The 144,179-nt window shown below is 35.1% G+C and overlaps 10 protein-coding genes across 15 annotated transcripts; 6 read left to right on the top strand and 4 right to left on the bottom strand.

Annotated features, from left to right (window-relative positions):
* The first annotated feature begins 5,519 nt into the window (after window positions 1–5,519).
* On the top strand, window positions 5,520–10,589 carry LOC108984093. The gene is made up of 9 exons (XM_018955922.2): window positions 5,520–6,023; window positions 7,395–7,546; window positions 7,902–7,997; window positions 8,090–8,152; window positions 8,931–8,999; window positions 9,089–9,191; window positions 9,274–9,345; window positions 10,002–10,090; window positions 10,193–10,589. Exons 1-9 carry the CDS (start codon window positions 5,708–5,710, stop codon window positions 10,343–10,345), a joined length of 1,113 nt encoding a protein of 370 aa, XP_018811467.1. The 5' UTR covers window positions 5,520–5,707; the 3' UTR covers window positions 10,346–10,589.
* Window positions 10,590–28,329: 17,740 nt separating this feature from the next.
* Window positions 28,330–29,597, bottom strand: LOC108984087 (transcriptional regulator SUPERMAN-like). The gene has a single exon (XM_018955915.2). It carries the CDS (start codon window positions 29,329–29,331, stop codon window positions 28,627–28,629), a length of 705 nt encoding a protein of 234 aa, XP_018811460.1. The 5' UTR covers window positions 29,332–29,597; the 3' UTR covers window positions 28,330–28,626.
* Window positions 29,598–72,587: 42,990 nt separating this feature from the next.
* LOC108980444 (AT-hook motif nuclear-localized protein 23-like) lies at window positions 72,588–74,210 on the top strand. 3 transcript variants are annotated; one of them, XM_035693892.1, is made up of 2 exons: window positions 72,588–72,651; window positions 72,952–74,210. In XM_035693892.1, the coding sequence occupies exon 2, from the start codon at window positions 72,972–72,974 to the stop codon at window positions 73,821–73,823; it is 852 nt and encodes a 283-aa protein (XP_035549785.1). In that variant the 5' UTR covers window positions 72,588–72,651; window positions 72,952–72,971; the 3' UTR covers window positions 73,824–74,210. The 3 variants fall into 3 exon arrangements, with proteins under 3 accessions (XP_035549785.1, XP_035549786.1, XP_018806916.1); XM_035693893.1 differs by lacking the exon at window positions 72,588–72,651 and adding an exon at window positions 72,667–72,724; XM_018951371.2 differs by lacking the exon at window positions 72,588–72,651 and having other exon boundaries at window positions 72,733–74,210.
* Window positions 74,211–85,228: 11,018 nt separating this feature from the next.
* On the top strand, window positions 85,229–92,160 carry LOC108980450 (AT-hook motif nuclear-localized protein 8-like). Its single transcript, XM_018951378.2, has 5 exons — window positions 85,229–85,935; window positions 86,028–86,080; window positions 88,190–88,321; window positions 91,109–91,270; window positions 91,474–92,160. Exons 1-5 carry the CDS (start codon window positions 85,413–85,415, stop codon window positions 91,741–91,743), a joined length of 1,140 nt encoding a protein of 379 aa, XP_018806923.1. The 5' UTR covers window positions 85,229–85,412; the 3' UTR covers window positions 91,744–92,160.
* A 1,216-nt stretch (window positions 92,161–93,376) lies between these two features.
* Window positions 93,377–94,025, top strand: LOC108980445. The gene has a single exon (XM_018951372.2). It carries the CDS (start codon window positions 93,439–93,441, stop codon window positions 93,814–93,816), a length of 378 nt encoding a protein of 125 aa, XP_018806917.1. The 5' UTR covers window positions 93,377–93,438; the 3' UTR covers window positions 93,817–94,025.
* Window positions 94,026–95,254: 1,229 nt separating this feature from the next.
* Window positions 95,255–102,990, bottom strand: LOC108980449 (AT-hook motif nuclear-localized protein 8-like). Its single transcript, XM_018951377.2, has 5 exons — window positions 102,265–102,990; window positions 102,120–102,172; window positions 98,152–98,283; window positions 96,148–96,309; window positions 95,255–95,943 (listed from the first exon to the last, which is right to left on the bottom strand). The coding sequence occupies exons 1-5, from the start codon at window positions 102,776–102,778 to the stop codon at window positions 95,671–95,673; spliced, it is 1,134 nt and encodes a 377-aa protein (XP_018806922.1). The 5' UTR covers window positions 102,779–102,990; the 3' UTR covers window positions 95,255–95,670.
* Window positions 102,991–104,047: 1,057 nt separating this feature from the next.
* LOC108980448 (AP-2 complex subunit mu) lies at window positions 104,048–114,030 on the bottom strand. Its single transcript, XM_018951376.2, has 13 exons — window positions 113,766–114,030; window positions 110,096–110,273; window positions 109,541–109,631; window positions 108,979–109,073; window positions 108,713–108,802; window positions 108,585–108,633; window positions 108,361–108,499; window positions 108,047–108,163; window positions 107,076–107,166; window positions 106,850–106,992; window positions 105,731–105,845; window positions 104,742–104,786; window positions 104,048–104,328 (listed from the first exon to the last, which is right to left on the bottom strand). Exons 1-13 carry the CDS (start codon window positions 113,846–113,848, stop codon window positions 104,248–104,250), a joined length of 1,317 nt encoding a protein of 438 aa, XP_018806921.1. The 5' UTR covers window positions 113,849–114,030; the 3' UTR covers window positions 104,048–104,247.
* A 5,684-nt stretch (window positions 114,031–119,714) lies between these two features.
* Window positions 119,715–122,939, top strand: LOC108980451 (ferredoxin C 2, chloroplastic). Its single transcript, XM_018951380.2, has 6 exons — window positions 119,715–120,037; window positions 120,315–120,378; window positions 121,169–121,257; window positions 122,131–122,199; window positions 122,507–122,551; window positions 122,680–122,939. The coding sequence occupies exons 1-6, from the start codon at window positions 119,795–119,797 to the stop codon at window positions 122,722–122,724; spliced, it is 555 nt and encodes a 184-aa protein (XP_018806925.1). The 5' UTR covers window positions 119,715–119,794; the 3' UTR covers window positions 122,725–122,939.
* A 4,841-nt stretch (window positions 122,940–127,780) lies between these two features.
* LOC108980443 (protein LOL1-like) lies at window positions 127,781–130,336 on the bottom strand. Of its 2 annotated transcripts, XM_035693788.1 has the most exons (6): window positions 130,273–130,336; window positions 129,743–129,898; window positions 129,401–129,514; window positions 129,117–129,230; window positions 128,859–128,968; window positions 127,781–128,085 (listed from the first exon to the last, which is right to left on the bottom strand). In XM_035693788.1, the coding sequence occupies exons 2-6, from the start codon at window positions 129,801–129,803 to the stop codon at window positions 128,044–128,046; spliced, it is 441 nt and encodes a 146-aa protein (XP_035549681.1). In that variant the 5' UTR covers window positions 129,804–129,898; window positions 130,273–130,336; the 3' UTR covers window positions 127,781–128,043. The 2 variants fall into 2 exon arrangements, with proteins under 2 accessions (XP_035549681.1, XP_018806915.1); XM_018951370.2 differs by lacking the exon at window positions 130,273–130,336 and having other exon boundaries at window positions 129,743–129,961.
* Window positions 130,337–131,754: 1,418 nt separating this feature from the next.
* LOC108980446 (MND1-interacting protein 1-like) lies at window positions 131,755–134,870 on the top strand. 3 transcript variants are annotated; one of them, XM_018951374.2, is made up of 3 exons: window positions 131,755–132,005; window positions 132,143–133,828; window positions 134,162–134,757. In XM_018951374.2, exons 2-3 carry the CDS (start codon window positions 132,152–132,154, stop codon window positions 134,678–134,680), a joined length of 2,196 nt encoding a protein of 731 aa, XP_018806919.1. In that variant the 5' UTR covers window positions 131,755–132,005; window positions 132,143–132,151; the 3' UTR covers window positions 134,681–134,757. The 3 variants fall into 3 exon arrangements, with proteins under 3 accessions (XP_018806919.1, XP_018806918.1, XP_018806920.1); XM_018951375.2 differs by having other exon boundaries at window positions 131,850–132,005; window positions 132,123–133,828; XM_018951373.2 differs by having other exon boundaries at window positions 131,804–133,828; window positions 134,162–134,870.
* The last annotated feature ends 9,309 nt before the right edge of the window (window positions 134,871–144,179 follow it).

Here is a 144,179-nt window from a genome sequence, read left to right as displayed (position 1 = left end):
TAGTAAAGAATAACAGAGAATTCTTCATCAGAGTTCCATAAACAAAGATACATAACAGGGAGCTCTGGTACAGATTCAAACTAAATTAAATAAAAAAATCATTTTCGTTTAAGAAAATTCTAAACTATTGCATCAATTTCTTCTTCTGAGGCATGCTTCTAGTGGGTAAAAGTAAGTATTTGCGGCAAGTTATGAGCTGCTGTGAAAAAAGTGGCCGCGAAAAGGTCAAATATGTTGTAGTGACTATCTTTAACGTTTAAGAAGGGGGCAATGCTTGGGGGATCCCGTTGATGTCCTGCTCAGTTTTTTTACACAGTGATTAAGAAAATATTATTTAATAATATTGTAAATTTTTTATTTTTTAAAAAAAATATTTAGAAGTGTTAAAAAAATGACGTGAAAAAAAAAAATATTTTAATTTTTTTTTTCACATCATTTTTTAAATATTTTTTTAAAAAATAAAAAATTCATAATATTATTAAATAATATTTTCTTAATCACCACATATAAAAAAAAAAAAAAAAAAAAAAAAAAAGGAAGCGGGACATCAACGAGATCCCCTAGCGGAACCGCTATCATTTTCTTTAAGAAAGTATTTGGAGGACTTGATATATACGTTTCTACAAGGTAATGGGTAAGCACAATGGGGGTATACAAAGAGATATGAAATCAACACTTGATCTAAAAGTTTAAGTTTATGAAAATAAATAGATTTAATTATTTATATTTATTTCAACACTCTCCCTAAATGAATATGTCCAACACGTAAGATATTTAATTAAATTAGGTAAAGGATACAGTTAGGTTCGAAGTCAGAACGTCTGCTTTGATATCATAATTACCACTTATCTCTAAAATTTAAGTCTATGAAAATGGATAAATTTGATTGTTGATATTTATCTTGACAAGAAAGTCATTATATTCAAACATTGTCGTCCATAGTCTGTGAAAATATATATACGCCTCTTACATCTCTATAGGAAAAGCCTTCTTGCAAGCGAGTTCGCGCACTAAATTGAGCATCGATGCTGACATATAAGACATCCGTTTAATAAAACGGTACGAATTGAAGACATAAATAATTTTCGAAAGACAGATAACCTTCTCCTCTTAAAATTTTTATTCTTTTATTTTTCTTTTTAATAAAAAAACTCATATCAGCATCGATACGTGATTTGGTATGCCAAATCGCTTGTATATAGTAAGGCTCATCTCTATATACTACAAATTAGTATAATTAACTGACAAAAAAAGGCTTTAGTCCTCTGAACTTTAATCCACGTATTTTAATGTATCATTAGTAAAAATCTGATCATTGAAATTGTATTAAATCGTTCGTCGCAATTTTAAAGGAAGGTATTAACTAATGTTAAATATAAATTATTACGTGAAAAAGATATCTATACAATTATATCTCACTTTTGTTTTATTGTATTGACCAGATATTATCTATTAATAGTTAAAAACAAGACTACTCTAATGTTTGATAAACTGTCGGAACAGTTTATATAGTGTAATGGAAATAAAATGAGATGTGACATGTAATTCAATATTATTTATTTAAATTATGTCATATTTGAAATAAACAATTATCTTCTCTAAAATGTTTGGCTAAGGAAAACACTACTTCCACCTATAAAATCTACCAACAAAATCCATCCATTGTATTTTGTTTTTTCTTTGTTTTTACTTAATGATTAAGAAAATATTTTTTAAGAGCAACGTTACAGAGCATCCATTGTAGCTGTGCACACATTGCACACACTATGTGGCTGCACGCCCGACCAAGAAATCAATTTTTTTTAATTCTCTCTCTCTCTCTCTCTGCCCGATTCTCCTTCAACCCAACCCAGAGCCGCCATGAGCCACCTAGCCTCACTGCCACCACTGGCGACTCCCCCTCACTCCGGCGACCAAGCCAACCACCACCGATCTCCCTCACTTGCGCCGCCATATGCGACCACTCAAGCCACCGCACCTCCACCACCTCACACCGCAACCACCTCTCGCAGACCCAGCTACCACTAACATCCCTCTCCCTCTCCGTCGCACACACGCAAATGACCCATAAAATGGGTTTCACACGAGCTCGGGCTCAGGGCCACCGACGGCCCTATCGCCGTCGTGTGTCGGTTCTAGTCCCACCGAACACCTCCCCTGACCACGCCGACTCCTTTCCGAGCACCTCCGAGCCAGCCAAGCCCTCCACCTCTCTCTCGGTCTCTCTGTCTTGCCCTCCACCTTTCTCTTGCTCTCCACCTCTCATCCATCATCTCTCACTCTTAGCCCAGTTTGGATAATGTGTGGGAGATGTGTGGTTTGGACGATACCACGTAGGGTGTGCAAAATGACTGCTCTCAAACAGTGGCTGCTCTCCATATTAATTCATTTTTTAATGAGTTTGTGATTTTTTTTTAAATATTTAAGGAGTTTAAAAAAATGTTTTAAAAAATGTTTTAAAAAAATAAGTTTAGACGTTCAGTGGCTCCCCTTGGTAGGAGTAGCAGCACCCTTCGACAAATAAGAACTACATCCACTTCCTGCAACATGATCTTGAGATCAGTTTAATTAGCTATTAGTGAGGTTTGGATAATGAGTTGAGATAAAATAAATTGAGATAAAAATTAAATAAAATATTATTTTTTAATATTATTATTATTTTAAAATTTGAAAAAATTTAATTGTTTATTATATTTTGCGTAAAAAAGTTGTAATAATTAGATAAGATGAGTTGAGATGAATTAGAGGCCTCTTTGTATTCAAATCGGGCCTTCTTTATAATAAATATAATAAATAATTCAAAATTTTCAAATCCTAAAATAAATACAATATTAAAAATTTATATTCTAACAATATTTTATTCAACTTTCAACTTATATTATCTTAGAACTCTGCCATTCAAAGTAGTTTGCTCATTTTGACCACTATTTTTTTTTATCATTTTAAAACATTTTAAAAAATATAAAATAATATCAATACACTAATAATCACTTAATTATTAAGTAAAAAAAATTAAAAAAAACTAAAATAGATGTGGTGTCAAAATGAGAGGATAAAGTATAATTTTTTATTATTTCAACTTAACCCACTATGTAACTCTTTCAAATATAATACGGTATATTGTAAAGTTATTTCTATTATAGAGTGCAATTAATATATTAGAGCATTCCTATTGGATTTCCCGTAAATTCTCCATAATTTAACTAAAAATCACATTCTCTAAAAGTTTTTCCTAAATTTTATTCATCTTTTAAAAACCTCCTACATCACATTCCTCATCCCTATCTCTATTCTATTAAGTAATATTTCTCTATTATTTCTCTATTACTTTTTTCTCTCACTTCAATTTACAATTTACAATCTTAACTATTAACTCTTTTGTCTTATTATATTCTTTTCAAATATCACAGTCTCGAACGGTAACATTTTTTGTCCTATATGTAACGGTAATTTTTTTCTCTATAAATACACATTCTGCCTTCATTGACATTCTCATTATCTCAAGTCTCATTTTATATAAAGAACCGAATTTCAATAGTCTTCCCTGATCTCTCACTCTCTTAATCAAATGATTCGTACTTTCTTTCGTAAATTACTAACATACTTATCCTCTGAAGATGAGTTGGATGTTGGTCTTAATGACGAGGCTGATAGAAAGTCATCGAGGCATTGTGTTAATCGCCAACGCCGTAAGTTTATTCGGCGTGATCATATTCAAGAGCACAAGCGCCTATTTCGCGATTATTTCGCAGAAAATTTAGTATATCCGTTGAATCTATTTCGAATGAGATTTCGGATGAGCCGTCCCCTATTTCTCTGTATTTTAAATGAGGTAGAGTCTTACGAATCGTACTTCGTCCAGAGAAGAGATAATGCTAGAAGACTTAGTTTATATTCTATGCAAAAAATAATAGCTGAACTTAGAATGTTGGCGTATGAGGTTACTGGAGATTTTATGGATAAATACATACGTATTGGTGAAAGTACCGCAATTGAGAGCCTTAAAAAATTCTCTAAGACAATAGTAAGTGTTTTTTCATATGAATATTTGCAGTCTCTAAATGCCAATAATATTGCTCGATTACTTGCGGTTGGTGAACAACGAGGATTCCTAGGAATGCTGGGAAGCATTGACTACATGTATTGGAAGTGAAAAAATTATCCCGCAGCTTGAAAATGTATGTACTCCGGCCACATTCATGAACCAACTATTATTTTAGAAGTAGTTGCTTTATATGATTTCTAGATATGACATGTATTTTTTGATATGCTCGGTTCACGTAACGATATTAATGTGCTAAAGAGATCTTCTATTTTCACCGAACTTGCCTAAGGGTGTGCTCCTACAGTCAATTACACAATCAATGGCAACCACTACCAGATAGGGTATTACCTTGCGGATGATATTTATCCCAAGTGATGAATTTTTGTGAAGACGATTCCATCACCACAAGAGAATAAGATTTTTTTTTTTTTTTTTGTGAAAGCACAAGAATCCGTAAGAAAAGATGTAGAGCGTGCATTTGGGGTACTTCAACAACGATTTGCAATGATTCGTGGATTTTTCCAAATGTTCAAAGTCAAGGAACTAACAAATATAATGAAGAGATGTGTTATTCTTCATAATATGATCATTGAAGACGAGCGTGATGATAGTGAGGGTCCGAACATTGAATATGATCAACTTGATGATGAAGTCCCAGAACTGTTGTGCAATCATACAATTGAGTTTACGGATTTCATCCAAAATAATACAGAAAAATCAATGACAACTCAAGAATAAAAATGAGAAGCGGTTTCCTCAAACAAAGTCTAAAATTATAAATATAAACAATAGTGAAAACAAAATACAAATCAGTGAAAGCATTCCCATAACTTTCTCGGCAGCCAAACAACGAAGATATCGCCGACATAGAGAGAGTTGAAGACCTTCTATTGAAACTTTTCTTGATCATTTCATCGGGAGGAAGAAAAATAGGAAAATAGAAACAGAGAAGGAGAGAGATATTATAAGAAAAATACAAGAAAATGATGGAAAATGAAAGAAGAGAGAAACGGTTTTGATTTTGAAGAAAGCAAAATAAAACTTACAAAAATTACCGATGGAGAGGGGTTGCATTCATTAGTGTTGCGAGAGAGGGACCAACTTAGAGAGAAAGTTTTTGCTGGACAAAGAAGAAACGAAATGACGATAAGGATGTACAGTAATTTTCCTTATATGAGGAATGATTGTATATACTGTAAACACAAACTGTAAAATGAGAATTAAGATAGAGATGATTTTTCGCTAAAACTTTAAACTTATCCTTAAATTATGAAAATGAAGAAGAGATGAAGAATTCGATGAGAATATTCTTGTGCAAAGTAACGTGTGTTGATATGTTTACATTTATAGCAATTCTCAAATTATTAAATAAAAATAACAATCAACCATTCTGGTTAGCCCACGTGTTTAAATTCCGAACATAACATTTGTCAACGTGTTTGTACCTCATTGGGCAGCTGGATATCCGGACCGTCCTCTGTCGGAGACGACCAATGAATCCCACTCAAAGCTCAGAAAGACCTGCCTAGTGGCTAGTAGTAGTACTTCTCAGACGTCACGCCAAGCTAATCTCATTAGATAACACCAAGACGGAGATGGAGAAGAAGACGAAGACCATCGGTCCCTTCACTTAACTCTTTCCTTTACCAATTGCTCCCCTCGATGTCGTTCACTTCAACGACGACGTCGTTGCCCAGAATAGCCGGGCTTTGCTCGAGGCTCGGTGAGTCTCCGGTGAGAAAGAAGAATAGGTTCTGCTCCCACGGAGGAGTACGGGTCGCCACACGGTGCGTTAGGGCCTCTTCGGAGCGGAGTGGCGAGCGGATTGATGGGAGAATAGAGGGAGGGGGGGATGGGCCAGCAGGAAGGTTCACGAGCCCGGCCATGGAGGTGACCACATTTGATATGAGCTTCGGCGAGGCCGAGATCCCCGTTTGGGAGAAGATTGGCGCCGTCGTCAGGCTCGGTTACGGAATCGGTCAGTTCCATTTTTCCTCGTTTTTTTTTTTTTTTTTTTTGTGATGCTTTTTAGTTATGCGGGTATGGGAGTAGTTGGAAAGTGTAGTCAACCTTTCGTGCTTTTGGGATCGAGCAGTACATCAAACTGACTAAAGAAGGTTTTTAGGCTTCTCTGAGGACCTTTTACTGATATTGATGTACTTACCGGATTTTTTTAAAGAGAGATGCAAAATGAATGGTGGAGAATCCGATAAACATCCCTTTGTAAACCGGGCAATGAAACCAAAACTATGAACTGGCAATCTGGGTCCTTATTTCCTGGCGTAATCGAGGAAAGGACTGCTATGGACGGGTTTTGATATCATGTTGGGAAACTACGATGCTACGGCTAAAAGCTGTACCCGGACTTGATTGTTTCGGATCTGGAGGTTCCGTAACCCTCATCCTCCATATCCTTGAAAAGGAAAATAATTATGATTGTCTTCGGACATGTGGGCCCCACGTGCACGTTGAAATGTTGATCCAGGTGTAGAGAGTAACGGATAATCGAATGGTCAGACCGGAGCTGGGTGTGTGATGGCTACGGGAGGGCGGATGGCGGCAAACCCAAGATTTTAACGGCAAAACGAAAGGAGAATGAAAATGGTGAAAGAAAGGAATTAGAAGGCAGGTAAATGAGTCGGAGGCAACCCGGTAGAAGCTGGTCACAAAAAAAATGGATCGAAAGAGGTCCGGAAACCAAGACTTGGAGGTGGCTTGTGGCGGCCACGCGCCCGATGATGGCGCAGTCAAGAGTCTGTTCTAATGATAGGAAGCCAAGGGACGGCTGATGGCTGGTAGTGGTGAAGAAAAGGATGGCGATTATAATGATAGGAAGCCTCTGGTGCTTTGATTTGTGGAAAACCGTATCTATCTTCAAAATTCCTAAGAGAGAAGAAGAAAAATTAGCAGAGGGAAATAAATTAGAAAGAAGGAGGAGCAACCCGGAAAGGAGCTAGAGGACGTGGAGGAAGGGAGAAGCTCAAATTCTCCGATGTGGGCTTTTCTGGTGGGAGAAGTTCTCGGGGAGGGGTTTCCACACAGAGAGTGAAGCGATCGATTGGTTTGCTTATAGCTTCACACAAATATACTTACCAATTAACTTGTCGCAACCCAAAATAACAATGTCATTAACTTAACATATCTCGATTAATCATGGAATAAACTTAGCGTGCTGATGTTCAAAATTTGAATTTGGGTCTTTTCTTCTGTTGCTCTCTTTATGTTTGTATGTTAGTAATGAAAAACCTCATAATGTTTACTGTGACGAAAAACTGTATGCTGATATTTTTTTCTAAAATCTCTCTCTCTCGCTCTCCACATAATGTTAATTGTGGTTTGGTTATATCAGGCATATATGGTGCAATGGCTCTAGCAGGAAGGTTCATATGCTCAATGAGCGGAATCGATTCTATGGGAGGTTTCCATCCATCATTAGATGCCATACTACAAGGACTTGGATATGCTGCTCCTCCAATCATGGCCCTTCTGTTTATACTAGATGTAAGCTTTGATTCATTGATTCATTATTTACAAGTTTTACAAACTCCCTCTCGTGTTCACTTGTTTCTGTTGATTTGTGCTTTATTTCTTATATTGCGTCCTGACTTGCTGTATCTTGAGCAATTACGTAGTTTGAATCTAAAGGGACAGAGTATCTTGGGTTCGGTTTCTTGTCAACACTGTCTAAGTTTTAGATTTTTTTTTTTTGGGGGGGGGGGGGGGGGGGACTGGTGAGGGTCACTGTGACCTTTCCATGGTAGTTTTACATGGACTGATCCTTGAATTAGTGGTCGACATTATTATTATATTATATACACACACGCAATAATACCTTACCATATTGACTTGGTTATAGGATGAAGTTGTGAAGTTGTCACCCCATGCTCGTGCAATCAGAGATGTGGAGGATGAGGAGCTATGGAACTTTTTCTATGGAATGTCGTCTTGGCAGGTAGATTATCTAATAGTTGCGTGGTTTACTCTATGAGTGTCATTCAGAGATAGTGTAAAGGAAATGGTTTAATTATCCTTCACTTTTTGCAGTTTATAATGATTGTTGCCGCAAGCTCAGTGGGAGAGGAGCTTTTTTACAGGGCTGCAGTTCAAGTATGTTCTCATAAATATGTGTTAATTTCTACCTTAATATATAGGTTAAGAGATACTACTTGAGATATTTCAGACTGAGGAGATGTAATCCTTGAAGTTTACGAGTCAAGGAGTAACATTTTAACTTTGAAGTATGTGTCGAGATTGTCAGTGTCATAAAAGGACGCTAAGTTTATTCATTTTAACTGGAAGCCTACTTTGCTATATTTGGTGAAGTTTGCATTTATCCATACGATGTTTTCACATTCATACCAAGTAATTGTTGCAAAATTTGGAAGCTAATAATTAATGTTAGAAAATGAATCAGCATGGTGAAATGGAATCGGGTAACTCTTCTTACTGAAATTAGGATGTTTGGAGTCGTTCCATGTGTTCGACATTCCATGGAAATTTACCTCGACAAATCAAGAGGGAGGGGGCGCGCCCGCGCCCCACTACTAGCTAGCACCCCCTTTATAAGGTAAACAAAAACTTTTTGGATATGCCTAGCCCAAGTACATGTGATGTATAAAAAAGAAAGCACCTACCTAAGGATTAGAAACACATAAAGATACATGCACCCACTTTATTACAATTGGGATAACTGTTTTCTGCCTTTTTTTTTTTTTTAATATTTTCTTTGTATATGCACTTGTTTATTGTATCTCAGACACCATGGAAGCTATGTAGTTAATGAATTGCTTTCTGCTGAAAAATTTTAATCGTGATACTTTAATTTCTGAGTTGTTTTACTTCATTATTACTGATATATATTTCCTTTGTTTGTGCAACTTCATAGGGAGCATTGGCTGATATATTTCTAAGGGGCACCGATCTTGTAACTGATGCTCGAGGAATGGCATCTCTGGTATGTGCCTGAGACATGCTCCTTCCTGTCATCAGTAGTAATACAAATATTTATTGTGACTAATTGTTAGAAGTTTCTTCAAAGTGTAGACTGGGGTGCTACCTCCTTTTGTTCCATTTGCTCAGGCGTTTGCAGCTGTGGTTACAGCTTGCCTTACAGGTTCTCTCTATTATGCAGCTGCTTCCCCAAAAGGTTTGATTTTATTAAGGAAATGTTTTCTAAACACAAAACTCTCAAGTTTGATTGCTCAGTTGTTCATTTTATTTTTCTTCAGATCCTACGTATGTTGTTGCTCCAGTTTTGCAGTCTCGTTCTGGTCGCGAAGATCTGAAAAAGCTCTTTTCAGGTTCAATCCCTTCCCTAACAAAATATCTACTATGGTAGCACCTTCTTTAGTTATTATTTGAAAATAATCTTGTTTCTTTTCCATGATTTTGAAACCAAGTGTTGGGATATTGTAGTCAATGTTCTGATCATTCATTTTATTTATTGTTATTGATGGTGATTGTGGTGGTCATTCCATTTCACCTAGAATGGCTATGTAAAGTCTATTGGACTATTTTTATCCCAGTAGCCACTATCAGCATTATATCTAGAGTAATGCTAAATACAAGTGTAAAGTGTGAAAGTCTCGTGTAAGCCCTTTGTAAAAAGTGGGTCCAACTAGAAAAAGTAGATTTTTCACATTTTTGGATGGTGGGGCTCACTTTTTTACAAAGGGACTGCACATGGCTTGTATATCTGGGGCTTATACAAATCATTACTCTTATATCTAACCTCTAATTTCTTTATATTAAGAACTTGTCCTAAGCTGATCTCTCTCCTTTCTGAAAAATCCATGTCTTCTCACTTAAATTGTGTGGAGAAATGGTGATTTTGTCACCTCATTATCTGTCAAGAATCTTGGACAGAATGAAGTATCGCACTGCATGCATATTCTACCTCTGTGTGATATCTGATCCCAATTTCTTTGATTCATCTGATTCTGGAGAATGATTGCAGCATGGTATCAGAAGAGGCAAATGAAAAAGATATATTCTCCCCTCCTGGAAGGACTTTTGGCACTTTACCTTGGTTTTGAATGGATCCAGGTAAGTTCAGTTTATGATGACGATTTCTTTATGCTGGTAGCTTTATCATTTTAGTTTCAAGAGAATGAAACTAATAGATCATCTGGTTTTTAAATATGACAGACAAATAACATTCTTGCTCCCATTATCACCCATGGCATATACTCTGCCGTTATATTGGGACATGGCCTTTGGAAAATACACGACCACCGCCGAAGACTACGCCAAAGAATCCACAACCTTAAATTAGAAGGAAAGAATTCAAATAAGTTATGAAGGAGCTGTACAATCATGAGGAATAACCAGTGTGTGAAGGAAATTAGTACATTGTCGCATAGCTAGCAGAGTTCATGTAGAAGTTTGTTAGTTGAATATTATGGCAGTCTCTAAATGGACATACAATATATAAATATTGTACATATTTACAGCACAAAAATACCAATTAATTTGTAGCATACGAGTTTAATTACTTGCATACATAAATTAGTACTGTCACCTCTGTAATCTTTTTTTCTTTTTCCTTTCTTTTAGCATCTGAGTTCTTTTTTTCCTCGCCTGATCACTACTATTATTGATCTATTTAATAATTTCATTTTCCTGATTTGTCTTTGATCATCGTGATGGCTTTGATTTACACAGTCGGTAGAAATCCTCGGTGGCTCTAGCTGCCCCCTTTTAAAAATACTCTCTTATGATGAATATTTTACCTACAAAAAGATTCATAAGCAGATATATTTTTATATGATACGTTAGATTATAAAATTATTTATAAATTTATTTTTATAAAATCTCTTTATATTTGTATCACTCATCTAATATTATAAGTACTTAGTTTTTTTACATGCATGGGCTTGCAAGAGAAAGACCCTTTAGTTTGCTAGGCATTGCGCAACTCAAACTAATAAGCTGGCAAGTCATGTTGAATGTTCTATAATTAAGTGCACTTTTCAAGCCTAACTCGAATTATTTGATCCAATGAAATTATGAATTACTTTATTATAATACCAGTTAAGTTAAGTGATGTAGATGTCATATAGATGGTGTGTAGTGTACAAGTCTTAGAATAACATTGCTTATATTGAAAATGTCCTAAGCAACTACCAAATCTAATATGGATAAATCGCTAGAGGCTCTATATATTTGACACGGAAATTTTTTTTAATTAAAATTATCATCCGAATTTAAATGTCTCAAGTGGGTGAGCGAGAAAGACACATCAAGTAGGCCCTGTAATATTTATTGCTACTCATATAAATATACCGGACAATATTATCTGAATAATAAATTAATGATGTATGACTGATTTTATTTATTTATGTCAACTCATTTAAAATCTTCAAGTTGGAGAACCAACTTAACGACACATTGATTTGTGCATGTATATAAAGTCTTTAATGAATAGTACGTACAAATTAGTGATGAAATTCTATGGGTTCCAAATGTTGCTTTTTAATTAATGGCGATTGGATTTGATGCTTTCCCTTGCATATGATAGGTAGAATTGGCTGATTACTTTTGATCGCACACAACATCGTTTTACATTTATTTATTGACAAGCCCGAAGAAAGTACACTTTTCAAATAGATACTTTCTTCAAGATTATTAATAAAACATTTGGATCTTCTACGTTTAATTTTTCCGTTAGTTCCTAATGCTACTATGTCTCATGATTTCATCATTTTATTTTGATAGTTCATATATTTATTTATTTATTTATTTAATAATTAAGAAAGTGATTATTAATATATTAATATATTTTTTATTAAAATATTTACAAATATTCAAAAATGTGAAAAAAGGAAAAAAAATGACATTTGGCCTAGGGGGCACGCCCAGCGGTTACTGCTAGGCGGCAGAGTAGTAGTCCCCTTTTTCTTTCCCGATTACTTGTCATGCCCCGTACCCTGAACCCTTTAACCTGGAATCTATAACAATAAGAATGAAATAGGTAAGCCCCTCGGTCTTACATTGTTTATCAGTAGCCGCAACCTACATACTTAGCACTTCCCTCAGCCACAGATAGCACCAAACACCACCACAGAGGACCACCTCTCCCTTTGCTGTAAACCATGCTCAAACATCTCTTGTTCTCCGATACCAAAAACAGTGCAACTTAGCAGCCAAATGTGCACCAATTGGAGCCATATGCCATCCTAGTCAGACTCTGGTGACCGTCATATTGAGGCCTAACAACCATCTCCACTCCCATTCAAATATCACTGATGTGAGTCCAAACCCAAGCCCAAGCCCAACCCCTATTTCTCTCTTCTAGAAGCAAGACCAACCATGGGAGGTAAGCTACAACGTGTTCTGATGCCACCCAGCTCCACCCACAGTCACGACCAGCCCCTCATTTTTAATGTGAACATGCACATGTTTTAGGTTTATGTTAGGAACGAGTTTGGTGTGCATCGTGAGAGGATTACTATTTTTAAGCACACCACAGTCACAAGTTACACGAGTTCGAATGAATCGTTTAGGGTCAATGATATTTTATGATGAAATCAAGAGAAAATAGATTGTCTTGAGGTGGAAATATTGCTAGGGTTAGTTCTGTAATTTCTGGAGAAATTGTGTGGATATGAATGATTTGGGGAGTGATGACATTTTAGGGTTATGATAATTTAGGCTTTATGAGTATAGGTTATTCAAGCATCTCAAGTTTTCATTACAAAGTATGTGCGTAATTGGATATTTACACAATTGGAAATTGACACAAGTTAAATGCCTATTCTTAGGTGTCGATTAATATTCGATTGACATTGTTGTGAGAAAATCCAGAAATGTTAAAATGTCCAGGTAAGCGACTCTCCGATTCTAGACTTTTCCAAAAAACTAACTGAGGTTGATCTTGTGAAAACCTGCACAGGTTGTTATGAAAATAGCCTCGGTTATTTTTTGTACTACTAGTCTCTGTCTTTGAACTTTAGAATTTAACATTTTATCATAACTGGTGTATACATGAGCAATTTTTGTACTATGTTTCTCTACAATAGATAATATTGTGAATATGAAATTTGGAAATATTTGATCCGATTAGATGATATTTATACGCTCAATACTCTATTATGATATGATATTGCATATGAAAACCCTGAGGCAAAAGATTCTATTATGCTTTGGTTACAGGCTGGCCTGCCACAGGTTATAGTAGTGGCCTCTATTCTGAGTGCAATCACTTTATTGACAATGCAATTTATGTTCTGTTTGGCTATCTGCATAATGCACAAACTTGCCACATGGGTAAACATGGCCTACGTTTTGAGTGCATTACTTTGGTGAAGTGATTTATGTTTTGGATGAATTTTTGTGTACTCAAGTTCTTATTATTGTGTATATCAGATTAAATGGTTCACCCCCAAGTACGAGGTATGACATTCCTAGAAAGTTATTATTCTCCAATATATAATACACTACAAATCAAGTTCTTGGGGAATACCTTTAGATTAATTTATTGGGGGAAAATACACATATATATTTCCTTCAAATTCTCGTATCATTTGCAATCGTACCCAAAACTATCAATATGGGCAATTATCCGCCAAGCTACTAAAAAATCACAATTTATCCGATTTTCCTTTTAAATGTTAAAATCACCCATAAAAGTGACAATGTAATTATACTAAATTAAAAAAAAAACCCACAGTTTTTTTTTTTACTTATTTTTTTCCCCAATAATTTTTCTTTTTAAATTTGTTTAGGGATGTTTTTGTCAAGCAACTTCATAAGGCCAGTTGTGGCAGATTGCAATTGTTTTGTAATTTAAGGTATCATAATTGTCAAAATTTATAGTTTGAAAGTGATTGCAAATATATAGTGTGGTAGTTCGAGGGCTACTCAAGTGTAGTTTTCTCTAATTTTTTGTCCAAGCATATATCACATGTTCTAACATGACAAACCCTAATCAATCATAATATACCATATATAGCCTGGTAATGTAAAAATAAAATTAGATAATCTGACGTAAATATATATATATATATATATATTGAAAAATGTCATTTCCACTGAGAATGTGTACCGAATGGTGTTTTGTGTTTTTTTCCTTACACATTTGTGTGCGTGTGTTTCTTTAGTATTTTAAAAAAATATACACTTGAGAAGAGAATACAAAATACTATTCATTACAAATTTCGATACCTTGTGTGGGAGTAGTATTAACACACACACACACACACACACACACACACACATCTATTCTATGATAAAAAATGTCTATTGCTTTGGAACAGTGATGGCCAATAATTTTTGTTTGTCCATTTTTCCTTCTTTGTTTTTTTTGTTATGCCATTTTTATCCTTTTGTTAAGTTTCTATCATGTATTTCATCCGTGTATTGTAGGGACATAATAGTATTTTGTTTAAGTCTTGGGAAAAGGAATCGGCTGATGGATTTTTTTTGTGTTAGTGCATTGAGTGTTGGGAAAGGGGTGATTTGAGTTTGTGTCAGTTCGTCTGGGTAAACGTTATCCCTTGATAAATAGTATGGACAGTAATAAATAGTGTTTTTGTCGTCCTCCATTTGTGTAATCCGTGTGTGTCGTGTTATCTCTTTTTTATCCTTTTGCTATATATGTGTGTGCAGTGCGTTTATGGGTATTTTAGGGATATAATTGTCTTTTGAGCTTTTCCATTTTTTTTGTTTTGCCGGTTTGTGTTAGTACGTTAGTTGCATTGTGTCAGTGAGTTAGTTTTGGTAATGGGAAAGGGAATGGTTTTACTTGTGTCAATAGTACGTGTTTTGTGTGTCGTGTTATTTTTACCCTCGTGTAGGGTTCATTTGTGTCTGCTTAAGTGAGAGTTTATTTGTCTTTTGATGATGTAAGTGGTTTAGATCTGGAGTTGGCTGAAGGGATAAGTGGTCAGGTTTAGTCTTTTTTTTTTCCTTTCCATCTTCTCTTTCATTTTCTGTATATTTTCTTTCGTCTTCTCTCTCCAAAACCAAACTTTTTCTCTTCGTCTTTGTCTCTACATCATCTCTCTTCAGGTTTATTTTCTGCAGCGTTGGGTTTATTTTCCATCCAGGTTTGAGGATTGTAGAGATTTTTGAACAAAATATATGGGTTTTTTTTTTCTTTGGATGTAGTGGTAGATGATAAAAAATATGATCTTCTATTTGTCTTCATCTTTGCGAGTTTTTTTTCATGTCGTTGAAGCTGGTTTGAGGATTGTAGATGGATTTTTGGTCTCCAGATTTCTGAACAAAATAAATAGGTTTCTTTTTTTTTCTTTGCATGCCGTGGTTTTCTGCAGAGTTGGGTTTTTTTTTTTTTTTTTTTACTTTTAGATTCACATAAAGAAGAAGAAGAAATGAACGCTCCTGATTGCTATGAACGCTTCATCATCCCTGAAGGCACCAAAAAGTATCTTTCTACACATTTCCCTCTAAACCCCTCTCCCTGACCCTCATTTTCTTAGTTTCTTTTAATTTTAATTTTTAGAGTGTCTACGAAAGGGACGCGAAGATAATCAACATTGCATCCTTCATCGTCGGGAGAGAGGACAGCACAATCGGCAACATTCTTCGCATGTACTGTATTTGAATTGATTGTTCCATTCATTTTAAGTTATTACTTTTCCTAAAATAGCTTAATAAAACTCCTGATTTTCTTGCTTTTTTTCATCTTTATCAGGCAATTGCACAGGGACTCGAACGTTTTATTCGCCGGGTACAAGCTTCCTCACTCCCTTCAATATAAAATTATTGTTAGGGTTAGTGATTTTCTCTCCCCTCTTATTTTTTCTTAAAAAAAAAATCTTTATCTGCACGTAATCTGTAGGGTAACTCCACTGTGGTATTTTAATTTTGAAACCTTTTTTAGTTAAATGTTTTTTATTTGGCACTTTAGTCAAATGATTTTAGTTTAAATCTATTTTTTTAATGCTCGTGATTTTGGGGGCATCTCATATTGGTAGAACTACCATTTATACTAGATTTCGATGATTGAAAAAGTCCACCCTTTTTTCCATGATTTGATCTCTTTGAACTTTTTAATGTTGTGTAGAGACTTTGGTCTTCATGCTTTGATGGAGTGTTATATATATATATATATATATATATATATACACACACACACACCCCACAAGCCAGTCATCACCAATGCAGGGTACTGGACTTTTTATAGATTTTTTTTTAGTAAAAAATTTAATTTTTTAATTTAGATTATTTATAAAATGTACAATTGGTGAAGAGTTTTGTTGTCCAAGTTCTTGATGAGGTTGAATAAGTTTTTTTGGGTATGTATAGAGAACCACGAGGCTTTAGATTTGTGAAGTACCGTTATGTTGAAGTTGTTGTAGAAGCAAAACAACAATTGAACCATACAATTATTGGTTGCAAAATAAGAATTGTGTTTGTTGAGGAGAACAGAAAAAAGCCTCAAGAAATGCCTGTAACTTCCCATATAAGGTATACCAACATTTCTGTTATTTTCAATTTTCCAGTAAGACCTTTTTGGTGTTTGGAATATTCTTTGAAATTGGGATAAATTGTTTATATTATTAAGTGCTTGTTGACTTTGTTTTCATCCTTCACTTCTGCAATCAATTTATTTTGTGAAGTTAGAAAAATATTATTCTTAGTTCTTTTGTGACTGTTTGTTGCTTTAAATTCCTGTTAAATTAACTAATCTTATTTTTACTCCTTGCAGCTTACTCAAGGTTACCTACACCAGCTAGGCATGACTCAAGGTTTGGATTTTGTCTCTTAGAAGAATTTCCATTAAAAATTGGGGATTGTTTGTTGCTGTTTTTGTCATTCTTAATACTTTTATGCTATATGTTACTTATTAAAAAAAAAAAAAAGTGCTATATGCACTTAAAGGAATTTAGTGCTACATGCTTGGAAGACTATTATGGTTCTTTTAATGTTTTTGGTACCATGGGGTATGCACAACTGTTTTGTTATAATCCTCTGCATATTTTGTTTGTTCATTTCATTTGTTATAGTCAGGCAAAAGTTTTGAGTCAATGAACTAAGAATTTCCTATTCAAGAGTGGTCCTAAGCTGTGATTTTGGTCAAACTGTGATGTTACATTAATGGAATGATCGTGTATGAATTCATTTATGCTTTGAAGTTTTAAAGGGAAATAGATGAATGGTTTTTTAGCATAAAAGCTTTCATCTTTTAACAATGCTACTCAAAATTGCTTTAAAAACGTAATTTGCAATCATGATGATGGAGCTAGTAGAAGCTTTCTTTTTCCATATACCTTACATAAATTTATAAAAATAAATAAATTTAATTATATATGTATAATATAAAAACTCAAACCATTGGAAATATGAATTTTAATCGTTTAAACATTAATTAAAAATATAAGACGACTAGGCACGTTTGCCTCCCATACACATGCAAACATGCCTAGTCATCATACACATGCCTAGTCATTTCCATATTGATATGCATGTGTATGATGACTAGGCACGTTTGCCTCCTATATTCATAGGCAACATGGTTCAATACCTTTAGTTATGACTTGGATACAATATTCTTATGCATTCAGGATACTCAGTTTGTTATATGGTTTCTCTAAAACAGCTCCAAGTTGGTGGTTCCTCGATGTACAAAATAGACAAAAAATTGGGTAAAGGATGATTTGGACAAGTGTATGTTGGTCGACATGTCAGTGCTACCCGTTCAAATGAAGGAATTGGCCTTGCAGCTGTTGAGGTATCACATATTTGTTATATGATGTATGTGCTCACTTAGTAATTATGTTGGATTATAATTTTTGAGTTAATCTATCTGAATGATCATTCTAAATTTTCAGGTAGCTTTAAAATTTGAGCATAGGAGTAGTAAAGGATGTAATTATGGACCGCTGTATAAGTGTCAAGTTTTGCAAGTGAGGCCCCTATCAGTGCGTGTATTCTATTTTTTGGTGCATTGCTTTCTCACTTTGAACTTCTTATTATATGTGTAGTTTCAGCTGACACTTTTAATTATTACTGTGCAATGCACTCGGTGGCAGTCATGGTGTTCCAAGAGTTTAGAAACCTTCTTTTCATAAAAAAAAAAAAAAAACAAATTTTCATGTTTTCATCTAGAACTTTCTTTTCTCTTGACTGTGTTCTGCTCTTGCCATTTTCATAGTCCTTGGCTCTTTGTTTACACTTTTAGACAGGGAAAGTAAGAGATGAGCATACTGATCATGACCTGTTTGTTCTTCAAACAATTTCAATTGTGTTGGATAGACTTCTAGATTTAAGGTATAGAAGCAGGACATATCATTGTTACAACTTGCTCTGAATATGTTAGCGTCACTCATGGAAGTTCCATTTTTCTGTAGGCAAAAAGGAATTGCCCATGAAGTGTTGCAATGGTACATATGTAGAATGGGAGCTTGGTTATCTGCTTTTGTTTTTGTTCATTCTTTGCTCTTTGATTGTGTTTCTATTTTATTTTATTTTTATCTTTTTATTAGGAATAGATATTCTTTTGACCATATGAGGAACAAAATAACATGTAGTTGTAGAGATGTGAATTTTATTAGATAGATGAGTTCTTAGCTAGCTTGTTTTGACGTCAGTCTGTGTTTCTCCCTCTCCTAAGACCCATGGATTGTACCAAAAACTTACTAAAATGATAAAATCAAAGAGTGGAAAATCTACTTGTGATTGCTAGAAAATTTGTGGATTGAGGTTATTTTTACTAATAAATAATAAAATAATAATAATTAAGAAGAAAAGAGGGGCAACTAGAGGACTTTGAAGGATATCAAAGAAGATTTGTTGAAACAGAAAATAGTGATTTTGAAAGTTAGATGCCAATGGAGGTTGCTTTTACTCTTAAAATGAAAAAAAGAATAAGAGAATATTGAGAATGATAAGAAGATTTTGACTTAGAAAAGACAATAAGGGTCTCATTATTGAAAAGTACCTAAACGACTGCTTGTTTAATTCTAGTCCAAATTTTGTGATTTGATTGGTATTAACTTGTTGAGGTGGCTGGTTCAAAAGTCAGTCTGGTCATAGCTTTAGGTATGATGATACATCAGGTTGCTTGGTACCTGTTGGTTGGTGATGAAAAGTAGGGTATGGTACCTTAAGTTTGGTTGGTGGTGACGGTCCCATTAATGATTAGTTAGAGTTGAGTTGAGTTTGGTTCAACAACCAAACATAATGAGTTTAACGGTTCTCTATACACTTATGGTTTAGTCATTTGGTTTTGTTTTTTGATAAGCCCTAACATGTAAATCTGGGTGTTGGATATTGGTGGTGATTGATGGATTACTCATATTCAGGTTTGCTTACATGCTTCTGTCTCTGACATTATGTTGGATGTTTTTTTATATGACTATATATATTTTATTTTCCTCAATTGTCAATGCAGCGAATTCACTACTCTTCTATAACTGCTCTAACGATGTGTACTGATGCGCTTTATGTATGATTACTAGATTGGTGTTTGTCCAGATGGAAATATGAAATATCCCACAAGTATAAGGGCATTTATGCAGTCATGTAAGAAGCTGTTCTACCCAGCCCTCGTGCCTAGGTGCATATTTTTATATCTGACTAGATATAATTTTTAAAGATAGAGGAGCAGCACAGTTGACATATTTGAATAAATGTGCAGATTTCTAGATTTGTGCGTCGCATAATGTGTTCTCAATATTTTGTAGTTAAGTTGTAGGTTCTGGGTTCCGATTGGTCCACCCCAGTGTATAGCCCATAATTACTTTAATGTGAATTTCCATCTGAGTTTGGATGAATGAATGTCATTAAATTATTAAATTAGATGAAAATGGTGCTCAAAGATTTGAACATGGGAATCCTACATGTTCTTAGTGAATATAATGAAAGTTCAATCTTTTTCCTTTATGTTTCCAATTTCTAGGTACTTAATATTATAAGGCATGTGTACTGTTGGATAAACACTACAAGTGTTATATAAAAATATTGGATCTGAAAGAATTCTTTCAGGAAACATTTAGGTGAAAAAGGATTGGAAATTAACACATAATATTATGACTGAAAAGTGTTCCACAATGAATGATGAAACAATATTATTTTACATGACTTAATTAAGTGCAATTTATCTTATTAAAACATAATTTATTTATTATTTCAGGTGAGTCACTAAATAATTATTTAGTATTTAGTGACTGACCTGAAATAAGATAAATTATGTGTTAATAAGATAAACATTATATGATTAGATGAAGTGTGAAAATGAAGCCCAGCCAACATCTCTAGGCGAAGAAAAAAAAAAGAAAAGAACCAAAGCGGCGCGACGAAATTCAAACTCGTTGGAAATGAGCATATATATGAAAATTGGAAGATAGGTTTTGCAGCGATTCGTGATCACCGAAAAAAAGTTACATAGGCTATTGTGGCTATTGCGGTGATGTGAAGAATCGATGCAATTGACCTTATTCTGGCGATTCATCTGCGACGTAATAAGTGGATATTAGTTGCATATATCTATGCCAACGGCCAACTAAATCATTGCGATTAATTTTTTGCGGTGGCGAGGATAGCTTTTACGGCAATTTGTTGACGTTGGAAATAAATTCAAGTGCGACGAAAAGAATAATTGTTGAATAATTACCTGTTGGAAAGATAGAATAATGACGATAGATCTATATAGCTGGAAAAAAGAAGACTAATTTTCGACGATTTATTGAGCATTTATGACGATATATATAATTGCAATTGACTTTTCTCAACGATTTAGTGGTAAACGAATCACACTATTTCCGTTGTTTTTTTGGGGCATTTGAGACGAAATAAAATCGCCGATAATATTGGATTTTTTTGACTAGTTTTGGCTATCGCTAAAATTGATCAGAAGTGAACACTTAATTTTGTTGAAAATGTAGCAAACTAAAAATTGCCGAAACTGATCAAATGCAGTGATTATATGATATTTTTGCGATAATTTTGAATGCTGGAAAATGCCTGATTTATTGTAGTGTGACTACAAATTATTATACATCACTAGCCTATCATTATCTAAAGATATTTGCTAAATTAATTATTATTTTTAGTTTCTATGCATTAAATTATTCATTAATCAATTTTTTTGTAAAAAATTGATATTATTTTTGTTAAAACCCTGTTGAACCCAACTAGGTAAATGTGCTTTGCACGTTACTCTGACCTAATATATATATATATATATATATATATATATATATATAGTTAGGACAATGCTAGGATCGTCGAGAAAGGTGACTCTACATAGTACCCTGTATAGTGCAAATTGCACTTTTATTTTTTGTGTTTTTTCTTTCAAATATTTTAAAAATCCCTTTAAGCATTTTGTAAAAAGAAATTACAAACACATTAGAAACACTTGCTTAACTATTAAATAAATAAAAAATAGAGATTCGATCGATAGATTCTCGTTTTCCATATATTTATTGACAACGTGAATGGTTCTGCAGTACTGTTTAGAAGCAGTGTTTTTTTTTTTTTTTTTTTTGGCGCTTAATTTGTCTCAAGTGTCACTATAGTAACAGTCAACCGTTTAGAAGGGAGGGGCAAGGAGACAGACTTCGATGCAGATGAGGATAAGAGAAAGGCAATGATTATGGATTGGCGACGGGGAATCCGAGCCCCATGCACTCATGACCACGACCATACCTCAAACCCACTTCCCAGAAGCATTGCTTTTAACAACCCCACCTATCCCGTCACACCACCTCTCTCTTTCTCCTCTCTTCCCTTTTAACTGTCCGAATCTTGGTCGATTTTACTCAGCCTGCCAGATAAAACAAGCATTTATAGGACGTGATCAAGCATTGGGGTCTGTTTAATATCTTTTTATTAAGGGTTTCCTAGATAGCTAGGGTTTTTTTATCTGCAAAGATCTCTCTCTCTATATATATATATATATTTATATATGCACACATATACGTACACATGAAGCTGGCAGAACGAGAGGAAGATCAGAGATGAATGAAGAATGGGGACACCTAGCAATTAATTAGTATCGATCTTTAATTCTTTATCATCCAGTCAAGGGGCCGGAGGGAGAGGGAGAGAGAGGGGGACCAAGCACTACAACTATGTCTGGCCAAGAAATTGAAATCATGAAATATGTACGCTCTTAGCTGGCTCTCTGCATGTCCCCAGGTAAGGATTTCTGGTGGGGGTCCACGTACGAGAGGGATAGATTAGGGGATGGCTGGGGGTCCCTACAAAAGTACGTACAGTAGTTGAACATACGAAATTTACACGATGATTCAGTAATAATCCTGAAGGTAATTAATTAAGTAGCCAACAGTAACATCTTTGTTTCTGTTTTCGAGAAAAGGGAAGTGATCTCAAACCCTACTGATCACTCAGGGAATACGAAACCCCACCTGTAGTACTTGTACATGCATGAAGCTCTCCCCCCCTCCTTTTTTTTTTGCCTCCTAATTTGTATATATATAATATGAGAAATGCGGATGACAGATCATCGAGCGCACTGTTTTGATCTTCCTTCGCTTTCTTGCCTTCTTTTTGGTTAGGCAGGCAAGGAGTGTACTTTGCAAATTGCAAGTGTAAGAGAATGGCTAAAAGATACTGTGTTTTAAGTTTGCATATTTAATTTACCAGCCTAAATTGTAGAATGTCTGTTTTCGTTTTGGAAAAAGGGAAAGATCTGAGTTTGTGAAAGGTATAGCTTCAATATACAAGGTAGCTAGCTAGAGCTGTAACCTGTATGTGCAGGCCTAGCTACCAACCAACCAAGCCGAAGAAGAGTCCAGGAATGACATGCCAAGCATTTATCACTGTTTCAAGTACAGTCCTATTGAAAATGGCCAAAAAAGCAACTGAAGAAGAAAATAAAAACAGGAAGAAGATACAAATCTTTGAATCACAAAATATTATTGATGGGTACTGTATCACAAGATTACGATGATGTCGCAAGAATGGCTCAAGTACTAAAAGCATCAAATTATTACCAAATACCAATCCAAAAATCACAACAAATACAAGGCCATAATCTTCACTACCCAATAGGCAGCAGAGATAAATGATAGCTAATTAAATCAAAACGTCAGAGTAGGATCAGAAAGATAAATTAATTTTGAAAATAATATATATGAAGATGCAATATTGATGCAAGCTGCTTGCTAGCTAGCCCGATACTATGCGATAAGCACGTACGTCTTTAATTTATAATATTTGAGAATGCATATATTGAACAACATGTGATCTAAAACTGGAATTTGTGAAATGGATCCTGTGAGAGCTAGCGATCGATCGAGTTGGGAAATGAAGTTGAGTTTTTGAGTACCAGATACAGATCAAAGTCGATCGATAGAGGTCATGATCGATCTAGCGTTTTAATTTGCTAGCTTGCACTAATTGTTTCATGGAAGTCATGTCATTTTAGAAAAATATTCCAATCAAGCCAGTTAATTTTACATGAAAATTTATTAATTTCATATGACTTACATTAAAACCACTTTTGTCGTACGTGAATATTGTTGAGTGCGTATCGGTTTATATATACTAATGAAGTTCACACCAAATATTAATTCATACCCCCAAAAAATGTAGGGTCGAATATCAAATATTAAATAAAGAGTATGAAATTATATTTTGATCATCATTCAATATTAATTATGTATTAATATGAACCCCTTGGACGTTGATGAAATATTCACCTCCTTCCTATATTTATCGCATATTGTGTAATTTGTTACTACTTCCAATATATAATATATGATCATGAGTGTCAACAATTAAATTACAAATATTTGTGGTGGAGATTTTTTTACGAATGGATATATAGTAGTACTACTCATGGGTAAGGATGTACATGATATGTGGAAGGTTTAGGAAAGAGAAATGATATTTGCAATCACCTTTAATTTACACGGCACACCTACTAAAGAAAAAAAAAAAATCAAAAGATAAAAAATCAAAACATGTAACGTCATGTGGTACTGTAGGCCGGATGGTGAGTAGAATTTTTCTATAACTATTTACAACTCAATCGTTCTACAACTATATTAATCTTGCCGCTTTGTTAAAAATTAATTTCACTTTTATAAAACTATGCTCTATTTCATAGAGACATCGTGAAATAGTTGTAAAAAAAGTCGTAAGTTAAAATTTTTCTTTAATAAATAATTATTATTATTATTTTAACTCAAACCCATAAAGTGAAACAAAATTAAAAAAGAAATAATATTTTAATATAATTTTATGAGAAAGTTGTGTAACAGTACTTCTCTGTATCATTTTCTGCAAACCTCTCTTTCGCTTCGGCTGAATTAACCGGCCGCATCTCAGTTAGCTGTCCTACTCGATCTCATACCCGCCGAGACCGGAGTGGGCCAGTTCCCTCGTATACATCACACATGCATATACATACATACATACATAGATACATTTATATATATATATATATATATATATATATATATATATCTTATAAGTGTCATGATCAAAGTGGGCACGCGTACGTATAGGCCGATTGATTAATACATAGGAAATGGATAATTTGGGATCAGTATGCAGCTTCTTGCTGGTAATTATTAACTATGTTTCTTTCTGCAGCAAAATCCCTTTAATTATAATATATAATAAAAAAATCAGTGACCAGTGACGGCCAGTAGTACTGATCATGTAAAAGGTTGAAGGAAAAACATATATGCACTACAAGAAAATTATTTATTTATGACAGTTAATTCCAACGAAATGATTATTTACAGTTAAAATGAGTTTGTTTTGATCATAAATAATCTTTTTACAGCAATTAAATAACCACAAAAATCCGATTTTCTTATAGCGATGCGTGGAATTACCTCATGATCCTCTCACTCATTACGCCGGTCGATGGTACTAGTACTCTTCATGAAAGATTTCCCATTATAATTGCCTATCAATAATATATTAAAGGTAATTAATCATAATTAGATCTGACTAGCTTAACCATGCATTAAGGATATATAGCCCGCGGTATAATTTCTGCTTGTAATTATCAGTGGATCGAGATCGATTCAGGCCATATATATATATATATATATATATATTTATTTATTTATTTCGATCTATTCATGATGAGTGCCATTAAAATTTAACACCATCTCCAAAAGTACGTTCCTCCTTGGCCCAATATTAAAGATAATGATATTCATTTCGCCAGATGCTAATTAATTAGTACGTACGTACATGATGATCAATATATATTTAGCTCAATCTTTCAAATTATATATATAGTACTAATAGGGAAACCCCCTTACATGTGCATGGTTAATTTATATTTTGATTATTGTAGGAACCAAAATTCTCTCTAATCATCTTGGATTGTTAGATCAGTTTGGCTAGATTGTATATAATATCATGATGTACTTCTCTGTCTCTTATATATATATATTGATCAAAGAAACCTGCACTAGGTTGAGTACTTTGGTCCTTTTTCTTGTCTGGGTACTGTATCTTTATTTTCTTAATTTGGATAATATATATCTAATTAAATCAGTCACAATTAGGATTCATGCAAGCTCCATCGTGATCTTTAGTACTGCCTTCTAATGACATCTAAACAAAGCATAATACCATGCATAACACCAGCACCAAACCTTTTAGATTTGACATTTGTGGCTGAAAAGAGATAAATGTGTTGTCATCATGGACCGTCACAGAATCTTTCATATTTGACCTTTGTGGCTGTAATCCATCTTTTTTCACATCTATTTTACTACTTTTCTTTTTTATTTCCTTATTGTTAATTAAAATTAAAAAAATAGTTCATCTCTCGGACTTTTGTCTGTAGAGGTTAGGGTGAGGTTGAGTATCTGTTTATGCAGAGAGTGTTATCTCTTGGACGTTTGTCTATAGAGAATATCAGCAATAGTAAAGATCAAGCCAGCCACAAAAGGAAATATTGTATTGGTGGAGCTCTAAATGCATTATTTTGGTTATGATGTCATGCTTGATATGAGGACATTCCATAATGTATTTGGTCATAGATATAAGTTTACATGATGAATGAATGATGACAGTTTCCCTTCAATATATATATAATGTAAAGAAGTGTAGTTCAGTGCATAATACTTTTCAAAGTTCAAAGCTATATATGGTGGATTTTGTAGAAGATAATTTTTTTACCATAAGATCTACTCAAGATAGAATTTTTTTTTTTAAAATGAGGAATGTTTATTATTATTCTTTTAACTATCGATCGTCTTTTTATAATGATCCTCTGACATGTAGGGTAGTAAAAGATTGATTTTTCTCACATATATACTAATCATTTAATATTACATCAAGGGATGATGAAATGATCGTGACCATTACAATCATGATATATATTATTTTTTTTATAATATATAACTTACAAATATATATATGAAATCATCTAACGCATGATCAAATTAAGTATATGATTTGGTGGTTCCATTAATGTTGCTTGAAGCTTCCAGCTTCTATGATAAGCTAGGGAACTTTTTATTTTAGAATCATGTAGAATCTTCTATATATTAATGGTGGTGGCCTCTAATGTTGAGTGACAATTAAAGAACCATATATATTTGCATGTCTTTATGCTATGCTGTGGTGAGAGAAATGGAGGGGGGTTAAAGTGTATATATATATATATATATATACACATGTAAAGCTAGAATGAGCAAGCTCCTCCATTCTAGCTTTACATATGTATAACCACATAAACCAGCTCATTCACAAAAAAATGAATAAGCCCTTCACCAAATGCTCAGATGGGGTGATTTTACAGCAACTTGGTTTAATGAAGATGTCTGTCTAGAAAAAGTCTATGCAGATATTGTAGCGGATGCACTCGGCTCAGGGATTTGCTAAACTTAACATTGATGGCAGTAGTCTGGGCAATCCAGGTCGAAGTGGAGGTGGAGGGATTCTTCGAGATGAGAATGGTCATATGATTTTTGCTTTTGTTAGGTTCTATGGTATTAATTCAAACAACATTGCAGAAATAAGAGCCCTATTTGATGGTCTTAGTTTATGTGCTAAACTAAATATTAATCACATAGAGATTGAAACAAATTCTAAGCTAGTGGTTAATTGGTGGGAGAAAGATGGGCAAGTTCCTTGGCATAGTCAGAGATATTGGAAAGAGACTAGATTGACGGCTCGTTCGATGGTGGTATGTCTTTATCATTCTTTTAGGAAACCGAACCATGTTGTAGACAAATTAGCTAAACTAAGCACAAGAGGTACAAATTATTTATTTAATACCAGAGACAACCTTCCAAAAGACATGAAGCTATTTGAATGGATCAAGACAGGTTTACAAGTTATACGACATCGAAAACATTTTTATGTTATAGTTTGTTGTACAATTTATACTTTATTTTGTCTTGTTTTGATTGAAGGTCTTGTTAGCACCCACTTTTGTGTTTTGATTTGTTAGGTATTCTTATTGGATTAAGGTTAGTGGTTTTCTTTTGTGTTCTTGTAGTTCATTTTGATACCTAGGTTTAGAATTTAAGATGATATGTAACCCCCATGTATCCAGTTGTAATTACGATTTTCCTCCATAAAAAATGAGTGTAATCAATAAAATATTTCGGGTTCATCCTCTTTAAAAAAAAAAAGCACATATAATATATATATATTTATGGATGGATGACAAGCCAGGGATAAGACCACTTACCATCTGGGATACCCAAGCTGTTTGCGTACGTACGTGAAGCAGCTAGCTGCTTGATCATATCAAGGTTTAGGCATGATGATATTCAAGGTTTAGGCCTGAGTAACCATGGATCGAGTTTATTGTATACCCAGCTAGCTAGCTTAACTAAGCGCATTTCTAGCTTAATCAGCTCCAGGTGTCTCCTCGATCGGACGTTCCAGGATGCACGGATTTTCCTCGTTATATATCCAAAAGGCATCCTAATTACTTAAAAGTAGTTTGGATGAGAATACATATATATATAGTTATACAAGAAAGAACATTTTGGGGCAAAAAAGAAAGCATGTGAGCTTTTAAATCTGTAAGGATTTAGTACGTACGTGCTAGAACCCTAAAGATCAGATCTCCGCATATGGACAAGGTTTACCTTCTTCTACATGATGACGTATGTGAACAGTACTCCGAGTTGCTTAATGACTTCATGCCCTCCTCAGTGAATGGCATAAATATAGCTTGCTAAGAAGCATTTCTGCTGTAAAATTCAATGAAAATGGCATATTCGTGGTTTGTGGAAAAAAGAGGTGCGAAGAAGCTGTCTAATATATATGTATATATATATATAGTCCCTACAGAAACAAATGGCCAGACAGACTTTTCTCAGAAACTCTGGAACAGAAAATGACGGTGCACTGCAAACTTTACCGGTCCATTACTCAAAACCCTAATCTTCTTTCATCACTACTCTTTTCAAATAATTTTTCTTTTCGGTTTCTTGGAATTTATAACATGGTGCTTAGCTCTTTTTGGCTTCCATTTTTTTCTTTCATTTGCACCCTTTTCTACATCACACGCACACGCGCACGCACAAACCAAATGTCAATCATCGATCGAATAATGAAAATAAAACAAATATATAAAAAAAAATTCTCAGACAAATTCCATGAAAGGCTGTATCTTACATATCAATGGCACTCTGTTCCATTTTTCTTGCTTCTTATGATGTCGTCGGTCTCTGCCCTAGCCGAAGCTCAAGATCAAGATCTTCATCGCCATTATCTATGGTTAGTGAAGGTTCTATCGCTTTGTTAGAGTAACAGCGAGAAGAATTAGTGCCTGGTGACCCGGACAGTGGGAAGTTAATGGAGGGAGAGCAAGGAGACATTAAGTTGTTGGGTGGAGAGGGTGAGATTGAGAGAAGAGTGGAAGGAGACTCAATGCATGCATTTATTGGTGTTGAAGAGAAGGCAGCACCGCTAGGGCTTGGCAATTGGTAGAGCAGGCACAATCCGCCATTGGTGACAAATTCTTGAGTTGGGATTATAAATGAGGAAGTGGAAGGTGAGGTGGGACTGCTGCTGCTGGGATTAGGCTGCGCTTGGTGGAGCCGCGCCCGGTCACGGCGGTGCACGTTCATGTGGCCACCTAGAGCTTGAGCCGACCGGAACTCCCTCCGACAAAAGGTGCACGTGTAAGACCTCGGTGGCCAAGTGGTTCCCATGGCATTTCCAGTGTCTTCTGCAAAAGCTCTTACCTCCCATGAATCCTCGTCTTCGTGGGGTTGCATAGTACTGTTCCACATCCACACACCTGCAGGGGTAAAAGTACTAGGGTTGATTTGATGCCGATTTTGATTGTTTTGTTGGGACTGTGCCAATTTTTGAAGCTGGGTCAAGGAGAGAAGGCCAAGTTCAGCACCCATAGTACTAAACTACCTAGTATGCTAACATTTAAGAGATGGGAAAACTTGATGAGAAAGATGGAAATGGAGAAAAGGGTTAAATATAGGGCAGGGGATGGGGGCTGAGGAGATCGAGACGATGGAGACAAAATGAAGCCCTAACACCGGATATATCACCCGATTTGAAGCAAAGCAGTTGGATTTTAGTAAGATGGAGATTAAAATAATTTAGCCAACCCAACTTATAGCTATTTACTGCCTGCGAGGCTGCGAGGACGATTTCTAACTTTGGCTTCAACGCCACCCCCACCCCACCCCACCCCACCCCCTGGCACCTATCTATTTAGTACTACTACTGGTTCAAATATTCATTTTATATTAATCCTATATCACTTAGCTAGAGAAATATATACAATATTTATTGGTAAAATATTATATATATATTTAATTTGGATGGCTAATTAATTGAAGATGATAAAGAAAACTCAGATTTCAGAGAAATTAAAGAGAAAATTATATATTAAGCTTCTTCGGACTATATATAATATGGATCGAAATTATATATATATATATATATCCTAGTTATGTTAATCCATACTCCTTATGACACGTATGGTTTATATATATGTGGGTATCTAGCTAGCTAGCTAGCCAGAAATAAATGCGTGAAGAGGAAAACATGTGCGCCTTTAATTTTCTCCCTTTGGTTGATAATTATATATACATGATGAGTAGTAGTAGTGCTGTAGTTAATTAGTTTCCTCATTTCTCATCCACTTTTCCTTGCATTGGTATAAGGCCTGGGACATGAATTATAATTAGCTAGTTCAAGCTGCAGACATCAATTAAGCAATTTGCTTGAAAATGGAGATCAGATCTAGAGTATACGTACGTATTTACTACTTGCTAAAATTGATCAGAATCTTGTAAAGGATTAATATTAATGGTAATTAATGCTATTAATATTGATACGAACATTGATTCCTATATATATTTAATGATGATATTCATGCATGGCTCGCATGAGCTAGCTAGCTAGTGTGCCTAAATTAAACATGACTTATATATTTATAGACTCCGGACGGAAAATGGAGATCAATTAATGAAAGTTAATTAATTAATTTCGTGTTGATGACTATATATCATGTTGTCGCCATTTCAAAGTGATTAACATATATATGTAATTAACAAAGAAAGTAGTTAATTAATTTAGTCATCACTTATGCGTAAGTCCGACGCACTAATCTCTTGGATGTAGATTGTCATGCACAACTTAATTAATTAAGTCATGTGGAATTAACTAATTATCATCATCATCATCACCTTGCACTTAAATTCTCTCTTTTGTTACTTTCTTCTTGTCACTTAGCAACCCTACAAGAAGAAGCATATCTCCAACTGGAAATAAGACATGATGAGTACTTTAATTTGAAGAGGGACCCTATATTATACGTGTAAAAAGCAGGATGGAGAGCAAGATATATATATATATATATTAATATAATTAAATCTAATTAAGATCATAGTCACTCGTGATTATAATATTCTCTCCAACATTATTAAACTAATTAAGAAGAAGTTAATTAAGAAACTGCAGTCTCCCACAGCCTCCCACGCATAGCTTTTTTCACCAGCGACTTGGCCAAGAAAGAAAGAATGATGATCTTGCCATTTCTTTCCCTTGTTTATATCGTCTTGGATCCCCCTGCCACCTAGTACTAAGACATGCGTCTTATATTAAATAATATTGAGTACTGATATATATAACTACAAAGAGATTTCATAAAAATAAACTCATGATAAACTAACGTGTTTAATTTCATGTGATACGACGTTAGATTTACGTACTTTACAATAAAAGTAAATTTAGAAATTGATGTACCACATCAAATCATTTCAGTTTGCGAGTTAATTACTTTTGTAAAATCTATTTGTGGTTAAAGCGTTCTTCTTAAATATTAAAACTGATCATCACTTTCCAAGTTTCCAGTCTGATTGATCTCCATGCATGTATATATATCTTGTTGAGATTTTAATTTCCATATCCTACTTATAAGTATATATAAGATACCTTTCTTCTTTGTTTTTTCTTTGCATCAGTTACTGGAGACTAATTATTAATATAAAATAGTTAACTAAACTGTAAAAGCTGTCAAATTCCTTACCCGACTATCGATCTTATCGTTTGGAAGGATATTCACTTGATGATTATCATGATCATCACAGATCCCTTTCTCACTGCGTTTTATAATATGGCAAGAGTGATAAAAATAAGGGTCACCAGGAAGAGATAAAACAGGTAGGGCATGAAACATATGTACGTACATGGTATTTATATATGGACTGACAGAGTGACAGGTTGGGAAACCTGTGTGAAACCGACTTAATTATAATAGAATGAATGTTTCCTTGTCTTCATCAAAACGTACAAATGCAATATGGTATATGTTTAATTACTTTCTTAAAAATCCGAAAGAGCATTTATATATATATATATATATAAAATGGCACATCAATTGGAAGTTGATCATCATTTATAAGGAATTAGCCTGAATTTACTATTTAGAATATATAAATGCTTAACGTATACAGATGATCATACGTGTATATATATATATATATATATATATCTCTCTCTCTCTCTCTCTCTCAAAGGATCGGCCCGCCTCTCTGTATTTAGAGGATCCAGCTTGATCTTCGTTAATGTTTACAAATCTTGAAGGGAAAAAAATTACAGAGTAATATTAGATACAATTTTAAGATGTCATGTAAACTTCATGCATGCATTCCGTCTAAAAAAAGTAAGGTCCATAAAAAAATTCATGATTTTTTATTTAGGTTCCGTATTTACTAATTTTTTTTTAAAAATGAATACGCGAGAATTGCACACCTTAAGACTGCAAATATCATTTTTTAAAATCATGTAGTACTTAATTATGTTAATTATCCCTAATTATTTATTCTCATTTTGGTTCTCATGATGAATCGTATGGATTGGCGAAAAACCACCACAAGAAATTTAACTTTTAAGGACGAAATTTGTTAGGGACAAATTAAATTTCATCTCTAAAAGTACTTTTTGGAGACGAAATTTAATTTTCATCTCAAAAACTTGCTGAGTTTCTAAATTCGTTGGAACGGATAAATATACATTCGAACGGATATTTTGAGATGAATAAAATCGTTTAAAAAATGGACAGATGTTCGAACGCGACAAAATAGATTCGAACATGGAATTAATGTATGTTCAAACATTATATAATCTATTCGAATAATAATCTTTGCGGGAAATTAATTTATTTTTCTCGGAAAAAGTGCATAACCGTTTGAACTTACATAATTTACTTACTCGAACGGAGGAGATTTGGTGAGAAAATGTAGCGGCAAGGTTGGTGGACCGTTTGAATGCGTGAAATATCGTTCGAACTTATTCGAACACCATATTTATTTATTCAAACGACTAATTTGGTTGGAAATTATATTTAAGTTGTTTATCATAATTAATTTGTTTACATATTTTTTCCATTAATTTGGTATCATTTTCAAAATATAAAAAATGTGTATATATTATATAACATTATTTACGGTGAGTTAAAATATTTATAAATTTATAAATTAATTTTATGTAATTAATTTCAAAATTTTATAGTAATTTCTTTTATATATGTTAATTTTTTATAAATATAACTTTAAAGATAGTGCCATTTTTTATATTATCATGAACGGTAAGTAAAATGAAAAAAATAAACAAGGTAGCAAACACAAGAAATAAAAACCATACATTAACATCCCAAATATATAATGTTCTATATAACATAAAAAAAAAATAATAACTAAAACGATTTACTTGTTAAGTAGATCAAAATCCTCTTGTAACATTTTAATGCGTCCATCGAGATCCCTAAGTTTCTCCATGATGGACTCAACGAACTCCACAAATAGAGCTTGTACCTGATCCAAAGTAGCCCTAGCAAGCTGTCTCTCAATAGCAGCAGTACTACTAGAAGATGGATCGGTTGACATGCCACTAGGTTGTTCTGGTACAGTCTTTCACAAGTGCCTCTTGCTCTTGCTGAATGTGATCTTGTTAAGGGGCCTCATTTGTGGCGACCTTCGCTCATTCGCAGACATTGTAATCCTCGATCGGAGTAGGAGGTTAGATATGAGTAATGCAAATGGTAGACTACCTCCACTGGAATAACGTGACTCCGATCGAATGTGTAAGAAGAAATACAATGCCATATCAATTGAGTTCTCCCGTGCTATCCGCAACAAAAATCCAGCTCGATTGATTCCGAAAGTAGTCTTGTGTTTTTTCGGATCGATGTTATACCGAACAATCAAATTAAGCATTCTGAAAAATACTATACAGTCAGCCTGTCGAATCACCTTACTTCCATCATATGGAGGAGCTGAAGGGTCTCGCACAAGCTGAAGGACCTGATCGTCTATCAGACCATCATCATGTAGATCCTCATTCGAACTACCATCTAACTCTACATTCGGCGCTGGCGATGAGGATGCGCCCGGTGTGTCTGAATCAGATGGTGCAGCCACCGTAGCCGCTGCATGATATGCGCCGACCACACGCTAAAGATCAAGGAACTCGACAATAATGCGGGATGAGAAAGTAATACTCACTCCCTGGATCGCTAAGTTGTAGTACAGAGCATCAGCGTGATGCTCTCCCATGGAACTGTAAATCTCACCGACCATATCTGGATATGCAGTCCCCCGTTGCTAACAGATTGACGTCCATCACCGGTCAGTGATGATGGACTGTATGCTCCATCCCTCCCATGAAAGATTAGAGAAGTTATCCAAATGATCTCCCGCTCAACATGTATAGGCCTCGTCTCCTGAGTAGGAGCTGCTCCACTACTTTGGCCGGTCTAATCTCTCGCACGTTTCTTCCACTAGATGCCATTAGTATACTGTTTGACCACAAGGAAAGTAAGAATATAATTAAATAATTGTATTATTATATAATTGAAGAATTATAATATATTGTACTGAATTGAAATAACTCGTTCGAACGCAACATATTCTGTTCGAACTAACCATTATAATGTAACTTGATCGTTCGAACTAGGAAAATCTCTATTCAAACGGTATGTTCTATTCATTCAAACAGGCAACTTGTGTTCATTCGAACGAATTTAATTTATCCAAACATAAATATGTATATTTGGCAACTGAATGTTCATACGTACTACCTGTCCGTTCGAACGGGAACACGCTAAACAGACATGGTTGGGTCAACTCAGCCCCGAACCAAAAAACCTAATTTAGATGTTATCTTTTGTTTTAATCAGTAAAAATGATTAAGGAGTGAAGCCCAATCATTTCTACCAATTATTTTGGTGTTAGTTGGCCAGAAAAAACCAAAATGGGGGATTTTGGATTCAAAATCCATACCCCTCCAAACATAACCCATTCGAACAAAAACAATAAACAATAGAATAGGAGAGTTGACCCATACCTCTTAGAAGTTCAAATGTGGGCTTGCTACGGTAGATGAGTGGTGGAGGAGTAACGGGCGATATGGTTGCTCTCGACGAACTTTAGTTCTTACTTTAGTTCGAATTGGGAACGCAAATGACAATCTATTTGAACTTGGTATATGATGTCCGTGACGTCTCATTCGAATAGTAAAAAATCAATTCGAATGGTTATTATACTAATGAATGTTGTTCGAATGGACAATAAATCTATTCAAACAGTGATTATACTAATATATTTCTAATTTTATTGCTAATACTAATATATAATAATACTAATATTACAAAGTACAAAATTAAAAAAATAATACTAATAATAGTATTATAATACTTGTATTTAATATACTTTGTATATTATTTGTAATATACTTATTCTATTACCTATAACATACTAAGTGCTTAGTATATATTATAAACACTTAATTATATAGCTACTATAGTGTAAGTAATATATATAGTTATTATATAGCTATGACTATTATAAGTTATGATAACTATACAAGTTAATATAATTACTATGTATTAATAAGTACTATATAATAGTATTATATAGTTACTATAGTGTAAGTATTATATATAGTTACTATATTATATATTATAGATTATTAAAAGAATATATTAATAATCTATACTATATTAAGTACTAGACCAAAACTATATTATATATTATCAATTATAATATAAAATAGTTGCTATAGTATATTAATTATGTATAGTATATATTGTAGATTATTAATCTATTATATATAATAGATTATTATAATTATATATATATACTTATAAGTATAATAATAATAATATTAGTTCGAATAGAATAAAGTCTCGTTCGAATGGATTTTATCTCGTAGAATATGTTTGGAAGGAAACTTAGCACCAAATACTCTGAATAGTTAGTTATTTGAACGTGAAATTCCCAATTCGAACGCACTTGTTGAAGTTGGTTACGAAAATACCCTCTGATCTTCTATACATTTGAAGAATATGCCAAGAAATATTCTGAGTTGTTAGTTCGAACTAATATATTACCCGTTCGAACGTTTGCAGTTGAATTAAATTGCGGCAGAATTTGGCAACTTTTTTTAATTTTCGCGTTCGAATGCATAAATTATTCGTTCCAAATTCATAAACCTATACCTTCAGTTCATTTTCACGCATGAACTGAAATTTTAGAGAGGCAGAGCACTATAAGGCGATTTTGTGGTCCGAGAGAGAGAGAGAGAGAGAGAGAGGAACCGTTCTAGTGAGAGAGAGGGGATTCTTGAGAGAAAGGAGATGTTTAGAAGTGGTAGGCATTATTTTTTTGTTATTTATTTTGTATTTCGAGTAGACATTATTTTTGTTTATTGCATTTGATTTAGGGTTTTCTTATAATGTATGTTATGCATACGTAGGTATTGCGGATTCATATTTTTATTGGATTGCTAAAATTTGAGGTAAGTTTTCTAATTTTTAGTGATTTTATAATTTCTATTTTTTAATTAATAATCATATGTAGGTATATTTGTGTTTATGCAATCCCATGTGAAATGTATTGTATCGAAATATGCATCTTAGAAGATTATATTTGTGAAAATTGGATTTTGTGGTTTAGTGTTTTGCTCTATTTGGGTTGGTCCTGTTCGAACACTATGATTTTCGTTCGAACGGGACCAACTCAGTTCGAATAGAATCTTGTTCGAACAGAAAGTAGTATATTTTACTTAAAAGACTGAATTTAAGAGATTTTACTTAAAAGACTAATAGCGTTAATAGAACATATTTTGCACTCTAATTAAAATTATTAATACTTAAATTAAAATATATACTTATAAAATATTTAATTAAAAAACTATAATGTATAATTAAAACATATTTTACACTCTAATTAAAATTATTAATACTTAAAATATAATAAACATAAGATTTAGAAATACTTAAATTAAAATACATAGTTATAAAATTTTTAATTAAAAAACTATAATGTATAATATAAACATATTTTGCACTTTGATTAAAATTGTTAATACTTAAAATATAATAAACATAAGAATTAGAAATACTTAAATTAAAATATATACTTATTAATACTTAAAATATTGGTGATTTGTAATGTAATTTTGCAAGATATTTGTGATTTGGAATGTGATTTTGCAATGTATTTGTGATTTAGAAGACGGTTGGTTTACTATTTAGGTGTTGGATTTTAGAATTATTTTTACATGCAGTTAAACCTTAGACCCATTCGAGAGTTGTGGCCAAATATTTGCTTAAAGAATATTTGGGTACAACTCTTGAATTGTCCAAAGTAGACAGTTTGATATTCTATCATCTATATGACAGATATATTCAGTTTAAACTCTTGTGTTAGTCAATTTGAATTTTGTTTTAGCATTTTCTTACATTCTTCGAGTATGTGGTCCGTAAGTTTCTCGGCCCATGAAAAAGGTTGATGACTTATTGTGACTAAAATATTTGGAGAATTGTAGGGAAATGCTACCGAAATATTTACTAACAGTAGACTTTTGGAATGAGTATATATGCGATATAGATGATAGTCTCTTGAATGAGATAGAACCAACTACTTTATAAAATAGATAATGGGTCGTCAGTTTATATGTCCATAAGATGATATACACTTTCAAATGATGAGAGAAATAAATTTTGTGATTGATTCATGACAATTAAATTACTTGATGGGTATGCTTCAAACATGTGAAGATGTCTTCGAACACATAATTAAAAGATAACTGGTCTTAAAAGTCACGACTATCATGTATTTTTGCAGCGTCTATTGCCGATTGGTGTGTGTGGAAAGCTTACTCGAGACGTTCATATAGCTTTTAGCGAATTATGGGTTCAGGGACATTTGTAGTAGAACGTTGAAAGTTGATGCATTATTAAAAATGGAAGCTGACATTGCAGTGATATTGTGCAAATTGGAGAGTTTGTACCCGCCTTTGTTATTTGATGTAATGGTTCATTTGGCTGTGCACCTACCTTGTAAGGCTTTAGTCGCTGGCCCTCATGATTTGAACATACAGTATTACTGTAAACCCTCATCTTATAATGATACGAACTACATACCACTAAATTTCATAGATTTCTATCTAACATTGATATAATTATAATAACATTTATTGATGTAGGTTGTATCAAAATGTACTGAAAATTCAGAAGAAATCTCATCAAAATTGTATGCTTTAGCATGTGGCCCGTTCAAACAAGCCATCCAATACTCAAGATGTTTTGTGCGTGGATATAGATTTCACACAGCTGACTGAGAACAATATAAGGAAACTCAAAATTGTGAGGTCGTAGTTGAAGGAAGCCATGAGGATGATAACATTGACTTCTATGAAATTGTGGAATATATCATAGTGTTAAATTACGTGGGAGATATATGGTCTGACTGTTTAAATATAATTGGTGGGATGTCTCAAATCCTAGGTTGGGAGTGCGTAACGATGAAAATTTTGTGAGTTTCAATACATCTTGCACATGGTACGAGGATGATCCTTTCGTTCTCGCTTGTCAAGCGAATCAAGTTTTTTATTTAGATGATCTAGAGTACGGGAACCCATGGCGGGTAGTGGAGAAGTTTGCACCAAGAAATGTATATGATTACATTCCAGAGACAGATGAACTACATGAAGAAGTTGATAGTCCAGCAAATGAAAAATTATATCAAGAAAAAGAATCAGGTATCAATTTATTTGTTGATCTTAGCCTATATGACATGGTTCCATTGCGTATGGAAGATGTTCAACCCGAAGTAATTAAAGGTGAAGTGTTGGAAGAAGATGAATTAACTGAAGTGTCTAGTGAGGATGAGGGCGACTGGTCCAGCGAAACTGATAGTGAATGAATTTCAAACAAATATTTTTGTAAGTATTATTCTTATAAATATCCGTAATGTTTGTTCGAATAATAATTTGTTACAATTTTAAACAAATATGCCTCCCAAACGCAAAGCAACACATGCGTCATCCCCATCCATTACCGACTTCCCTTGTGGTTCACCTGCCATCAATAATAGGTCAACATCACTAGATCCAGAATAAGATATTTTATCAAATTAAATATCACATTTTATGCTCAATTTAAGTAATATATATTTATAAAATAATTTAATTAAATTAAAATATATGCTTTAATTACCGTATATAGCTGTTGTAAGCCAGTACCGAGGTTGAGGTATTACTATTAGCGTATTACTAATATTTATATATATATATATATATTAATATATATATATATAAGTATAAGAGATTAGAGATTTAGTATATATTAAAAACTGAAAAATTAGACCGAACCGGACCAGAATCGATAAAATCGGAAGCATCGGTTTTGGAGGGTAATCGGTGCGGTATCAAACCGGACCAGTTACACCCCTAATTGGGTTCCATTCTCTGATCTATGGGTGCCATTATGATTTGGGTTTTGTTGATTTGTGGGTGCCATTATGATTTGGGAGTTTGTGGGTTGTCTTTTACTCTATTGCGAGATAGCTGGTGTTTTGTTGATTGGATTTTTCTGTCGAGTTGGTTTGTCTTGGGTGGAGCTCATAAATTGTTGTAGTGTGGAAAATAGTTCCTACTTGCTAATTAGGGGTGTCAAATCGTGTCAACGAGTCGTGTTTGTGTCGTGTCAAGGTATGTATATTATACTATATGGGTCAATCCGAACACGACACGACCCGTTTTCACTTGTTAATGAATACTACGAAATATTTTAACACGACATGACCCGACCCGTTTCAGCCCGTTTATGTAAATGGGTTGAACATATCTAAAATTAACCCGTTTGACCTGATTAAGTTTAACATAATTTTATATAAATGTTAAAATCACAATATCTATAAAAAATATAAAACTAATTACAAGTCTAAAATTACAATTCAAATAATAAAAATATCGAAATTAAAATCTCAACAATTTTACTTTTAGGTATAAGTGTATAATTGTAATTTTAATTTGTTTTAATGGGTCATAATGGATTATAACGGGTCAAAACGGGTTGACCCGTTATCAAACCGTTAAGCAATCGTGTCTTAACACGTTAACCCGTTTTGACCCGAACCCATTAAGACTAAATCAAAACCTGCTATTATCGTATCGTGTTCGTGTTGGGTTAACGAGTCATGTCACATATTGCCACACCTACTTGCTATGGTGTACTTGGAGGGAAAAAATGCTCGAATCTCTGAGGACCTAAAACCAACTATGAAGGAACTCAAGATTTTCTTTTTCATTAAATAGTTTTTTTAAATACTTCTACAGACTTTAATGGGCTAAACTTTACATCATTTTCTATTATCTTTTCCTCTCTAATAGGTATTTTTCTTGTATAAAACCTGTGAACTTGGAGTACACATTTTGAGCTTCTTGGTGAAATTTTTGTTACTTATGAAAATAATGAATAGAGAATTTCTTATGGGATTCATAATGACTCCAAAGGGTTAGTGACAATTTTTGTTTTAAAACAACCATTATTCTGCAGAATGTTATCATATTTTTAAAAACTTTCATTCAGCATTTAGATTCTCAGGGGCCTAGGGATGAGTTTCTTATGAGCTTATATTTTATTTTATTTTTAAAAGCCTAAGGGGTGATATACCAAACTTTATTCAATATTAATCATTCCTTAACTTGAGAAATCATTTTATTCAATATACCAAGCTTCTATTCATTGTTATTTCCGTTTAGATAGTACTGGATCTCTGATATGTGGGTGTCATTCTCTTATCTGATTCTCGTTGTTTGGGTGCCAATCTAATCCTTCTTAGAAATATTATGACATCAAAACACTCTATGTCATAGACTAAATGCAGTCATCTATTTTTAAGTGAAATTAATCATATCCTTGTCAGAGATGCGTACAAGCAATGGAGTAGTTGGAATCTTTGTTTGTCCCTATAGCCTATAACTACTTTCCTCTCTCTACCAACATTACTTTTTCAGTAGTACCATCTACTCTTGACAAAAGGCTAATGTCCAATTAAAGTCACTTGGGTGCTCTCTTATTATTAATCGTGATTGAGGATCAAAGCTTTGATGGAACTTCATATGAAACCGATAATGGTTGTTGAGAACTTTTGCAATATAACCATTTATCCAACTCATCAAGTATCCTCAGAAGGAAACTCATGCAAATTTGTAAACAAGAACTGATAGTACATATTTTATTTTTGATCAGTAGCTTCTAATAAGCCCTCCCCCCTAACTTTCCAATTATTTTATGTATATGTTTTGAGTCTATATTTGATTTTGTACAATTATACTTGAATCAATGATGAACACCAAATTTGATGAAGATCCATTCTTTACCACTCTATTGCAAAGTGGTGAACAAGGTATCTCCAGCACCCCAATAGCTAATAGACATGATAATGTTGTACTCCAAGCAAAACAATTGGAATGTGAAAAAATGCCACATATTAAGAAAATACAATGAGGTGTGTCTTTCACCGTAGAGGAGAACAATCTCTTCGTGTTGGCTTGACTCAACATTAGCGTGGATGCTATACGGGGGACGGACCAAAAATGAAGAATTTATCCAAGGGTCATTTGAACTTGGTGAAGTTGTTGGTCCAAGTGATCAGCATGAAAAGGAAGAGAAACTTCGATGTTATATATTTTTTGTTCAAGTGATGAAACTTTATTTTGTTGTTTGTTTGGATTATAATCGATTGAGCTGTTCTTAAACTTGTTATATGTGTTTTTTATTTTATTTTATGGAAATAGACTTCATTTCATTCAATGAAAGTGAAGTTACAACTGTGATTTATCAATACAAGGAAAAACTTGGACTACAAGCCAAACTACGTATCTGCTCTGGGGCATCCTCACACACAAATTTCTTTGTGACGGACATTATCTTAACTTCTATAAACTCTCTCCTAACAAACATTCCAGTTTTTCTGAGAGAAGAGTGTTCTGTAAAAACAAAACTAAACGACCCCTCTTCCAAAAGAAGAGAAGTACTATCACCTTCCGTCCTTCCAAAGAGGATGAATACTATTCCGACTCCTCCCAAAGGAGAAACGTGACTCTGCTGCTATGGACACCAAGTCTAATAGCCTATTTCTTTTTATTTTTAACCTAAAACAAAACAAAAGAAAACTGCAAATAAAAAACTAAAAAAGAAACACATGGGCCCAGACTGTTTGCAAGTGGGAGCTTAGCCCTTAGGGCTTCATCACTTTCTTTGCCTGCCGCCCCCTTCTTCTTCTTCTTCTTCTTTTTCTTCTGTATCTTCCTTCTTTGCCCGTGACCCCCTTCCTTTTTTCTCTTCTGTGTCCGCCGCCCTCCTCCTCTGGCCAGAGTTTCCCCTCCACCTACCATTGCCACCGTCCCTCTCGTCCAGCCCTTGCCCCAGACGGCCATAGCTTCCTCCACCACTGCGTAGGCGGCCCACCCACTATAAGCCACTCTTTCAAGTCGTGAGCCTCCTGGTGTCATCCACACGAAGCCAATGCCACCACTCATGTTGTCGAGGCCTCTAAGCTTTGTCCTGCAACACCTCCAGTCGCAACCCTCTGCCAAGCCAACCACTGCTGCACCTTCCTCCCCCACGGGTATCCTTCAACAAAGAGAACAATCTCGGTTGAGCCTATGTTTTTGCTCATAAAGACAGCACTTCATTTGGAACTGCTCATGCCGCCGTTCTCCACCATGGTGGGGTGCGTGAAGGACTTTGATCAATGAAAAATCTCAGATCAATGTTTCTCCTTTATTAGACCTGAAAAACACACAAAAACAAAAAACACGGGCTTGAAAAGAGAAATAGGACGAAATAGATCCCCCCCCCCCAACCAGTTTCGGTTTGGGGGAGTTTTTAGAGAGAAGTTGGAGGTTCTCTCTCTAGAGAACTATCGTTATATGTGTTGTTAAATATGTGTAGCTATTGTTGTTTGGACATTTAGGCTATAATAGATGCTCAAATTAGTGTTCCTGAAATTAGTGCTTCTTGGTTGCAATAAAATAGATGCTAGTGCTTCTTTTCATTTCCAGACTTTTAAGTGCAGCCATTTAAAAATATATTGCTAATCCAATGCCAATGCCTTAAAATCTTGCTTTTAAAGAGAACCAAACCCCACCTTGTCTTTTGCTGGACAATGGAAGATGGAAGCCAACTAAGAGTACTAGTAGGAGACTCAATTTAGTCAAATTTTGGCTAGGTTGTACAAAAATATATTATAATGGACTCAATAAATGAACAGTAATTTAGCCCAAGATTTATTCATTGGCCAAATTTGGCCAGCCCAAAATATTATTTTCACCATAAACAATTCTCTTCTGCTGCCTATTGTTCCTCTACGCAAAAAATATGACTGTTAGAAAAATATGACCGTTGGAATAATATAATAGTTGAAAGAATATAGCCGTTGTAAAAAAAAAAAACCGTTAGAAAATTATATTCTTGAGGAATAATATGGACGTTAGAAAATTAATTTTTAATTTTTTAATAAAGAATAAATATTCAAATAATAATTAGAATTAGAATTAAAATAAATGAAAATGTCAAAATCAATATTTTAATATAGTAGTGATAGACTTAGAGAGTTTGTTATTTGGTGTTGTTGAAAAGTGTCTAACTAAATTTATAAAAATGAATTATCTATTGAGTCCATTGCTGATACTTATTAATGAACATGATACCAATCTCTTCCACTTTGTTGGGTTTTGTTTTCATTTTTTGTTTTATTATTGTTTATGTATTTCATGGGTACTGTAACTTCGTAGAAAGACCCTCTGTTTTCTTGAACCGACTTTTTGATCATTTTAACACTGCATTTGAATGTTAAACTGAGTTGAATTGAGATGAAAGTTAAAAATTAAATAAAATATTATTAGAATATTATTTTTTAATATTAATATTATTTTAAAATTTAAAAAAATTAAATTATTTATTATATTTGTATTGAAATTTGAAAACATTGTAATAATTAGATAAAATGAATTTAGATGAGTTTAAGATCTAAATTAACTCAAGAGAAAGATAATGGAATGGAATCGCACTAATGATTAAAACCAACACTATAAGAAAAACGAACTTTTGTGACTCATTTATTGCGATCAAAAGATTTTTTCTAACCAATTTTAATTACAAATAGTCATTTTGTTAGAATTAACTGATCGTAAATGAGTAGTTTTCTTGTAATGCAAAAAAATACTTCCGACTACTAGTTTAATTCTGGGTTTTGCATTTTGCATCAAATCTTGAAGAAGAAATATTGCTTATTCAGGTTACTCTAATGGCCTAAGAAGATTATCTTTTTGGGTAGAAGAGGTTTTAGTTGCTTGAATAATAAACTCGAGGTCAAGTAAACTTCATTTACTTTTTAGGCTTTTAAAATTGTTTTATAAGTTGTTGGTGCTGAACTGCTGATTACTTAGTGACGAGAATCTTACACACTCCTCCCAAGGAACCCATGTCCAGATACTTAGAAGTGTCACTGTCAGAAAGTTAATTATTATTAATTGTGTTCGATAGCTTATTTGACTGGCTGTGTAAAACTTCAGCATGTATTTCAATGACTCTGTTTTACAGATGGATTTCTTACGATCACGCTACTTGTCCACACTGAACACCTAACACTTACAATCAAGGAAACCTACTACAACCTATAACACTTACAATCACCGAAAGAATCAAACAAAATAAAGATAATTACAATGATAGCTGACTGTTGACTATGAAACCCAATGTTTCAGCACTTTAAGCCAGATTGAGAATCTCATGGTAGATACTGACTAATTGCGTAGTACTGACTAATGATAGAACCGGCATGGATGGATAACATGCAGTACTCTCGGATCATGATTGGATCATAGCCATGAACAGTGACAAAAAGCAGAGGTCCCCCTTTGCCTTTGTGCTCCTTCCCGTGCACCTATCATTTTTCTTAACTTATTTGGGCAAAACTTTTAGGATTCTTTATGGCTCATGGTGCCGTTGAGAAGATCTGCCTGTCTATCTGAGTTAAAATAATTTTCGATCAGTTAAATAAAATATTATTTTTTAATATTATTATTATTTTAAAATTTAAAAAGATTAAATTCTTTATTATATTTTATGTAAAACTTTAAAAAAATTATAAAGATAAGAGGAAGTAAATTGAGTTGATGTAAATTTTTAATCTAAACCAGAGTTTTTACCAGTCTGTTTTTTCTTTTTTTTTGACAGTAAAGAATAAATTTATCAAGAAAATTAATTGGGCATAGCCCAAGCACACAGGTATTGGATACTCATGCTTATTTGATTGATAGTCATGTTTTCTCATAGACCATATATAGTGACTTGTAACAACTAGTTCAGAGTTCCCCTTGCTCTGAGGGGGTTCTCTGAATGTAATGATCAACACATCCTGATGTAACTTCTAGCATGAAACAGAGGTCAGCGCTAGCTGAATTCTGATTGAGATGTTCCCATTGGCTTAGGATGGTAATAGATTGATCAAATATGAACAGAAGGCACTGGCTCAAACCTCCTAACATATAGAGAAATTGGCACAACTTTATAAGAAAAAATGATTATGAACTTGCATCATGATTAAACTCGGCTATGGATAGTTTAGAGTCATGGTGGACTGTTTGCCTTTCTTTCAAGTCGTTATAGATGTTCTGATGAAGTTTGGAAAACTATATGCTGTGAAGAGACAGAAATCTTATTGCAATCGTAGAAAATTCTTACACACATATTACAGACTCTTAGAAGGAAATATATACAAGAATAGAGAAAGCTATTCTAGGAAAGTTGCTGAAAATATGCTAAGACTGTTACAAGATTTTTGGCCGTGATTTGCACAGCTGTTACAGAGTATTTACAGCAGTAATATTTCCTAAAATCAAAGTGCATGATCTTGTGCTTGATTTGCTTGATTTTGATCTTGTGCTTGATTTGAGTAGTCCTCCTTTATACGCCCCCGCAAGATGGAGCTGCCATCGGCTAAGCCAATCTTGGTCTTGAGAAGATCTGTGCGCTGTTTTGATAATGGTTTTGTTAATAAATCTGCAAGTTGGTCTTGAGTATTTACATGGTGAACATTGAGAATGCCATGTTGAACCATATCACGCACAAAATGTAAATCAATTTGAATATGCTTCATCCGAGAGTGTTGCACAGGATTAAAACTTAGGTGAGTGGCACCTAAGTTATCACACAGCAGTTTGGGTGAAGCTTTCATGGGTAGACCGAGTTCTTTGAATAAGGAGAGCAGCCAAACAGTTTCTGAAGCAGCGTTTGCAAGGGATCTATATTCAGCTTCCGTCGACGAGCGAGCAACAGCTCTTTGTTTTTTTGAACTCCATGATATAGGATTAGATCCAAGAAAGCTGATGTATGCTGAAGTTGAAGTACGATCATCAAAGTTACCCGCCCAATCAGCATCCGAATATGTTGTGAGATCAAAAGCTGAATTTTTTTTTATATGGATGCCGTGAAAAAGTGTTTGTTTCAAGTAACGAAGAAGTCGCTTTGCAGCTGCCCAATGTGTGACTGTGGGTTTGTGCATAAACTGTGAGAGTTTATTTACTGAAAAACAGATGTCGGGACGAGTGAGTGACAAATATTGAAGTCCACCAATCACACTTTTGAACTCAGTACTGTCAAAGGAGGTTGTGCCATCAACTAGCTTCAGTGCGGTGCTTGTGGACAGAGGAGTGTTAACTTCTTTGGCACCCGTCATATTCGTTTTGGAGAGAAGGTCCAGAATATATTTGTGTTGAGAGAGAAACAACCCTGAGGTTGTTGGAATAACTTCCATGCCCAAGAAAAAATGGAGCTGACCCATATCTTTCAATGAGAACCGAATGCCAAGTTTGTGAATGACATGGGTTACAAAATGATTGTTGCTGCCTGTGATGACAAGATCATCCACATACACCAATAAATAGCACAAAACAGATCCATGTTGATAAATGAATAGAGAGGAATCCGCTTTGGAATTTGTAAAACCAAGATCCAAGATGGCCAGTTTTAATGCAGAGTACCAGGCTCTAGGAGCCTGTTTAAGGCCATAAATGACCTTATTCAACCGACAAACATGGTTCGGTTTTGATGCATCTTTGAAGCCTGGAGGCTGATGCATATACACTGTTTCAGTTAACTGGCCATGCAAAAAAGCGTTGTTTACGTCAAGTTGTCTCAAGGACCATCCCTGCATCACAGCAACCGTTAAAATTGTTCTAATGGTAGCGGGTTTAATAACGGGACTAAAGGTTTCCTTGTAGTCTAAACCAGGACGTTGATTGAAACCTTTAGCCACAAGTCTCACTTTAAAGCGATCAACCGTTCCATCAGCCTTGCGTTTGACACGAAATATCCATTTACACCCGATGGGTATGTAGTTTTTGGGTGGGGAAACGAGTTCCCAGGTGCCATGGCGCATGAGCGCAGTCAGTTCCTCAGACATGGCTGTTCTCCAATGAGATTCACGGAGTGCTTGTCCCACAGAGCTTGGTTCAATGGTGTTGGGAAGGGAATGTTTGGTAACGGAATTTAATTGTTTTGGTTTGTGAATGTTGTTCATTGACCGAGTGGTCATGGAGTGAGTTCGGGTAAGGGTCTGAAGAGGAAGATCAGAGGACATGGATGAAGGGTTACTGTGTATAGGAGAATCGTGTGTGATAAGATTTGTGTGTGAATCAGAGGAAGAAATACCATTGTCATGTAATGAAGAAAAATTAGGGCACTCATGAACAGTATCCCGATTACGGAAAGAAAAAGAAGAAGGAGAAGGGGAATTACCTGGAGATGCCGAAATGGTGCTTGGCCCTGCCGAAATCACGGGTGGAGGTTGCGTGGGAGCAGACACATTGATGCGAGGCACAGCGCTGGACGAGGGGTTTTCGGGAGCTTGAGGAAGACCGGATTGCAGTTCATCGAATAGGACATGGCGTGAGATGTACATCCGGTTTGTCTTTGGATCAATGCATTTGTATGCATTCTGGGCCGAGGCGTAGCCCACAAACAGGCAGGCTATTGATTTGGGTTGAAGTTTGTTGGAGTTATACGGCCTGGTGAGAGGAAAACATAGACAACCAAACTTTTTTAATTTCAAGTAATTCGGTGACTGTTGAAACAGTGCTTCAAAGGGTGATTTGTTGTTTAGGAGAGGTGTTGGTTGTCTATTTATCAGATAAGCAGCGGTGGAGAACGCATGGGGCCAGTATTTTAAGGATAGAGAAGCATCATGTAAAAGAGTGAGGCCTGTTTCAACTAGATGACGATGTCGACGCTTAGAAACACTATTTTGTTGTGGGGTATGAGGAGCGGTGGTGTAATGGCTTATACCATGAATAGAAAAATATTTTTTAAAAGCCATAAATTCACCACCATTATCAGAGTAAATGGTTTTGATTTTTTCTTGAAAACGGTTTTCAACAAGGTGTCTAAATTGAGGAAAGATTGTGCTGACCCCATATTTAGTTTCCATAGGGTAGAACCAAATATATTTTGTGAAATGGTCTACAAAAATCAAATAATAGCGTGACCCATCAATACCAACCGAATTTGAAGGACCCCAAACATCCGTATAAATTAAGTCAAGCGGAGCATGACTTTGAAGACTAGTGGAACGGAATGGTTGCTTGTGTGCTTTATTAACAGAACAAGAGGTACAAAGTTGAGAAACTTTTTCATTTATTATTGGAAGAGAAAAAGAGTTGACAAGGTGATGAACAATTTTATTGGAAGGATGTCCAAGCCGCTTGTGCCACCCATCAATAGACGTCCGTTCATGCACATTTGCAACAATTTTTGGAGAAGATTTTACCATTGATTCCGGTAGGGTGTAGACACCATTTTCACAGGCACCTTTGAGTAGAACCGCCCCCGTGGTCTGATCCTTGACAAGAAAAAAATAGGGATGAAATTCAACAAAGACATGATTTTGAGTGGTGAAATGATGAACAGAAATAAGATTTTTGCGGATATGAGGAACGCAAAGAGTATCATTTAAATGAAAGGTGCGTGTAGGTGAGTGAAGAACCAAGGAACCAATGTGAGAGACATGCAAACCTGAACCATCACCAATTACAACCTCGTCAGTGCCATCATATTCAGTGTGAATTGATAAATTAGCCAAATCACCAGTGATATTATGAGATGCAGCTGAATCAATGAGCCATTTGTTGTCCGGAACTGGTGAGGCAGATGTACAGTTTGCTGTTGCTTTAGAAAATTGCAAACGGGGACAGTGTTTTGCAATATGCCCAAATTGATCACAGATTTGGTACTTGGGTGTGTACCTGCGCTGCCCATTGGGTTTGTTTTTCTTGTTGTCACGTGGGCCATTATTTGTGCGATATTGGGCCGAGGCTTGATTTTGTGATGAAGAGGAGTTGGGTCGGTTAGACCCAGGTGACTTCGAGTTGCCCTTAGAGTTCGTACCTGCAGAGGAGAACCCATGGCGCCGATTTGAGTAATTCGCCGAGGCAACAAGTTGCTGGGAGGATGCTTCGAGACGCCGCAGATAAGCATCGTGACCTACCAGGAGGTCATGCAGTTCTTCAAACTGAAGAGGCCGTTCCCGTGCACGGATTGGAGCGGCAATTTCGCGGAAGTCAGGCCCTAAACCATTGAGTATGTAAAGGGTGAGATCATCCTCAGAAATAGGATGATCAATGAGGGAGATTTCATCAGCAAGAGCTTTGACTGTATGAAGGTAATCTTGAACTGATTGATTTCCCTTTTTGATCAAAGTGAGTTCCTCTTTCAATTGCATGGCACGGGTGCGAGACTTACTCGCATACAGGGTATGTAATTTTTGCCAAGCTTGTTGAGAAGTTTTGGCAATGGAGATGAAGGGGGTGATGGTGGTAATGGTGGAAGCTAAAATTGCACTGAGTATAAGTTTATCTTGTCTTATCCAGTGAATTTTTTTAGGAGTGGAGATGGAGGGATCGGTGGCATTAGGGCAGGGTTTTTCACCAGTGACATATTCAAGTAAATTGTACCCAATGAGAAGTGCTTCAAACTGAGCACGCCATTGGGGAAAAGTTGAGGGTGTGAGTTTTTCATTGATCTGGGAAGAAATATTGAGAGCAATAAGAGGAATTTCTGTTGGAGATTGTGGTGTAAAAATTGGATTGTGGTTGGCTTCAGTGGTAGGGATCGAATTCTTGGTGGAGGGAGACTCTCCTGATACCATGATGAAGTTTGGAAAACTATATGCTGTGAAGAGACAGAAATCTTATTGCAATCGTAAAAAATTCTTACACACATATTACAGACTCTTAGAAGGAAATATATACAAGAATAGAGAAAGCTATTCTAGGAAAGTTGCTGAAAATATGCTAAGACTGTTACAAGATTTTTGGCCGTGATTTGCACAGCTGTTACAGAGTATTTACAGCAGTAATATTTCCTAAAATCAAAGTGCATGATCTTGTGCTTGATTTGCTTGATTTTGATCTTGTGCTTGATTTGAGTAGTCCTCCTTTATATGTTCACCAATTTGGACCTGATGATGGATGATTTGTAATTTATACCCTTAGCCATGGTATGACTAATGACATCCATACACTAGTTGTTGTGCAATTTGTTTTCTTCTTAATTCATGCGTTGATGGTGGCTGTACACCATTGATCTGGGTACTTATGTGTTGCTTACTATTTCCTTTCTTCTTGAAGATAGAATTCTTCTGTCATTCATATCACTCAGAAGTCTTTGCCTTTTAATGGTTCCATGAAAAATGCGTGTGACAAGTTCTCTCGTTGTATGAGAAACTAGGAATTGTCCCCTGTGATTTTAAAAACCAGTTATTCATGTTACTCTGCAATTTCTTTTTCCTTCTGGTTTTTATGTTGATCCTCTGAATCTGAAATGATTTTTGAACCTGCAGTTCAAAACATGATGGTCAGTTGATCACTGATGACTTAGAACGAGTTCAACTGTGTTTAAATTTATCCTGGTTGCTAATCTTTTCTACTACACCTGAAACTGTTTTCACCTAAATTTTGTATAGTGCGCTTCCTTAAGCTTGTTTGATGCCATAGAAAAAAGGGATGGTTAGCCATGATCATAATATCCCAATGACAGCACATTTCATTTACTTGGAGGTATGTCAAAATTTAAGAAGAAATTTTTCTTCTAAGAGAATGAGTTTGTACAATACCTCACAACAATCCAGCTAACTTAGTAATTTCTGCAAATTAAGTACAATGAAACTTGACTGCTTAATTGCTAAAACTTTCTTACAGTTGATTGCTAAAGGTCTGCTCAGGATATCTCTTTGCAAATGAGTGCAAAGATGAAGTATTATTCCTGACATCAGTGGTTTTGCTTTGAAGCCATCCTCCTCTGCCCACACTGAGGGGAAAAGGAGAAAAGATTTCTTCCTTAACAAGCCTGACTCCAGGATTTAGTTGCAATGGAGAAAAATTTTTGGTAAAGATCCTCAGTCCATCTACACTTTTTTCTCTTACACTTCCTTCGAACAACCCAGGTCCTGTAATACATACATATATAAATACATGTATTTATGTATAAATCATGTCAGCAGAATATTTTATTACTAATTTCGCAAGTTCTTTTTATAATGTGTAAACACAATGGGCTTATCATACCAGAGCTTAGGTTCAGTTTGGCCTGATTTCAGTGCAACCACCAAATTAAGCTTAAATTCATCCTTTCAAAACTTCAAACTTTACCATCTTTGATTCCTATTGTGTTAGATTAAACAGCTTGGAATGATGGAATCAGTTCAAAGCAAAGGCTCATGTTCAGTATAGTTGTATCAGACGCAAGTCATATGATTCCCCACCCCCCACACCACTATCTAGTTTTTGAAGTGTCAGCTCTTTTATAGCCATATACAACCCCTAGATCGACTTACAAAAGAAAATTTCTACATTAATCTGAGTCTGCGAAGGCTCCTAGCATTATAACTTGGGAAGGAATCAGAAAAAACAAAGGGTCCCAGAAAGTTAATAGAGTAGGACTTATAGTTTCTACGGGTCAGTAAATCTTAACAGCATTCCATCGCTCGGAGGTTGGTTTTGTGTTCGGCTTTTTAAGATATAAAATAATAAAATCTACATCTTCCTATTCGGTTAAACTTTTGGAATATGTGATGATTTCACATAATATCAAAACAGAAGTTCTAAATTTAAATCCCGACTCAACGCTCTATCCCATTTAATTAAATGTTCTACTTATTAGGCCTACTCATTGAAGGGAAGTCTGGCCCACAAGTGAGGGGAAACGTTAAGATATAAAAGAATAAAATCTATTTCTTCCCATCAGCTTAAGCTTTTGAGACAAGTGGTGATTTCACATGGCTACCCTGGATCAAAGGTTCAAACTTATTGGAGAAAAAAAGAACAAAACATTCTGTAAAATACACTGGGATATGCTCTCTTTCCTATAGAAACATTTGCATTAAGATGGATTTGCACTAGTTTATTCTGATGAAAATAGCGATTATCAGAATCTGTATGAACACACCTAAAACATAGAGTCTCAACCATGGCTATATCCTCCATTGACATAACATGATGTCGATAGGTATACGTAACAGTTTTCCCTGAAACAACATATAGTCATTTGCTCAGACACAATCTCCAAAGTTTAGCATGGAAGCCAAAGTCAACTTGCCATAGAGATGGCTCAATCAGAATTCAATTTGAATAAGAGATTTTAGTGGATTGCTACGCTATCTACTAGATTCTTGCCAAAGTTATTAGTTCCCATTGAGACTTGTTGATTGTTGTATGCTGTTGAGGATTAGAACCATGACAATATTAGATCAGGCTTGCAAATTGATTTTAATTAATTGCATTGTTTTCAGGATTATTCCATGAATGCAACTGCTTTTATATAAGTAATAAAAAAATTCATTAGAAAAGTGATTTTAAAACTGCATTCTTATTTCCGAAGACATCCATGAGTGATGAAATAATATTCCATACTATTTTGCAATTTGCATGTATTGTCAAGATCATGACAAAAAACCATACTGCATTATAATCTTATTGGCAAAGATGGGTTATTTTTTCAAGTCCCAAGTGGTCATCCTTAAATTGCGAGAACCTTTTCCTGATAATTCGATCGGATCGAGCTGAAGCTAGCATACTGGAAACTTGAAGTAGGGTTAAAGTCTGCCCTGGCCAAAGTACTCAATGAGATAAAACATCTCTCCCTCTCTGAATATTGTAGTTCTTGTTGGTGCACTCATACTGAGCAGCATGCCAGCAAGATGGCTGGCCTTGATAATTGAATTGGAGAATGCTTAATTTACGTGCAAGAAAGGGATGGGAAGAGGTAGATTTTATTATTTATTTTATATTTTTACAAGAATGAACACTTTGGGAACTTTTAGAACTGGAGAGTGTGATCTTCTCTGCGTAGAACACTTGGGATTTATCTTTCATTCTCCTCCTATACCATGGAATATGTTTCATCTCCTTTAAATTTAGTACTGTGTTAAAAACATCAAAATCAAGAGAGTTTTGGCCCAAACAATTGGACTGAAGTTCACCTCCAAACACTTCATCAGCCCAATCTATATTCTAGTTTAGGACCTCTCTCTCTCTCTCTCTCTCTCTCTCTCTCTCTCTCTCTCTCTCTCTCTCTCGGTACACCTGTACCATTCATTGGCTTGGAGAATCCCATTCCGTGTGTTTAGAGTCGATCAATATCCAATGAGGAAGAATTTCTGCATAGAAAAAAAAAAAAAAAAGCATTTCTCGCAGCTATCACCGATCACAGCTCTTTATACCCACTGATCTTAATGGCACCATGTGCACATCTGCCACTTTGCATGAAGGAATAAGCCTCAATCTTTATTAATTGGACTCTCTTTCGGCTCCAATATTGACTATTTATATGTATGCTTTATTGGGTTTTTCCCCTTCGTCAACCATCAACCAAGTGATTATATTATTAAACAAATTATGCTACCATCTTTTACCAATACAAGAAATTTGATATTTTAGAGATAAAATTTTTTAGGGACGAAATTTAATCCGTCCATAAGAGTACTTATTTAGAACGAAAATTAAATTTCATCTCAAAATATGGAAGCAGTTTGAGCTTCGTTCAAACAGATAAATATATGTCCGAACTACACTTTCTAGGACAAAATACAGCGTCTAAAAATAAATCGTTCGAACGTTCACAAATACGTTTGAATCGTATTATAATTCACGTTCAAATGGTTACATAACTGTCTGAATAATAGTCGTGGCGGAAAAATATAGACAATTGTGCTGGAGGAAAGGTCAAAACCGTTTGAACGAGATATTTAATCATTTGAACGACGTTTTTGGTGGGAAATTATAAATAAATCTGGCGATGACGATTGCTATATTGTTCGAACGTTCCCATACACATTCAAACAGTATTTTAATTCACGTTCGAATGCTGACATAACTGTTCAAATAATAGTCGTGGCGGGAACTAATACACAATTGTACCCAGGGAAAGTTAGAACCCATTTGAACGCTATATTTAATCATTCGAACGAAGTTTTTTGTGGAAAATTATAAATAAATCTGGTGGTGGGGATGGTTGCTATAGTGTTCGAATGGCACTTTTATATTCGAACGGAGTTATAAACAGTTTGAAATAATGTCATAAGAGGCATTCGAACGGTAGCATAGACGATCGAAATAAGTTTAATTATAGAAATTTATTCAAAGACATTCAAATATTTAAAAAATAAATATTATTTGAGTCTATTAATCATCATTTTTAAAAGATGAAAAATCTACCTATACGAATTTATTATTATTTACTGCAAATTAAAATATATCATATATGTCATTCTAGGAATTTTATATAATTAATTTAAAAATTAACTAATGACTTTTGTTATGGTAAATAAGAATTTGCAATTAAAAAAACATTACCTTCTAGGTAATGTCATTTTTTATATTATCATGAACTAGTAAGTAAAATAAAGAAATTTTTTTTTTTTTTTATAACAAACAAGCTAGCTATATGTATTTGCATAAAAATGATATAGTAATTAAATTGACAACGTTCGATACAAAACAAAAGATCAAATAAAAAATAAAACTACTGAGTAAAATTATCCAGGTCCTCTTGGATGATAGTAATGCGTCTTTCAGTCTTTTGCAGTCAAACCATGATGGGCACAGTGATCCTCTCCACGATCTTCTCCATGTCCTGGATCAAAAGTGTGTGATGCTCCTCGAGCAGGGATCGCATCTCCGTGGTAGTAGTCCCTGCAACTTGTCTATTAACACCGACATCAATAGAAGTTGGATCACACTCCATGCCACTATCTTGTGTCATTGGAACATTAATGCAAGCCTTCTGCAAGTGGCCCTCGCTCTTACTAAAGTTGATCTTGTTAAAGAGCTCAATTTGTGGTTGCTTCCGCTCTGTCATTAGCACATCAACCCATGATTGGACTAGGAGAGATCATCAATGCATACGGTAGAATACATTCACTAGAATATCGCGACTCAGATCGAATGCGGATGAAGAAGTATAGAGGCAGACAAATCGACTCTCTTCATGCTATCCGTAACATAAATCGAGCCCGTTTGATGCCAAAGTCAGTCTTGTGTTTCCTCGGATTAATATTATGGGAGACAATCAAATTCAGCATTCGAAAAAATGCGATACAATCAACCTGTTTGATCACATTGCTGCAATCATATGGAGAATCCAAATCGTCATGCATCAACTGACGAATCTCATCGTGAGTGGGACCATCGTCTGCTGGAGTCTCATCCTTGATGGCATTTTTACCATCTATCCCTCCACCCGATTTTTGTGCAGGGTATGCACCAATCCCACAGGGGATCCCAAGAAAGTCATTTATAATGTCTGCTAAGATAGTAATACTCACTCCCCAAATAACGAACGAGAAGGACTCCTCATTATCCTCCATCTGACCCATGGCTCGATAAAACTCACTGACCATGTTAGGATAGGCCACCCCCCTCTGTTAACAGATTGGGCTCCATCCTCTATCGTTGATAATAGATAATAGGCTCCTCCCATCCCAAACAAAATTGCGAAAGTCTTCTATAATGATCTCCCGTTCAACTAATATCGGCCTCCTCGACTCACTAGCTTCACTGCTAGTTTGGCCTTTCCACCCACGTTTCCTTCCAACATATGTCATTAATTCACTGTTCATAAAACAAATATACAATGGATATAAATAAAATGGAAAGTTGTAAAATATTATACTGAGTATTGTTCGAATAGAAGATAATACATTCGAACTAAAAGGTAGCCTATTTGAACTGCTCGTTCGAACGACTTGAAAACTGTTCGAATAGTTTTTGCCAAATAAACATTTTCCAGATCGAATGTGGTACTACACGTTTGACTGGAAAAAACTGAGTTAACTACTCATTTGAATAAATTTACTCCAATTGAACGGATAAAATAATACGCTAAGTAACACCGTTCGAACAAAAGCGACACTTGTTCAAACAGTTTATACACATTCGAACAAATAAAAATATTATTCAAACAACATCATCATATGGCATCATTCTGATAATTTAATAATGTTTGAACTAATGTTTATCCGTTCAAACGAAGTAAATATATTCAAACGAATAGTTAACTCAGTTTTTTATGTTCAAACGTGTAGTGCCATGTTTGAACTGGAAAATTTATGTTTGGCAAAAACTATTCGAAAGATTTTCAGGCTGTTCGAACGAGCTAATCCATGAAGATCCATAGCTGAGTTGACCAGGAACCGAACTAAAACACCAGCAATTCATCAAGAATAGTTGGTTTTAATCATACAAACTTATATGGAGTGAATCCATCATTTCTACGGCTAAATGCAATGTGTGGCAGACGGAAAACGCCATAAAAGGGGTCGGATTCGATTCGAAATCTGACCCCATTGATTGGTGGTGAACGATGGCAAGTATTCGAACAGTTTGTGAAAATATGAACCGTTCGATATTTGAACTAGGTCTTATGCCTCGAACAGTCACATTCGAACTAGTATTTTTAAGTTCGAATGACTTATTAAAATGAATTCATCTGTTCGAACTGAGCTTTTTCGTTCGAAAAAAATGTTTTAATAGTTCGAACAGAAATTGTTCCGTTCGGACTGTAGATTCATAAAGCTTCCAAAATATAGAATCTAGTACTTATAATATACTAGTTATAATATAGTATAATATATTATAACTACTATATATATTAACCATAATATATAACTAGTATAGTATATATAACATACTACCATATCGTATAATAGTATACTACTACTATATATAATTACTACTATATATGTCACTACTATAATATATATATAGCATACTACTATATAGTATAATAGTATATTAATATTACTATATTAATACTAGTATATTAATATACTACACTATATACTACTACCATATACTATACTACTACTATATACTATATACTATATATTATATACTATACTACTATATACTAATATGCTATACTACTATATACTATACTACTATACTACTATATACTATACTACTTAGGCCTATGCAAGAAATCTGAGGGACCGATCAACCCGCAAGACCCGATTGAATATGACCCGATAAAGTCGGATTGATATTAAACTCGATTTCGACACCATTTCACCTAATCAATGTCGGGCTTTCATTTTGAACCCGATCTTTAAACTCCTTTTAATCTTCTCTTTTACTTTTGCATCAAACCCTAGCCCCTGCCTCCGTCTTCTCCATGCCGTTCGTGCTCTGTTAGTCGTATGGGTCTCTTTCCTTTCCTTCTGGTTGGGCATCACTCAGATCTCGTTGTTTTTTAAATTAGCTTATCTCACTCTCAGATCCTCAACTTCATACCAAGGAAGCTGGATGGGTATATTGAAGGAGACTCGAGTGGAAGCAGCTCATATAATTTCTTGATTATAAAGAAAGGAAGTTGATTCTCGAGTAATATCAAGTCTAATTTCATCTTAGAAATCTGCCATCGCTTTAATTCTACAAAGTTGTCATCTCTCAAGAAAAACTCAATGATGAAGCATGCATCCACCATGATCATTTTCATAAAATCGTCGAACTCAATTTCCATTGTCGTCCTTGCATAACATTCACGAACACTTTGTTCCAAGTCTTTTATGATGCTCACTAAATCCTTCAACTTTATATTAGCCCATTTCATGAAATCCTCAAGAAATCTCAATTTATAATTTTCCATGGGTTGCAATTTTAGCGAGCGATAGTGAAAAGACCCTATTGAAATAACCTCAGGAATGTAAGTTTCTTCGTTCAATTTTTGAAGTAAGTCTAGAACCATGTAAATACTATGTAGAAATGGGCGAAAATTTCTGCTTTGATCTAAAGCACGCTCGATATTCTCTACCAACCTTGTACACTGATATTCATTTTTTGTTGCAGCAGTAATTGTTTCTTCTAGAGTGTTCTGTTGGTTCTGCCAAAGGTTAAAAAAAGAAAATCATATTATCTCGTATTTTGTTCGAGATAGCTTCATAATCCATGGTAGAGTTTACAGATTGTTGGGGAAAAAAAAAAAAGAGAGCTCTGACCAGATCCGAATGGTCCAGGTCGGTTCGGTTCGGTTCGATTCGAGTTAGTGTGCTCCTAGTAAGCGGGTGGGTCAGATCGGGTCCAAACCTAACTTGATTTGGTCGGGTTGGAGGCCTAATACTACTATATACTATACTACTATATACTATATAATAATGAATAATACTACTTGTATCATAAGGCCGGCACCAATATCTCATGGCTTTTCTTTCATTGATTTGTTTTAAATTAAGTGCTTAATTTCTTCATGTGGGATGTAATTGGGAGCTGATCATCTGATCTTTTAACTAAAGAGTGCTGCTAGCTAGAGACACAATTGAAGATACTATACCACGTCAGGTTTTTTTTCCTTTTTCCTTTTCCCCCCTCCCCCCATGCCCCTACCCTCATTTCGTTCCAAAACTGTCCCAACCCCTTCGTCATCCCATTTTGCTTTCCCGCCCGCTCATTTGAGCTTCCGTTTGCCACCGGTAAGTCACTTTTTCTCTTTTTTTTTTTTTTTCGTCTCCTGCATTTCCTGTTTCCTAGAGCATTTTTTTTTAGTGCTGTTTATATTTGTCGCCGACATCGTCCCTAACATCATCGCCAGAAGCTACAGTCCCCAACATTGGAGCCCTCTCACCAGCAGGTATACACGAGCAAGTTACAGTTTTTTTTCTCTGTGACTTCGCTGCTTCTGCTCGAAAATGGAGAGAGAGAGAGTTTAGGAAAGCGAGAGGTAGGAGACTTGGGGCGCGAGTACTGACTACTGAAAAGTAAAAAAATATGATAAGGTAGAGCTAGCTGGGTTTCCCTCTTGGTTTGCTCAAAGTCACAACTTTATAGTCACCGATCGATCTAGTAATGTTAATCTCAACCAAATGCATGACTAGTACTGGTGAAAAATGCTCGTGGCCTGATGCTACAGAATGTGGCAGGTTTGAGATACAAGATAAAATATACAATTTTTATTTCATCTCATCTCATTATTATATTTTTTTAAAATTTTTATATAAAATGTAATAAATAATTCAACTTTTTCAAATCTCAATACACTTTTTTTAAATTTTAAAATAATAATAATATTAAAACATAATATTTTAAACTTCAAAATAAAATAGAAATTCTCATTTCACCTCCAAATATGCCAAATCATTTCAAAGCTCATGTACTTGAGAAATTAGGACTAGTACTATATATTCTTTTGCAAAATTAGGGCATGCATGCATGGCTCAAGTAGTGGTGCCCTAGCTAGCTAGCTAATTAATGTCACTCTAAATGATCATTAATTTACTTTGCAATTAAGTACTAATTGCCAAATGGCACCCAATTATAATTGACATAAGTTACAACTTGCACCCTTAATTCATGTTTAGATAAACAAAAAAATAATTAATCGACAAGACATGCAATCTTAATAGTTGAGTTTTAACCATTAATTATAAAATGGTACATATATATATATATATATATAGTACTACTTCTGCAACTCATAATATTTCGAATTATAAGGACGACATTAAATTAATTCAAAGAAGTTAAAGTACTTGAGAATATGTCACATCCGCTCATTAATTCGTAAAAAAAAAAAAAATTCCAGCCGAAAAAGTAGTCACTTTGATCTTGCAGTGTGGGAAGGAATAATTCGCTTTGGCACTCAATTTACGCATGATACATATTTATATTATAAATGCATATATGTAGTCGAGATAATTAAAGCATGCATAGCTTACACATGACAAAAGAAGCTACTGCCACCTCAATTAATACTAATTAATCCTTAATATAAATTACACTTTGATGTTAACACCCGCATCCGCTAGCTAGCTAGCTTTCATTAATATAGAAGAATTATATATATTAATCCTTAATATAGCTCGTTGGGCCATGCCCACGATAGGGCAATCTTTTTTTTTTTTTTTTTAATTTCATCAGCACCAACTCCTGTCCTTTAGCTAGTGTACGTGCATGGTTGTGTAATATTCCACTACGATTGAAGAAATTGAATTTCATGTTTAATTGACAGCAAAATTACCTATATATATATATATATATATAGCATAATTCCCATGTATGCATGGCTGATCTTCATAGAATTCTCCCTCGCTACAAGAGATCATCAGTGAAAAGACTGCATAATATGCACACAGCTGGTTTATTGTATTTTCTTTACAGCATAAATCTAACCATCAACTCTATATATTGTACTAGATTACGTTTAAATGTTGAAGTGATCATCTCAGATGATTTGTAAATAGTAATAAAAAAATAAGAATTAGTCTACATACAATCTCCAAATAGAAATTACTCATGTAAACTCATACATGTTTAAAAAAATTAAAATTATAATAATATCATTTTTAAAATGATATATTTTTTCTTTTTTATCTCAATTTATCAATAGGATCCTCTATTTAAGATTGTAAATAAAATTTTTTAAAAAATAAATAATAATAAAATAATCTAAATCACATCACCTCAATAATCAAATATAACACTAATTAATGTTAATTACTAAAATTGGCATTTAACAAATTAAACGCTGATTTTCAAATTTTAAAAATGGGAAGTTTAAAAGCTGTTCTGCTTGCAATCATTAAAGGTATTATTTTGTAATTATTATTTTATGTACTTCACTTTTGTTTCCTTTTTTTTGGCATTTTATCGTACGTGCAGATGTTAATGATGAGTATGAACCGTCAGTTCTTAATTTTTGGAATGGCACTTGCTTTCTGCAGCTCCCATTGGACTGGCTGGCCACTGGCCAGGACCCAAGGCCCTACCAAGTGGGGCATGTAAAGGGGTCGGATTTCAGGGGCATGCATGCACCTTAATTATGGGCTGCATTTGGGGTAATACATAACTACTCTATCACCGTCGTATTTCCGGTAAAATCACTAGTACTTGTATTAAAAACTTAGGAAACGTTTGCATTCAAAATCTACATTAATTCATCTCATTTTATTATTATAATTTTTTTAAATTTCTTCACAAAATATAATAAATAATTCAATTTTTTCAAATCTCAAAATAACTTTTTTAAATTTTTTCACAAAATATAATAAACAATTCAACTTTTATTCTACTATTTATAAATCATCTCAACTCATCTCTAAATCCAAACCACTCTATGCTGGATTTAAAATGTAGAATATTTAATTAAATAAGATAAAATATAAAGTCAAGGTTTGAAATTAGGACTTCTGTTTTAATATCATGTAAAATTATCACTTGTTTTAAAAATTTAAGCTGTTGAGAATATATAAATTTAATTATTTACATTATATTATTAATATTCTGAATAAATAAATAAATAATAAAATAAGTTAAATGAGTGGATCATTGATGTTCAAGAACTAAGCAAGTTGAGAAGATAGAGCTTACCCTCCATAAAGTAATAATAGAGCAAAAATGCAGTCACTATCAGCCACATGGGCCGCTAATAATCATATATAGTGCATTACCGGCCACAATTTTCCTTAATCTTTTCAATTAAATTAATGATATTCAAAGTACTATAATCCACGGAATCTATGCTCTAATGCGTGGTTTTGGACAATTATTTTGTTCTTTATTAATGTGTAGGGACACTTTGAAAACAACAAGGAACGTATATTATTATTATTAATATTATTTCTTACTGTCATTAGTTGAATATTATATATTGTGTTCACAAGTTGGCTTAATTTAATGTGTAAGCATTTTTCAAAAAGATGGTTTGGTTGTGTTTGTCCAAGTGATGTTGCTGATCATCAGTTGGAGTCCTTTCAAATGGTATACAACTAAGAAAAATGCTATTCATGTTGCCTCGTTTGTTTTCAGAAAACGTCTCATCTCATCTAATCATTACAACTTTCCTAATTTCCAATAGAAAATAAAATAAACAATTCAACTTTTTCAAATCTCAAAACAAAAATAATATTAAAAAATATATTCTAACAATATTTTATTCAATTTTTTAACTTTAATCTCAACTCCCCTCATCTCATCTTAGAAAATAAACGAGCATTTATAATCATTATCCTCTCACATCTTCGAATCAAATAATTAGTAAATAAGAGAAATATAACAAAGATTTTTCTAATAATATTTTAATGACAGATGATAAGACGAAAAATATTGTAAGTAAAATGATGTTGAGTAACATTACGTTACAAATAATTTGATGGTGGTGTGACTACCAAATATTATTATATATATGTTAATCATATCGCGTTACAATTGAAAGAAGCTAGTCAAGGTTAGAATTAAAACTTACTTTCAACTAGTACTAAATGTTCGGATCATATGTGTATGACTTGGTGCTCATTAGTGAGAGAGAGCCTTAATTAATATCGGAAAGAAAAATTATATTTGCAGTCTTAGAATATGCAAATTTCACGTACTTCCTTTGAAAAAAATTCACATAAAAAAAATTTAAGTGGGCCCTATTTTTTTTATCAAAAATACTACATAAAATTTACACACTTTAAAACTACGTAATATTATTAATCTATAAAAAATTAAACACTGGGAGTTTGCAATGCCCAATGCCAGTGTTATGTACTTATAGTACCGGCCTAGACACTTCAGAACTGTTCTATCAAATAAGATCACTTCATGATCAGTAGTCAGTCATAAAATAAGAAAATGAAAGGAAGTGATTTTTAAAGACGATCGCGTACGTGATTTAATTACAATATCTAGTGAAGATTTACTGATCAGATCTGATCACATGCATGCATGTTTGTTGAAGTACTCGATGAAGTTTTTCATGCATGCATGGAACCACTATTAATATTTCTGAATCTCTGCACGCGGCATATATATAATATAGTTTAATATAATTTGACTTGTAAAATAGTATTAATTATTATCCATTTTTTCATCAACATGATTATTATTAAACACAAAAGATCAGCCTGTTTTAAACTTGCATGGGTTGCATGTAATTGTTTATGATCTTCTAGTACTTAATTATATATGTTATTGTTTTCAAATGATATCAACTATATATATTGGCCGGATAAAATAATATATAGTTAATTATATAATATTTGAACAACTTGAATTAATTAAAGATTGATGATCATCATATATATAAATGATTGGTCCAAAACCAATATAATTTATCCCGAGGTTAGCCATTTCCAATATTATCCAAATCTTCAATGGTGATCAGTATAGAAATGACAATATGATAAAATATAATTATAATTAATAGAAAGCACTTTTTAACTCATTAATTAACAAAATAAATAACCAAAAACATGTGAAAAGTCTACATGCTATCTTAGATTTTTCTCAAATCAAAAGACAAGATCATGAACTTTGCAACTCAATAATATTTAAATATTGAAGGTAGTTATAAGTAGTTACATATATATATATATATATATAACTTTGCAACTCAATAATATATATATATATATAACTCCTATATATGTACGCAGTTGCAAAACATTTAAAGTCTGTTTTTCCTAATTAAAATCTTCTTGTACGTACGTGCATGCATGGTTTTGCTGGATTGTTTAATTTGCCAGTGCTAGCTATATCATGTATATATCTTTGTGTTTTGCTTGTGGTTGTTAGCTAGTTTAATTTTATTTACTTATATATGTTATGTTATAGTACAAGCTCGATCTTAGTAAGGATGGAATTTTTCGCAAGTGCATTCCGAATAATTTAAAGAAAAATTTCTCCAAGTTGATGACTTTAAAAGTATGAATATAGAGTTCTAATTATCCTAAAACGCCCCGTTTATACGGCTCACCCAATACTAACTACGCGCGTACTATACACCTGAATTATTATTTACTTATATTTAATTTGCTGGTACGTACTGATCATGATCATGTGTCTTGATCGAGGACGCATGCGCCTTTATTAATGGATGGCTGTGTTTGTATATATAGAATAATATTCCCCCTCTATCTCCCCCCCAAAAAAATATTACAAGGTGCTAAGTAATTATATTTAAATAATTTATTCTGCAAACAAAAGCTAATTGTGCATGGGGACCTTGGATTCAAGCTTTACATGATATATTAGTGGAAGTAAATAGACAATTTGGTGTCCAAAGACACGTTAATGCGATATTATTGGTTGAGATGATGTTATCAAATTAATTAATGACATGGATTGTCAATATTTTATGCAGAAAGATGACAATTAGTTAGTGCATCATGTATTTAATTAGACTGATCCCTTGGGAGCTAGCACTTACTTGGAAGCATCATAGGCTGGGATAGCTAGCCGTATTATAAATTAATATTAGTGCTCTCAATTATTTGAGGAGTAATTCTACATACAATCGAGAAATGCGTAAACACCACGTAATTACTTTGAAAAAGAGTGGGGTCTACTGTTAAAAAATTAATTTTTTTTTTTATGTGGGTTTTATGTTTTATGACATGCATGATCATAATGATCATAATGATCATAACTATATATGATTCTGGTTTGTTTCGAGACCCATGCCCTATATATTCAAAACTCGATGGCCGTTACTATCTTTCATATGAACGACACGTAAATAATGTACATCGATAATTAAAGCATAAATTATTCACAACGTCTGAATTAGTACTGCAAGATCAAAAACGATTATCTGTGATAAATTAGTACTTGCAATAAAAATGACTAGTTGCTGTGAGAATCTACTTATTTTGATAAAAAAAACAATAATAATAATCATTTTCATCGCAAATAATTGATGATATATAAATATTTTTCTTATAGTATCTCAATCGTAGGTTTCAAATATAGTTTCCCCTTTGTTAATTGAATACTTCGTTACATGATCGATTTTACTATTTGATATTGGTCGTAGCAACCATGCATATATAATTTTATACCAAACTGGGAATGCCATTATCTGCATGCTGATCATCGAGGTATGTAAAAGGAATGTGGTCGAGTTGCATTGATAAAGAAAATGCATTATTAAAGGTAATATTAATATTGGTTTCTCTGATACCATATTCATCATATGACTTAATTACATGACTAGTACCGAAACACACAAAGTTGTTGACAAGCATTTTCCAAATTTTATAGCTTATGAAATGAGTTCAAAACTTGAAAGATCCTATAGACGGCCAGCAAGTACGCTCATATATATGACCCCATGCATGCAAAGAGTGGCTCACGGTGTCTAATTCTAGGGGCGCTCCAGCCCCGTGAATAAGGGTCGGTGCATGTTCTATAACATGAAGCCACCAACTGTCCGTTAACGTTTGACATTTGAGAGAGAGAGAGAGAGAGATGGTGTAAGTACTGATGTGTGAGATAGACACGAAGCATATATGGCAAAGATCGAGGGTAGAGATTGGTGGATCGATGTTCCATATTAAATTAATGCAGCATGGATGATATGATGGATATTGGACTGAGTCTAGGCAACATTAAGGTCAAGAGAGATTGGCTCCCTTGGCGTTGCTTTCTCTCTCTTTGACTTCGCTCTCTCTCTCTCTCTCTCTCTCTCTCTGCCCCTTTGATTGCTTTGAAGGTCATACCTCGTGGGTTTGTCTTCTCATGACATCAAAGCGAAGTTACACTCCTCTGCGCGCATTTATAGTTTAAGATTGAGAGTGATCAGAGCCTTTAATTTGGGGATGACTCGTACATGTGTATGCGGGTGTGAGAGAGAGAAAAACATGAACCTCTCCGTTGGCCTGAATTAATCCTCGGCCCGTGAGTCAAAAGACTGCAGGCATGTTCAGCTGAGTTTGGAAGCCACGTGCCACCAATTACCGAATACGTAGAGGGGAAATGAGGAGAGACAAATATGAAGGGACCCCCCCGGGATTTAAGGGTTTTAGATGTGAAATATAAAAGAGATCGAGAGAGAGAGAGAGAGAGAGAGAGAGAGAGAGAGAGTACTCAGACCATTTCCCAATACAAAACGACAAAGCTGCCCCGTGGCCGACAGCTATACAGTGCATGGCTACTTACCCCAATCTACGTTTTTGTTTTTGCACCAGCTCCCTCCCTCTTATCTCTCCATAAACAAATTAATATGTTATTATTATTTTTATAATTTGAGTAAGTCTATTTATAAATGTCTCTATTCATAACACCACAGCCATACCTGAAAGCTTACTATATATCAGTTTATATAAAAATAAGTATCTATCCAATATTAGGCATATAAGTAACATTTTTATTTATTTTTTGTTATCATTTCATGTATATATAATTGATGAGACACATGTTAAGTGACTTTATATATCAATCAGTTAAATGAAGAATCGCATCAAACTAATTATATGACTAATTAAGGATTATATTTCAAAATGAAGATTAACAAAGCTTTCGATCGTGCAAAAGAACAAAGATCATGCGATCAAAAGACACTACATTTTTGTGTGCATTAAAATTAAACACATCCAAAATATGGATAGCATAATACTTCTTTTATATATTCTATCACAAAATTATCATATATGTTATTGATCATACAAATTACTTTTTTTTAGTATTAATTTTTTAATTATGAGTCATGACATTATCTATCTATCCGTTCCAAAACTAAACAATAACTACTCCTAAAACGTGCAAGGAAATTAAGAAGAATTCAAAGCAATCTTGGTCGAAAACGATAGCCGGCCCAACTACTCGATAAACATGGACTAACGTCTGATCTCAAGTCAAACCAATTGTCAAAGCACGTACCCTTGGAACATCATCGTACATATCCTTTTTGATACATAGGAACTTATCTAATATCTATTACTAGCTAGCAACCTGACCCCTCAGTGTATTATATGCACTTGGACCTTCTAACAAATCATATGGGATTGCCTTTGTGTGGTTGAGAATAGTTTGGAGTTGTTTAAATTCTAGCAGCTACAAGGAAGACAAAAAAAAAAAACATATATATATATTATATATAATATATATAGAAAATAATTAGCTAGGTATATATATGCATGTCCATATATATAAAACATCGTGACAAGTTTCTTGCTTCGTAAATAGTCATGTATATAGTTAATGTTTTATTATAAGAAAAATGATTTAGCTCCCTATAAAACATCCCGATGATGGGTCCTAATGAAATTTTTTATTTTTTTTACTTAATGATTAAGAAAGTATTTTTTAATAATATTATAATTTTTTTTAAATGTTAAAGGGGATTAAAAAATATATGAAAAAAAAAAGAAATACATTAATCGAGATAATGATCTGATCTCGGGAGCCATCATCGATGGTTATAGTGCTACCTTATTATAAATAACTCATCACAAATATTTATTTTATTGTAAGGACCAACTAATATTAATACTACTTTTGATGATGTTTTTTCCTTTATGAAAGCGAGTAGTTGTGCATTTAAATGTACTAAAATAATATACGGAATGTATTAATTTTTAATTTAGTTTACGTACAAAGGTTATATTACCTACGTATATAAGAATTGGATTTGATAATTATCAATCCTTTATTCAATTAAGTCTTATTTCGGTCCTTTCAAGGACAATTACATCCTCAAATAGGAATGAAACGTGGCTCCACTTCACATGTACGGACAACTTTGCCGTAATTCCTTTAATTTTTTTTTCCTTTTTTTTTTTCCAGTACCAAAAGGGTATTAACAATTTTTATATGTGTGCCTTGACACAAATAAAATCATACAAAATATGCATGTTTTTGTACTAGAAATGTGAACTGTATGCCCATAAAAAAAACGTATAAAGAATTTACATGCAGATATGCATGATGCACGTGACCAGATTTTCACCTTTTTTTTATATATCTTGATTTTTTAAAATGAAAATTGTGTACATGTGAGAAAACCATGTAAATGTGTAAATTTTGTATATGTTTTTTTTTTAATGGAAATAGTCTCATTTCATTAATGAATTGAAATTACAACTATGACTTATCAATATATGGAAAAATCTAGACTATAAGTCAAACTACGCATAAGTTCTAGGGCTTCCCCACACACAAATTATTTTGTGGTAAATATTGTCTTAACTTCTCCTAACAGAGAAAGTGTTCTGTAAACAGAACTTGCAGGCCCCTCTATCCTCCTAGGGAGGAAATGTATTTTGTTGATCTATTCCAGTATTTTGTTATGTTTGCTTTTTCTATTCTTATGTTCTTTTGTTGACCCAAGTGAGGTGTTGAACCTTTGGATCGAACGCAATTTGGGGCAAGATCTATTCGATAGTGGGGGGCGATGTCTCGGCCGGTGATATCGTACGACCAATAGTCGCGCATAGGTGCTACCTGCGTAGTGGAGGCTATTGTGTCCGTGCGTGAGCTGGGTGCTCGTGTTGTCAGGGCTTGAGATGCCGATGCTTGCTATGGGCGTGACGTCTGGGTCACACTGAGGCTTGTGGCTTTGTAGTTTAGTTGTTAGTTGTTAATGTGTTTTATTTGTTTTTTTGTTATTTTAGTATTTAATAAAATAGAAATAGGCTATTGGATTTAGTATCCATAACAGTGTCCCGTATCTTTGTATATGTTTTTTATGCATACAGTTAGCGTTGCTCTTTTTGTTGTTGTGAAAAACACAGCGACAATGACAAACAAGCGAAAGCAAATATAAGTAAATCAATCACATGACACAAAATTAACGTGATTCAGCAACGTGTCTATGTCTACAGAGCTCACTGTTCAAAACACTCAGAGCATACTAAACTGTTCATTAAGTACATATTTATAGTATCATACGGCGAAAATTCTAATTTTTACTTTTATGTGTTAATTCGTTTGAGTAGAGTGTCAAGCGTGCCTCGAATGAGATCTCTGTCGAATTCTTGCTCAAGCTATATGTCGAGCGAGACTTGAATGAACTCTCAGCCTAAGCTTTATTTGCTTGAGCCGTCTGTCACACAAAATATTAATAATTGTGTTTAGATCTTAGTTTAGATCGATTTTGTGCGCGCAGCCCATGCATCTAAATTATAATTCTGGCTTCAACCTTGCTAATACCCCTTTTGCATGGTACTTATCCACCTAATTAATCAAGAAACTCTTGTCAATGTTGTCATTCACTTAAGAAACTATTGTCATTTAGGGGTAAAATTTCCACGCACGTACGTGGCGGCCTCCAACTTGGCATATATGGCTAGCTGTATATTGGTTAATTGGTTTGAACGTCAGAGTCGTGATAACTTGTCCAATAATATTGTAATAATATAATATAATATAATTAATTGTGCTGATCATATTCGGTAATAATTTGAATTGAAGGTCGCAATTGGTGCACTGATCCACTTCTTTGCTGAATTTTGTCGTGCCTAATATATATTATATTCCTTTCAGTAGGAATTAATCTTTGAGCAGTTAGGTAAGCCATGGTCAAGTAAACGTTAATTACTATGATCTCTCCATAAAAATAATCAACCCTTGCTTCGAATTTTACAGCTTAGACCTGGAAACTCAGGGCTTAGTCTTGGGTCTTTGCTCTATGACTTTGAAAATTAAACTTCTCTTTAATTTCCGGCCTGTCACGTGAAAGAAACATGCATATTTTTGTTTAGGTCTATATTTATATAGTAATACTAGATACAATATTAGATTATGCAAATCTTGAACACTCTTTTTCAAAAAAAAAAAAAGTGATGAGGTCCACAATTAAAAAGAATGATTTTTTCATGTGGGTCTCAGATTTATTTACTTTTTCAAAATGAGTACGCATGACTTACATACTCTAAAACTGCAAATATCAATTCTCGTATTTATATTATTCTTCCGAAACTTTATTTGGTGGAAAATTATAGTATGCCCTATACATCTCCATCATCATGTCAAACGGTATATTGAATTGTTTTCATACAAGATAGCTAATTAAATTGAATATTTGTATGTTTTTTGTCGAAAGGACTTTCTACATATATATAGTACTACGTACCCCCGTAGCTCCTTGATGTATGTCCCCTCTTCATGCATGTTTATTAATGGTGTCGAGTTCATTTTCGAACATATTGATAACCAACTATGAAGTCTCACGCCATGTTATATATATATATAGCACCCGCCACTTGTTAAAGGGCCATGCGTAATTCTTATTTTAGTTGAGCAATATTATAAAATCATTTGGTAGCAAAAGAAGATATAATTTTCTTTGTTAGCTATATATAATTGTCTAATTGCCATTATTAGACGCCAAGCACCTCATGAACTTTACCCTCACGATGCCTCGGTCTTTTATCCTATCATTCAAGCGATGCGATCTGAAAGGCGCTTGCGCTTGAAGGCGGCCACACGCCACCTCAACTCACGATTTGCTTTGGATATATAGGTTTGTCTCCTTGCCATCTCCTTCACCTTTTTCCAACTCGCAAATATAGCATGTCAATCAGAATACATATTGATATATGACATGGTCAGTAGCTAGCTTCAGCAAGTACTACACACCTTGCGTGGTCTCTGCTCTCTACGATAATTTCACCTCGTGTACATGACATGATCTAACACCTACTTCTCACGAGAGAATACAGTTTTTTTGAACCATTGACATATATTAGAAAATCCTTTATTAAGACAAGTTGGGCATTATTTTTCAAATTCAAAAATAAAAAAATGAATTAAGACTTTTAACCAAACATATTTAATTGTATTATCAATAGTTGTTTGAATCTTGCATTCGATCCCAACCCTCATGATCATGTATTACTTCTCCTTTATCAATATACTATTAATTACATAGTACCAAGAAAAAAAAAACGTGTTAAGGCATCATATATAGCCAAAGGTTGGGAGCACAGCTCACATTAAGGAGAAAGAGAGACTAGCTAGGGCCGTCCAATGTCCATATTATATGGTGGGTGAAAGAAGACAAGGCTGGATGGGTCCCATTCCCGCAGCCCCATCTCCCACTTGCCCATTCCTCCTCCTCGTTTTTGTATATAATTTTTTTAAATTAATTAATTAATTAATTAATAATTGTCCCCTCCTCAAGTTTCAATTTAACCCCAAACCTGGTCAACTTCCATACTTTAACCATGGTTAGGTTAACTCGACCCAAGAAAATTCAGACCCCACCATTATTTTCAAATTATATTATTCGTCGTCTAACCCCACCCACACACTCACCTCGTCTAGGGTTTATTTGCTCATATTTTATATATGTGCTTGTGTCATTGGATAACAAAACCTCCCCACGCGCCCTTCACATATATTAATATAACTTTTTTTTTTCTGTTTTTTTTTTTTTTTTACCTTATTCAATAGGATTGGAATTTAATTAAAATAATTTATATGATATGTATAATTTATTTTGTTAGATTAAGATATTTGTAATTTATGAAGTTGCGGAAGTATTATATAAATTAGAAGCCAAGCCAAGACACGTGATTGAAGTTAGGATTCCAAAATTCTAGCTCCCTTTTTATGAATCATGAGTTATAACTAAATAATTAATTAAGCTTAAAATAGAGAAAACAAAACGAACTAGTTTCCAAACCCACAAATATGGTAGATTAAATATTTTCTTTTTTAGTAATACTAGATAATGTTCTAGAGTATGTAAATTCTGTTAGATATTTTTTAAAAAAAAATAAAAAAAATATGGTCCATCATGAGAAAATCAATTTTTTCGTGTGGGTCTCATATGTGCCTCATTTAAAAAAAAAAAAAAATTGCCCAAGACTTGCAGTACAAATAATTTTCTTATTTTTCTTGTTTAACAATCATGACCTTAAATTAATTTTTACGAATCTCTCGTATTTTATATAAAAGGGTGGAAAAGTTATATATATATATATATATATATAAGAGAGTCAAGATTTGAGTAGATAAATGTTTTTTCTTTTTCAATACCTTTTCAAAAGACAATCTCGTTAATTAAATTCTTGTTGCAAATCTTTGTCTAAAACATTAAGACAACCAGCTTGATTCCATCCTTAAGTTATGTTAAAAAAATAATTCCCCACTTTGATCAATATGGATAAAACCCAAAAAATTAAACAAATAGAACTGAAACTGATCATGAATAAGTACTAATATTTAACCTTGAATAATCTTATAATAGGTAAATTAATTATGGTGATCAAGATTTTTTATTTTTTATTTTTTATTTTTTATTTTTTGTAATCATTAATGGACAAATTAGTTTTATTATTGGGTACATGATGCCCTAATTTTTAGCTCCAAATGCTCATGACTACCACAGTTCTCATCAGCATGATGTATAGATTTCAATACACTCTCTCTAAATGAGACTCTGATTTGCATCAGATCCCTCCTCTCCTCTGTCTATACAAGAAAGCAAAGCAAATATTATATAATACACAAACATTTCAACTAATTATTATTCTATGCCCAAATATTTAAACTTTTCGTGTGTGAGAAATGACTGCGTTCTGAGTCTTTGTCCCTGGCCCTCAACATCCCCCCCGCCCCAGCTTATCATCTTTCTTCCTCTCCTCGACTTCCATTTCTCTACAGTCTGCACTCGAACTTGCTCTTTCTCTATCTTGTCGTAGAAATAAAAAATTTTAAGAAAATATCATTTTAAATGTGAGCTTCGAGTACCGGAGCTATCTCTCGATCTTTTCTGATCTTTTCCTTTCTCTCTTGTTTTTTTTTCTTTCTTTATCCTCTCTTTTTCTTAATATTTTCCCACTTCCCTTAAAATAAGCAAAAGCTAAAAAATAACTGTTTAATTTGATTATTTTTAATATTTTTCTTGTTTTCTGTTTTCCTTTTGTTTCCCTTTGATGTGTCTATGGCTGGTTTGGATTTAGGCCCTTCCCCAGCTCGCTACATGCACCACCTTCAAAGGCCGGACTTTAACCACCAGAGGCAACAACAGCAACATCATCAACAACATCAACAGACTGATTCCGATGACGACAACAACCAAGCCGGACAGTACTCCGGGGATCACCAGGACGATGGTCACCATCAGGGCCTCGAGCTGGTGGCCGGCAACTCAGCGGGACCTGGGGACATCGTGGGTCGGCGACCCCGAGGCCGACCCCCAGGGTCCAAGAACAAGCCCAAACCACCGGTCATAATCACCCGAGAGAGCGCAAACACGCTCAGAGCCCATATTCTTGAGGTCGGAAGCGGCTGCGATGTGTTCGACTGTGTCGCCACCTACGCGCGCCGTCGACAGCGCGGGATCTGTATTCTAAGTGGCAGCGGGACCGTCACCAATGTTGTCCTCAGGCAGCCAGCTGGGGCAGGAGCCGTAGTCACGCTTCATGGGAGGTTTGAGATACTCTCGCTCTCTGGATCTTTCCTGCCACCGCCGGCCCCACCTGGTGCAACCAGCCTGACAATATTCTTAGCCGGTGGGCAGGGCCAGGTGGTGGGAGGTAGTGTGGTGGGGGAGTTGACCGCAGCCGGGCCAGTCATCGTCATAGCGTCTTCGTTTACTAATGTTGCATACGAAAGGTTGCCGCTGGACGAGGAGGAGCAGCTCCAAATTCAGCAGCCTGCATCGCAGGATTCAGGCGGTGGCGGTGGTAGCGGAGGTGTGGGGAACAATCCATTTCCGGACCCATCTGTGGGGTTTCCTTTCTTGAATATGCCGCTTAATATGCCGCCGAATGTTCAGTTACCAGTTGATGGAAATTGGGCGGGGAATTCATCTGCACGAGGTCCGTTCTGAGGGAATTGGAGTTCATCAGGATGTTTGCTGTAATGTGATATTTCGGATAGGAGTATTTTAAGGGCTTTATGCTGGAGGCTTTTGGATCGATCAGATGGTTAAAGGTCAGAAAAAATCATGCTGTCATGAACATGGTTATGTTTCTTCTTTTTCTCTTTTCTTTTTCTAGTTCTTGTTCTTCGGTTGTTGGTGTGGTGACTACTCTTAATTTCTACTTGATCTTCTTCTACTGCCAATTCCTTTTTCGGATTTTGGTCTCTTTGATTTCTGGGCCGGAGTAGTATTCTGTATCTTACTTCTTAATATTAAATGGTTTGAGGATTCAGCTTTCTAACAACATTTGTGTATTATTATTATTGTTTATATCATTTGGTTTAGAAACTGGCAGTGACTGATCATCTTTTACTGATAGTAATAGATTGGCTAGGTTTCTCTTTTCTTCCCCTTTTTGATATGGAGGACTAGCTTATCGATCTATTCTTGGATCAACTATTATATGTTTACCCTTCTTTACGTACATAGTACTATGATAGTAGTTTTCTATATATATATATATATATATATAATGAATCTATGAAAGTGTGTTCAATTTGTACATGATCTTATAGGATTTGGGAACATGGGATTGTGTTTTTTTGCATTGTTTTCGGACAATAATATATACAACAATGTTAAAGGACAAGGGTTTTTCCAAGCGTTAGGATTCTAGCTAGCTCCTACCTAGTTGGATGGACAACGTAGGTGTCGGTGCCAAACCAACAGATCGAACTTACATTAATGTTCAGCGTTGCCAAGAAGAGAAAACAGTAGTGCTTGACCTGAATTTCCTTGTCTAATCCTTTTGGGAAATGTGGAGCTCCTTTGTTTCTATTGAAGTACTCAATTAACCTCTCTTATAATTATCCAAATCAATGTGTTGAAAATACAAAAAGGAAACACAAACAGCTAGCCGGGCATATGATCAACGTGTCTTTTGGCGAGTTTCTAGTGCTAAAACTATTCTTCTGATCTCGCCCATAAAGTACTCCACATGCATGCATGGGCGAGTACTATTTTATGATAATTCATGCATTATTTACTCCAATATTTGTTTTTTCGGATAGAAAAGGTAATTCGGGTTCTTTCTTAAGCACGCAAGTACTAGCTTGTTGGGTCGATCGTGTTTAGATCTGATTCATGTCCTGGCCAGCGTTAATTCTAGTAATCAACAGGCACCATTACCTGCGTACCCGAATTAAGGAGATCAAAAGAGTTACACACACAGTACACAAACACATATATATAGTCATTGGCCTTGGAACCTTGATTAATTCTGCTGCGGTGTCCTCGATCGGAGTCAAGCATCGATAGATCATATTTGGTTTAGACACTGTTTTGTAATTGCTAGAAACATCCAGGCATGCATGCAGTAGTACTACACTGTTTGATCATATACATAAATATTAGAGAAACTGCTTAATTCGATTCTCGATCTCTAGTAAAGTTCTGATCTATTTGATATACTTCATGTTTAATTAGGGAAATTACAACAACAGCACTTAAGTACTGCTTCTACCGTTCTACATGATATACACACACACACACGAATGAATGGTAATTAGAAGTTAGAAGCTAATTTTGCCAAAGGTGTTATGCTCAGAGATGAGTCTATAATGACTAGATTTTGGTGGGATCAGAAGAAGAATAAAAGAAAGATCCATTGGCTGAGTTGGAAGAGTATGTGTGAGCCAAAGCATAAGGGTGGGCTTGGTTTTAAGGATATGAGAAGTTTTAATCTTGCATTGCTAGCAAAACAAGGTTGGAGAATCTTGCATGAGAAGGGTTCTCTACTTCATAAAATTTATAAGGCTCGATATTTTCCCAAGGGTCAGTTCTTTGATGCAGGGCTGGAGTATAACCCCTCCTATGCTCGGAGAGGTTTATGGGAAGCAAAGAAATGGTTAGTTCAAGGTTGTAGATGGAGGATAGGGGATGGATAAAGGGCAAAAATATGGAAGGGATACTGGATCCCAGGGCATCAAGCTCTCTGTACAGAAATGTCTATAAGTAGTGAAGAACAATGAGAGAAAACAATGAATAGCTTGATTGATAAAGATACAAACAGGTGGAAAGTAGATAAAGTCAGAGCTCTATTCAATCCAAATGTTGCAGCTGAAGTCTTGAAGCTTATCATCTGCCCTGGCAACCATTCTGATAAATGGATAATTTGCCCTGGCAACCATTCTGATAAGTGGATATGGGATTATGAAAAAAGTGAAAAATTTATTGTGAGAAGTATGTACAGATTGATCAGAGAAAGATTACGTGGTTAAGAAGGGAAGTGTTCTGATACTAAGCAGCAACAGGCTTTATGGAAGTCAATCTAGAAGATGAAAGTGCCAAACAAGATTAAAGTCTTTGCATGGAGATTATGTAAGGAGAGAGTCTTCCAACTCAACATAATCTGAGCGAGAAGAATGTCATTATAGAGGGGGTCTGTTGTTTCTGTAAAAGTGTATTGGAAGACTTGTTGCTTGCATGCCATATTGCATCGTCAATCTATTAAGAAGTATTGGGAAGAATTTTTCCCATGATAGGAAATATGGAACCACAACCATCCATGATGGAGGCTGTAATGAAATTGAAAACAAGAGGAAGTATGGAAGATTTGGAAGTGTTTTTCTCAATGGCTTGGGGTGTTTGGTTAAGGAGAAATAAGATGGTTCACGACAAAGAGAATATGGAGCCTAGACAAGTCATCGAGCATGCATTGTCATTACAGAGGAGCTTTGCAGTTTGTAAGTACCTACCTGTTATGAAGACTAGGGACTATTTCAGATGGCAACCTCCACCTATTGGAGCTTTGAAATGAAATGCGGATTATGCTATGTTTAGTGATACACACAGAGCAGGAGTTGGGGTAGTGCTTCGAGATGAGAGGGGTGACATTGTTATGGTAGCAAGTATGCTGGAATCTGTTGTAGCTGAGCCTGAATCCATAGCATTACTTGTTATATTTCGGGGCATGCAATTATGTGCAACGAAGGGGATCAATAGACTCATGGTGGAAAGTGACTGTTTACTCATGGTGAGGGAATTGCAAGCTAAAGAGGATTTAGATGCTATGTATGGTATTCTACTGCGTGAAGTAAAAAAGAGTCTGATGTTATTTGAAGATTGCTCTATTCAACATGTAAGCCAATTGGGTAATGAAGTTGCTCGTGATAGCTAGGCTTGCTAGGTTTGCTTGTAATGTTGAAAGTTTAATGATGTGGTGAAATTGTATTCTAGACTTTATTTATCAAGCTGTATGGCTTGATAAATATCTGTAATCACTTTTTTAATATGAATGATAGTTTGTTTTGCTATATAAAAAAAAAGAAGTAGAAGTTAGAAGCTTTAATTTCTTCCCCCGGCGGCCACATGCAGTCGCCGATCCATAACATGCATGATCACACACGCACATGAATTGATCAGCTCATCTTTCAGTTGATTAGACAAATTCAATTAATTTCCTGCTTTGATGAGTTAACTTCTTATTCTGTAACGTCGTCGAATTATAGGGACAGTGATCTGCTGATCAATACTTACGACTAGTCATGAGTACTTAGGCTTGCATGCATTAGATCATCATGATCAGGTTATAACCTATTGTAATAGCTAGTAGTATTCCGCGTGTCAACTGACCTTAACTTTGAAACTAATTATCATGGATCTTATTTACTTGTTTATCGGATCATATCATACATGATGCATGTGATCAATGTGAGACAATATTAATATATATTAATCGGACAGCACGAGTCATGATGTACAACTCGATCGATCGGTTTTATGGTCATGTCCATAAGCATGCACGCATGCAGTACAAACTGTTTCATTCTCTTCAGAAAATCAAATAAATAATTAAATTTAAGGTGTGATAGAAATTCTGCTAATGGTTAATAATGCATGGGGAAAACCCCCCCGACTTTTTTACAATAAGAAGAAGAAGAATAAATATTAATGGTTTGATTAATTATAAGATACTTGAAATTAAAGTTGCTTAGGACCAGCAATTGGCATGGGCCCTAAATAATTAAAGATCGCACCGAAAGTCAGAGTGGTAGTGCATGCAAGCTGCGTGCATGTGGAATCAATAGTTTTAATCATAAAAAGATTTTATAAAAATAAAACCTCTTTAATTGGATAGTGAGATAGATTAAAAGTTGAATAAAATATTATTTTGAGATTTAAAAAAATTAAATTATTTATTATATATATTTTGTATGAAAGTTTAAGAAAATTATAATAATAAGATGAGATGAAACCGTTTGATCTGTATTCAAACAGGGTCTAAATTTATAAATTAATATAATTTGATATGATCTATTAAAATATAAAATTATTTTTATTGTAAAGTAAAATCTAACATATCATATATAAAAAATATGATCAGTTTATAGATTTATTTTTTCATATCAAGAATTAAGTAGTACTCATGAATTTTATATTCCCGCAAGATCCGGTAAGAAAATGTTTATATTTAATCAGTTACTTATGATAAAAATATCATTTTTTTTATTAAAATGAAACTATTTTAATCATAAATAATTATTTTTATTTCAAATAATTCATTGTAAATACCCGTGAGAATTAATAACATGTACCGCATTTCCACGTATGGTACTGATCGATCATGATCAGCATCAAACAAGATGTTTATTAATTAGGACAGCTTTGAACCACCCTAGCTATCAAACAAGATGTTTAATTAGGAATTACCACGTACCCTAGCTATCTAGCTAACTAGACAGACACAGCATGAATATTAATTAATGTGAATTCCACGTGGAAAAACACATGACATGATCATCAGGGCATGCATGCAGCGGCTGGCGTCTGATCAAGGTTTAAGAACCAGCGCGCTAATTAATATTATAAAGTGCTAGCTATATAGATTATTTTCTCAGGGTACGAATTAAAAATGACTAAAATTGTATGCAAAATTAGATTCTAATTTAGTTATCTACTTTGAATTAATTAAGGTTGCGCCATTTTTAACACAATCCGCGAGTACTCCAACAACGTATGGGATTTAAGATTATGTTTGGATATTGAGATGAGTTGAGTTGAATTGTGAATAATAGTATTTTGTGGGTCCCATTAAAATGGTTTTAACTTTTTAAAGTTAAAATGAGTTTAACTTTTTTATGAAAAGTTAAAAAATTAGTAAATTTTATTAATAATTAATTTAAGATGAGTTTAGTTTAATTCAACAACCAAACACAGCTTAAGTGTATTGTACAAGGAATTATGTATTTTTTTTAATCTTTTTCACCTCTTTGATCTTGGTTGTAACTCGAGACTATAGAATATGAGTAAGGCCCATAAATATGGGCCGCCAAGCGAAACTTTATACATCTGAATGGGCAGACAAAGATAGATGTCCAAGAAACCCAAGACGAGCCCAATGAGTAGATGGACATGATGGGCCGAAACCAGCCGAAAAAAAAAAAAAAGGTTGAAAACTAGGTCAATCGACCAACTCGATGGGTTGGTGCATGCATGGCCATCAATGGGTGTGGACTTTGGCTGATCAAAGGAGAAGGTCGACATGGATTCAATCGCCAAGCTCCCACGAACAACAATCACCACACCGATCGCTATAAGTCACCCCTAGAAAGCGAACATCTGATTTTAATTTCAAAATGCGACGAATGATCAAGATGTCAGCCACATCAAGAGACATCTTCTCTGGTGTCGTGAATTTTTCTTTTCCATTCAACTCTTGGATTTACTGATTTTCAAGTTGCTTGGTCGTATTGACGAGAAAGATTCTTATGAAGTGCTTCCTGTCTGGAATGCCAGATTTGAAGTTGGGTTTAAATGTTCAAATTGGCCTGGAGAAATAGTGACAAATTAAATCACGTCCTACGAAAAGGTAATTCGATGACACTTTTCTAGTTCTCTTCCTTTTAGATGGTCAAGTGTTCGTAAAAAGGTCTCTTCCGTATGCTTTCCATCACAATTACACTCATGTTTATGAAATGCTGGATTATGCAAGACAGTATCTTTATATTTTTGTTTGGTCACTCGTATCTCCGAAAATGCTGTGTTTTACAGTGGTAAAACAATTGTGCATTTTCCATCAATGTGTGAATTTGACAAGATTTAACTCAGAAGACTGTGAGTTTTGTGCCACCTGATGGAAACAATTCAGCTTTGACCTACGACGATGTCTATTCCACCCTTCTAAAATTTGTTCATCTGTAACTATTGAGTTTCGTAGAAAACAATGCATCAACCCACTAGCCTCTGTTTCAAAAGCATATACAACTTGCACCCATTTTGATTTAAAAAACTGCACATCTACTCCTTTATTTTCCTGGGGAGTGGATCCAAACATCATTGACAGCTTGGAAAAGCAATGTTGTAAAACATTTTGTTCATTATCATTTAGCACTTTTTGTCTTGTCAAGGTACCTCTATTTTATCATTTATCAATCCGGAGTTTCTTGGATTTGCCTCTGTTTTCTCGTCTTCTGTGGACAATATTTGTTTTCTTTTGAGCTGAGAAATGTCTTTCGCCTTTGTCATTTTCCTTGACTGATGAGTGTAATACCTTGCCAAGTTCTACATCCGATGCCGATTTAGAGGTGTGAATGAGTAAAAGTACACTGAGTGCCATGTCCCACCTTGCTTTATGAGCCTAAACATCGTTTGTGCAGGTTCCTCCCATGTTCACAGCATCTGGCTTACAGGGTCCATTTCCTCGAGGTAACTTTTATAATTTCTCAGTATGGTCTTCTGTGTGCTCAATTTTTGAACTTTTTTGCTCCCAACAGTTTTCAAGTTTGATCATTTTAATTCTTGTGATCACTCTCCTGTTAGACCTACTAAGAGCATTCTCATTGGATTAGCTAAAAGCTAAATCCAATGAGAATTTAGCTATTAGGTCAATAAATTGCTCACATTGAATTAGCTATATTCCAAATATTTGGAATATTTGGAATATAGCTACAGTAATATCCAAACTAATTTCTAAATTTGGAACACACTATTCATTCATCAAATCTTTTTTATATTATTTATTTATCTCTCCTTTTAATATTAATTATTTATCTCTCTATTTTAAATGACAATTGAAAAAATATAATTAGAATACAATTACAAATTAATATATAATATTATAAATAGTAAAATATGATAAAATAAAATAAATTTATAATTAAAAAAATTAAAAAATTTTCAAAATTATTAATTACTCATTACTATATAATGAATAAATGGATAATTCAATTTGGAAATTTGATGTGAATAGTCAAAATTAAATTTATCTTATATTATTTTATTGTCATATAATGAAAAAATGGCTATTCCAATATGGAGATTTATAAAAATGGAATAGCTAAAAGTTAAATTCATCTTACATTCATAAAAAATGTACTTTAATTTAGCCATTCCATGAGAGTGCTCTAATGGCATCCATTACACCTTACTCTTACACCAAGTCATCTCTAATGGGATGTTGACACGTGTGGATATCCTATTGGTGTTGACTTGACTTAGGAACCATGTGGCATGGGCTTGATTAATGCGATTGATGGGAGGGTAATGGATTTATTAAAATGATCGAACTTAAAATCACAAGGACTAAATAAATTCTACCGGAATTTAACCGTATTAACAACTGTGCCATCTACCTCACTGGTTTTACTTGAAAAGTTTTACTAATAGTAAACACCCCAGTTTGGATTTAGATATGGGTTTATATAAGATGAGATTATTTGTGAATAGTATAATAAAATATTATTATAATATTATTTTTTAATATTATTATTATTTTAAAATTTAAAAAAGTTAAATTATTTATTATATTTTATATGAAAATTTTAAAAAAATTATAATAATAAGATGAGATGAATTGACGTAAGATTCTAATCCAAACTGAAATCTATCAAAATTACGATATAACAACAACGCATAGATTCGCGAAGTCTTAGCGTCTTATCAAAGATGACATGAAGCCATAAAAAAAATCCAGTGATTTTGAGAGGGGAGTATTAAGTTCGAGCCCTTGAGTTGACCATTTACATATAAAATCGATAGAGGATGAAGAAAAAAAAAAAAAACTTTAATTTTATGTTGTGTTGGCCGTTATTGTCCATCACCATCAGATCATCTTTTTTCCAAAATCGATAGAGGATGGGAAAAAAAACTTTAATTTTATGTTGAGTTGGCCGTAATTATCCATCACAGTCGATCATCTTTTTCCAAATACGATATCAATTAGGTTTACCACAATAAAAAACAAAAATAATAATAATAAAAAAAAAAAACAACAACAATTCCTCCAACAACCCTCCAACAAAGGAGGGTTGAAGGTGAAACCTTCTCTTTTGAGTCCATTTTAGAAGTTACAATCTACTTCGTCCTATTGAGTTCTATTGTCAAGAGTCAAACTTTTAGTTCAATAGCTGGAGTGATTATCCTAGAATTTATTTATATGTAGTAATTTGAGTTCTAGTTAGGGGTGGACAAAATTTCCAACCTCCAAATTCTATCCAAGTTTCGACGAGGCTTCGACTCCAGTAGTTGGAGTTCGGAGCAAAGTTTTGAATACCGTTTCGGTCAAGACACTGAAACAAAATATTTCGATATCGATACCGTTTCGTATACCGTTTAAGAATGATATATATAAATAAATTATATATAAATTATATTATAAAATAATAACAAAATAAATCATAAACTCAATAATACTACTCAATACAATGAAGTCAGAGTCTTATAACAGAGTAATAGTAAGAGCCTCCTCCGTCTTAACTAATTATTGCTATCTTCCATTTTTTCCTTTTCAATTCACTCAAAATTAAAGAAAGATCGTATCCTTTTTGGGCACTGCTTTGATTTTAATTTATAATCATGTGATTTTAAAGTAATTAGAATTTGTTGGGAGCAATAAAAGTCAAATCTAACGGTCATTTATTAAATAAAGCATTTCAATACATATATATCAAATAAAGAAAGAAAGCAAGGCTAGATGGCTAGCTATTACTTTAGAATTAGAATAAGAAAACTACAGATATAAAAAGAATGTAGAGGATTTTTAAAAAAATACACATGATCAAAACGATGTTATTCCACTTCAAGAGAAACGACGTTGTTTCACAGATCTTGTTGAAGCGAAACAATGTTGTTTTGTGAAGGAATGAAGTCCAAAACGCAAGACCTCATTCTTCCTCCCTCACTATCACACAACAGTTCCTAGTGAGTCACTTTCACACAATTCAGTTGAGCTCCGAATGCCGTCTACCGTCACCTGAGGCTGCCATCTGTGACTCTGCTATCACCGGAGTAATTGTAAGAAAGATTTAAAACTTCCTACTCTAATAAATTTGTTATTTTTTCGAGTAATTGTAAAATATGAAATGTGATTTGTAACTCCATTTGTGAAATGTGTATGATTTGTTGTTCATTTCAACTTCTTTGTTGTTTTCATTTCAATGATTTTGGTTTTTAGGCTGTTAAATTTAAGAATTGAGAGATTTAGGTTTTGTAAAAATCGAGTTTTTTGTTCCAGGTGACTTTCACTCGAGTGTGGCTCGAGCGACATCACACAGATTATTTGATCGAGCCTTCACTCGAGTGTGGCTCGAGCGAACATCACACAGATTGTTAAATGATTATAAAAAAGATAGTGCATCTGATCAATAAAAGTTAAAACTTCATGCAGGAAAATTGAAAATCACTATCGAGTCATCGACTCAAATGCATGGACTGTCAAGACTGACGTGGGGCATTGTGGTTATTTCATATTTAAATGAAATCTATGCCATCATTCAATATTTTGATGATGTAAACTTAAATTTATTGCGATTTGTAGTTTTAAATTTAAATTTTTGGTTTGCGATTTATAATTTGATTTAGTTATTGTATTTAAATTTTAGCTTTTTAACTTATTTTTTTATAGTATTTTTTTTTTTTACATTATTAAACAAGGGTTGATATTGAGCCGATCGAAGCCCATTTTCTCAGTAGGACAACTAGGCCTAAAAAAACCCATTCGATCGGAGTGGAACTTCGACTTCAATCGGAGTTGGAGTCGGAGGGGGTTTTAACCTTCGACCCCAGTCGGAGTCAAAGGTCGGAGGTGGACATTTTGACTCTGTCGAAGGCCGAGCCCACCCCTAATTCTAGTATAATTTGTATTCTCATTTACTATATTATTATTTGAATTTTATAAATCAAATTATATTATATAAAGAATGTGCAGTATAAAAGTCTTTAAATAAAATTATTCTTTATCAAATCACCGCTCATCAAGTTTTAGTTCTTCACTTAAAATTATGTTCTTTTATCAAATATATATATCATTTTCTAATTACTTTAAGTAGTATTTTTTGTTTATAAACACAGAGAGACAATTAAGTAGTTTCTAGATTAATGCCCATTAATCTTTCCCGTTTGACCATTTGAATTCAAGCCATACAGCAAAGATGACAGTAGTGTTTCTGCATATATAATTTATATATCTCATTTAAAATAGTGTCAATTACTAGCTTTTAGTAAATAGATTTGAGTAAATCAGATTTTTTTAGTAAAGTGGATTTTTGTAATAGTAACAAATTTTGGAATAAAAGTATAAAATAGGTTTTTTAAAGCATTTTTTTTTATAAAAAGATTTTTGTTACAAATTTGTATTTTATTAAAACCGGACCAAAACCGATAAAATCAAAAGTATTGGTTTAAGAGGGTAACCGATGCATAATCGATTTTTAAAAATATAAAATTAGTACATACCGGTTCAATTCTAAATTTTATCCAAAATCAAATCAAATTAGACTGATTACACCTACGAGAGCTCCAACATATAGCGAAGGCAAAGAGCCACCTCAATATCTCCCCTCCCACCCACCCACCAGCACCAAATACTTGTAATTATAGTTTTTTGTATGGTTTTTATTTCTAGTTTACTTTTATAAAATTGATATGGCATGTAAAAAAATAAGGGTAGTGGGGAGTGCCCATAAGCCAAATCACACCTCTTTTTTTTTTAATTTATTTTTCATATTTTTTAAATATTTTTAAAAAATTAAAAAAATATATCAATACATTAATAATTATTTACTTAATTATTAAATAAAAAAAGTTAAATATCAATCAAAATGAGAGAACATATTATCATTTTTCAAAAAATAAATACCCTCACATATTCGTTGCTCATAGAGATAGTGTCACGTGATAAAAGGACATGCATTTGGAAATTCGGATGAAAGAAGTTGATTAATTGATGATACTGATTAATTGGAGTAAATTGATATAATTATAAGTTTATTTTTAATTTAAGAAATATTTTAGAATTTAACCCAAAGCTTAAAATTACAAAACCCCTATAAATGTAAACCCTATTTTATAAATAAACTCTATAAACTACAAATTTTACGGCTTCGCTTTATGATTTCCAGTTGTATTAATTTCATCTCCCCTCCCTCTTTCTCTCTCGCCGACGTAGGTTTGAAGAATATTTACTCCACTGATCCAATCTAGCTACATTTTCCTCTAATTTCCCGCAAACCAAACACCCCAAGAAGTCAAGAAAAACCCAAGAAAGAAAAAGCTTGTTGAATGGATTCACGGGAAGCTCCTCCTCCTCCCCGTCCTCCACTGAACATGATGGTGGGCCCCACGTCGTACGCCATGCTCAACACCATTGCCACCTCCAACAACAATTCCAACGTTCCTATTATGATCAACACCAGTTCTGGCGGTGGGCCCACGATGATCCCTCCTCCTACCGCGGCCCGTTTCCCTTTCAACTCCGCGGTCTCGCCAAAGCCGTTGGATTCTTTCAACAGCAGCAACAACAATAACAACAACAACGCCAGTCCGTACGATGGATCGCCGCCTTCGAGGCAGTCAGGGTTCAGCATTGACAACCCCTCCGCCGCGGCGAAGAAGAAAAGGGGCCGGCCGAGGAAGTACTCGCCTGACGGCAACATTGCGCTCGGCTTGGCTCCCACGCCTATCTCCTCTTCTTTCGTCGCAAATCACGGGGACTCCGGCAGCACCATGCCGTCCTCGGAGCCTCCCCTGAAGAAGCATCGGGGTCGGCCGCCCGGCTCCGGGAAGAAGCAATTGGATGCTTTGGGTAAAATCTAAAATTTATTATCGATCAGTTTTGATTGTTGTTCATTTTCGGAAAGGTAGCTCGTGTTTGTTAAGATTAATTTCGTGTTGCAGGAACGGGCGGTGTCGGTTTTACTCCGCATGTTATTATGGTGAATGCAGGCGAGGTAAATTTTATTGTAGTAATTGATTGCAATGTTGAGACTGTTATATTGTAGTTTGTCTTCGGCTCTATAATGAAAATGTTATTAGTTGGGCTGGAAATTATTTTTTTTGTGAGATGAATGCTTTATTGTTATGTTTAGTTGCATATATTGACAACTTCTAGCACCAAAGAATTATCCTTAATTAGTTTATTGCTTTAATTGTTTGAAAGGAAACTGTAATTATTATATTAGTGAGCCGAAAAGGCTTCCCCCAACCATAAAGCTCGAAATGCTAGAGTTGGGTAGTTTTTAAAATCTTTTGTGGCTTTTGAAGATGCAAGTCCTTTCTTTCAAGGCTCTATAACACGTAAAGGAATCATCATGAAAGTGATATACAGAGTTGGATGCACCAAAACGAAGAGGAATCATTTTGATTGCAATAGAGTACACAACGGATGCTTTTGTTTCTAATGCTATTTCAATGTGCAAAATGGTTTATTAGCTTCCATGGAAGTACAAAAGAAATTTTTTTGTAAAATGAAGGTCCTTCAACTATTGTTTAATGCGTACACAAACACCTACATGCTTAATTATACCCAACTATTCAATGGAGCCAGCCTTCATGACTTTTTTGTATCACTTTCTAGCTCCTAACTTGTGATTAGGTGTTCTCAATTGTATACATCCCATGTACTTGGGCTATGCCCTATTTACTTGGTTTAATAAAACTTTATTTTACCTATAAAAAATTATACTCAACTAAAACTTAAATCCCCAGATGGGAGATTGGCTTTATGAATCCTTTATTAGCCCATTGTGTTTGATGTGTGATTTTTGGTTTGATAAGTAACGATCATTTAATTGGTAAAGGCAAGGCATAGCTTGAGTACGCAGGTCGTATATAAGATAAACACTTAGCTAGAATTAGAAGCCAATACAAGGAAATCATGTACCTTAAGTCCACTAAAATGTATGCATGAGCCCAACAGAACAAAGTGTTAAAGAAAAAGTTTTTTTTACCTATCAAAAAAATAGTTTTTTATTTCATCCATGTGCTGCTTGCAGTCTTCAAAACTTTTATTGTTCCGTTCCCTCTCAATGCGCAATAGTAAGCATATGGGAGCCATCTTCCATGTCCCTGCGATTTGAGGTTTGTCATATAGACGTCTCCAGGATGTAAGGAAGCCTACTGCCCTGCCTTTCTTGGCATGACCCAAGCTAGCCCCATTTTGCCAATAAATTGTTCCCAAGAGCCTGGGCTACCTCACAGTGAAGAAGTAGATGGTCCACATTTTCCCATCCTGTTTGATTGATAATTAAAACAAATTCCTACTTGCACATCTTTTAGCTTGCTTCCTTTTGCTTTTAAAAGGATGAGGGATTACCTTGGAAGTCTTTATTTTGGCTGCTTTTTTTGGGTCGTCGTGATGTTTTTCCAGAATATCAACTTTGTGATTTACCATGCCCATTATGATGCTTGTTGAATGTTTTCATGCATAATGTAGTTATAATAATTGAGTCATAATCTATTTGATCTCGAACCTTGGGTGTTGACACTTAAGGTGACGAAATACCAAATGACGTTAGTTGTGTTAAGACAATAAGCAGAGAAGGTATCTAGCTCTCCCTTTCAATACGCATACAAATTCATAGAAATATAGAATAAGTTTGATGCTGTCTTACCTGCATTAAAGGAGTTGCAAATGTAATTGATTATTAGATGCAGTTGATGGAATTAAATAGTTGCTTTGCTTTTATTTAAGACTTACTTTTGGTAACTAATGTTTAATTTGTAAGATGTTGAAACCATGAACTTATTTATATATAACAAAAGAATCTTTTGAAAATATAGCTCTTGATATTAACTTTTTTAATGATAAGGAAAATAAACAGTTTGTTGGCTCATGCAGGTCTTGATATTAATTTGTGTGTTTAGTTTTGTTCATCATTAAGCTTCTGAGTGAAGCATTGGTGATATTGGGGAAGTTATAGCCACCTTTTAACTTCTATTGTCTTGCACGTTAATTGTTGTGTTGCATGATTAGTTGCAACTCTTAGCTGGATCTTAGAAGGGAGCTATTTGCATAATTCATAGCAACCTCCTAATTATTCTAGTATCGTGGTTTTCAGGATATAGCATCCAAGATTATGGCATTTTCACAGCAGGGGCCACGCACAGTTTGTATTCTTTCTGCAAGTGGTGCCATCTGCAATGTTACCCTTCGTCAAGCAGCATTGTCTGGTGGTACTGTGACATATGAGGTAACTTTAATTCTTATAAGATCATTTGAGATAATTATTTTGAGGTTATGTTACATATACACTGATATGGGAACATGCATGTGTTACAGTAGGGTACCCTAATATGGAAAGTTCCTAAATTAAAGAAGATTTAATGCGGAAAATGAAGTACATAAATAACAACGTAAATGTGTATATATCCCATCCTTGCATTCTACTGAAAACTTATACTCACCCTTTCTCTAATGAAATTTATGCTATTCAAGTATTAATGTGAAAGGTCTTGTTCACCTCTGCAGAAGCTACATGTCCAAAATTCATATCTGCTGAAGTTTATCAGTAAGAACTAATGGCAATCAATATTGATAGTGGTGTTTCCTTTTGGTGTTTAGAACATTCTATTTGAATTTTAAATAGTATGGCTCAAAGTATATGGCTTATTCGTGGCTTAGCTTACTTAGGATACCTCGTAAACAAGCTTGTGCTATTTTCAACTCTTATCTCTAGAAAATCTACTTTTTAAGACTTCAATGTTAATTCAAGCATGAGGTGTATGAAAGACTACAACTCTGCTAGCAAATATGCCCTGTAAGTCTTAATTTTGAAAATTCTTATGATTTACCTTTACTAAATAGGCATGCAGAAGTTATTAGAGGGAAAAAATAAAAGCAAAATTGTCCTGGACATGCTAATATTCTTCTAGTATATTGACTTATCAAAAAAAGATTCTTATAGTATATTGATTTATTTGAAAAACTAATAGTCATTTCAGATTTGAAGATTGTAATTGAAATTTCTCTAATGAAAAAGCAGAGGCATCTTTTAGGTAGTTTTACTAGGTTCGATGTGCTTGGCACTATGTTGTTGTTTCTTGGACTAAGACTACCTTTTATAGAGTTCAATTTTGACCAACCAAGCAATGTTTGTGGCACATTTGTACTGGATAAGAGAGCTACATGATGAGGTCCTTGATCAAAGTGAAGTTTGGCGATGTATGGTGATATGATCTTGCACTTAGAGCAACCCACTTCTCCGTCTCTCTCTCTCTCTCTCTCTCTCTCTGTGGGTTATAGTTTGTTTAACAATTCTGCAGTGGTTTCACATATGTACTGCTTTCCATACTAGAAAAATGATGTCACGTGTCATAGATCAACCCCAATTCTGCAACATAAAATCTTATAGCTCTATTCACTAGTTAAGTTTTGGTGGCATAAAAAAACCCTTGCACATGACCATAAGATACAAGGATACATGAATGGAGCTAATAATTGTTTGTGCTTCATTTTTCTTGTTCTCTTTTCATTGGAAAACCATGGGGGAGAAGGGAGAACAAAATGAAGCCCCTTTAGGAACGCCTATTTTGTCATATCAGCAATGAGAAGAGATTGGAATGACATTGATGGGTGACATCCCCAAGAATAACGGTTCCTGGTTTGCACTTGATCCAATTATTTCATCTTGTGGATGGAAGATAACGAGAAAAATGCATGAAAATTTAATAGCTTAATGATAGAGAAATACTGTAACTTGAAAAGTTGCAAGTGGTTTTATTTCATTGTTTCCAATTATAAATGATAAGAATGTACTGCCGCCATGCCATAATAGATATATTAATTTAGAATGACATGATTGCTGGTGAATGAAAATGTAAAAACTTAGTTATGTTTCTTAAATATATATTATAGGGGCATAACTATTGATAAAAAATATATATATATTATAGGGGCATAACTTTTAATATCAGTCTGATTTACTTTTTGTAAAATGTGTGGGTAATATAACAAATTTTTTAAGCAAGACAACTTTTGGAAACTGGGCATAGAATTTGGGAAGTCTCCAAAATGGAAGTAAGGAAGTGGAGGGGAGCTCGGCGCCACCACACAAGTATACGACAAGGCACGCATACTTCACCTCTTTTGTAGTTATTATACAAGTGATACTAAAGGAAAGTAAGGGGTTAAAAATAGTAGGTAAAAAAACTTTCCCAAATTTAGGCTATATAAAAATTTCATTAAAGGAACCCAAAAAAATTGAAATTGCTGTCCATCTTCAATGCAAGCTTTTTTAAGTGAAAACCGATGTTTACAAGGAAAGATCGAGAGAAATCCTCATCGGATACTTAAAGATGGCTCTCAATTCTAAGTTTTCTGTACAAAGTGAGATTAGTTCCCTTATTAAGATGGTGAGTATTATCTTCCAATTTGATCCATGTACATTAGAAATATAGTGAAACGTCCTCTGAAATGCCTTCTGCTTAAGATGATACTTTGCATTTTTTGTTTCTTGTTTATGGCAAAATGGAACCGAATGCAAACCAAAGGGAAAAATTAGTTTTCCATTCGAACATGCTTAGATTCTACTGTCAAAGTTTGTAGCTTGAGATTTTTGGGTGTTCTTCCCCCCCCCCCCCCCACAAGAGTTGGAAAGATCTCCAATATTACTTACATAGCTGCCCTTGCTGTTAGTTTTTCTTTTTTTTTTTATTTTTTATGTGTCCCATAAATAAAATTAAGATGCACTTTATGGAGTAGAATGGTGGATAATGTGATACTGTGCTGCTATGATTTTAGATAATGTCTTGGTTTAACATTGCACTTCTATTAATGAAAAGTTAAAAATATAGTGTTTTTATTGAATGCTTCGTGCGATTTCAGTATTTAAATAATGGAAAAGCCATTGAAGAACTGGAAGCTGCTAATGAAAATTTGAAATATATGCTGACAAGCTAGACTATAGGTTTTCTTTCACGGTTTATTTTTAGTTCCCTTATTCACAACTTGTATCCTTCACGGTCAATTTTCTTTGCAGGGTCGATTTGAGATTATCTCTCTATCAGGTTCCTTGTTGCTTTCTGAAAACAATGGCAATCGTAGCAGAACAGGTGGTTTGAGTGTGTCCCTGGCAGGGTCAGATGGTCGAGTTTTGGGTGGAGGGGTTGCAGGAATGCTAATTGCAGCTTCACCAGTTCAGGTAATTCTCAATTATTTTCAAATGCATGCATCATTTATGAAGCCATCGTGAAATATTCACCTTCTGCACATCTAAGATGTTTTGAAGTGGATATACTTGTACATGCATTTTGCTATGGATTCCACAAAGTGTCCAGCCACCTGAAGAATTGATAATGAAACACATACATTTCATTTTTATATATCTCACCTAATGACTTCCAGGTCATTGTGGGTAGCTTTATTGCGGATGGAAAAAAACCGAACTCAAACAACCTGAAATCTGGGCCTTCATCAGCGCCAGCACAACAAATGTTAGACTTTGGTGCACCTCTCACAGCAGCCAGCCCCTCCTCTCAAGGAGCCTCAAGTGATTCATCAGATGACGGTGGTAGCCCTATTAATAGAGAGTCTGGATTCTACACCCATGCTGGTCAGCCGCTACATAACATGCAGCCGATGTATCAAATATGGACGGGCCAAACACAACAGTGAAGATGCTACCTGTTAAACAGTTCACAACGTGCTGGGTTATTAACTTGGATATGTTCTGCATAGTGGATAGGAGGTGAATTCCAAAAGCTAACAAAACGAATTACCGAAGGCATAGAGGGAGAGATCTATTTGAAGTTCTCTAAGCGGGTTACTTGTTCTTTCATTTTAAGCTAGTCCTTTTTTTTTTCCCCTTTCCACATGATTTTTAGGATCTCATCAGTACAAATTGCTTTTATATTACTTTTGAGTTGCATGTGTTCTCTCCTATTTGGAGTTTATGCACTTAATATGCCAACTTTTTCTAGGATTATGAGATTTATAGCTGCATGTAATATAGTTGGGCGCGATTGTCTTGCAGTAGTTCAATATGTTTGGCTTCTATCACCATATATTCCGGAGTTTTAGCTTCCTTTTTTATTAGCAGGAGCCTCCAGTTTTCAGGACAAGAACAATCCATACCGCCTTATTATTGATGTCGGTTTTGGGTGTTCTAACTATCAAACCATGTTCTTGTTTTCTCTAATTTGGATCTAGAGGTAGTGAACATGCAGGATAGCTCCACCAAAAAGTGTCAATATAGTCTTAACTTCAGAGCCCTTCTACTCCCTGTGGCTTCCAATCACTACTCCACCCCTAATCCACCTGCGGGTCTATAGCAAATTGCCCATTTTTTGGCTGAGTCAAGGAAAGATGAGCTGGGAATATTGGTTCATTACTCGTGTTCGTTTTTTTTTTTCCCTCTATTTTCATGCTTTGTGTTGATTGTAATGAGACTTATTTATAAAAATGATTGGTCTACACAGAAATTGTACACAAAGAAAGTTTATAGACTGACATGGTTCAATGCAGTCTGTCATATTGTAAATCATTTTTTTATCTTATAAATTAGTTTTGACATATTACATCAAATCACGTGTTTAAAATTTTAGTGTATACCTCCCAGCTTTCTCCTATTGCATTATCAATTATTTTAATGTGTTGGTAATTTTTTAAAAAAAAAAAAAAATAGACCAATAAACATCCGGTATGGGTATAGGAAGCTGCGTATAGCGGAGAAAAATCATTAAGTTTAAGAAGAATAAAATAAATAAGTGTGATATATAAAAATGATGAGTAGTAAAATTCATTTTTAGAAGTGCTGTAAAAAAATAAAAAAATAAATATATACAAAAAGAGATGGAATATAAAGCATTTTGGCATTTGATTTGATATTGAGTTGAAAATAAGTAAGTTGGACAAGGAAGACGCATCCTCTCAAAAGTAAAAGCCGATGGAACATCCCCCGAAAGTTGGAGTCCAAATCTGCTCTTTAAAGCTCCGCACGCGCAAACACATCAAATCATATTGCGTGAAATTCAGAGCTCCATAAGTCATAATCCAATTCCTAACACCAACACATTCTTCTTCCTCACACCAACGGCTCTTTTGCCACCAAATTAAACCCTCAAACCACAAATTTCATTGTTTTTTGTTTTTTTATCTCTCTAGCCGTTGGTTTATCCTATTCAAATCCAACTTTTCAACCTCTCTCTCTCTCATCATCAAAGAAACCCAACCTCAATCTGCACGCACTGCGTTTATATATATATATATTCATAACACATCTAATCCCTATTCATTTACATAACGATCGACCAAAGTTTACGTATATATAGGTATTTGTTGTTTTATTTTTATTTTTTATTTTCCTTTCAAATGGGTTGCTTGGTCTTGCCCGTGACTATCTTGAGGAAGTGTTACTCGGGGTCTCGGCCGGGCTACCGGCCTTTAACCGAAGATGGTTTCGGCGAGCCAGGTAGGCTGGTGACCGTGGTGGCCGGCAAGGAGAAGAGGGAGTTCTTGGTGGATTCCTTCGTGTTAGAAGAGAACCCATTTCGGGTGTTGATCGAGAAGAAGATGAAGAAGAATGAGAAGGAGGATATCCATTTGAAGAGCAGGAAGAAAGGGGTGATTTTTGTGGATGTCGACGCCATTTTGTTCGAGCACTTGCTGTGGCTAATGCGCAATGATTGTTCTTCTCTGCTTCAGCTCAATCTGGAGGAGATAATTGATTTCTATGCTCAAGATTATTAGAGAGTACACAAGGTACTGAAACATCAAACAGATTTAGGTACTCCATTAATTATTTTGGCTTTTCGATGTACCCATATTTATATACATGCATGCATACATACATATATATATATATATATATATATATTTAAAGGTAGAGTTTAGAATATAGATCGAGTTTATACCGTGACTAATAATACTATGGATCGATCAGTACATGTCCATGAATACGTTATCATCTTAGTCCTTCATTTTTCCTACGTTTTCTGTCCTTTTTTATGTGATTATCAATGGATTGGGTAAGGTATATGACTTTTGAGTTTAAAATTAGTGATATATTCATGTCCATATCCAAGAGCGTCAACCATTGTGCTCTATAATCATGGCGGATTACATGAACTATGTAACTTCTGATCATTTTGGTGTCCTCCCAAGAGTTGTTGGGGTTGGAAACTATTTTTATGGCAAAACCTGACATGCATGGATTTAGTAGTAAATTATCAATTGAATACTTTGACTCATTTGATTAAATGGTTTGAAATTAAAAAATCTACATGTTCAATTAATTTGATGAAATATGATACGCTAACACGAATTGCCAGCCAGCCTTTCCTTAAGTTAATAAATGATATAGATATTACGTATTGCACCATATAATATATATATATATATATATATATATATATATATATTGCCCTAGAACGAACCCAATGGGCAACGCGGTCAGACGTTCATCTGCATGAAAAGAAGGTGAGCTAGCTGTGATCAATTTCTAGTTTTTTTTGTCTAATATTTAGGGACGGCAGACAAACATGCATTGTGAATTCTCACCAAAACAAACATTAAGACAGATTAGATTAATACTGCCGTTTTGGAGATCAGTTAGTCAATATGAGTAAAAAAATTCACTTATGAGATAGGTTGTTCGATCTCATTGAAATAGGCAAAAGAAGCTGCACATGCATGGAGTTGGATTACTATATATCCAATAATCAAACAAGTACAAAGAAGGTCGATCAAATTTTGTTAGTCCTTTTCTAGTGGGGGGGTGACTTAATTAGGAAATCGGTGTGGTGAATGTTGACACGATTGAATGCATGTTGAACTTTTCCTGTGTGAGCACTACAAGCCAACCACACCCATTAATGATGGATGGGCATGCACCAACCCATCGGTTTTCAACCTTTTTTATCTTTATATTGCTGGTTTTGGAATATAAGTATGGAATCATTGATGACATAATACTGCAGCATCCAGGAAGGTTTGACCCAAAAAAATGCAAATACTTATCTTCCATAGTACTACTTTGTCATCATTAATGTCTTAATGCATGGTCACAATAGAGTATTGTACGCAATTAAAAACAAAATAAGCAAGATAGATGATAGGTACATGTGATTAATTCTGGTGGAAATATAAAATTCAGTTTCTCTTGATTTCTTAACAACAATTTAACAGCTTAGATCAATCAAATTCTGTGCAAGCTTCAAGACAATCGCACCCAACTCTATTAAATATAGCTACAAATCTCATAATCCTAGAAGAAGTCTTACATATTAAGTTCATAAACTGCGAAAATGTGAGAACAGATGCAAATCAAAGTAATATAAAAGCAATTTGAACTGAAGAGATCCTAAAAATTAATCAGGTTGCATTTCCTCAGCTATCACCAATGGCCGTCTCTTAATCATGTGAAAAGGACAAAAAATAGGACTAGCTTTAAATCAAAAAAACAGGTAACCCACTAAGAGAACTTCAAATAGATCTCTCCCTCTAAGCCTTGGGTAATTCGTTTTGTTAGCTTTTGGAAATTCACCTCCCTATCCACTATGCAGAACATATCGCACGCTGTGAACCGTTTAACAGGTAGCATCTTCACTGTTGAGTTTGGCCGGTCCATATTTGATACATCGGCTGCATGTTATGTAGGGGCTGGCCGGCATGGCTGTAGAATCCAGGCTCTCTATTAATGGGGCTACCACCGTCCTCATCTGATGAATCGCTTGAGGCGCCTTGAGAGGAAGGGCTGGCTGCTGTGAGAGGTCCACTAAAGTTCAACATTTGTTGTGTCGGCGCTGATGAGGGCCCAGATTTCAGGTTGTTTGAGTTCGGTTTTTTTCCATCCACAATAAAGCTACCCACAATGACCTGGAAGTCGTTGGGAATGATAAAACACAAAACTGAAATGTAATTTGTATTATTATCAATTCTTTAGATGGCTGAACACTTTTTGGAGCCCATACCATAATGCATAAGTACGTCAGCTTCAAAAACTTCTTAGACGTGCAGAAGATGAATATTTCATGATAGCTTCATAAATGATGCATGCGTTAGAAAATAATTGAGCAATACCTGAACTGGTGAAGCTGCCATTAGCATTCCTGCAACCCCTCCACCTAAAACTCGACCATCTGACCCAGCCAGGGACACACTCAAACCACCTGTTCTGCTACGACTGCCACCATTTTCAGAAAGCAAAAAGGAACCTGATAGAGAGATAATCTCAAATCGACCCTGCAAGGAAAATTGACCATGATGGATACAAATTGTGAATAGGGAAACTAAAAATAAACCTCGAAAGACAACCTATGGTCTAGCTTGTTCAGCATATATTTCAAATTTTCATTAGCAGCTTCCAGTTCTTCAATGGCCTTTCCATTATTTAAATACTGAAATGTCATGAAACATTCTATAAAAACACTAAATTTTTAACTTTTCATTAATAGACGTGCAATTTTAAACCAAGACATTATCCAAAATTGTAGCAGCATGGTATCACATTATCCACCATTCTACTCCATAAAGTACATCTTAATTTTATTTATGAAATACATAAACAATAAAGAAAAAGAAAAACTAACAGCAAGGGCAGGCTATGTAATTAATTTCGGAGATCTTTCCAACTCTAGGGGTAAAAAAAAAACAGGACGCCCAAACATCTCAAGCTACAAATTTTGACAGTAGAATCTAAGCATGTTCAGATGGAAAACTGTCTTTCCCTTTGGTTTGCATTGGGTCCCATTTTCCAGTAAACAAGAAACAAGAACTGCAAAGTATCATCGTAAGCAGAAGGCATTTCAGAGGACGTTTCACGGTATTTCTCGTGTACATGGATCAAAATTAGAAGATAATACTCCCATCTTAATAAGGGATCTAATCTCACTCTGTATAGAAAACCTAGCACTGAGAGCCATCTTGAAGTATCGGATGAGGATTTCTCTTGATCCTTCCTTGTATAAACATCAGTTTTTACTTAAAAACTTTAGCTGGACAGCAATTTCAAAAATTTTTGGGTTCCTTCTATGATATATAGCCTAAATTTGGGAAATTTCTATTACCTACAATTTAATCCCTTTTAATTTCACATGGTATCACTTGTAGAAGAATTACAAAAAAGGTGAAGGACGTGTGCCTCGTTGTATACTTGTGTGGTGGCGCCGAGCTCCCCCTCCTCTTCCCCCATTCAATTTAAATGTCTTACTTCCATTTTGGAGACCTCCCGAATTCTATGTACAGTTTCTAAAAGTGGTCTTACTTAAAAAATATGTTATATTACCCATAACTTTTTCGAAAAGTAAATCAGACTGATATTAAAAGTTATGCCCCTATAATATATAAAGTAAAGAAATTTAAGAAACATAACTAAGTTTTTACATTTTCATTCACCAGCAATCATGCCATTCTAAATTAATATATCTATTATGGCATGGTGGCAGTACATTCTTATCATTTATAATTGAAAACAATGAAATAAAACCACTTGCAACATCAAACAATGAAGTACAAACAATTATTATCTCCATTTATGTATCCCTGGATCTTATGGTCACATGTTGCAAGGGTTTTTTATGCCACAAAAAACTTAATTCGTAAATAGAGCTATAAGATTTGATGTCACAGAATTAGGGTTGATCTATGACGTGATATCATTTTCTAGTATGGAAAGCATTTCATATGTTAATATTGATTGCCATATGTTCTAAACACCAAAAGGAAACACCACTATCAATATTGATTGCCATTAGTTCTTACTGATCAACTTCAGCAGATATGAATTTTGGACATGTAGCTTCTGCAGATACAAGTGAACAAGACCTTTCACATTAATATTTGAATAGCATAAATTTCATTATAGAAAGGGGTGAGTATAAGCTTTCAGTAGGATGCAAGGATGGGATATATACACATTTGCGTTGTTATTTATGTACTTCATTTTCCACTTTAAATCTCCTTTTATTTTAGGAACTTTCCGCATTAGGGTACCCTACTGTAACATATACATGTTCCCATATCAGTGTATATGTAACATAACCTCAAAATAATTATCTCACACGATCTTATAAGAATTAAAGTTACCTCATATGTCACAGTACCACCTGACAATGCTGATTGACGAAGGGTAACATTGCAGATGGCACCACTTGCAGAAAGAATACAAACTGTGCGTGGCCCCTGCTGTGAAAACTCCATAATCTTTGATGATATATCCTGAAAACCACGATACTAATATAATTAGGAGGTTACCATGACTTAAGCAAATAGCTCCCGTCTAAGATCCAGTGAAGAGTTGCAACTAATCATGCAACACAGCAATAAACGTGCAAGACAATAGAAGTTAAAAGGTGGCTATAACTTCCTTAATATCACCAATGCTTCACTCAGAAAGCTTAACGATGAATACAACTAACCACAAAAAATATCACGACCTGCATGGGCCAACATTAATATGTTTATTTTCCTTGTCATAATAGAAATTAAATATCAAGAACTACATTTTCAAGAGATTCTTTTGTTATTGATAAATAAATTCTTGGCTTCAACATCTTACAAACTAAACATTAGTTACCAAAAGTAGGTCTTAAATAAAAGCACGGCAACTATTTAATTCCATCAACTGCATATGATAATCATTTACATTTGCATCTCCTTTAATGCAGTAAGACAGCATCAAACTTATCCATAAATATTTATGTGCCTCAATAAATATCCTCATGCCCAACAACAATTGACCCAGAGAAATATTATGCCCAGTCAATATGACCAACAAATGAATAACCTTTTGGCTTACCTGACTAAATGTGAATCATCATTAAAATGTCATCCATGCTCTAATAGCCCCCTCGTTTCAACTAAACTAACTCAGAAGATCGACATCAAAATTATAGAGCACTAAATCTTAAGCACCAATTTTTGGAATTGGAAGAAATTCAAAATTGAAACTTAAATATGATTCAAGCTCTTGTGCCGGGGAATATCCAATTGTCTACAATGGCCTTTTGAGTAACATTTTGTTGCTACTTTGTAAATAAAAAGTGAAATCATTTTTTTTTATTGGCACCAGGTGTCCGGAACAAAGTCCCAACTAATTCTGAATAAAAAGTGAAATCTTGAAAAGATAAACCAAATAACTTGAGATTATTCAATTCCGTCTAAAGTAATTATTTATGTCAAGGTAGCAACCTTTGGACACATAGATCTAATTAGCTATGCTGAAAAATTGAATGATTCCAAGCATTGCATTACATGTAAAAAAGGAAAGAAATAACAAATCCGCTAGCTAACCTTTAAGAGTGTATGTCTACACATTTTATCCCATAAATTCTATATTTCTATGAACTTGTAATTGTATTAAAAGAAGAGAGAGAGAGATTGATACCTTATCTGCTTATTTTCTTCATACAACTAACGTCCTTTGGTTATTTCCCATTTGTTAGTTATAAAACCTTCCCACAAAAACTAACAGGAGAACAAATCCCCCCCAACAACCGCAATGAGAAGCAACCACACTCTCTCCAACCAACTTGATACAACATCAAGTGAAATCTCTATTTAAATGCAAAAATTTGGTCAATGTTTCACAGATTAGATATCACCTGATTTTTTTTTTATCGGTACTATCACCTGATAGATTACAAAACCCTCAAATCTTTATTTGCATTACTCAATTTGCTTATGATGTCACCTTAAGTGTCAGCACCCAAGGTTCGAGATCAAATAGATTATGATTCAATTATTATAACTACGTTATGCATGAAAACATTCAACAAGCATTATAAGTGGCATGGTGAATCAAGAAGTTGATATTCTGGAAAAATATCACAACGACCTAAAAAGGTAGCCAAAATAAATACTTCCAAGGTAGTCCCTCATCCTTTGAAAAGCAAAAGGAAGCAAGCTACAAGATGTGCAAGTAGGAATCTGTCTTACTTATCAATCAAACAGGATGGGAAAATGTAGACCATCTACTTCTTCACTGTGAGGTAGTCCAGGCTCTTTGGAACAATTTTTTGGCAAAATGGGGTTAGCTTAGGTTATGCCAAGAAGGGCAGTAGACTTCCTTACAACTTGGATATGTCGGTATGACAACCCTAAAATTGCAGTGATATGGAAGATGGCTCCCATATGCTTACTATTGTGCATTTAGAGGGGAACAGAGCAACAAAAGTTTTGAAGACTGCGAGCAGAACATTAATGAAAAAAAAAAAAAAACTATTTGTTTGATAGGGAAAAAAAAAAACTATTTCTTCAACACATGGGGGTTGTTTGGAAGAGGTTTCATCTCATTCCATCACATCTCATCTCATCTCATCTCATTCCATCACATCTCATCTCATCTCATCTCATTCCCAAACATCATTCAAACAGAAATATTTTTCAATTTCAAATATTCAACTTTTTCATCTAATCATTACTTAATTAATCATTACAATTTTCTCAAATTTCCAAACAAAACACAAAAAACAATTCAAATTTTTCAAATTTCAAAACAATATAATATTAAAAAATTATATTCTAACAATATTTTAATTTTATAATATTTTTATTCAACTTTTTCTATCTCATTTCCCAAAACCAAATAAAACATCATAACTCAAACCATTTCACTATTATTCACAAATTTCTCATCTCATCTCATTCCCCAAACATCTCCTTAGTTTCGTAGGACTCATGCATACATTTTAGTGGACTTAAGGTGCATGATTTCCTTGTATTGGCTTCTAATTCTAGCTAAGTGTCTATCTTATATACGACCTGCATACTCAGACTATGCCTTACTTATAGGATCCCTTTTTTTATGACCAAAATTGATACATGTCTTATATAAAATATACATTGATAAAAGCTTCTTGTCGCATTTTACAAACTAAATGATCATTCTTATCAAATCAAAAATCACACGTAAAACACAATGAGCTAATAAAGGATTCATAAAGCCAATCCCAACTAGGGATTTAAAGTTTTGGTTAGTATAATTTTTTTATGGGTAAATAAAGTTTTATTAAAACAAGTAAATAGGCATAGCTGAAGAACATGGAACGTATACAACTGAGACAACACCCTAGTTACAAGTTAGGAGCTAGAAAGTGATACAAAAAAGTGATGAAAGTTGGCTCCATTGAATAGTTGAGTATAATTAAGTGTGTAGGTAACCCCTAGGAGCTCAAGTGGTAAAGGCCTTGGGCCTAAGGGTATGCTCCCCCCAGGTCTAAGGTTCAAATTCCCTTGGGTACAAACAATCTCTAGGGGCCATCGGACTGGAGGATTTTCCCCTAGAATTAACCGAGGCGCACTTGCGGAAAACTTCTTGCCGAGGGCCTGTGTACCCCCAGGATTAGTCGGGACGCTGTTCCCGAATACCCGGTGCCAATCAAAAAAATTAAGTGTGTAGGTGTGTGCGCGCGCGAGCGTGTGTATGCATTAAACAATCATTGAAGGAGCTTCATAATTACCAAAAAAAATAAAAAAATCTTTTGTACTTCCATGGATGCAAATCAACCATTTTGCACATTGAAATAGCATTAGAAAAAATAAAATAAAAAATTCGTTGTGTACCCTTTACATTGCAATCAAAATGAATCCTCTTTGTTTTGGTGCATCCAACTCTGTATATCACTTTTATGATGATTCCATTAAGTGTTACAGAGACTCGAAAGAAAGGATTTGCATCTTGAAAAGTCACAAAAAAAAGATTTTGAAAACTACCCAACTCCGGCATTTCAAGATTTATGGCTGCCAGAACCCTTTTAGGTTCACTGGTGTAATAATTACAGTTTTCTTTCGAACAATGAAAGCAATAAACTAATTAAGGATAATTCTTTGACCTATAAAAAAAAAAGACAATGTCAGTATATATATTTCTTATAAGTAAGCCGTTGACAATATATGCAACTAAACATAACAATAAAAGCATTAATCTCACCAAAAAAAAAATATATATCCAGCCCAACTAACAACATTTCCCATTCTAGAGCCTAAGACATACACTAATGTTCGTAAAGACATGTAGTCTCAGCGTCGTAATTAATTACTACAATAAAATTTACCTCGCCTGTATTCACCATAATAACATGCGGAGTAAAACCTACACCGCCCGTTCCTGCAACACCAAATTAATCTTAACTAACACGACATACCTTTCCGAAAATGAACAACAATCGAAACTGACCGATAATAAATTTTAGATTTTACCCAAAGCATCCAATTGCTTCTTCCCGGAGCCGGGCGGCCGACCCCGATGCTTCTTCAAGGGAGGCTCCGAGGACGGCATGGTGCTGCTGGAGTCCCCGTGATTTGCGACGGAAGAAGGGGAGATAGGCGTCGGAGCCAAGCCGAGCGCAATGTTGCCGTCAGGCGAGTACTTCCTCGGCCGGCCCCTTTTCTTCTTCGCCGCGGCGGAGGAGGTGTCAATGCTGAACCCTGACTGCCTCGACGGCGGCGATCCATCGTACGGACCGGCGTTGTTGTTGTTGTTGCTGCTGTTGAAAGAATCCAATGGCTTCGCCGAGACCGCGGAGTTGAAAGGGAAACGGGCCGCGGTAGGTTGAGGGATCATCGTGGGCCCACCGCCGGAACTGGTGCTGATCATAATAGGGGCATTGGAATTGTTGTTGGAGGTGGCAATGGCGTTGAGCATGGGGTATGACGTGGGGCCCACCATCATGTTCTGTGGTGGTGGATGAGGAGGAGCTTCCCGTGAATCCATTCAACAAGCTTTTTCTTTCTTGGGTTTTTCTCGACTTCTTGGGGTGTTTGGTTTCCGGGAAATTAGAGGAAAATGCAGCTAGATTGGATCAGTGGAGTAAACATTCCTCAAAACCTACGCCTGCGAGAGAGAGAGAGAGAGAGAGAGAGAGAGAGGGGGAGTGGAGATGAAATTAAAACAACTGGAAATCAAAAGCCGGAGCCGTAAAATTTGTAGTTTATAAAGTAGGGTTTATATTTATAGGGTTTTTGTAATTTTATGCTTTGGGTTAAATTCTAAAATATTACATTTGATTTTAATTTATAATTTATTTATAAATTCAGATTTATTTCTTAAATTAAAAATAAATTTATAATTATGTCAATGCTCTGGGTTCAATTCTAAAATATTACAATAAATTTATAATTTATTTCTGAATTTTAAAATAAATTTATAAATATATCAATTTACTCCAATGAATCATTATCATCAATCAACTTCTTTCGTCCTAATTTCTAAATGCATGTCCACGTGACACGATCTCATTTAATATATTGCCAATGAATATGTGATGTGTAGTGTTTTGATATGTCATGGCTCTTTTTTATGATCATTTTATAATCTGATTTAGGCGATCGAGAAGTGGCACACGATAATTAATAAATTATCACTCTCCTTTCCAAATCACTTGTGTTGTAGTCTAATTCAGGCTTTTGTTTGGTTATATAGATGAAATAAAATAAAATATTATTATAATATTATTTTTATTTTAAATTTTGTAAAAGTCAACGGTATAATCGAATGACCCTCTCGGCTCTCATCTCACGCAGTGGTTATTGGTGATGGTGTGTTCATTCATGGCTTGCTTATATGGCTAGAAATAAAGAAACATATTTACAAGATTCAGCAGTGAGGCCTAGGTCCATTGTTCTTGGGAGTAAAACACACAATAAACATGGCTGAGTATAAGAAGCTCTTCTTCATTCACACCAAGCTCTCTACAATCACTCAGCTCTAGGAAAGTAGGCTCGAAGCTCTTGATTCTGCCCTTCTCTCCAGCAGTCCCTCCAGACCTCAAAGATGGCAAATCCTTCTCTCTGTTCCCTCCCCCTCCCTTCTACAACTCCAATCTCTTCTTTTTTATGTCTTATTATCCAGCTTTATTTCCAATCAAATCTGGCTTTAATCTTCCATGATCCTTTGGTGGACTTAATTAACACGTTTTATATCTATAAACGAAAAGAGTGAAAATGTACAAGGATTTTTAAATCACGTAATTGTGACACTAAATCATTGCAACAATATCATTTAATGCACACACTACCAAAGCTATTTTCTTACTGTATAGTATATGTTACAGGAAAAAAAATGATAGGCTCCATAAAAGATACATTATCATAAAGTTACCAATCGCATCCTTCAAACACAGGTTCAATATTTCAATCTCCACCATTTTAAATCCCCAAAAACCTCAGCAGTATTTCCAACTTCTAACACCTAATCTCGTAAGAACCAGCTTTGGTAATATAACGGACCCATTCAACAGTGTTGTAGCCACTCTTTTCCCATACCTGCAAAAAAAAAAATTAAAAATTCAAGTCAAAACTAGTGAGGTAAATGCCACATTTTTTAATACAGTTAAATTCCAGTAGAACTTATTTACTCCTTGTGATTTTAAGTTTGATCATTTTAATTCACCCATGAAGCTCCCGTCAATCCCATTAATTGAGCCCATGTCACGTGGCTCCAACGTCAAGTCAGCACCAATAGGATATCCGCACATGTCAGCATCCCATTAGTGATGACTTGGGCATAAGAGCCAGGTGAAATGTATGCCATTAATAGGTCTAAGAGGAGGGTGACAAGGTTTAGAATGATCAAACTTGAACTCTGTTGGGAGCAAAAAGTTCAAAAATTAAGTATACAGACCAATATGTCCATTAGGCAAAACCATGAGGACATACTGAGAAATTATAAAAGTTACCTTGAGGAAACGGACTCGTAAACCAGAGGCTGTGAACATGGGAACCTGCACAAACAATGTTTAGAGTCAGTTCCACCGATAAGGCTCATAACCAAAAAGTAATAGCTAATGTTACAATTGAAGCATCTTAGAATCACTATAAGCCCAATTCCACCTATAAAGAACCAAGGTAGGATTACTTATCAAAAAAAATAAAAGAACCAAGGTGGGGACATGGGCCATGGCACTCAATGTGCTTTTACTCACTCACCTCTAAATCAGCATCCTATGTATAACTTGGCAACGTGTTACACTCATCAGTCGAGGAACATGACAAAGGTGAAAGATATTTCTCAGCTCAATAGAAAACAAATATTGTCCACAGAAGACGAGAAAACATAAAATCCAAGTAACTCCGGATTAACAGAAGTACCTTGACAAGATAAAAGCGCTAAATGTACAAAATATTTTACAAGATTGCTTTTCCAAGCTGTCAATGATGTTTGGATCTCCTCCCCAGGCAAATAAAGGAGTAGATGGGCAGCTGTTGAATCCAAAATGGGTGAAAGTTGTATATGCTTTTGACACAAAGGCTAGTGGGTTAATGCATTGTTTTCTACGAATCTCAACATTAACAGATCAACAAACTTTAGAAGGCCGGAAAAGACATCATCGTAGGTCCAAGCTGAATTTATGGTCTCTAATTGTGCTGATAGCTGATTCTTTTTTTTTCTTTGGGTCAATCTTCTAGAGTTTCTTACGTTCATTGTACTTTCGATTTTCAGTTTGTCAAGGTCTGTTGCATACTTCTTGTCTACTTAGTCAGTGCCCCCTTAGTGTTTGTCAATGCACCTTATAAATTGTCGACTAAAAAAACATATCCTCATTTTTTTTTTAATGGATAACATTAAGAATTTCAGGAAACATATCCAGAGTACTGGGAAAAAGGACTCCCACAACTTGCATTTGTAATGGGAATGTGGATGTGACAAAAGTAATTGATTAAGCACCTGGAACTCCATCTGAATTGGTGGCCTTGTCCAAGATTTCTTTTCTGCCATCGTAGAAATCAGCTCAACTTCTGCACTCATGGTTGGCTCAGTTTGACCAGGAAATTTTCTTATCCTACGAATTGAGCAACATCAATTAAACTATAACTACAGATGAAACATACAATCGTGGCACATAAATAAAGAAAGAAAGCAACAACCTAATTCAACTTATAAAAATAATATAAAAACAACTACTAAAAAATTTGGCGATCACATCTACATCGATTGATGAATACATAAACACATGATGGCTCAATCAATAGGTACTGGTTCTTCAGCTACAAGTATAATTAAATTACCATCATGGGGATCTTTTTTTTTTTTATTTCAGTTTGCAAATTGATTTGATCTTAATCTATATAATGATTAGCCCATGTATGATCTCTGCTTTGTCTCACCCAGCTCTATGATACCCCATATAATAAGGATAAGGGTAGGTGATGTATGAGATCCCACATTGCTTGGGAAGGAGAAGCTTTTGCTCTTTATAAGGTTCCAATGGGATTCCAATTGTATTATTGACTAGTCCTTTTGAAGTATAGGCCATATGGTTTGGGCCTTCCATTGGGGTGTTACAAGCTCTATGCCATATTGGGTTCAACACAAATTTTAGAATAGTTTTTTTGTCTTCCCTTTTCTTTTGGCATAGTAAGATTCAGCAAAGAGTCATCCTTTCAAAAACCTGTATCTTCCTGCCATCATCCCCTTTTATGAAATAAAAGAATTAAATAGCACCAAGGGTGTGCAACCCAGGTACACTAAAGACATTCCAGCCCAAGAGCTAGAAACACTAATCTTGGATTTAGAAAAAGAAATTCCAAAAACAAGAATTAAAGTAGATTAGGAACAAACAGAAGCAGCTCAAAATAATATTTTTTCTACTTTAAAAGATATCTAGTAATTCCCCGCCTGCATCAGGATTTTTTGGGTACATGCATGATTAATATGGGAAAAATGCAGGAAACAACCTTCCACATACCACACATGAATAAAACTATATGTCACTGCAATGGTGAAATAGATTAAAAAGAAGTGGGAGCTTAAAATGTTCGGAAGTTCATAAACTAAGACACTCACTTCCAAACCAAGCAATCAATAGCTGCATTGTACTTTGCTCGACCTGATGTCACTTGAAAACTTGTTTTTGCTGTTTGTTTTGGCACAGGAATTTTGATGACAACGCCAAGAGCAAACATTTTTGCACCAAAGACACTCTTTACCTGAAGATAAACATATATAAGCTAATGGAAAAACTGCTTCACAATTTAAGAGATGGGAAACTTCAACAATTATAATTACAAACCTTAACATTTACTTCCATGCGTGTTCTACCAAGTTCCTTAATTGTTGGCAATACTCGGAATGGAAGATTAACACCCTCAGTGATACGATACCTACGGTAATATGATGACAGAAGTGAGCACTAATTAAGGGGATGCTGGGAGAATGAGATGGGATGAGAAATCCGTAAATAGTACTGAAACAGTTTGAGTTATGATGTTTTAATGGGTTTTGAGAAATGATGGAGAAAAAGTTGAATAAAAATATTATAAAGTTAAAATATTATTAAAATATAATTTTTTTAATATAATTTTTATTTTGAGATTTGAAAAAGTTGAATTGTTTTTTATGTTTTGTTTGGAAGTTTGGGAAAGTTGTGATGATTAGGTAATGATTAGATGAAAAAGTTGAAGATTTAAAATTGAAAAAGTATTTGTGTTTGAGTGATGTTCGAGAAGGAAATGGGCTGAGATGAGAAGGAATGAAAACTATTCCTAAACAACTCCTAAAAGTCCAAAAGCTGAAAATTCAGGCACCACAAAGCAAGCAGGGCACTTTATCCATATCATGTACTAGTTTGTGCATTTATTATATCCCCTTGAAGTGTGTGTCAGATTCACAGCAGCATATTGGCACCTCCTTTCTGATCTCCAAAAAGTAGGGTGATTGTATCATTGATAGTGGCATTGATAAGAAAGAAAGAGAAAAAGATGGGATTCATAAATCTTTCTGGCTACTGAATTTAAATATACTTGAAATTAAATTAAATACTGGTGGCTACAAGAGAACAATCACAAATTCAAAACTGTTATTTTCCTTGTCAAAACTCTAAAAATCCTGCATTGAGCCAATAACCTCAAAACTGGATAAGCAGAAGAGCAAGTTCACAAAATTGAAAATTCCTTTTTTTTTTTTTGTGGGGTTTCGGGTTGTTGCATGCATTACTGCCTATTAAAAAATAATACAAAGGTTGTGAGGAATTTGAGAGCTTACTTCATCAATTCAAATTCCCCATCAGGTGGCACAAAACTCACAGTCTTCTCTGAGTTAAATCTTGTCAAATTCACACATTGATGGAAAGTGACGTCATCAAGCTCAATTGTTTTACCACTGTAAAACACGGCATTTAAGAGATAGAGTGACCAGACAAATAAATAAATAAATAAAGATACTGCCTTGCACAATCCAGCATTGCATTAAACTTGGGTAATTTTGATGGAAAGAATACGGAAGAGAACTTTTTACAAACACTTGAACATCCAAAGACAAAAGCTAAAAGGAAGAACTAGAAAGTGTCATTAAATTACCTTTTAGTAGGACGTGATTTAATTTGAGACTCTTTCTCAAGGCCAATTTTATCATTTAAACCCAACTTCAAATCAGGCATTCCAGACAAGAAGCACTTCATAAGAATCTTTCCCGTCACATCACAACGCAGAACGCTACCTATATTGACCAGACTGTTTTTTAAGTGATAAAATTAAGAACAGCCATGCAAACTACCAGTCTACCACCAAATACCACTACCCACCTTTTGAAGACATGAGAAGATTTACACTTTCCACAATATCCAGAAAGACCTGTACAGAATGAGTCTTTAAATAATCCAACAGAATGGCTTTATCCAAAACAGAAAAGAAATGGAAAAATTAAAGTCACCTCGTTCTTTTTATAAACTAGACCTTCTCTCCGCCAACCAACAGCACCCGTAACTTGTAAGGTTGCATTGGGAACAGGTTTATCTGTAGGCTTTTTTCGTGCATATGGTAGAAAAAAAATTATCAGATCATCTTTTACAAGCATTTCATACATAAAATGAAATATACTTCTTAAAAACCTAAAAATTACACAGAACAAATCCCAAGAAGACTGCTAACAGACATTGATGGATCACCAAATCCTGAAATATTTAACTACCAACTAACCTTGGATGAGAATGGTGATCGCACTCCTTCCTGAGTGATGTAAAGCTTTAAAATCTCCGGAGATAGATTTTGTGGGTAACCAAAATCCATAATTTCTGCAATTAGAGTAGCATTATTCCTTAACACCTTTATATGATCTTGATCACAGTTAAAATAAATTATGTGAATTTTCATTTGCTGAATAGGCAAAAAATAAGCAACTGGTTATTAGTCATACCACCTTCTAAGTGGCATGATTAATAAGTGGTCAGTTAGCAGAAATGTATGTTTTCAATTATGGCACGCGTGTTTTCCACATGAAGAACAAATTTTACAGTGAAAACTAAATACAACCACGTTCATTACAACCCAGTTAGGTCACATAGGTCATTGAAAATACAACCCCGCAAAATGGCTTTGAGTGGGTTATGCTAACATCTGATGGAATGGAAGAAATGGATCGGTCTGGGTTCTGAGCCGAGTTCACCAATCCAAACCATCCAGGTCAGCTTGAGTATAATAACCATGACTAAATTTATGCATCTGGAAATAATTAGGCGTATTTTCCTCTCCAATTACATACCATCCAATAACTCGTAAATGAGAACAAAATTATTACGGATTGCATCTTCATCAAAAGCTCCACCAAAATAAGATTTAAAAAGTGCAACAGCCTGGAAACGAAACAGAGAAAATCATTAGCAACAACTACCAAAAATTTGTGAATAAAAGCATTATTACCCACTAAAAGCATAAGGGCTGAAGACACTAACCATAACCTAACACCAAATTGAGGATAACAGGATCATGTTTTCTGTATCAAATGGAATACCACTACATGATTTTCGGATTGTAAGTTACCATTACACCCCAATGAGTCTTGAACTCATAACCTACCATCCACCCTGTAAAATACACCTTTTGACATATCGACTGCCTCCCCAAAACACTAATGCATATAACTTCTAATTCCAGATCGATTTATTTATTCATTGATAACATTTTAGAAGCTTCTAGAAACCTGAATACAAATAAATATAGAAAAAAAAAAACTTCCCAAAAAAAATCTTGAAATTGAATTCAAAAAGGAAAAAGCCGCAGCCACAAAGAATGTAAACAATAAGAGGAAGCTAAATACCTCAACAACAAACTTGAAAGCACAAGCTACATTTGCATTGCTGCTGACAACAATCACAATGTAGACATTGCTGATTCTCATATAAAAGAAAGAGCAACCGCCAATCTGCCGCACAGGACATGTACCAAGTTCTTTGGTTTGCATTATATGCACCCGGAAAGCATCAACCATATTTCCCCTGACAAAAAGAATGAGGGTTGAAAGTCATGTAATTATTTTTAACATATGTAGCAAGAGACAACTTGATAAAAGATGGATCACAAAGGAAATGACAAGCATAATAAAATAATATGACATGATTAACCAAAAATGCCTTTCATTTAATTTCCATGTGAAGCTTCAACACTGCAACCAGCCAACATGAATTTTTTTTTTTGATAAGTAAAAGTATTATATATATATATATATCAATAGGAGTAACCAAGTACAGTGGATGTATACAAGAAAATCCCTAACCCATACTAGAAAGTTCCTATTGCCCCAAAAGCCCACGAAAAACTACCCATCATACATCAAGCCTGAGTTAGAATAAATCACACCTCCCCAACCCCAACCCAATGTTTCCCGTAGCCCAACCTCCATCCGAAAGACTACCCAACATCAATACTCGCCAAGGATGCACTCTTGTTAAAATCAAGCTAGTCAAGGTATAGAGCATAGTTAATACAAATTATTTCCCAAGCTCTCTGATCAGCCAGACATTCATCAATTCTTTGCAGCAATATTCACTCAGCAAACACATGAAAAACCAGTTCGCGAGAAAGTTTAGCCCCAAGCGTAACGATCTGTAACTAGTATAAAACCAATACACTTCTTTGCAAAATCAACATTTTGTAATGCTCCAATGGAAGGCCCAAACCACATGGTCTATACTCCAAAAGGACTAATCAATGATATAATTGGAGCCCCATTAGAACCTTATAAAGAGCCATAACTTCTTCTTCCCAAACAATGTGGGATCTCATACACCACCTACTATTATCCTTATCATATGGGGTATCACACATTTGTAACATTTTGAAGGCATTATTTTTTAACACAACTTCATGTCCAAACCACTTTAAAACATAAAAGGTAAATGTGCCACCTAAGCCAAAGTGGCAAACATGTACTATGATGGGAACAAGAGGCAGTGTGCCATAAACTGGATCTGCTATATGAACACTTCATCATTTCAACTCCACAAGAAACCCCTTTACCTCTAGACTTGCTTAAGGTGCTTGAACACATAGGGAGAAATGGGAAAAAAGTACATTACAGTGCCTACACCAAAAAGCTTTTCAAAATTTCCCCTTCAAAACCTTGGAGCGGGCTGAGAACAAACTATTAAAGCTATCTATCGTTTATTTCAATCTCAGTAATTCTAGTTGCATGAATGGCAAGATCACAAATACCTACTATAATGACTCAAAGAAGAAAAGTTCATTCTTCAGAGCGACTCATGACTAGAAGATCAATGTCTTCACGGAGTTCTTCAATCTCTAGTACTTGAGTAGATTACATCTTAGAAGAGCATATATTCTTTGGGCTTTTTCAAGAAAAGAAAGTTCACTACTCGATCTTTATAAGGTCCTAACCCCTACTCTAGGAAGGCTTTTGGCAGCCTAAGGTACCTTCAAGAGCAGCTTTTTTTATATTATTATTATGTTTGAACAATATCCCTAGTGAAGATTCTCACTATGGATAAGCTAAGGAAAGATAGGAGAATATTTTATAGCCATGTTGTTCATAAATAATTGCGCAATTTATTGGGCAAACAGCCCTCGGTCTGGTAGGAAATTTCTGTGCAACTACGGTTTCTTTAGTTCCTGCCATGCCCACATCATATCATTGTGGAAAATTGGTGCTATATGAGCAAAACAAGCGAGGAATGGTAATATCACCTTTTACTTCATTGTGAGATGGCCAATGCCTAGTGGAATAACTTTTTTGGTAGCTAGATTGGCTTGGGTTATGCCTCAAACGTTAGTAAACCTCTTTGACAATTGGCGAGGGTTATATGAAAACCCACAAATTATGGCAGTATGGAAGATAATCTCTATCTGCCTAGTGTGACGCATTTGGAGGATAGCCAATGCCTCGTGAAATGACTGTTTTGGTCGAGTTAAATTGACTTGGGTTAAGTCTCACATGCTAGTAGACCTCTGACAATTGGTTATGGTAATATGGCAACCCAAGAATTGTAGCAGTATGATTAATAATTTCTATTTGCCTAGTGTGGTTTATTTGGATTAAAAAGAATGTAATGCCACAAGGGAGGCTCAAGCCACATCTAGGCCTACACTCCAAAAGTACTAGTTAATGATACAATTGGAGCCCTATTGGAACCATTATAAAGAGCAATAATTTCTCTTTCCCAAGCAATATGGGATTTCATACACCACCTACCCTTTATCACTTATTAGTCAATATGGGGTATCACAAAGAATTATGCAAATTTTGAGGATTGCAAGCAGGATGAACTTAAAACTTTCATTCTCAAGACTTTGCTCCTTTGGTAGCTTCTATAGATCTTCATGAGCTGAGTTTTCAGGATTTCTCTGTTCCACTTCTTCTAAGTAGGTATTACTCTTGTACACTAACTATGTACTCGAGCTACACCCTTTGTTTTTATAAAACAAAAAATCTTTGATTATTTGTAAAAAATGACCCAAGAAAAGACATGACCACATTTGGACTTATACTCCAAAAGAACTAGTTAAATTCACAACAACAGCTAATTGGTGCTTATGGCTAGAAAGAAATGGGAGGTGTTTTGAAAATTGTGAACGTTCTATGGGGGAGTTTAGGGATTTTTTCTTTAACACTTTATTTTTTTGGGTGAAGAATCTTGTAAGGGATGGGAATATTTGTAATGTTTTATTTTAGTACTGTTTTTCAGGTGTACTCACTTGTATACATCATGTGTACTTGGGCTATGCCTATTTACTTGGAATAAATTCTCTTATTAACTATAAAAAAAAGAGCTAATTGGAATCATTATAAACTGTGAAAATTCTCCAATCCAGATAATGCAGGATCTCATTCAATACCCTTCCTATTCTTGGTCTTGACCGTTATAATCTCCTCACTCAAATCTCGGGCATTCTCCTTAGGCCATTCTTAAGGTGACATGACTCAAATCTCGTACTTTTGGTTGGAAATTGGCTCCAATACCATTTAAACTACCTAAGGAAATCCAAGACATCTAGACATATACCAAAATGACTAGCTGAGGTTACAACTAGAACCTCTCAAAATCATCATAAACCATAAGAACTTCTCCCCAAACAATGCCAATCACATTCATCACCTTTCCTATTTGGGTGTCTTCGTACTTCTACAGTACACAAAACAAAATGTGAAGGAAGTCTACAATGTGATCTACATTTTAGTACGCTTTGGTTGCTTATTTGCGACCAAAATGATAGCACAGCGTACCCCCTACCCCGTATGCATTAACGCACAAACAGAACAAACAATTCGGCAGTACCCAGATACTTTCACCCCGATATAAGTCAACCCATTATCGAAAGACCTTTGAATAGATGAACACAACTATCGGCATCAAATTTTTGTCACACGGATGCCCCACATCCTAGAATTAAACAATAATCTACACATAACCAATCCCATCCTACATTCATAGCACCAAATTAACGCGAGCGGGAGAGAAAGAGAGGGTAATCACCCAACGTCGTCGCGATAAAGGCGGTTGATGAGAACATCGCCCCGGAGGTTCAGGAAGTATATAGCCGAAGCGGCCACCGGCATGGCTGATCCAGTGGGTTGCGTCCAAAATCAAGAAACAAAGACCCAAACCAGATGGACGGTGAAGAGGCGTAGCTGGGATACCAGATCTGCTGAGCGGAGTACGTTGGGCACGCGGCTACAGCATCGGAAATGGTCGTAAGGGAAGAAAATGAAAATTCCACTAGTTGTATTAAGGTCGTTTGGATGGAGAGAGAGTTAAATAAGGTCGTTTGTATCAAGGTCGTTTGGATGGGCAGATAGTTAATATATAATTTTAGGTAAAAGTTAAAAGTTTGATAAAATATTATTAAAATATTATTATTATTTAAAAATTTTAAAAATTAAATTATTTATTATATTTTATATAAAAATCTAAAAAAATTATAATAATAAGATAAAATTATTTCTATATCTAAATAAGATAGTCTATAAATGAATTTTCAAAATCGCGCGTGCGGTTCAAATAAAAATAAAGCCTTTGTTTATTTTTTTAGAAATATTTTATCTCATTTTATTATTATAAATTTTTTAAATTTTTTTATAAAATATAATAAATAATTTATTTTTTAAAAATTTTAAAATATTAATATTATTAAAAATTAATATTTTATTTAACTTTCATCTTAATTCATCTAATCTAAATATACTATCCAAATGTTACCTTAGATAAAATACAAATTTACCACGAATATTGTGAATTTTGAAGCATTTACTGTTTACATATTCCGCTGTAAAATATTTTCTTACCTTCTAAATTCCAATATTTGATTCGAGAGAAGATTGATCAATAAAATATTAAAATGTTATTGATTTGAAATTCTGACATGTAGTCTTCTTTAAATATAATTATTTTGGTAAAAACATATGTTAACCTTCAGATTTTGTCATTTTATTTTTAATTTATTGTACATTAATTTTAAATAATAGAATAATAACTATTTCATCTGAACAGTTAGTATTTTTTTTTAGAAATGAACAGTTAGTATTTAAATAGATATACAAGGGAAAATGTTCTGTTGAACATAAATACCTATTCGTGGGTATTCAGGCCATTTCCAAATCAAATGCTCCAATAGATTTGGACAATTCAGAATACTATCAAAGTTATTCATTACATGCTCCCCATGTTTGAAGATTGCAAAGCGAAGAAAATCCATCGATCTCAAAATTGATGTGCATATCAAATAGCGCAATGGGCAGCTTCCAACCACTTTTATAGAAGCATTCCCCTTATTTGTATTCCAGACTGTGTTCTTGATTTTCATAATGGTAATAACCCTCCTAATATTTTAGCTTAATTATGAATTCGGTTGTAATAGTGTAGTTTGTTCTTGAATTAAGCTTGCTTTCAAAAAAAAAAAATACCCATCCGTGGGTAGTCCAAGTGGTAAGAACGAACTTGTGTGTATGAGCCATATATCACAGGTTTGATTCTTTTGAGATAAAATTGCAATAATTCTAATGTTCAATATATTACAATCCATACGTTGTGTTTATATCTTATTGAATTGTAGACATCATTTAATTAAAAAAAAAAAAAAAACTTGATCCCAATAAATATTGCAAACTAATATGGTATGAGACACTTCAAACTTAAAAGGCTCTGTACTTGCAATCATAGTTTCAAGAAAAGGCGTGTTATGGTCTTTAGGTGGAGCTTGATGGTCTTTTAAGATGGACCAAGAAGTTGGTTCAATCCAATTGTTCAAAATCTTGAAGGTAAGAAGTAGGGCAAATATATTCTATAAGAATAAAGGTACTCACCATAAATTTTATAATTATTTTCTCAATGTTTTATGATTTGATAATAAAAATTATTTATTATATTTCATTTATGAATTAATCATACGATGTTACGCAAAGAAATATTGAACAAATAATTATCATGTTAAAAGAATATTGAGAGAATAATGATTTCGCATTAAAGAGATATCAATAAGGCGGTGATAAAAATATTTGTAAATAAAATTTATTATATTTTTTAAAGAAATGTATTTGTTAAGCATGTATATTTATTGGCCCTCTTTGAAAAATGCAAGAATATTTTCAGAAAATCAAGGTTTGGTTTGTTTTGATAAACATTTGAAACCATCTCATCTCATCTTAATATCAAAAAACTATTTAATATAAACATTTTTCAATTTCAAATTTTTAAAATTTTCATATAATCATTACAACTTTACCAAGCTTTTAAACAAAACACAAAAAATAATTTAACTTCTTCAAATTTCTAAACAACAATAATATTTTAACCATATTTATTTTTATTATTTATTTCTCTCATTTTTTAAAATTTTGTAAAAATCTTAACTCAAACAATTTTATTAGTATTCATAAATTATCTCAAATTACTCTAATGTCATCTTATTTGCATAACAAAGGGTGGACTAAACACGATCGAAACTATTCCCCATGCTGAGAAGTCTCACACGACATTGAAACAAACTCATCCTGAGCCTTATAAAAAGTTACTTCACTCCTCCCATTAGGCCTTTTATGGGGAGAAATTGATGTTTTTATATGATATCAGAGCTGGTTAACTTATAACCGATGATGGACTCCAGCAACCTACCCACAATGATGGTACCGGACATACCGGCCCACACGTGAGGGGGCGTGTTGAGAAGTCCCACATGGCATTGAAACAAACTCATCTTGAACCTTATAAGAAATTACCTCACTCCTCCTATTAGGTCTTTTATGGGGAGAACTGAATGTTTCTATACCCCAAATAGGCAAATACTCTTTCCGTGCAAACAAACTGTTATGACTTTGTGAATACTCAACAGAAGAGAGAAGGAGTTACGTCTTGAATTGAAGTAAGAAGCCTTAAGTCAAACAAGATCGTTTTTGGATAGGGAGAATAAAAGACCAAAACGCAGCAGCAGCACGAGGCCTTTGTAACGCACCGTTTAAGGAGTCATAATTAGAACGCATCGTTTTAATTACTTTCAGTAGGAATATGCAGTAGGATATTTTATATTTACATTCTATTATTTGTAGATTGCCAAGTCCGTGTATGTTAGAAGTTGTTAGTAATAGACAAAGGGAATATATGGGAGAAGAGAGGAAGAAAACAACATCTAATATCTTGTATGAATTTGGCACGAACACTAGAGGCTAGAGTTTCTCAAAAATCCCTTATCATTTACAGTCATTTACAGTAATATTCAGTAATATTCCATCAATTTCATCTCTATTTCACATCTACTTTCATCTATATTTCTTTCCTCATTTCCAATTACAACCAGACCCATAACAATTGGTTTCCAGAGACACTGATTCTAATGGTTGAGGGCACCGATCCAAGCAACACCAAGAGGGAGTACAGAGGCGAGTTGAGGCACATGAACAAAGCATCCAGGAGATTAGAGAGTAGATGCGTACTATGATTGCTACCCAGAACCAAATGAATAATACGATGCGTACTATGGTTGCTACCCAAAACCTAGTACCTCACCGTGAACTACATGTAAAATTGGAACAAGAAAACTATGACCATCGGAGGCATGGGCAGAGGGGAATCAATCTGGATTTCCCACATTTTGATGGTATAGACTCAGCTAGATGGATTTTTAAGGCATCTCACTATTTTGACTTTCATTAAACACCTCTGGCTCAAAAATTACTCATGGTTTCATATCACATGGATGGAGAGACATTGATTTGGTACCAAGATGCAACAGATGCTGGACAGTTTACCTGCTACTAGACCTTCATTCAAGCCCTCGAAATGCGATCTGGCACCACCGTTTACGATGACCCCATAGAAGCAATCACAAGGCTGAAGCAAACTTCAACAATAGCAGCTTACAAAGGTCAATTTGAAGCCCTTTCAAACAGGCTTATGGGGCTCTCAGACACTCACAAGTTGAGCTGCTTTCTTAGTGGCCTCAAAGACAAGATATGCCTCTCACTCCGTATGTTTAATCCGGTGAACTTGAGTGCTGCATTTGGCATCGTAAAAATATAGGAAGAATATCTAGTCAATACAAGGAAAATTGTGAAATTGTGGATGGAAAGAAACAACTCATCATCATCAGGTGCTAGACAAGGGGTTAATTATGGTGAAGGTCAAAATAGAGCCCCTAAATATGCAGCCCCTATAAGGAGAGTTTTCTCTGCACAGATGGATGAGAAGGAAAAAAAAAAAGATTATGTTACCATTGTGAAGAGAAATAGAACTCCTTCCATGTATGTAAAAGACCCAAAATGTATCTGTTGTAAGGTATGAGGAAAGGGAAGATAAGAAGTCAGAGGAGGTTTTTTATGATTCCAAAGATTTTGAGGAAGGAAGTGTGTGATACCCTCCATATGACAAGAATATAGTAGATGGTGTATGAGATCCCACATTATTTGGGAAGGAGAAGTTATTGCTCTTTATAAGGTTCTAATGTGGTTCCAATTGTATCATTGACTAGTTCTTTTAGAGTATAGGCCATGTAGTTTGGGCATTCTATTGGAGCGTTACAAAGTGTGTTACCTACTGTCCAAGGGGAACTTGAGATTTTCATTAATGCAATCACTAGAACTCTTACTTCAAACACTATGAGAATTCATGGTTAGATTGTGAGAGAGGGGTTGGTGATTTTGGAGGACTCAGGTAGCACCCACAATTTCTTAGACCCCTCCATAAATAGAAGAACAAGCTTATACATAGAACCAACAACGAAGTTGTCAGTCAAGGTGGCAAACGGGGATACCATTCATAGTGGAGGACTTTGTCGAGAAGTCAACACCAAAATTCAAGGTAATGCTTTCTATTCACCTTATTACCTACTTCCTTTGGGTATTTGTGATGCTGTGTTAAGAGTCCAATGGTTGGCCACCTTATGATCCATTACTTAGGACTTCTTTAAACTATCAATAAAATTTATATAGAATGATAAACAAATCCAGTTGTTAGGAATGAAACAAAGTAGCTCTACCTTTGAGGGTGGGAAGAAGTCTTTGCTGGACACTGTTAGTAAGGGCAGGGGACTTTTTTTTATAGTAAACTACTACTCCTACTAAAAAATCACAGCAGCCATTATGTCCTAAAATACAACTCTTACTCAAGAAATTTAACAGGTATTTGAAAAACCTACTGAGTTACCACCCAAATGACACCAAGATCACATAATAGAATTGAAAGAGGGAATCCTTCCAATTTTACTCGACTTTACCGATATCCTTATTATAAAAAATACGAGATCGAGAAGATTGTGGTTGAATTGTTGAAAACTGGTGTGAAAACTACTCAGACGTCAAATATTATTTACAAGTGATTACTCTTACAATGTCCTTCAATTGATACATGCTTTATACTTTCTTCTCGCATGAGTCCTACGATTACTGTATTGCGTCTTCGATATGGCTTACTACATGCCCCACCAGGAATTTTGTGATAAGTTTATGATTAGGGGATGGGATTTCTGCCAGATCGTATGGGTATGCATTCGTTAGAAAATGTAAAAATTAAAACTAAAATTATTTTTTTGAATTTTCCTTTATAAAATTAAAAAAAAGGGAGAAATGTTTCTTGTCAATTATCATCCCGATTTTCCACGCTATTCATTAACATGTGATTTATCATTTTTATTATTTTATTTAAATAGATATATTTGTTTTTATCAAAATTCATTTATCAAAATTAAAACTAAAGTTTATGCCCCACAACCAATTGAGTCGATCACGATGTGATTGATCCGCAATCAACTAATTTATCTTTTTGAATCAATCCGTTTTTATCAAAATTCATTTATATTAAATACAAACTCGTTTATTTATGTGGAATTCATGATACCTCCCCTGATAATCATATAAGATCAAAATTAATAATGTTTTTTTAAACGATTTTATGTCAAATTGATCAGACGGTCCGTAGCTCCTTCCTACATATCACTCTATATAGACGTGGCCTCTGGATCACTATCTCTTTGCGTTATCCCGATACCGAGCAAGAGAAGGGAGCGACAGAGGGCAACGATGGACCTTACAGTTGCTTGCAATCCCTCCTGCACTGCGGTGTACCGGAGACCAGCGCCTCGCCTGCAATTAGCTTTGCAGAAGAGTTCCTTAAAATGTCGCCGAAAAACGACGTCGGAGCTGCAAACGCCCGCTGGATTCACCGCTCAGGCCGGCAACAGCCATTCTCCGTCGATCCCGACCCATAAAGTCACCGTTCACGACAGACAACGTGGAGTGGTACACGAGTTCTTCGTTCCCGAGGTACTACTAACCGGTTTGGTTCCCAGGTTCCCAAGAAAATGCGCCAAAAAAACAAAGGAAATCAAATTGTTTCCGAATCGTATACACTTTCTTTTTAGAATTTCTTGGCCTAGTTGAGTTCTTAAAAAAGTAAAATCTATGATATATATATATATATATATATATATATATATGTGTGTGTGCGTGTGTTCTTGTGAGTGTGTATATATTTATTCTCCAATATAATCAGTACTTTCGAATTCACATGTAGTTCATTAGGTTGTAACTGCAAATGCAGGACCAGTATATACTGCACACTGCTGAATCTCAGAACATCTCCCTTCCTTTCGCTTGCAGGCACGGTATTGTTCTCTAATTCATTGGTTCATTAACCATCTTGTTAGAATAATAAGTTAATAACTATATTGTCGAGTTTTTTACTCTTTTCTTAGCATAGGCTCTTGAGATACTTTATCATGACATCAGAATGGAGGCTCACCTTGCCTCATATTAATGATGATATGTCTTATATTTTCACTTATCATGATATCAGATCAGACATTCATTTATATGTCATTCTTGGCGGAGTATGGTATTTGCCGTCACGGTATACTCATAGCATCATCAAAAAACTTGCGATGTCCTAAGTAATGAATAAATTGCAGAAAATAGTCATAGCAGTGTAAGTCATAGCCAAAAGACGCATTAGTTGGATGTCAATGTTGCATCTCCTCAGGCAGCCAGAGGGTCCATAGAGTCATAGACTCCAGAAAATATGCACGATTTCCTGTATTGGGCAATCGACTTATTCTCCCAATAATGGTATGTGCCAATGTAGACTAGTCGTGAAACTGAAACATTAGTTGAGATTTGAACTTTGAATAACAGTTCCAGCATAAGGAGTGCTAGAATCTCCAGATAGCCATGTGGTGGTAGTAGATTTGAGTATTTACAGGCTACCTTAGTGATCAAATATGCTGGTTCATAATTCCTACTCACTTTTTTATTCACTTTATTCTATAAAACTAAAGTTTATTTGTTATTCCAACACTTAAAAGAAAGAAAAAAAGGGGGCAAAAACCGACTATAACATTGGCCTTGTCTCATCTCTTTTAAACTTGCTCTTTCTGAAGAGCTTCTTCTATGTGGCAGGTTGTTGTACTAGCTGTGCTGTACGTGTCAAATCTGGACAACTTAGGCAGCCTGAAGCGCTAGGAATATCTGCAGAATTGAAATCAAAAGTACGTATTGTTACCTTCGTTTGGAATTGGATCACAATTCCTTTTTACTTGCAGGTTTCATGTAGTGACCATGAATGAGGGTCTCAGTTCTGAAAGTTCTCTATTTGAATGCTCCTCCTGTATAATTGTGCTTGAAAAATCAATTTTTTGACTCCTAGATTATGATCTGGGGTGGTAGTCCAAAGAATTGATCAATTTGACAGAAGAATGTCATCTCTGAGATGATCCGGTGCAGTTTGTCTGAGATGATTTTGGAAGCTAGATGAAATCAAAACTGTCTTAGAAATGTTGTTGTTGAGGACCCTGACTAATTGAACAATTTTACTAGATCAAGCTTTACAACCATCTCACATGTGTAATAGGCACATTAAGTTGGATATACTTTGCACAAATGGTCATTTAACTGACAGGGTGCTCTTACACTTGCTTTTAGGCAAAAGATTTTGGCCTGCTTAATTTCTGCTAGATTTTTTTTTCTCTAAAACACTAGGAAAGTAAGCAAGAAAAGAAAACAATATGCATGGGAGTCAGAGGGACTTTGTTGATCACAAAGTGAATCCATGTAAGTTAACCTAGTATGCTGAAACATTAGTCAGAGGGACTTTCTATACCAGCCCGATGCATTGGAAAATGCATAGATCTATACAAACAAGGTCAATAACTCCCTGATGTCATTCAGCATCTTTTATTAGATGTGAGGCACCTTCTTTTTACCCTTATGGAAGACCTTGTGGCAACATTATACTGCAGAAGCACATATGCAGTTTACTGTGTACGTGGGTCTTTTGTAGTTATATGTTTCTTCATATATCTTTTCCTCCTTTTTTCCTTAAAAAATGTGTTAGGTTTATGTTTGTTTCCTCTGTAATGCAGGGGTATGCACTGCTTTGTGTGGGCTTCCCATCATCTGACCTTGAAGTGGAAACACAAGACGAGGATGAGGTAAGACAAATAGTTACAACCATTTGATTAGATGGAGTGCTAACCGCATTTTTGGATGTCAAATAGGAATTGGAATTTTTGCTTCGAGATTTAAATATGTAAACTAAGTCCTTGGTGATTGTGCTTTTTGTGTAATCATTGAGGTTGAATTGTATAAATGCCTGAAGTGATGTTGGTTCAGTTCTCTGACTATATCCTAGAACGAAAGTAAAAGGAGGGCAAAAAGAGTGGTGTATTTTTGAATTATTCTGCTTATTACTATTTTGATCTAACATGCTCTGTAATTTGAAAATTTTGGTGTATTCAGGTATACTGGCTTCAGTTTGGAAGATATTTTGCCCGAGGACCAGTTGTAAGCCTCTAATCCTTTAAATCCCCCCAAAAACAGGAATTTAATGAGCAAAAACGGAGGAATACAGGTGTCAATAAAGAACAAGAAATCAAACAAACTCACCCTTTTCATTGCGTTGAATGTTGCAGGAGAGGGATGACTATGCATTGGAGTTGGCCATGGGTGACGAATAAGCAATGTACAATATCAGTTTAGGAGTAGAATCGATGGAGTAAAACTTGCAGATTGCATTTTCCCCTCCCTTTTTCTAGTTCCCGTTCCAATTTTCACCCTTCCCTGTATTTTACCCTGTTAATAATGTATGCGGATTACTAAGCAAACATTATATACCATGTATCATCTGCAGATTGATATTATTGTTGAAGATACTTTCCTTTTTCAATCTTCCCACTTACTTTTTCATAGTAGTGTCCCGGCGTCTTGATGATGTTAGTCTGGATAGACCTGTGTATGCACATTTCCTTTTGCCAAGTTCTAGTGTCAACAAGTTATCTTGACATGATGACATCTGGTTCTTGTACAGCAGCAAGAAATAGTAGCAGTTTTTGTTCATGGGCAACAGGGCAAGCAATCTTTAAGCTGTCAATTTCTAGGAGGTTTTGTTTTGCCCCTCGGAGGTTCATGAAGAAGGGAAAACGGAAGGAAACTGGATATTTGTTCAATCAATGGTGAGCTAGGTATGACTTTGTTTTAAGAGAGATGTTTTAACCTTGTATAAAAGTAAATTTACAAACTGACATAGTTTGATGTGGTTCATTAAATTATAAATCTACTTCATAGAAAAGTAGATCTTTCATATCATATGAAATTATGTCAGTTTGAGAGTTTATTTTTGTAAAATCTTTTTGTGACTGTAGTACTTCTCTTTAAAAAAAGTCTTTAAATTTGAATTACAAATCCATTCGTCATCTTGCCCATATTTGTCATCTTGATGTGGATTCGGTTTGCTTATCTCGGCTAGTAGGGCTGGGCGGAGGGGCACCGCCACCCCGTTCAGCATCTGCTTGGCCAAGGCAAATGCATGTGAGCATCCGGCATGGCCCCCGTTTGTGGATGGGGGCCCTGCCTCAGATAAGCAGATGCCGAACGGGGTTTACCTTGTTCACTCTGCCCAGCCCATATATATTTAAAATAAAAATAAAAAAAAGATTTTCTTTAATAAATCGTTCTCCCCAAAACAATTGGGGTTAGGTTTAACTCACCCCCCTCTTTCTCATTCCTATCTGGTTCTCTCAGTCTCTCTTCCTCCCTCTCCCACCCCCTAGTCGTTGTCTCTCTCCCTCCCTCTCGCCGCCGTGTCCTCTTCTTCTCCTCTTCCTCCACTTTTTCTTCTCCTTCCTGAAGCATGAATGGTCGAGGGTTTGTGAAGAGACCTATGACCATTCGTGGACATGGTTACATGGTTCTTTGTAGTGTTTGCTCAGAAGTCATATTTGTTACATTTTTTTATTGTTTTCCGATTTGTTGTGGATTTGTATTTTATTGTTTTGGATTTTTTTGGCATTTTTAGTTGTCTATTCGTCGTGGGTGGTCGGTGAGCAGGGTGGGGCGAACGGTCGTGGGATCCTATCTACCCCCTAGCGTTCGGACGAGAGCACCCATCCACTGGGGGTGGTGTCGGGGTATGGAGGCCCAAACTGTCCCCTCGCCCATGAGGGGATGGGGGCCAGGACAGGGGCACCCCTATTTGGGGGGTGCTGGTAGGCTGGTAGCAACCCTATCGGCTAGGACAAAGAGAAGCAACAATTATGAAGTACTTATGCCTGATACAAACTTGACAGAAATGTCTTTGGTGTTCAAATTGATTTATCCATAAAATCAAACACTACGTAGAAAAGAACATATTATTGCAAAAGTAAAAGGCCTAAAACAATTTCTTCTATTGGAGAAATAGCTTCCCTCCAAACCTGTTCTCCATCTGCTACAAGAAAATGTTTGTAACTTCATTGTGCACGTTCAGTTTTGTTAGTATGAATATCCCCCCAGGCCCCAATACATCATCCAATGTTTGCTTTTTGTTTTCAAGCTCAGTTCTTATCTTAATCAACATAAATGTCTCAGCTGTCAACACAATGATTCAAGCCCAAGAGAACATCACTATCCGTTAAGTTAAAGAATCAGATTCCTTCGGTTGTCTATTTATTTTCTTCTTCTTTGTATTCCTGTCATTGTTATTGCTTTTCACTTGTCAATTTAATGATGCATGGCAGTTTACAAAGTGGACAAGGCAATATCAATATATAGGACAAGTTCAAGGCTAACGCCTTTTGCCTGACCTCTAAAGTTTATCCTCTTGTCCTGGGGCTGCATATTACAAAGTTGTACATTGATAGTGATTTTAACAAAATATCAAAAATTACTTCCTTTTTCTTGTTGCAGCTCCACATAACTTCAAAATTCTTTTGTTAAGTTGTGTTAAAGAATAATTTCACATTATCTGTAAATAAGGTCTTAGGCATATTTATAAAGAATAAACAATCTTCTTTTATAGAATCGATTTTATGAGATGAATTAGACTCATGAATTTCTTCATGATGTCAAATCCTACCACAGAACGAATGGGGACCCACACTACTTACCTCGTGACAAAGACTAGAAAAAAATACTGACTTGCACGTGAGGGGAGTGTTGAGGAATAATCATACATTACCTGTGGATAAGGTCTTGGACATATTTATAAGGAATGAACAATCATCTCTTGTAGAACTGGTTTTATGAGATGAGTTAGATCCATGGAATTCTTCAAGTTGTGATCCAGATAGGCTAGCTCTAGATGGTATTTAATCAGGACTAGTTTCTTGAATGGTTGTGTCAGGAAGAAATCAATCAATCAAGAAGTATGGTTTTGAATGGTTGTGAGAGGAAATTAACATGATTTGATTGAGGTTGTGCTGGGTAAAGAATCTGAAGATGCATACAAAAAGGCCACTGCTTGTTTCTAAGAGTTTCCATGGTAATTAAGTTGACACTTAATTTGTCTTAATCTTTGTAAGAATGCTGTTGGTTACTTTGTTCGATCAACCTCAGAATGATGTGTATATTTGTCTTGTACAGATCATTTCGGTCTAATTGTAATTATCATCATCACCTTTGTGGGGGCACTAAAATGCAGACAAAACTAGTTTTAGCTTGCTGTCTCTGTCAAATAGTAGAGGGAAATCTAGCACTGATAACCATCTAGATGAGTCTGCACTGCAATTGAGCATGGTTGATCTTTTATTCTTCTTAAATTTCCTCAACTTGAAATATGACTCAGCTGCCTGACTTGAAAATCTAAAGGCTTAACTTTCACAAAACATTTGAAAATTGAAACACCCTGCAAACTTTGTGATGTTAGTGATGAGAATCCTCACAAACTTTGCTTGAATTAATGAAGAGAGGGATCAAAAGCATTTTATATAGTGTGCAAAAGTAACAAACACTAGTTGTCAATAGCCATAATGGGTAGACTCTTCAACTTTCTTCTAAAATTTGATAACATTTATGAATTCATTGGTTACAAAACTAACAAGACATAAAATTAGTTGGAAAAACAAAAAAATAATGATATAACATATCAGTAATCTGAACTTAAATGATAAAAAATAATGTATTTGATTAAGTTACTATTTTGTTTTTCTAAGAGATATAAATCCTAAACAAATTACAATCCAACTTCTTGAATCTGAAAAGAATAAGCTACTTTGAGAAAAACTCTAATTTTGTTTTGTCGCAGCCCGATTTGATGACCCAACTCGACAAGAATTTGTTGTAATTTTTTGGTGAATTTTCAATGGGGCTAAATTTGGAACCAAATTTTTTGAGTTTACTATATATTGTATTAAACTCTTATACGGCCGCCAATTAGGGTTCTATATATATATATATATATATACACTATTTTTGTACGGCCGCACTATATCTTTAATTTTTCATTTGAATAAAATTCTCTACAGTTTTATGAACGTAAATTGTTAAACCACATAAATCATGTGTTCGTATATGATTAATTTCGATTTTATCTTACTTTTTTTTCGCATCATTCTTAACAAGAAGGACCATGTTTCTTACATGAGAATGGCCACGTTGAGACGTAGAAAAATTGCATATTCAGCGACCAGGTGAGAGAGTCAGTGATCTGTTAAGATCTTCTTGTCATGTCCTACAAAGAAGAATCATTGCCCATCAAGAAGTACTACTGATCACATGTTTCAGGATGCGCTTTCAAAGAGAAACAGAAGTTGTGGCTGAGGATGAAATAAATGAGCATACTTGTTTCTTCCACGTGAATTGTTGAATCAGCCTTCGCAGCTGATTCAACAATTCAAATATAGATAACATCGGAAAAGATGCGTTAGCAGCTGATTCAACAATTCAAATATAGATAATGATATCTATCTCATCTCATCATTATAATTTTTTTAACACAAAATAAAATAAATAATTTAATTTTTTTAAATCTCAAAATAAAAAATAATATTAAAAAAATATATTTTAATAATATTTTATTCAATTTTCAACTTCTATCTCATCTGTGAAAACAAACAATAACTTTCTTTACTACTATTTTACTATCCAACCGTTTTTTTTTCTTCCTTTTGCTCTTTGAACTTGGATTAAAAATCTCAGAACATGACCTTCTTGTATAATCTAAAAGAAAATAAATTTAATCAACCAACGTAATCATATAATTTAATTAAAAAAAATTAAATTTTATAAAACTTGACATTTTTTTGCTCTCCGAGTCAATTTTTTATAAAATTAAATTACATGATTACGTTGATTGATTGAATATATTTTCTTCTAAACTATATAAGAAGGTTATATTCTAAAATTTTTATTCCAGAATAAAATAGTAAAAAAAAAAAATGAAATAATAAAACAGTCGGAAAAGATGTGTGTCATTAGACTCATTACCGTTAAAATATTGCTTAGCTGTTCTCAATAAAGTAACGAGGTACCGGTTGGCCTCTTTGTTGTGACATTTTATGTGCTCATGAATTAAAGGCTATGTTGTCTTTAATTATTTCGTAGAATTAATCCTTGTACTGAGGTTATTCATGAAAGTCATGGTCATAAACATCTATCGTCTCTGAAATATCTCTTTGGTACCAAACATAATTTTCCATTGGTTGCTGCCAAGACATTGTTTCATGCACTCGGACGAGTTCAAAAATCAAAAGCAGAAATTATCTCATGCAAAGGATTCTCGTGTGCTTAATGTCATTAATAAATACACACTCGTCAAAGTAAAGGAAAATGAACTTCTTCTTATCTGAACAGTTCCAAAAGCATGCACTCAAAAGTCATCTGACAGAATAGTTTTCATACTTCTAACTCCAACTTTATTCATCATCAAAAGCATCACGCATTAATGCTAAAATAACTCTGTACAACTGACGAAAAGAAAAACCCTCGGCTTGCTGAAAGATGCACTGATGGGCAGTTTCATGATATGAAAAACCAGGTTGTAGAATCTGTAACAACAACTTAGTAGCTCATGTATAGATGTTTTAATTGTTGAACTTCTGTTCAGCACTCGTGCTTGCTGAGGCCTGCATCATCATCCATTGACATCACCATTAACATGATAAGAACACAGATCAAAAAGGGGAAGTTTTAGAACTAAATAGTTCTCATGTTATTTTACATATAATATCTGTGAAATTATCGCTTGTACCAAAAGTTTAAGTTGATGGGAATAGTAGATTAAATTATTTATTTTATATCTTAACACTCTCCCTCATGTGTGGACTAGACTCTCCTCTCCCTTAATCGATGGTCCAACACGTGAAATATTTAATAAAATGAGGTAGAGTGTAGAGTTAGGACGGTTCGAACTCAGGACATGACCTGCTCTGATACTATGTGAAATCACCACTTGTCTCAAAAGCTTAAGTTGATGGAAATAATAGATTCAATTATTTATTTTATATCTTAATATCTCTCAAAGTTATGGGGGTAAAAGAAGTGGTTTACATATTCAAGGATATCCACAATGCTGCTTATGAGCACATTTGAACTGGTGGGCGGTTCAAGGCGGATTTTGTGTGTTAGAGTTTTGGATAAAAAAGGGGGTGATGGAAAGTCTTTTGATCTAACATTGTTATTCTTTTCCTGGCGTGATTTGCTTTCCCTCCATATCATGCTGGCCTTGAAGCTGTATTTATTTATGAACTCAAACAAAGTTATCCACCTTAAACAGCAGCTAACTCCAATTTTCTGATTAGAAGTCCTGTCGTCTTAACTTTGAGTCACATACATTAGGAGGAAACTCTTTAGTTCTATCAAAGTGTACAGATCGAGTTTAAAAGAAAGATGAACTGACCCCAACTGATGTCACAAAATTGCAGACTGCACATTTCACGGTTCGGGCTCCATATTGGTACATCAATAGCATCCTGCAGTTGCAACAATTGACGTGCGCCACCTGGTTTGCTGTTACAGACAGTATGCATGATTTCTTGTTTGCTCAGTTGGTAAGGTTTTCCATCTTAACAAATACTAGAGATTAGAGAACTTATTTTGGAGTTTCAAGAGGGAAAAGGATGCATTTCGTAAATCAAGTTATGCAGTAAATAGTTACCTTCCATGGCTAGATTGACTGTGTGACAGCAAGAGCATTGGACGCTTGTTGCTCCACGGATGAACATGAGCAAGGTGTGACAGCCGCCACAAACCAACTGGGCCATTTCTGTGCCTGTGAAAGAGTAATACAAACAGAAAGTGACTGTTCTTTGGACTTGTCTACTTACTTAGTGCGATAGAGATTGAAGAGAATCAAAACTAATTACAAGTTTCGATCGATATGGTATCAGGGTTATAAAAACAAAGAAGAAATTAAGAGATGAAAAAAAAGACACAGCATACCTGGAGGTGGCACAGCAGTGACTGCGTGGCAAACAGCACAGCAAACAGACATTGCTCCAACAGGGTAAAGTAAAAGGTTTAGACATCCAGAGCACACAAGATGGCTCTGTGCACCTGATGATGAACATAGATATAATCTCAGACTTAATCACTGATAGAAGCAATATATATCTACTTGTTAGGATGATGAGCCAAAAATAACTGCCTTGGGAAGATCTTTTGCTAGTCATTACAGGGTACTGGAAAGATGCCTAGATTTCTTGACTAATCCTGATCTTACCGAAAAGATAAGAGAATCTACAGTTTTAAAAGCGTAATCTTGCATAGAACTGCATCAGATACCATTTGCAGGTGGTGTATATGGCGCTGGAGGTGTCGGATATGGAGCAAGCGGAACTGGCATAATAAAATCTCACAGAATTACTCTTTTCTCTTCCAAGCTCTTTCTAGTTCACTGCCAGAGACATGCAGAACGCTCTAATCCTCCCATTCTTATTCCTGGATGGAGCCAAAAATAAAATAAAAAAACGAAAAAGACCCGGGTCTGCCAGAACACTTCAATTGATAAGAAATTTGAAGGCAAACATCAATGAGATTTATAAGAAAAGAAAGGTGAGAACTTGACAGACGATGTTGTCAAACAATTATATGTCAAACATAACGACCAAACAATGGAAAAAAGTAGTATTATTTGAATTAATGACAAAAAGTGGTGTAGTCAATTGATAGTTAGATACATTGCCACGATAATATTACAGTCATTCATCCTCAGCCACATTTCAATCTCTTCCTACCAATAAGGAAAGAAGCTAGAGGAGAAAAAAGGGGGAGGAGAGAGAGAGAGAGAGATTGTAGAATGAACAACTACGTACTTCGACAAAGAAGGGAGAGAATTGGAGACGTTTCCTTCAGTACAAACTTTCAGATTTTAAACAACCCGTCAAATTGTCAATCGATTCAGTAGCTATAGATATATCGTGTACACTCAGTAGCCACGGATTCAAATGTGGGTTGTGCCACTTAGTTTGGGTACCGAAGTATTTTCAGGTATTATTTTATTATTATTTATTATTATTATTTAATATTCTATTATTACATTTTTATTACATTTTAATATTCTATTATTACATTTTTATTACTATTCACAGAATATCTCACTGCCTAAAAGTAACCTCTCTTATTTGTTATTCTAATGCCCATGACAATTGACAAATAAGATTATTACTTCTTTTTTTTACAAGAAACTAAAGAGTAAAGTTAACCCAAGAGATAATCTCGTTTACATTCAAAATTTATCTTAACTCATTTCATCTCATCTCATCATTATAACTTTCTTAAATTTCTACACAAAATATAATAAACAATTTAATTTTTTTAAATCTCAAAACAATTTTTCTAAATTCTTACATAAAATATAATAAATAATTTAATTTTTATTCTATTATTCATAAATTATTTCAATCTATCTCAAACTTATTTCTGAATTTAAACCAGGAAAAAATGTATAATAGTGGTTAGTTTATGCCTTTTGAAGAATGGGTCTAACGAGCATTAATTATACAAAGGAGTTATTGGTACCGCATCAATCAATACAACCGAGAATGATAAAATTCATGATAAAGAATAACATTGTTCAATAGAATGTTCATTAGCAATAGAGTGAGAGTAAAATATATGCCGACCAAGTTATATGTAAATGATGTTTATTTTGTTGCAGTCTCATTTTTGTACATTTAAGATTCTTAGGCTCGGTTTGGATTGACAGTTAAGCTTAATTTTTTATACATAGATTAGTTTGGATACTGAGTATCTTATTACTATTTATCATTTTATTATTATTTTTTATTACTATTCAATATTATATCATTAATTTTTTATTATTATTTATAGAATATCTAAGAATACTTTACTATCCAAACACAACTATCTCAACTTATTTAATCTTTATAACTTTCACAAATTCCTACACAAAATACAATAAATAATTCAACTTTTTTAAATTTTAAAATAATAATAATATTAAAAAATAATTTTCTAACAATATTTTATTTAATTTTCAACTATCTCATATCAACTCACTATCCAAACCTAAACTTGGTTTTAATATTAACAACATTTTCTTTTAATCTTTCCAACTAATATTTAAGAATCTCATTTATTATGGATTAACCTTCATACATGTATATGATACAAATTAGGATTTTAGGTAAGTTTTTTATATTAAAACGTGGGAATTCTTTTTTGTTTTTTCCTTAATTTTTGGGCATGTATTTAGTGGAAACTTGAAGTTGGGCTTAAATTAATGTTCAAAGAGGACAGAAATATCAAACAAGACTTTTACGTTCAAACTTGGAAGGGCCCAACCCCAAACTATTTCCTAACTTGCTTTTCATGGTCCGCACCACAAACAGAGGCACCTCTGCTCTGATCATGAATCCATGACATCCATGTTTGGGCACCCAACACCTAACCCCATATCAAATTGCCTCTGCAATTGCATGGCCGTCCCTTGTCATCACCTTCTTTACAATCTCTGTCTCGTGCTGCTGCTGCTGCTGCTGCTTTCGTGCAGAATCAAAACGCCGATCATCGGCAAAAACGCAGTTTGAGCCTCTCTCCCTCTCATATCCCATCAAAATCTCGTTCTTTTTTTCATACAAATTAATACCCTTTTTCTTTTTGTAATTCTATCACGCTTCTTTATTCATTTCTCTGGTTATAGTCTTATATATATACACACAGTACACGCACATGGGTTGCACTCTAAGAGAGAAGCACATCCGAGCGAATCGGAGGCTCCGATCGGTGAAACCTGAATTCGGTCCGTGTGCTCACTTGGACAGAGAATCAAGCTCCAAATCCGTATTTGATTCGGGTCTCAAATCCGGGAAATACCGTCTGGATCATCTGGGTCTCAAGGACTCGATCCAAAACCCTGATTCTGATGACCCTGATTCCGACGATAACGGGTGGGGTTACTGCACCGAGGAACAGATAGAAGAATTTCTGTTGAAAAACTTGGAATTCTTGTACAATGAAGCTATATCTAAGCTTGTTGCATTGGGGTATGACGAGGATGTCGCCCTAAAGGCGATATTGCGAAACGGGCATTGGTATGGAGGCATGGATGTGTTGACAAACATTATGCATAACTCATTGGCTTATTTGACTGGTAGTGGTGGCGGTGATCGTGGTAATGGTGGTGGTGGTGGTGGTGAGAATGCTAGTGGTATTGGGGTTTCCGATGATTCTGAGCCCTTATTCACGGATTTGAAGCAGTTGGAGGAGTACTCGCTCGCAGGTATGGTGTGTTTGTTACAACAGGTTAGACCAAATTTAAGCAAGGGTGATGCAATGTGGTGCTTGATTATGAGTGAACTTCATGTGGGTCGAGCAAGTAGTATTGAAATCCCGGTGCTCCCTTCGAATATGGGAAGTAAGGGTCTTGGTAATAGTCCTGCTGTGTCTAGTAGTGTTGAGAGTGTTAGTGATCGTGGTGTTGTGGCCCCGGCACTTTGTAGGTTTCATGGTGGGTGGGGTTTTGGGAATGGGGGAAGGTCGGAGTTTCCGGTTGTTGGGTTTTCCTCATGTGGAACAGAAGTGACTTTGCAGAGAGATATCGAATGCCCAAAGAAGTTTACTCTTTCTCCTTCAATGAAGTCATTGTTAAAAAGGAATGTTGCAATGTTTGCTGCTGGTTTCCGAGCCAACTCAAAACAGCTGCAGCCACTGTCCCAAGCTTGCCCAAGTGCTTCATTCCACGGGGATGCTCATGTTGTGTTGGGGGAAGCTGATCAGAGTGAGGAATCTTTGGGTTTGAAGAACCAAGAGGTTGTGAGCTCGGTTTTGAGTAAATTTCGCGATTTGAAACTTGATGAGAGCTGGGATTCTGTGGCAGAAGATCAAAAGGATGAGATGATTGTAAATCTACTTCATCAGGTTAAGGATCTCAAGCAACAAGTGATGGACCGGAAGGAGTGGGCGCATCAGAAGGCGATGCAAGCTGCAAGAAAGCTTTGTCATGATCTGACTGAGCTTAAGATGTTGAGAATGGAAAGGGAGGAGACTCAAAGGTTGAAGAAAGGGAAACAGACTCTCGAGGACACAACCATGAGGAGACTCTCAGAGATGGAGAATGCATTGCGAAAAGCCAGTGGTCAAGTGGACAGGGCAAATGCGGCTGTGAGACGACTAGAGACTGAGAATGCTGAAATTAGAGCAGAGAAGGAGGCTTCTAAATTAAGTGCATCAGAGTCTGTCACAACATGTTTGGAGGTTGAAAAGAGGGAGAGGAAGTTCATGAAGAGGCTTTTGGCATGGGAAAAACAAAAAACTAAGTTGCAGGAGGAGATTGCTGACGAGAAACAGAAGATTAAGGAATTGCAACAACTTCTGGTTCGGATCACACTGGCTCAGAAAGAAGTTGAGGTGTGTTGAGAATATTAATTTATCTGTTTCATACACACATAAACGCGCACACACAATTTGCATGGGATGATATTCTTTTACCTTTTATGAATAACTTAATACACTCGGGTTGAGGTGTGCTAAGAATATTAATTTACCTGCTTTCTCACACACAGTTTGCATGGGACGATATTTCTTTGTGTTGGTTTACATGACTGTTATTTTTCATGTGCATGTTCTACTGTCTCAGTTAGGCGCTTTTCTTATATATTCGGTTATATAGTTTGCAAGTTTACATGAATTCTTTTGCGTATATCTCAATTAAACTATGTGCCCAAAATTCTCCTATTGCAGTTAAAGTGGAGGCAGGAGCTGAAGGTCAAAGAGCTAGCCTTGGCTCAAGTGGAGGAGGAACGTCACAGCAAGGAAGCTGCTGAGGCCAGTAACAAACGAAAGCTCGAGGCTTTGCGCCTAAAGATAGAGATAGACTTCCAGCGGCACAAGGATGATCTTCAAAGACTTGAGCAAGAACTTTCACGTCTTAAAGCATCTGCTCAGACTACGGAATCGCATTACCCATTGAATATGATATCCTCGGCATACAATGAGGGAGCAAAACCAAGAGGAGAAACGATGGCTAAGCTGCTTCATGACATCTATGGTCTGGAAGATGCCTCAGATAAAGAAGCCAACTGCGATAGGAAATGCATGATTTGCATGAAAGATGAAGTTTCTGTTGTTTTCTTGCCGTGTGCTCACCAAGTTCTATGTGCTAACTGCAGTGAGGGTTATGATAAAAAGGGTAAAGCTATTTGTCCCTGCTGCAGGGTTCCAATTGAACAAAGAATCCGTGTTTACGGTGCAAGTTCATAGCTTGTTTGGTTTGAGTGAATTGAGGGGACTGATAAATAATACTTGTAACAGCATTACAAAAGAGGGTTTGCCTTTTACCGCTTTACTTACATATTTTGACTTTTCTTTTTTAAGCTTTTTTCTGGGTTGGCTTGGGCATGTACACTTGCTTGGATGGAGATTAAATTTTGCAAGTTAAAATTCGAAAATAGTCTACGTTTCAGGATTTAACCTTCGATTACTTGCATAAAATTCCGGCTGCTGGACTTTTTTTTCCAACTTTTTCTACTAGATATAGTTATAGGATTACAAGTTCCGCACCCACTTTGAAAAAAGAAAAGTGAGGTTCATTATTGAAAAATGAAAATTTTCATATGGTTCTTAAATTTGTCTATTTTTTTTAAAAAAATTGCCCGTATATATATTTTTTTCTATTACATAGACTATGCCTTTTGAGTTTTAAATAAAATCTTCGATTATCTATCTATCCAAAAAGGAAAAAAAGTAAAAAAAAGTTATGAGGGGCTTGTTTTTCTTGATTGTTTTCTCACTTATATTCTTCATTTTTTTTCTTGTTAGTAAAGATTATTTCTCATCAACTTTTGATGTTAATTGTAACGCCCCGATCCTAGAGGGATCGAAGAGTTACTTCTTATCACACAAATTTACATTTCAACAATATATTTATAGACTCCAAATTCTTAATGCTATATAAAAATTATTGTTTCAAACCAACTATCTCAATATAATTAACCTCCCAAAATACTAAATCATTAGAACACGATAAAATTACTAATGAAATTCGCCAATAGTCATAGAAACATTCTGTGCTTAATCCACTATGCTTAAATCATGTCATCCATGCTCCATAATTTTGATTCTCAACTGAAATATTCAAATTATCTGAAAAATATTGTGAAGATAAGGGGTGAGTTATCAACAACTCAGTAAGCAGAGAACATATAATAATATGTAAACATGAGCATTTACAGAATTCAGAATGCAGAACAAAACATTTAATTTCATAATGCAAAATCAGAATATTTATTTTCAGAATGCAGAATCAAAACATGTTATCAAAATATCAGAGCGAAACTTTCAGAAACATTCTTATTCAAAAATTTTTTGGCATAGCATAACTGAGCATCATATTATCACCATATCAGAGCATCATATCAAAACAGAAGTCATGTTTAACCCTCATGGTAGGGTCTTGTACCACCATTATACCTAGGGGTGGGCTCCGACTCCGACGGAGTCGGAGTTGTCATTTCCGACCTCCGACTCCGATAAAAGTCGGAGCCAAAGTTCCCCTCCGACTCCGACTCCGAACGTAGTCGGAGTCCGATTCCGATCGGAGGTCGGAGCTCCGACCTCCGATCGGAACTCCGACTGGAGTTCGGAGGGAGTTCCGAACGGAGGTCGGAGCTCCGACTCCGAACTCAATTTCAGATTTTTTTTTATTATTATTATTTAAATTTTGTTGTTCAATTTCGTTTCAGATAGTGGGCAACATATATATATTTTTTTAAAAGTGAACCATCTACAAATATTTGGTTTATTCAAGAGTTTTCAATAATTTAAATATTCGTTCTGATTTTGTTACTGAATTTTGATTATATATTTAATTTGTTTTATGTCCGCTTGAAATTTAGCATTAAAAGTGCTCATGACTCATGAGTTGAAAATTACACAAATTTAAAATTTTATAGAAAAGAATGATGGTACGAATTTGTATAATTCGATTAATTTCAGTTGGATAATAAATTATAAACTTTTGAGAGAGGATGGATAAGTACTAATAGAAATTATAGAATAAAGAGTACTTATCCCACGTATTTGCTCGGGATATAAGTACATAAATATAACTATATAAATAGTTTAAAAAGTAAATAACATGTATGATGCAGCCATAAGTTATAACAGTCTCATTTATAACGTAATAACAATATGACTCAGTCTTGAAATATAACTACATAAAAATTAAACACGGGTTTCACTCAAACCCCAATGTTCCATTGGTCACGCCTGAAATGAAGATAGAAAGTAGCAATCAATAGATGAAAAAAAATTGATAATAAAAAATTATATACGGTAAAAGAATAATTTGATTCTTACCAAGAAATGAGGTTCTCTCAACTCCATCCCAACTCTCAAGTAGCGTCCGTTCCAAACTCTCAATCATCGGTAATTATGTTAGGGTTCACAATTAGATCTATAAAATCATAAAAAGTAGAAGTTAGAAACATTAAAAATAATTAAATCATCATTTAAAAGCATATAAACTTACCCGATTCAAGCCTATAACTCTCGGCATCAACGCCAACGGTATCTAGTCCAATGGGCGTTTCACTTATCCAATTCTGTGTGCAAACGAGGGCCTCCACGGTTGACGGTGACAATGAACTCCGATAAGCATCCAACACGCGACCTCCAGTGCTAAATGCCGACTCTGAGGCAACCGTAGTGACAGGAATGGCTAGCACATCTCGGGCCACACGGGAAAGGACTGGATACTTGGTGGAATTAACTTTCCACCAAGTTAATAACTGAAATACATCACTAGGTGCCTCGACAGCTTCCATAAAATATCGTTCAACCTCAGATGTACAATGCATAATATTCCTTGTTGACATGAGTTGATGATACTGCCGTATGACACGATTGCCTCTAACCCCTACAGATGGGTCAGTATCACCTGAGGAAACTGTCGATCCTGTCGGCCTCGAATGTGAGGAGCTACCAACTGCGGATGAAGGCTGAGCACTAGTACTGTAGTGATGATATAAGTCATCAACATTACTTTTTAGCAATCTAATAAACTCTCCAGCCTTCACTGCCCCGAGGACGGAATTTACCCAAAATTCTAGAACGGCCAACTTAACTCGGGGGTCAAGGATCACAGCCACAAATAGCAATCTATTTATCTTCTCAATATTCTCCCAATATTTATCATATTTGATCTTCATCCTCGTAGCCATATCAGATAACAATCCAGCAGAGTCAGTACAACTATTTTCCAACTGGAAGTGAAGCTCCGAGAGCTCACTGAAAAATGAGTTCGCAGTCGTATATTTGGATCCAGATAGTCGCATGGTTATCTCATAAAAAGTTCTTAAAAATTCAACAAAATAACTCACACTGGTCCAATCATGTGCGTCTGGCGCACCGAGCCCCTGTCCTGCTGGCTCCAACAAAGCATACCTCAGGCCCCCATCCTCGACCTCCATCCGCTCGAATGCTTTTTGGTACTTCTGTGCCACATCCAACATCATGTATGTAGAATTCCATCGAGTCGGAACGTCCAAGCACAGCATACTAGAACATTCAATCTTCAAATCTTCTGCTATTGCTTAAACTTGGCAAGCCTTTGAGGGGAACCCCTCACATATCGTACAATGTTGCGGACTCGGGTTATGGAATCATGAACCTCTTTTAATCCCTCAACAACTATGAGGTTAATGATATGAGCACAGCATCGAACGTGAATAAACTCGTGGGCCCGAATGACATCATCTCTCACCGTCGTGTTCCGCTTAAACCAATCAATTGCTGTTTCATTCGCACTGGCATTGTCAACTGTAATACACAGCACTTTTCGAATTCCCCAGTCCTTTAAACAATCATCCATCTTCGCCCCAATGGATGCACCTTTATGATCCACAATTTCTTTAAAACCAATAATTTTTTTATGCAAAATCCACTCACTGTCAATGTAGTGTGCTGTGATACACATGTAGCAGACGTTCTGTATGGAAGTCCATGTGTCAGTCGTAAAAGACACTCTCTGGCCAGTGGTAATAAACATCTTCCTCATCTCCTCCTTGTCCTTCGCATGCCTCTTCATACAATCTCGCATCACTGTATACCGTGATGGAATGGGAAATCGTGGCTCAACAAAATTTAGAAACTTTCGAAAGCCTCTTTTCTCGACTGTGGTAAATGGCATCTCATCAGTAATTATCATCTCTGCAAGCATGTCCCTCAACATCTTCTCACTGTATTGAGGGATGACCAATTTCTTAGTCTGTGTACCATCAGTGGCTGTAGAAGTTTGGTAACTGAGGTTGGTCTGATCAGTGGCTTGCAATCCCTTCGCTATCTTATATCATTGGCAACCATTTAGATGTGCTATTAACACACTGGTACCTTGCTTCTTCGAATGGCATCCACAAAGTGATCCACAGTAATGGCATCTTGCCACTGGGTTCGCAATTTCACCAGGAATTTTGGTGAAATGCTCCCATGTCCACGACCTCTTTTTAGAAGGTCGTGGTGGTTGATCTTGCTCAATGGGCATCTCCTCCTCCTCGTTGAACATATCTTCATCCTCTATATCAACTGGGAGTGGGAGTCGACTACTCGCACAAGATGTAGCTGCTCTAGATGTAGCTGCCCTAGATGTGGCTCTAGGGGTGGAAGTACCCACCGGTGTAGGAGTTGTAGCATTGGCATCCGCCACATCCCCTTGTGGACGATCATCTCCACTATGTCTAGGATCCATATCACAATCAATGAAGCTGAAAAAATTAAATTAGAAGCAAAAAATTAGTTTAAAAATAAACTAGGCTATTGTATTATACAATAGGACATGTATTATTGTATCATAATAATACATGTATCGATGTATTATTACATTGAGGTTCGGTTGATGTGCGCTTGACTCAGACGAACCCATCCAGATGGGTTCGCTCGACGTGCGCTCGACGTGCGCTCGAGCAGAAGCCATACAGAGAGGTTCGCTCGACGTGCGCTCGACATAGCACTCGAGCAGAACCCATCCAGAAAGGTTCGCTCGATGTGCGCTCGAAGTAGCGCTCGAGCAGAACTCATACAGAGAGGTTCGCTCGATGTGCGCTCGACGTGGAGCTCGAGCAGAATCCATCCAGAGAGGTTCGCTCGACGTGCGCTCAACGTGGCGCTCGAGCATAATCCATACAGAGAGGATCGCTCGACCTGCGCTCGACGTCGCGCTCGAGCAGAATCCATACAGAGAGTTTCGCTCGATGAGCACTCGACGTAGCGCTCGAGCAGAACTCTTCCAGAGAGGTTCGCTCGATGAGCGCTCGACGTAGCGCTCGAGCATAACTCTTCCAGAGAGGTTTGCTTGACTTCCGCTCGACATATCGCTCGAGCCAATGTTCAATACAACGTGCGCTCGACTTGCGCTCGACACCTCGCTCGAGCGCAAGTCTTCAAAAAAATGTAAAATTCATGTTTTTGAGCGCCGTGTTGGGGACTATATTGAATATTCAATACACAAGAATCACAACTGCTGGCTCCAATTATAAGAGACGTGCTTGAATTAAATTTAGGGCTCATAAATTTAGGGCTCACCGTAGGTGGAAGGCTGGAAGCTGAACAGAGGGACGGCGGCAGGGAGGAGCAACGACGAACGGTGTTCTGAAGAACGCGAGACGGAGGGTTCACTGGTTCAGTCACTGGGACGGGAGACGCGAGAGAGAAGTGAAGAAGGAAGAAGGAAGAAGAAGTGAAAAGGAAGAGGAAGTGAGGAATGAAGAACACCGTTCGTGAAGAAGAAGCCCTTCAAGAAGGAACTTCCGAACGACGCCGTTCCATATTAAGTGGAACGGTGTCGTTCAATAATATTTTTTTTTAAACCCAGCTCCAAAATCGAGCTCCGACTCCGAATAATTATTCGGAGCTACTCCGAATTCCGACTCCGAATTCCGACAACTCCGACTCCATCGGAGTTGGCATCGGAGCGGAGGTCAGACAGAGTCGGAATTTTGCACACCCCTAATTTTACCTGTGGCAGAGCCATATACCACTATTATACTCGTAGCAAGACCGTATACTACTATTATGCCTGTGGTGAGACCTTAACGGAACAAATCATTAAACAGAATCAGAAAATTATGCCAAAGATTTTTTAGATGCCACATCATATCAAAACAAAGTATTGAACAGATTCATATCATCTTCACAAAATCAAAACAAATTCAGTGCATCTTCACATAATAAAAAAAAAATCAGATCACCTTTTCACAATCATACCAAATTTTTTTATATTTGCTCTTTTTGCACAATTCAAAAACAGAATGCCAAAACTTTGTTCATGTCTACACCAGTCATGACGGAAAATACTTTCTCTTTTATACATATTTAATGAGAGTAATACATAAACACATAACTGAGGTTGTTTTCAAGTTTTTTTTTTTTCAAAACATAACTTACATATTTTTCATAAATCAACCCCAGTTCATATCTTTTTAATACAAATTTTAGCATAGGAATCCTGCTTACCTGACTTTTGCTGTGTAATGTCTAAGCCTTGATTTTGAACACTAGTAATATCAACACCTAAACCAGAAAATACTAATATTATAAGTTTATAACCTATTTCCAATCTATATAAAATAATGGTGTAAGCATTTAGTTCATAAACAATGATTTAACTATACTTAATATTAAAACAATCTTGTAGAAACAATGAGTCTAGTTAATGTGAAGTAACTGAGCCCAAAAACTCAAGTTGAAAATGAAATAAATCAACTAACAAAACCCAGGCTACAACAGCCAAAGGCCCAAGAGAACATTTTTAACATCAAATGTCAGGGAACGCGTGACAAAGAAGAAGGGTAGTAAGGTCACGAGGCTTAAAAAATATTGAGGGGGTATTCTTCGCTTATTTCGGAAGACTAAGTCACTAAGGCCTGTTTGTAATTTGGATTGAATTGAGATCAACTCAGTTCAGTCTAATTTTAAGTTGAGTCTAACATCTAAATACTCAATTCTTAAATTATTAAAATCATCTCAACATAAAATCTCTTTACACATGGAACACATAACATTTTTCAACTCAATACTTCTTTACACGCAGGATTAATAATTTTTTCAACTTCTCATAAATACATCTAACCTCATTTTAGGTAGGCATACAAAACTCATTTTATCATTTTAACTCACTACTATTCATAAATAATTCAATTCATCTTAACTAGCTAGTTCAACATCCAAACGGGACCTAAAACAGAAGGTATGAAAGAAGAACATAGACAACCTTCACTAGAGGAAGGAGGATTGCGCAACATACTCACCGAGAGGAAAAAGAACTACGCGACGGAGCTGTGCAACGGTAGACCTGGTGGCCGGACATAATCAAGTTCACAGTGGCTTCCCTTATGGGTGGCGAGAGGGAGAGAGAGATGAAAAAGAGACAGTGGGGGCCGGCACTATAAGAAAATTACTTATTTACAGCCAGTTAATTTCAATAAAATGATTATTTACAACTAAAATAAGTTTGTTTTGATTATAAATAATATTTTCGAAGCAAACAATGATGACAAATAACTGTTTTTCTTGTAGGGGGGAGAAGATTTGGCGTGGGCTTATCGAAGTGGCACGTAGGTGACGAGAGGGTGGCTGGTCGACGTTGCTAGACTTCACCGTACCGTGGCTGGTGACAGCGAAAGGGGGTTGAGAGCTAGGAGAAATGAAGTTGCTTTGTTTCGATGTGGTGAAACAGAGGCTTATATGGTGGTGAAACAGAGGGTGGTGTGATGGCAATGGTGTACAACAGGCTTTGGCTCACGGTTGATCTACTCCAACGAGGGTGGTGCTACCATGAGATGTGCTTCCCGTGGCTACAGGCATGGGTCTACGCTGGGTGTAATGTTTACAACAGTAGCAGCTCACTGCGTCTTCGACATGAAGGGAGTTTTGCGATGCAGCAGCTTGCCCTCCTTAGGTGGCTGCTACTTCGTGCAACAGAGGCTAAGGAGAGGAGGCAACAAGTGGTTATTGTGGCTACGGTTGCTTCCTGGACGTGGACTTTGGCTGAGACATGGGGTTGGACAAACCTTCGCGTGGGGATGTGATGGTCGTAAGGGGTGGCTGCAGTGTGGCGATCCTAGGGAACCTGAGGAAGGAGAGGAGTTGTGGCTGTTAGACTTTAAATAAAATTCTCTAATGTGGAATAACACTTTAGAAATGAGAATTAAAGGGTTTAATGCCAAGAAATCTTACCTCCAGCCATTGATGCAATTCACTGTAAAAGTTTCGGTTTTCACTGTGTTTGGCTCTTCCAAACTCTTCTCTACTCTATTTAGATGGTGTATTACCGAAGGGAATTGAGTGAGTGAGTTTGGGGACCAAACACATGTATTTATAGCCGAAATTCCCATCAAATTTCGGGTTTACGTGTCCCACGTGATCCTATTTTCATGGGATCAATTTAAATTGAATGGAGGAGTGTTTGACCACTTAAAGGACTCTTAAGATGATAGACTCCCACTCACAAACGTCTTCATGAGAAAGAATCGGTCAACATTCTCCCACTTGGTCAACACTCCTGATCTTAAACCCATCAATAATCTTCATTTAAGTAATAAATACATGAATCATGGCGATAGGTCCTCTAATGACGAGTATTACCTTCCATGTATTACTATGTATTCATTCTTTACAATTTATGTGGGAACAATTTCTTAATGAATAAACCCTATGTTTATTCTTGGTCCAATACAGATAAATTTTCTCAAAAATAAATTAAGGTGCACATTAATATGAGAAAAGAACATCAAAATGATTAAGAATTTCATTAAAAATAACATTGTTCATACAATGAAAAACTACATAATGGAACCAAGTCCCATATTCACTATATGATCCTTGAATTTCAACGGTGGCATGCCCTTAGTCAAAGGATCAGCGATCATTAGTTCAGTGCTTACGTGCTCAATGACCACTTTATTTTCTTTAACACGTTCCCTTATGGCTAAATATTTAATGTCGATGTGTTTACTCCGACTCCCACTCTTGTTATTCTTAGCCATAAAAACAGCAGCTGAATTGTCGCAATACATTCTCAATGGCCTAGAGATTGAATCCATAATTCTAAGCCTAGAAATGAAACTCTTAAGCCATACACCATGTGAAGTAGCCTCAAAACAAGAGACGAACTCGGCTTCCATAGTAGAAGTGGCAGTCAAAGTCTGCTTGGCACTCCTCCATGATATAGCTCCACCGGCCATCAAAAATATGTATCCTGATGTTGATTTGCGTGAATCAACACAGCCAGCAAAGTCAGAATCTGAGTAGCCAATTACTTCCAGATTGTCCGTTCGTCTATACATAAGCATGTATTCTTTGGTCCCTTGAAGGTACCTCATTACTTTCTTTGCAGCTCTCCAGTGGTCTAAACCTGGATTACTCTGATATCGTCCTAACATTCCCACAGCAAATGCAATGTCAGGTCTTGTACAGACCTGAGCATACATTAGGCTTCCGACAGCAGAAGCATATGGAATGTTCTTCATTTGTTCTCTTTCAAGGTCATTCTTTGGGCATTGATTCAAATTGAACCTATCACCCTTCACAATGAGAGCAACACTTGGTGAACAATCCTTCATCCGATATCTCTCCAAAAATTTATTAATATAGGTTTCCTGAGACAGACCCAAGATGCCTCGAAATCTGTCTCTATGGATCTTAATGCCAATGACATAAGATGCCTCACCCATATCCTTCATATCAAAATTTTTAGAGAGGAATTGTT

Source organism: Juglans regia, chromosome 9 (assembly GCF_001411555.2).
Source record: "Juglans regia cultivar Chandler chromosome 9, Walnut 2.0, whole genome shotgun sequence".
Taxonomy (NCBI): Eukaryota; Viridiplantae; Streptophyta; class Magnoliopsida; order Fagales; family Juglandaceae; genus Juglans; species Juglans regia.
Note: the sequence above shows the minus strand (reverse complement) of the source record. Positions and strands in the feature narration are given on the sequence as shown.

Excerpts from the sequence above, each read along its gene's own strand:
- LOC108984093 (XM_018955922.2), top strand. The coding sequence starts at position 5,708 with ATGTCGTTCACTTCAACGACGACGTCGTTGCCCAGAATAGCCGGGCTT. Across the intron at positions 9,192-9,273 it reads TGCAGCTGCTTCCCCAAAAG|ATCCTACGTATGTTGTTGCT; the intron begins GTTTGATTTTAT and ends ATTTTTCTTCAG. Across the intron at positions 9,346-10,001 it reads TCTGAAAAAGCTCTTTTCAG|CATGGTATCAGAAGAGGCAA; the intron begins GTTCAATCCCTT and ends GAATGATTGCAG.
- LOC108984087 (XM_018955915.2), bottom strand. The coding sequence starts at position 29,331 with ATGGGTGCTGAACTTGGCCTTCTCTCCTTGACCCAGCTTCAAAAATTG.
- LOC108980444 (XM_018951371.2), top strand. The coding sequence starts at position 72,933 with ATGGCTGGTTTGGATTTAGGCCCTTCCCCAGCTCGCTACATGCACCAC.
- LOC108980450 (XM_018951378.2), top strand. The coding sequence starts at position 85,413 with ATGGATTCACGGGAAGCTCCTCCTCCTCCCCGTCCTCCACTGAACATG. Across the intron at positions 85,936-86,027 it reads GAAGCAATTGGATGCTTTGG|GAACGGGCGGTGTCGGTTTT; the intron begins GTAAAATCTAAA and ends TTCGTGTTGCAG. Across the intron at positions 91,271-91,473 it reads TTGCAGCTTCACCAGTTCAG|GTCATTGTGGGTAGCTTTAT; the intron begins GTAATTCTCAAT and ends AATGACTTCCAG.
- LOC108980445 (XM_018951372.2), top strand. The coding sequence starts at position 93,439 with ATGGGTTGCTTGGTCTTGCCCGTGACTATCTTGAGGAAGTGTTACTCG.
- LOC108980449 (XM_018951377.2), bottom strand. The coding sequence starts at position 102,778 with ATGGATTCACGGGAAGCTCCTCCTCATCCACCACCACAGAACATGATG. Across the intron at positions 102,173-102,264 it reads GAAGCAATTGGATGCTTTGG|GAACGGGCGGTGTAGGTTTT; the intron begins GTAAAATCTAAA and ends TTGGTGTTGCAG. Across the intron at positions 98,284-102,119 it reads TTATGGTGAATACAGGCGAG|GATATATCATCAAAGATTAT; the intron begins GTAAATTTTATT and ends CGTGGTTTTCAG.
- LOC108980448 (XM_018951376.2), bottom strand. The coding sequence starts at position 113,848 with ATGCCGGTGGCCGCTTCGGCTATATACTTCCTGAACCTCCGGGGCGAT. Across the intron at positions 108,164-108,360 it reads AAATCACGTCCTACTAAAAG|TGGTAAAACAATTGAGCTTG; the intron begins GTAATTTAATGA and ends CGTGTTTTACAG. Across the intron at positions 106,993-107,075 it reads GCATGGAAGTAAATGTTAAG|GTAAAGAGTGTCTTTGGTGC; the intron begins GTTTGTAATTAT and ends GTTTATCTTCAG.
- LOC108980451 (XM_018951380.2), top strand. The coding sequence starts at position 119,795 with ATGGACCTTACAGTTGCTTGCAATCCCTCCTGCACTGCGGTGTACCGG. Across the intron at positions 120,038-120,314 it reads ACGAGTTCTTCGTTCCCGAG|GACCAGTATATACTGCACAC; the intron begins GTACTACTAACC and ends CTGCAAATGCAG. Across the intron at positions 120,379-121,168 it reads TCCTTTCGCTTGCAGGCACG|GTTGTTGTACTAGCTGTGCT; the intron begins GTATTGTTCTCT and ends TCTATGTGGCAG.
- LOC108980443 (XM_035693788.1), bottom strand. The coding sequence starts at position 129,803 with ATGCCAGTTCCGCTTGCTCCATATCCGACACCTCCAGCGCCATATACA. Across the intron at positions 128,969-129,116 it reads AGTCAATCTAGCCATGGAAG|CAAACCAGGTGGCGCACGTC; the intron begins GTAACTATTTAC and ends TGTCTGTAACAG. Across the intron at positions 128,086-128,858 it reads ATTTTGTGACATCAGTTGGG|GCCTCAGCAAGCACGAGTGC; the intron begins GTCAGTTCATCT and ends ATGATGATGCAG.
- LOC108980446 (XM_018951373.2), top strand. The coding sequence starts at position 132,152 with ATGGGTTGCACTCTAAGAGAGAAGCACATCCGAGCGAATCGGAGGCTC. Across the intron at positions 133,829-134,161 it reads TGGCTCAGAAAGAAGTTGAG|TTAAAGTGGAGGCAGGAGCT; the intron begins GTGTGTTGAGAA and ends CTCCTATTGCAG.